Source organism: Oncorhynchus keta, chromosome 24 (assembly GCF_023373465.1).
Source record: "Oncorhynchus keta strain PuntledgeMale-10-30-2019 chromosome 24, Oket_V2, whole genome shotgun sequence".
In the NCBI taxonomy this organism is placed as follows: domain Eukaryota; kingdom Metazoa; phylum Chordata; class Actinopteri; order Salmoniformes; family Salmonidae; genus Oncorhynchus; species Oncorhynchus keta.
The window spans coordinates 14,074,536-14,218,714 of NC_068444.1; the positions used below are offsets into that span (position 1 = coordinate 14,074,536).

Genomic DNA, 144,179 nt, shown 5'->3' on the forward strand with positions numbered 1-144,179 from the left:
GGAGGGTTAGCCAGGGTTAGCCAGGGTTAGTCAGCGCACGGTGAGCCACGTGAGACCACAGTGACACCAGGGTGGAGGAGGAGAAGGAGGAGAAGGAGTGAAGTTGGAGCAGGGGGCAGAGGGACTGGGGATTGGTAAGGGGAGAAAGAAGGGTTATTAGCTGTAATATTGAATTAAGCATTCAATGAATTATGAATTTACAGACACTTTGATTCTATCTACACACACCACAATTAACTCCTTGGTCTGACCCTAGCACAATGATACTCCATTGATAATTTCCCCTCCCTCATTTCCCTGTCCACCTATCTCTCCCCCTCCCCTTTATTTTATATTTGAATCTCCCTCCCTCTATATGATGTCCTTGCGGGGATTGTTGTAAGCAGCTTTAAACGCTTTATTTAATGCTTTATATTTATCAGAAACACTCGATTGAATTCAGTCCACTGCCCCAGGATGTGGGGAAAAGGACAAATTGAGGAACAAAGCTGGCATTGAGCCCTCTGTGGTTCACATGGTAAGACCCCCTCTCACTTCTCTCTCCGAGGCCAGGGCTAGGAGTCAGTCTCTGGTCACGAGGGACTCACGTTACACGAAACAGATACAAAACCAGAAAGCCTTGGAAGTATTTCTGAAATATACACTGTGTAATGTTCCAAACTGATTATTTGGCATGTCAAGCCAAGTTCAATCAGTTCAAATCAATTCAGATCAGTTCAAGATCATTGGACACTTGACTGATGTGTTCACTAAAACCTGAGACCAAACTGCTTATCCCCGGGCCCCGCCTGTCAACATTTCATTAACACAGTGAAACCCAGTCTGTCAAATGTATCAATAATATACACATTGTACACATTGTACATTGAGGGACACAAAGGGATTTTCTGACCGATATCATGTTTTTCTGTTTCCAGGGGTGTGAACTATCACCGTTGACGAATATGTGCATTGTGTTTATTGTGCCATGTACAGCGATTGCGATACTTATTGTAAAATAACACTTTTTGTTCACAGTAAGAGGGACAGGATGATATTTGGTGAAAGGTCGACTGTAACCATAGAATCAGAACTAATAGATCCACTGGATTTCTCACAATCCAGACATCATTGCAGGTGTAGAACACAGAACACAGCACTGAATTCTGAGTGAGGATGTCAGAAGCATCAATTGATCGAACATTCCAAATGGTACATCTAACATGGCCACCGGTGTACCCACATATGGAATGCTGTTTGGAATGAGAATATACCGTCCAACTCTATACCCCTAACCCCTTTGGGTGGCCCCTGTGTCAAGAGACCACAGACACAGGCACTGTACCCCCTAGTAGGAAGCATAGGGAAAACATGGCAGCTGTGCAGATAACTCATCCAAAGCTCTTTGACTTCTGGCAGAAAATCATTGAAAGATATCTGATGGCAAACATTTAGTTGTGAATTGCATACAAGTTTAACTTCATCACCTCATGTACGCTTCACAACAGAGACTAGATATAGAATGCTATGGACGCACCAGTTCACTTTCTGGGGAACTACGATAAGCTTCATAATTTAAAATAATAAGGTCATCTTTATTATACAATAATAGGATATGTGATACTGTTAATGGTTTGCCTAAATGGCGGAACTTGGTGAAATAACGTTCAGAGAATCCATTTTTTGCAATTTGGTGAAATAATTTGTTTTTTAAAGTGTATGTTTCCTAAGGATCAATGTAGCGCAAGTGTAAAAATGTTTGAATTTCCTTTTCTCCGAAATGGGATTATGAATTGATCAACTTTTAAACCAGCATTACTTCCATTATTCATCCAAGTACAGTGTATGGTATGCCATTTTGAAGCACTGTCTGTATTTTTATCCAATGTATTAAAAAAAATACACATTTTGGAACAAAAGACAGAAAAGAGAGGGTTTTGGTATTTGGTTTATTTGCCAAAGCAGCTGATATTCTTCCTGGGGTCACAAAAAACATCAAGTAACCAAATACTGATAGATTGATAGACAAGGACAGTCACATACATTTAAAATACAACGATATACAAACAATACAACTAAAGAATGTGTGTGTAGATTGTGTGTGTGTGTTAGAGTGTGATAGTGTGTCTGTGTCATTTAACAGTCTCTATTGGGCCATGGGATGTTATTTTATCAACTTCTGAAGGGATTTTTGCTGTATGCCTGAGTAATTGGAGATGGGAGTTCAATTGGATCATGGCTCTGTATAATATGGTGTGTTGCTGTGAATTCGTTTTGGACTTGGGGACTGTGAAGAGACCCCTGGTGGCATGTCTGGGTGTCTGAGCTGTACGCTATTTGATTATGTAGACAAATCAAATGTTCATCACAGTAATATTTCTCATAAAAACTAGAAGGAAAGCAGTTCATTTCTCATCAACCGTCAACCAGGAACGACTGGCAAGTTCTGTGTGTGCAGTTAAGGGCAAGGTGTGCTGCTCGGTTTTGCATGCTGCACTTGACCAAATTAACGGACAGTAATCAAGATGAGACAAGACCAGAGACCTAACAACTAGTACAGTCCCCATCTTTACAACACTTTTGTCAATATGGGGCGGCAGGGTAGCCTAGTGGTTAGAGCATTGGACTAGTAACTGGAAGGTTGCAAGTTCAAATTCCCGAGCTGACAAGGTACAAATCTGTCATTCTGCCCCTGAACAGGCAGTTAACCCACTGGCCCACTAGGCCATCATTGAAAATAAGAATTTGTTCTTAACTGACCTGCTTAGTAAAATATGATTTGACCATCCAGTGGTATTACCTAGGAGTTTAGCTTCCTCAATATGCACAACTCCAGTTGAGGTTTAGATCTTAGAGAAGGTTTGGAACCAAATACAACAGTGTATTACTACTCACCCATTCTGATACTGACTGTAACTTCTTATTTAGAATTTCAGTGAGCTCACTGGCTTTGGGTGAAGACATGGAGAGTGTGGACTCATCTGCATACATAGTTGTTCTGGCTTTGTGTAAGACCAGTGGAAAACAATTTGTAAAACATAGAGAAGAGTAACGGCCCGAGGCAACTGCTCTGAGGAACACCACACTGTACATATCTGATGTGAGAGCAGCTTCCATTGAAAAACACTCTCCGGGTTCTATTAGATAAATAACAATCTCACCATGTAATGGCAGCTGATGAGTTAATTCAATAACAATTTATAATCACATAAAAGGCTGGATTGAAATTTAACAATACAGCTCCAACTATCATCTTATTATCCATTTATTTTAACCAATCATCTGTCATCTTACTTAGTGCAGTACAAGTTGAGTGCCCTTCTCTGTATGTGTGCTGAAACTCAATGGTTACCTTCCTTGTTATCCTAAAAATAGCATTGTATTTGGTCAAACACAATTCTCTCAATCAGTTTACTAAGAACATGTAGCAAACTAATTGGGTGGGTGTTAGAGCCAGCAAAGAGTGCTTTACTATTTTTAGGCAGTAGAATAACTTTAGCTTCCTTCCACTCCTGTGGACACATACACTCCTTTAGTCTTTGGATAGAGATAGGGGTGGCAATACAATCTGCTACTATTCTCAGTAGTTTCCCATCAAGGTTGTCTATACCTGGTGGCTTATCTTTATTGATAAATAACAATAGTTTTTCCACCTCTCCCACACCGACTTGGCCAAATTCAAAACAGTAGTCTCTCTTTCATTATTACACTGAACAAAAATATCAACGCAACATGTAAAGTGTTGATCCCATGTTTCATGAGCTGAAATAAAAGATCACAGAAATGTTCCATGTGCATAAAAAGCTTATTTCTCTCAAATTTTGTGCACAAATTTGTTTGCATACGTTTTTGAGCATTTCTCCTCTGCCAAGATAATCCATCCACCTGACCGATGTGGCATATCAACAAGCTGATTAAACATTATGATCATTACACAGGTGCACCCTGGAGACAATAACAGGCCACTCTAAAATGTTCAGTTTTATTACAACACAATGCCACAGATGTCTCATATGTCTCACAGGAATGTCCATCAGAGCAGGTGACAGATAATGTAACGTTCTCTACCATAAGCTGCCTCCAACGCCGTTTGAGAATTTGGCAGTATGTCCAACCGACCTCACAACCGCAGACCATGTGTATGGCGCCGTGTGGGCGAGCGGTTTGATGATGTCATCATTGTGAACAGAGTGCCCCATGGTCGGAGTGGGGTTATGGTATGTCACCCATTGAGCATTTTTGGGATACTCTGGATTGACGTGTACAACAGCGCATTCCAGTTCCCGCAAATATCCAGCAACTTCACACAGCAATTACATTTTTGTGCACTCAGTTTAATATCTTCTTCTCTCTCTCTCTCTCTCTCTCTCTCTCTCTCTCTCTCTAAGTTGAGACTTGAAACAGACACCTCGGTTGTTCCCATAACAACATTCTGGGCGTACTGCCAAGGTGAGGAACAGTGATAGTGAGGATTCCTCCATACACGATCAGTCGGTCACCTGCATGAACCTTTCTAATTAGTTATTAGAAAGTAGCACGATACATAAACATAATATTTCCCTCACACTTCTCAATTTGCAGTATGTCAACCAATCAGCTGTATTTTGCATATTTTTTTTAACCTTACAATTTTTTTAATTCATCATCAATCCATGTGGTTCTAACAAGTCAAAGTGAATTTATTAGGTGTCTGCTTGGCAACAATTGGTATTAATAATTTTACAAATACGTCTAATGCTGCATCTGGATTCACTTCCTCATACACATCAGACTTGTCTTTTTTACATCTTCAACAAGAGTCATGAGGAAACATTTTGTATGATCTCTTATGAAATACTTTAGGTTCAACCCTTGGTACTTTGGCTTATTAAGTCAAATTGTATTGGTCACATACACATGTTTAGCAGATGTTTTTGTGGGTGTAGCAAAATGCTTGTGTTTCTAGCTTCAACAGTGCAGTAATATCTAACAATTCACAATAATACACACAAGTCTAAAAGTAAAAAAAATGGAATTAAGAAATATATACAAATATTAGGACGAGCAATGTCAGAGTGGCATATTGTAGACTGAAATACAGTAGAATAGAATACAGTATATACATAGATGAGTAAAGCAAAAATATGTTAATATTATTAAAGTGATTAGTGTTCCACTATTAAACTGGCCAGTGATTTCAAGTCTATCTACTGGATATAGGGCAGCAGCCTCTAAAGGTGCAGTATTACGTAACCGGTTGGAAGCCACCTAGTGATGGCTATTTAACAATCTGATGGCCTTGATGCACCTGTACTGACCTCACCTTCTGGATGATAGCGGGGTGAACAGGCAGTGGCTCGGGTGGTTGTTGTCCTTGATAATTGTTTTGGCCTTCCTGTGACATCAGGTGCTGTAGGTGTCCTGGAGGGCACATAGTTTGCCCCCGGTGATGCATTGGGCAGACCAACCCACCCTCTGGAGAGCCCTGCGGTTGCGGGCGGTGCAGTTGCCGTACTAGGCGGTGATACAGCCTGATAGGATGCACTCTATTGTGCATCTGTAAAGGTTTGTGAGGGTTTTAGGTGCCAAGCCAAATGTCTTCTGCCTCCTGAGGTTGAAGTGGCGCTGTTGTGCCTTCTTCACCCCATTATTTGTGTGGGTGGACCACTTCAGATCATCAGTGATGTGTATGCCGAGGAACTTGAAGCTTTCTTTTCTTTTTCTTTTTCGTGATTGTCTGTAGACCCTGCCACATACGTCTCGTGTCTGAGCCATTGAATTGCGACTCCACTTTGTCTCTATAAACTTCCTGATTAACTCAGTCACCATATCAGTGTATTCGTCAATGTTATTCTCAGAGGCTACCCAGAACATATCACAGTCCGTGTGATCAAAACAATCTTGAAGCATAGATTCTGATTGGTCAGACCAGCGTTGAATAGTCCTTTGTAAGGGTACTTGAGTTTCTGCTTATAGGAAGGGAGGAGCAAAATGGAGCCGTGATCAGATTTGCCAAAGGAAAGGTGAGGGAGGGCCTTGTAGGCATTTATCGAAAAGATGAGTAGCAGTGGTCTAATGTTCTCTCAGAGCGAGTCCTACAGTCAATGTGTTGGTAGAACTTCGGTAGCGTTTTCCCCAAATTTGCTTTTTTATAATCCTCAGCTACTATAAAGCGGCCTCAGGAAATGTGGTTTCCAGTTTGCACAAAGTCCAGTGTAGTTATTTGAGGGCCGCCGTGAGGGAATATACATGGCTGTGACTTTAACTGCGGAGAATTCTCTTGAGAGGTAATACGGTTGGATTTCGATTGTGAGGTATTCTAGGTCGGGTGAACAAAAGGACTTGAGTTTCTGTATGTTGTTACAATCACACTATGAGTAGTTAATCATGAAACATACACCTCCGTCTTCCGGAGAGTTCTTTATTCCTGTCTGCGCAATGTACTGAGAACCCAGCTGGCTGTATGGACGAAGACAGTATATCCCAAGAGAGACATGTTTATGTGAAACATAGTATGTTACAATCCCTGACACCTCTCTGAAAGGAGATTTTCGCCCCCCTGAGCTCGTCTACTTTATTATCCAGAGACTGAACATTATCGAGTAATATACTCTGAAGCGGTGGGTGGTGTGAAAGCCTCCTGAGTTGGACTAGAAGTCCACTCTGAGTACCTCTTCTCCGCCGGCTGTGTTTTGGATCCGCCTCTGGAAACAGTTCAATTGCCCCGGGTGGTACGAACAAAGGATCCAAATTGGGAAAGTCGTATTCCTGGTCGCAATGCTGGTGAGTTACCACCTCTCTGGTGAGTTACCACCTCTCTGGTGAGTTACCACCTCTCTGGTGAGTTACCACCTCTCTGGTGAGTTACCACCTCTCTGGTGAGTTACCACCTCTCTGGTGAGTTACCACCTCTCTGGTGAGTTACCACCTCTCTGGTGAGTTACCACCTCTCTGGTGAGTTACCACCTCTCTGATATCCAGAAGTTATTTCCGGCTGTATGTAATAATGCAAAAACATTCCTGGGCTAATAATGTAAGAAATAAACACAAAAAAATACAAAATACTGCACAGTTGCTTAGGAGCTAGAAGCTGAGTTGCCCTATCTGTCGGCGTGATCGTACACAATATTGCCACAATGTTATGATCATTACAGCCAATGGGAACTGATATTGCTTTGGAGCAAAGCTCTGCAGCATTAGTGAAGATATGATCAATACAAGTGGATGTCACAGATACAACACTATTGGTGTCCATTCTAGTTGGTTGAGTGATAACCTGGGTCATGTTACAGGCATTAGTCAGAGTTAGAAGCTTCCTCTTGAGAGGACAGATAGTTGCTAACCAGTCAGGTCACCCAGAAAATAGACCTCTGTTAACATCACACACATTATCAAGCATTGCACACATATTATCCATATACTGACTGTTAGCACTTGGGGGCCTATAGCAGCTCCCCAGAAGAAGAGGCTTTTGATGATACAGGTGAATTTGCAACCACAACACTTCAACAACATTTGACAATAGATCCTCTCTCAGCTTTAAAGGAATACACATCTCTGAACATATACAGACACCTCCCCCATAGGCATTCCTATATTTTCTGTAGATAGTATATCCTTGTATTGCTACTGCTGTAATATCAAAGGAATTATCTAAGTGAGTTTCAGAGATGAGCTGTATATGAATGTTATCCCATGTTAGCGAGTCATTGATTTCATTAATTATTTCTATGGCTACATATTAATGTGGGCTATTCTTCACCCTTTCCTGGGTAGCTCATTGGAGATTGAGATAATATGGAGAAAAACAAGATCATTGTTTGGCTAATAGAGTGGGTCAATCAGGCACTTGTGAGTGTCAGTTGGTGTGTGATGTTGAGCTGAAGCTACTGATCCAGAAGCTTGGCTCTCTTGCTCATGCTGCTTGTCCACACAACACACACACACACACACAATCTCTCTCTACTTTCTTGTTGTGTTTCCAAGAAAAAAGGTTGAAAAAGGTAATTACACTATTTTAGCTAACAGAGGGGGGAGTAGAGGAGAGACAGAGGGCCTAAAACATAAAGCCTTGTGTTTAGTTGTTATAAGAGTATTTAATTCGGACTTTAACAGAGGTGCCATGGACTGTATTAAACGGGTGCAGCAGGATCTAACATGGGAGTGTGTAAAGTTAACCTTCAAGTGCTTAATTGTAAAGATGTCTGTGTTAGGATGCAGCTCTGTGAGACAAAATACGTAAAGCTGCCGTGTGCCAACTCAACCACAGCTTAGAGACAGAAACCGTGCCGCAAATGACACCCTATGGCCTATATAGTGCACTCACTACTACTAGTCTGGTCAAATGTAGGGCAATATATAGTGAATAAGGTGTGATTTGGGACACACAGACTGGGGATGGGCTAGCAGCAGGGTGGTAATACCAGTAATACCAACACAAAGCAGGAATTGTCTGACCGTAATGCTTGAACTGTACTGTGTACAGTATTTGTATTCATATTTCCTGGGTGACAGACAGGATTAGTGAATGAGTATCTATGGATTTGAATGATGTTTCATTCTCTCTGGCTATATCCAAAATGGCACCCTATTCCCTTATTAGTCCACTACTCTTTACCGGAGCCCTATGAGCCCTGATCAAATGTAGTGCACAAAGTAGGAAATAGAGAGCAATTTGGGACACAGTCAGAGAGAATGACATACTCTGTCTGCCTCCTGTCTTTTCTGCTGAATGCAGACTGGGGTTAGGATTTGGTGTGTAAATACACTGATGGGGGTGACCCAAACACACACACACATACAGTATGTAAGTATGTTTGACTACAGGGAGACAGGGAGTGGTTGTGGCTGGTATGCAAACATTCATCATGACTACTAACCACCGCAGGAGAAGGGGTAACACTGCAGCGCACAGTGGACTTTCTTCATTGGCTGGTGATATCCAATACACCTATACATGACTAGTCAACAAAGCTAATTCAACATCAAATTTGACAGACAGGGAGAAAGTTGATTGACTACTACACTACTAACCAACCAGTAATAGCATCAGAAAGAACCATGGGATGCTGGGATGCTACAGGACAGTCCAAAGGAATGTCTTCAATGCCAAATTGAACCCTAACCCTGAAATATATCACATGATATCATTAATAACAGATAGTAAAATCAAATCAAATTGTATTTGTCACATGCTTCGTAAACAACATGTGTAGACTAATAGTGAACCCATTTAGAGGAAGGACTTACTGAAGTTTATTATGTACTACTTCACAATATGTTTTTTTCAACATACTGCATAGCCTAACCTTTAACCAAAGGTATACAAGGCAAATATACAGTCTCTACAGGGCCTTCAGAACGTATTCACAACCCTTTACTCTTTCCAAATGTTGTTGTGTTACAGAGTTTAAAATGGATTAAATGTAGATTGTTTGTCACTGGCCTAGAAACAATACTCCATAATTTAACATTTTAACAAATTCATTAAAAATGGAAAGATGAAATGTCTTGCGTTAAGAAGTATTTGTTTTGGCAACGCCTTAAGTTCAGGATTAAACCGTTTCTAAACAAGTCACATAATAAGTTACATGGACTCACTCTGTGTGCAATAACAGTGTTTAACATGACTTTTCAATGACTCATCTCTGTACGCCACACATACAATTATCTGTAAGGTCCCTCATCTCTGTACGCCACACATACAATTATCTGTAAGGTCCCTCATCTCTGTACGCCACACATACAATTATCTGTAAGGTCCCTCATCTCTGTACGCCACACATACAATTATCTGTAAGGTCCCTCATCTCTGTACGCCACACATACAATTATCTGTAAGGTCCCTCATCTCTGTACGCCACACATACAATTATCTGTAAGGTCCCTCATCTCTGTACGCCACACATACAATTATCTGTAAGGTCCCTCATCTCTGTACGCCACACATACAATTATCTGTAAGGTCCCTCAGTCGAGCAGTGATTCAACCACATACACTTGGGAGAGTTTTCCAATGCCTTGCAAAGGAGGGCACCAATTGGCAGATGGGTAACAATAAATAAGCAGACATTGAATATGCCTTTGAGCATGTCAAAGTTATGCTTTCCCAAATTGTTCCTTTATGATCTAGTCAGGTCATTACATTGGTGTCAGAAGGGATCGGACCTCGGCCTAGAAGGTCGAGGGTTCGAGACCTGCTCCCTGCTGTTTCATTACATTGGTGTCAGAAGTGATCGGACCTCAGGCTCGAAGGTCGAGGGTTCGAGACCTGCTCCCTGCTGTTTCATTACATTGGTGTCAGAAGGGATCGGACCTCAGGCTCGAAGGTTGAGGGTTCGAGACCTGCTCCCTGCTGTTTCATTACATTGGTGTCAGAAGGGATCGGACCTCAGGCTCGAAGGTCGATGGTTCGAGACCTGCTCCCTGCTGTTTCATTACATTGGTGTCAGAAGGGATCGGACCTTGCATCCACGACAGTCCGTGTGCTTGGCCGGTGCGCATTCCTGTAAGACGTAGAGTCGCAAGCTAACACGAGGACGCGCTCTTTGAAAGGAGGGAGTAGTGTAACGACCCTGGGTTTATAAGCGTGGAAATCGACCCTGCTTTTGCGGCACAGTGGATAGCATGCCGGACATCAGGCTCGAAGGTCGAGGTCTCTGATATCCAATAGCTTTTCCCGGCTGTATGTGATAACACTTACGGTTTTCTGGTTTCCTAAGGACTTGAAGCGAAGCTGCCATCTCCGTCGGCGCTATCTTGTTAATGTCCAATGGCCGATGAGCACAGATGCGTTTTATTTATATGTTTCGGCATAGTTTCTCTTCATATGACAAGGATTGAAAAGGATTTAGCAGTAGATTGTCGTCTTGATTCACGATGACTGCTAGCTTGCTAGCCAGATTTTGAAAGTATGATGTTGACATCATCAGTCCAATCAAAGCTACGGTAGATATGTGATTTGACGTAATTTTATCTGTGGCACTTCTAACGTAACTCTATGGCAGCACCCAGGGTACTTGAATTTTCTAACTCTCCCTGTAGATTTTGCGATGATGTGGTGTCCCCATGAGTGACAGAACACTGAACCAATCACAGTGCAACTAGAGAACATTACCAACCCCTACGCTCCATATTTTCCACTGGCTGCCCCACCATCACAGAAAGCACCGAGCTAGACTGCAACACCTGCATTTTGGAGCTGCCTTACTCAAGAAAGCAAAAAAAGAGACCATGTTTGTATGCAGCTTTATTAACTCAATGATTATTTTGTTTAATCATTTGTTTACATTGTTTGCAAATTAGTATGTGACACGTAATTAATGCCAAAATATGCAAAAAACAGGTGGGGCTCAAAACAGGTGGGGCAAAGCTCTTAGACTTACCCAAAAAGACTCACAGCTGTAATCACTGCCAAAGGTGATTGCAACATGTATCGACTCAGGGTTGTAAATACTTATGTAAACAAGATATGCATTTCATTTTCAATAAATTTGCAAAAATGTCTAAAAACATTATTTCACTTTGTCATTATGGGGTGTTGTGTGTAGATGGGTGAGAAGGACATATTTAATCCATGTTGAATTCAGGCTGTAACAACAAAATGAGGAATAAGTCAAGGGGTATGAATACTTTCTGAAGGCACTTTACATTTACAACCATCATTAAAATAATTTAATATATATATATTTTTTGTTTACCTTTATTTAACCAGGCAAGTCAGTTAAGAACATATTCTTATTTTCAATGACAGCCTGGGAACAGTGGGTTAACTGCCTGTTCAGGGGCAGAACGACAGATTTGTACCTTGTCAGCTCGGGGGTTTGAACTCGCAACCTTCCGGTTACTAGTCCAACGCGCTAACCACTAGGCTAATATGTTTTAATACCAAAGGTATTCTATAAAATATATTGTAATCTTCAAAAATTCAAATGTTAAATGAAATGGTTAAATATTTTTGAACGCTTTAGCCTGTGGAATGATAAGAAAGGGTTGTTTCTTGTGATTTGATATAATCAGTCATGATCAGAATAAAGCAAATTCACTTAACAGGATCAGATTTTTATTTTATTTTGACAGTTTTTAAAGCAAAGGAAATGGTTGAATAACAGTATTATAAATATAAAATGTAACATGTAACAATGCTAAATCAATGTGATTGACTAAGTGTTTGATTAGTAGGGTTGTAAAATTCCAGGAACGTCCCTGGTTTTCCAGAATGCCTGGTTGGAGTATTCTGGATTTCATGCTTTTTCCCAGATTCCGGGAATCCTCCAACCAGGATTTTGAGAAAACTAGGGATTTTTTTTTTTTTTAAGTTCCAGGAATTTTGCAATCCTACTGATTAGTTACAAAGAGGGGGTTAGATATGTCTGTCTACCTGCACACTGTGTTTGGAATAGCAACATTTACATGTTTGTCATATAGCAGACGCACTTATCCAGAGCGACTTACAGGCAGACAGATTTTCCACCTAATCGGCTCTGGGATTCAAACCAGCGACCTTTCAGTTACTGGCCCAATGCTCTTAAGCACTAGGCTACTTGCCAACCTATGTAGCTAATAGCGGAATGCCATTGAGCCAGCCATAATGTATTGCACTTTACAGTTGTGTACTGTTATATAGAATTCCAGTAGCTAACTAAACATTTGTCTGTAAATATACATCAATTATTAACAGTTTACATAGGTTTTATGACACCTCAGGCTAACTGTGGGTGATATTACCCTAAACCCCAACCACCCCTTTATAGCAGACAGGAAGTGTTCTGTAGAAAACATTTATTGCTGCGGATACGATATACAGTATAAACAATACTGTACATAAACAAGGACTTTGTATAAAGTGTATGATGTGGTGGTCCTGTATTCTTTAGCGGGTATAGAGCAGGGGTACTCAACTCTGACCCTACGAGGTCCGGAGCCTCCTGGTTTTCTGTTCTACCTGATAATTAATTGCACACACCTGGTGTCCAGGTCTAAATCAGTCCCTGATTGTTTCTTTCTAATGAAAAAAATGCAGTGGAACTGGTTTGGAGGTCCAGAGTTGAGTTTGAGCAGCATAGATTGAAGAGCTTTGCAATGCCAGGATTGTGGGTTCGACTCCTGAGGCCACCCATACGTACAAAATGTATACAAACATGACTAAGTCGCTTTGGATAAAGCTGTCTGCTAAATGGTATATATTATATTATGTAAGTTTGAGAAAGTCTAAGAAAGGTTCCTAGAACTGAATAGACAGAATGAGGACTCTTTAAATTCCAAGTCAATTCCATTCAATTACAACCTTTGCGCAAACAAAAGAGTGTGATTAGGTTGTGTGTGTGTGTGTGTGTGTGTGTGTGTGTGTGTGTGTGTGTGTGTGTGTGTGTGTGTGTGTGTGTGTGTGTGTGTGTGTGTGTGTGTGTGTGTGTGTGTGTGTGTGTGTGTGTGTGTGTGTGTGTGTGTGTGTGTGTGTGTGTGTGTGTGTGTGTTGAGAAGGGGTAGGTAAGTAGGTCAATCCAATATTAGTGACCCAAAACGTGTGTGTGTTTGTCCACTCAGAAAGATCACCTGGTTGAAATGTAAGGTAAGATGGTTTTCCTCAGCAGTACACAACCAAGCAACACTGAACCCAGTGAAAATGACTAAGATGGGATCTGGGGAGAGGAGAATGTCTAAAGTACAAACGCACACACACACGCGCACACAAACACACACACGTACACAAACACACACACGCACACACACATACACAAACATACACACACACACACGCACGCACACACACAAACAAACACTCCCTGAGATAAACATCTGTTGTTTTTGTAATGCTAGATCCATTGAAAATCTTGAGCCTTGCTGTACTACGGGGAACACAACCACATCAGGGCTCATCCTTTTCGTCAACTGAACGGACAGAAATAAGACATGGAGTCGTTTCTTTATATCTGCCTAAATGTCCTGTTTTCTACCGTACTTTGGTTTTTGTTTATGTATACATGTGTGTACAGATGACCTAATGTATAATAATGATACCAATAAGGTATACATAGTATTATGTATTACAGATGAGCAAATTAAAATACTGTACCATGTTTGACTATGGCCGCTTTTAGTGTCTTAAACTGAGTGGTCCACAGTGTGGTTATTACAATTGGTATTTTGTATTGTCAACTATACTATCATTGTGGAGTGACACTGTAATACATTGTTCTAACTAATACTTTGGGTCGTTTGCTATTGGATTGACCTACTTATCTAATCTCTCTTTAACACACAAGTTTACATAACACACCAATGAACACAATATACTTTCCAAATGATCCAATGTTCTCTTAGAAGTCAAAAAGGACTTTCTTCTCACAGGACCTTCTTTTGTTTCACAGAATCACTTGATATTATTACCAGCCTCAGACGGCAGCAGATCTTTTTTTTTTTTGAATGGCAGAAGTGTAATCCTACCATACCTTTAATCCTACCATACCTTTAATCCTACCATACCTTTAATCCTACCATACCTTTAATCCTACCATACCTCTAATCCAACCATACCTTTAATCCTACCATACCTTTAATCCTACCATACCTTTAATCCTACCATACCTCTAATCCTACCATACCTTTAATCCTACCATACCTTTAATCCTACCATACCTTTAATCCTACCATACCTTTAATCCTACCATACCTTTAATCCTACCATACCTTTAATCCTACCATACCTCTAATCCTACCATACCTTTAATCCTACCATACCTTTAATCCTACCATACCTCTAATCCTACCATACCTTTAATCCTACCATACCTTTAATCCTACCATACCTCTAATCCTACCATACCTTTAATCCTACCATACCTTTAATCCTACCATACCTTTAATCCTACCATACCTCTAATCCTACCATACCTTTAATCCTACCATACCTTTAATCCTACCATACCTCTAATCCTACCATACCTTTAATCCTACCATACCTTTAATCCTACCATACCTTTAATCCTACCATACCTTTAATCCTACCATACCTCTAATCCTACCATACCTTTAATCCTACCATACCTTTAATCCTACCATACCTTTAATCCTACCATACCTTTAATCCTACCATACCTTTTCTAGTTCTCCTCTAATCTTACCATACCTTTTCTAGTTCTCTAATCCTACCATACCTTTTCTAGTTCTCTAATCCTACCATACCTTTTCTAGTTCTCCTCTAATCTTGCCATACCTTTTCTAGTTCTCCTCTAATCCTACCATACCTTTTCTAGTTATCTAATCCTACCATACCTTTTCTAGTTCTCCTCTAATCTTACCATACCTTTTCTAGTTCTCTAATCCTACCATACCTTTTCTAGTTCTCTAATCCTACCATACCTTTTCTAGTTCTCCTCTAATCTTGCCATACCTTTTCTAGTTCTCCTCTAATCCTACCATACCTTTTCTAGTTATCTAATCCTACCATACCTTTTCTAGTTCTCCTCTAAATCTACCATACATTTTCTCGTTCTCTAATCCTACCATACATTTTCTAGTTCTCTAATCCTACCATACATTTTCTATTTCTCCAATACTGACTCATATTATCAAGGACAGTACATTTATATGTTTTGTATCTGACATTCATCTATGTTTACCAAAAATGAAAACAGAAAGAGAGAAAGCCTACATCCCAAAATGGCACCCTATTCCATATTTAGTGCACTACTTTTGACCAGGGCCCATAGGGCTGAGATGACAAACCCCAGAGTCACAATGACACGTCCACCTCAGGTGAGAGCATAGAGATAGTTAGAGGATGAAACATTGTATCTGTCTCATTATGGCATCTATGAGAGCATGGGCAGCACCATTGAGGCCAATCTCCATTTTTCTTCTACTACTACTTCTATGAGTTGGTAAACAAACTGAAAGGGTGCATACTGCCACCTGGAGTTTGTTGTTTGAACAGGTATAAAGCCAAGATTGACAATTGCCTGCCACCTGCAGTAAATGGTTTTCTCACGGGTATAATTCATTGGCTGATCCCTCCTGATGAACTGGATGGAATTATGTGATCCTTCCTAAACCCATAGGAAGTCCCAACCAGTTGACTACTTCAAAATGGTTATGTCCTCACAATGGCACTGCCCATGCTAAAACAGAATTTTGGGCACTGGAGTCCTCTATCTATCTCTATGGGTGAGAGTTAGATCACCTGGTTGATTGGCTGCTTCACCTCTGACTGGGAAAGGTCAAGAGGGGTCAGGAGAAAGTTTTGTTGGATCAGACAAGGTTAACCTAGAGACAGGAGACCGTGACCTCGGAGGTCAGTACTTCTCATCAGAGGCATCGATACAGAGAGTTGGGCCAATGTGGTTTCTGTCTGAACATTCCGAAAGCGCCACTTTCTCCTCCATAGCCGTTGCTCAGTGATCATTTATGGTTATGCATTGTGCTGTTTATTTGTGAAAGGTTTTGAAAACTATGAAGATGTCCAGTGAAAGCAGATGTGCAATTTGTTGACATCACAATACCGACTTGGATACACATGGTTCCGAATGGTAATCAGTAAAAATGTCCTTAAATTCGCTGCTCTGTTTTGCTTGTTTGAGTCGGGTAATTTCAGAGGGAACTATCGGAGGCGATCGCGTATTGTTACGTCGCCAAAATTTCAAGAATGAAGGTGCTAACATGGCGTCCATTCTGAAACCGTAGTCTCGTAATATATGGCTCTACCTCCAAACGAGCTTCAATGCCATACAACACTCCTTCCGTGGCCTCCAACTGCTCTTAAACGCTAGTAAAACCAAATGCATGCTTTTCAACCGTTCGCTGCCTGCACCCGCCCGCCTGACCAGCATCACCACCCTGGATGGTTCCGACCTAGAATATGTGGACATCTATAAGTACCTAGGTGTCTGGCTAGACTGTAAACTCTCCTTCCAGACTCATATCAAACATCTCCAATCTAAAAATCAAATCTAGAGTCGGCATTCTATTCCGCAACAAAGCCTCCTTCACTCACGCCGCCAAACTTACCCTAGTAAAACTGACTATCCTACCGATCCTCAACTTCGGCGATGTCATCTACAAAATAGCTTCCAATACTCTACTCAGCAAACTGGATGCAGTTTATCACAGTGCCATCCGTTTTGTCACTAAAGCACCTTATACCACCCACTACTGTGACTTGTATGCTCTAGTCGGCTGGCCCTCGCTACATATTCGTCGCCAGACCCACTGGCTCCACGATGGCAACACCCATCCATAGCACGCGCTCCAGCAGGTGTATCTCACTGATCATCCCTAAAGCCAACACCTCATTTGGCTGCCTTTCGTTCCAGTTCTCTGCTGCCTGTGACTGGAACGAATTGCAAAAATCGCTGAAGTTGGAGACTTTAATCTCCCTCACCAACTTCAAACATCTGCTGTCTGAGCAGCTAACTGATCGCTGCAGCTGTACATAGTCTATCGGTAAATAGCCCACCCAATTTACCTACCTCATCCCCATACTGTTTATATTTATTTACTTTTCTGCTCTTTTGCACACCAGACCATCTGATCATTTATCACTCCAGTGTTAATCTGCTGAATTGTAATTATTTGCCTACCTCCTCATGCCTTTTGCACACAATGTATATAGACTCTTTTTTTCTACTGTGTTATTGACTTGTTAATTGTTTACTCCATGTGTAACTCTGTGTTGTTGTCTGTTCAAACTGCTATGCTTTATCTTGGCCAGGTCGCAGTTGTTAATGAGAACTTGTTCTCAACAAGCCTACCTGGTTAAATAAAGGTGAAATAAAAATAAAATAAAAAAATACAAAACTTCTCACCCTGCTCACAACCTGACACCAACACTGGATTAGAACTGAATTGAACAATCGGAAACAGTTTGCTCCCATATGGCTCCTGGTCCAGATGCTGTATATTGTAATTCCTGAAGAATCTTGTTAGTAATGACGACATCAGTATCTAACCCCTCTTCCTCTCGATCATCTTCTTCGCTTCTGTTTTCGTTCCCCGTTATTATGACCCGATGTGGAAGATTTTTCCCCTTTTGATGTTCTTGGCTTCCTCCCATCCCACTACATTCAGGGCTACAGTATGGTCAGCGACTGACTTGATCAGGTGCATGTATGATGATGTTTTTTGTATTGACTAAGGTCTTATTGTACATTTCTAGATACACTGGTCCAATTCTGAAAAACAATTATTTGATTCAAAACACAAATCTATAGGAAGTCGAACATTGCGAACATCATCAACACTACATTTCATGTTGAATGAAAGATCATTCTGTCCGTCCACTAGACGATGACTACAGAGAAAACACGAGTAACTACGGAAAAATTAGTCTCTGGTTCATTCAACTCCACTGGACACAGAGACTGAACCTCTCAAAGTTGCTTAGCTGCTTTACGGTCTCATTCTGTTGTCTGATCCTTAGGTACAAGGATGTCCATCATTTTCTTACAGGCCACTCAACTAAAAGATGGCCATTGAGACGTGTATAGTAACTACAAAGATGGCTTGGTGTCTGTTATCCGGTTGGTTTTGGTTGGCTTAGTAACTAGATTGTTTGAGGTCTGTTGAGCTGGTTGATTTTGGTTAGCTTAGTAGCTATGGACATAATTTGGTTGGTTTGGTGTCTGTTATCCAGTTGGTTTTTGGTTGGTTTCAGAACTATGGAGGTGATTCGGTGTCTGTTGAGCTGATTGGAATTGCATGCTAGACCAGGGATAGAGACGACATGCAGGCATGCAGTGAGTCGAGATGATAGATCACTTACACTCCACCTCCAGAATGGCGCTAACAGTCCGTGTGAGTTCTTTAGCCTCTGCGGTTAGTGTGGCGGCCGTCCACTGGGACTTCTTCCCCACCCGGGCTCCCAGGGGCTGAGAGGAGGCTCCAGCCTTCACGTCACCGGAGCTGCAGAGACACAGACAGGTATAGAGTTTCAAGCTGACAGCATTTTTACATTGTTTTAAGCATGGCTGTATTTGTCAATCTAGCAAGGGGGCAATATTTAGATTTTTTTTCATTGACAAGATTAGCAAACTTAGGCACAGTGGTGGAAAAAGTACCCAAATGTGATACTTGAGTAAAAGTATAGATACCTTAATAGAAAGTTACTCTCGTAAAAGTTAAAGTCACCAAGTAAAATACTACTTAAGTAAAAGTATAAAAGTATTTGGTTCTAAATATACTTAAGTATCAAATTAAATGTAATTGCTGAAATATACTTAAGTATCAAAAGTAAAAGTCTAAATGATTTCAAATTCCATATATTAAGCAAACCAGACAGCACCATTTTCTTACGGATTGCCAGGGGCACACTCCAAAACTCAGATTATGCCTAGACGCCTCACAAGACCTCAACTGGCAGCTTCATTAAATAGTATCGGCAAAACACCAGTCTCAACGTAAACAGTGAAGAGGCGACTCCAGGATGCTGGCCTTCTAGGCAGAGTTCTCTGTCCAGTGTCTGTGTTATTTTGCCCATCTTAATCTTTTATTTTTATTGACCAGTCTGAGACCTGGCTTTTTCTTTGCAACTCTGCCTAGAAGGCCAGCATCCCGGAGTCGCCTCTTCACTGTTGACGTTGAGACTGGTGTTTTGTGGGTACTATTTAATGAAGCTGCCATTTGAGGACCTGTGAGGCGTCTGTTTCTCAAACGAGACACTCTAATGTACTTGTCCTCTTTCTCAGTTGTGCACCGGGGCCTCCCACTCCTCTTTCTATTCTGCTTACAGCCAGTTTGCACTGTTCTGTGAAGGGAGTAGTTCACAGCTTTGTACGAGATCTTCAGTAATCTTAGCAATTTCTCGCATGGAATAGCCTTAATTTCTCAGAACTAGAATAGACTGACAAGTTTCAGAAGAAAGTTATTTGTTTCTGGTCATTTTGAGCCTGTAATCGAACCCACAAATGCTGATGCTTCAGATACTCAACTAGTCTAAAGAAGGCCAGTTTTATTGCTTCTTTAAATCAGAACAACAGTTTTCTTCTGTGCTAACATAATTGCAAAAGGGTTTTCTAATGATCAATTAGCCTTTTAAAAGTATAAACTTGGATTAGTTAACACAATATGCCATTGCTACACAGGAGTGATGGTTGCTGATAATGGGCCTCTGTAAGCCTACGTAGATATTCAATTTTTTTAAAAGCAGCTGTTTCCAGCTACAATAGTCATTTACAACATTAACAATGTCAATTTGATGTTATTTTGACGGACAAAAAAAAGTGATTTTCTTTGAAAAACAAGGACATTTCTAAGTGACCCCACACTTTTGAACGGTAGTGTATATACAGTGGAAGTCGGAAGTTCACATTCAGCTGAGCCAAATACATTTAAACTCAGTTTTTCACAATCCCTGACATTTAATCCAAGTAAAAATTCCCTGTTTTAGGTCAGTTAGGATTACTACTTTATTTTAAGAATGTGAAATGTCAGAATAATAGTACAGAGAATTATTTATTTCAGCTTTTATTTCTTTCATCACATTCCCAGTGGGTCAGAAGTTTACATACACTCAATTAGTGTTTGGTAGCATTGCCTTTAAAATGGTTAACTTGGGTCAAACGTTTCAGGTAGCCTTCCACAAGCTTCCCACAATAAGTTGGGTGAATTTTGGCCCATTCCTCCTGACAGAGCTGGTGTAACTGAGTCAGGTTTTTAGGCCTCCTTGCTCGCGCACGCTTTTTCAGTTCTGCCCACACATTTTCTATACGATTGAAGTCAGAGCTTTGTGATGGCCACTCCAATACCTTTGCTGTCCTTAAGCCATTTTTTCACAACTTTGGAAGTATGCTTGCAGTCATTGTCCATTTGGAAGACCCATTTGTCACCAAGCTTTAACTTCCTGACTGATGTCCTGAGACGTAGCTTCAATATATCCACATCATTTCCCTTCCTCATGGTGCCATCTATTTTGTGAAGTGCACCAGTCCCTTCTGCAGCAAAGCACACCCACAACATGATGCTGCCACCCCCGTTCTTCACGGTTGGGATGGTGTTCTCCGGCTTGCAAGCCTCCCCCTTTTTCCTCCAAACATAACGATGGTCATTACGGTCAAACAGTTCTATTTTTGTTTCATTAGACCAGAGGACATTTCTCCAAAATGTACGATCTTTGTCCCCATGTGCAGTTGCAAACCGTAGTCTGGCTTTTTTATGGCGATTTTGGAGCAGTGGCTTCTTCCTTGCTGAGCAGCCTTTCAGGTAATGTCGATATAGGACTCGTTTTACTGTGGAAATAGATACTTTTGTACCCGTTTCCTCCAGCATCTTCACAAGGTCCTTTGCTGTTTTTCTGGGATTGATTTGCACTTTTCGCAACAGAGTACGTTCATCTCTAGGAGACAGAACGCGTCTCCTTCCTGAGCGATATTATCACGCCCTGGCCATAGAGGGGCTTTTTATTCTCTATTTTGGTTAGGCCAGGGTGTGACTAGGGTGGGCGTTCTATGTTCCTTTTTCTACGTTTTTGTATTTCTGTGTCTTTGGCCAGGTATGGTTCTCAATCAGGGACAGCTGTCTGTCGTTGTCTCTGATTGAGAACCATAATTAGGCAGCCTGTTTTTCCACTATGGGTTGTGGGCAGTTGTCTTCTGTGTCTGTGTTTTCACCATACAGAACTGTTTCGATTTCCACGGTTGTTATTTTGTGTTCTGTCATAATAAATTTAACATGGACACGTACCATGCTGCGTCTGATCCTTTCTATTCCTGTTCCTCAGATGAAGAAGATCGTTACAGATATGACGGCTGCGTGGTCCCATGGTGTTTATACTTGCGTACTATCGTTTGTACAGATGAACGTAGTACCTTCAGGCATATGGACATTTCTCCCAAGGATGAACCAGACTTGTGAAGGTCTACAATTGTTTTTCTGAGGTCTTGGCTGATTTCTTTTGATTTTCCCTTGATGTCAAGCAAAGAGGCACTGAGTTTGAAGGTAGGCCTTGAAATACATCCACAGGTACACCTCCGGTTGACTCAAATGATGTAAATTAGCCTATCAGAAGCTTCAGAAGCCATGACATACTTTTCTGGAATTTTCCAAGCTGTTAAAGGCACAGTCAACTTAGTGTATGTAAACTTCTGACCCACTGGAATTGTGAAACAGTGAATTATAAGTGAAATAATCCCTCTGTAAACAATTGTTGGAAAAATTACTTGTGTCAGGCACAAAGTAGATGTCCTAACCGACTTGCCAAAACTATAGTTTGTTTACAAGAAATTTATGGAGTGGTTGAAAAACGAGTTTTAATGACTCCAACCTAAGTGTATGTAAACTTCTGACCTCAACTGTATTTAAAATACTGTCACAAAGAGCACATGTTCATCTTCATAAAAAACAACTTTTCCCATCTCAAGAGGATAAATAAATAAATGACCATAGTAAGTGCCTATCAAGTGCCAAATAAAGTAACAGGATGAACCATAACAGGGTTGACAAATTCTTCTTAAATCAGCCATAAATCCCCTTGTGACAGGGGGAATGGATACATGTTATGTGCAACAAAAAAAGGAAATTGTTATAAAACATCTCTAGACTATCTATGTTATCCTCGACCCGCTTCGTTTTCCACCACAAAATGGCCGAAAAGAGTAGATCCATCTCACCCGCTTTTACTCTGTGGTTTGACTATTATATGTTCAATGTAATCTTTAGATTATTTTAAAAGGGAATAGTTTCACCATATTAAAATGAGAGTTCAGACAACGTAACAGAGTGGACCTTAACATGAAGGGCAGTTGGAAAATGAATTACTAATCACATTAAATAAATAACAATCTTCAGAAATGACTGTCAGTGCAACAAAAATGCTTTACAAAAGCTTTACAATGATGGTTAAACTTGGAGTAATGTTGGGATTAAGTGGGTTAAAATCTTCCTAGAAGTGACAGCTTTGACAGAGGGACATTTTGGTACTTCAGCCTTTATTCATATAAAGCATCTGATTGATTGAATTCTCCATGTAGTCTATAGTAAAGATCACTTAATTTAATATAACAGGCTTTTAAAATCAAATATTGGTGCACAATTTCTACTTAGAATATCAAAAGGGACCAAAAAGGAACTCATTTCGTGGAATGAGTCAGAAACCATGTGGGACCCTTCACAACTGTTAATTATCATTCAGCTGAGTCTGATGCTTGATTCAGAGCTCTACTCCATCCTGTTGGATAAGTAGCAGACGAGAGGAGAACTCTACTAAATAGGTTCTGCTGTCTACAGGGTCCCTCATTACACACCTACCCACCGATATGGGTCCTGCAGAGGTGCCTGGGTCAAACGCACACATACACAGATAGATGAAGACACACACAGGAGTAGGCACACAGACACAGACACACACAGATAGATGAAGACACACACAGGAGTAGGCACACAGACACACACACACACGGATAGATGAAGACACACACAAGAGTAGGCACACAGCCACACACAGGAGTAGGCACACAGCCACACACAGGAGTAGGTACACAGACACACACAGGAGTAGGCACACAGCCACACACAGGAGTAGGCACACAGACACACACAGGAGTAGGCACACAGACACACACAGGAGTAGGCACACAGCCACACACAGGAGTAGGTACACAGACACACACAGGAGTAGGCACACAGACACACACAGGAGTAGGCGAAAGGAAGTTACAGGAGGTCTTACAGACTGGGTCTTTATAGACACACAGTTTAGTCAAACTGATGGGATTATACAGAATAACATACTGTCTCATTAACTGAAAAGGTTCAGGAAAAATGGTCTGTTAAAAAAAAAAAAGCTTTTATGCTTGTCTTTACAATTAGGAGTGTATAGACTTGGTCAGAGATCTGCTGTCTGCCAACTGTTGCTACTAGCAACAAGTTAAATGTCGTCTTTTTGTGCATCACTCGCTGCAATCTAATGTCACCATAACCCATTCACGGTTTCCTGTATACAATGAATGAATGAGATGCTCAGAAAGACATCCGGCTTTTGAAAGGGAAAGAACGGAGGCAGACATTTTATTAATGTTCACTCTATTCCTACTGAGCACCATAGACGTTCTTACCTGTAGCTCTTCACAGGTCCTTGATTTTCAATGAGGAAGTCTTGGACATTCTGACCGGGAAGGAATGACAAGATTACTATTATTTGTGAGTTGACAGATGTCTCCAATACTCTATTTCCTATATTTTGTGCTACTTTTGACAAGAGCCATGCTTGGGCCCTATGCATGGGCCCTATGTATGGGCCCTATGTATGGGCCCTATGCATGCGCCCTGGTCAAAATTAGGGCACTATAAAGAGAATAGGGTGCCATTTGGGACACATCTGATGAGACCACATTTCTGAACACCACAAGCCTATTTATCAGATCTGGGAATAAATACTATTTAAGATATTTCAATGACTTTCACATACATTTCGAAGTAAGTACTTTATATTTTTTATTTTGATATTTATTTCCAAAAACAGTTGGAAATTATTGGTATGTATTTAAAAATACTCAAATACACAGACACATGTTCTTTTTCAAATAAAAATAGAGCATCCTTAGATGTCATTTTAAGGCCGCAAAATGTGAACACTGCAAGGGGTGTGTAAACTTTCACTAGGCACTGTACCTCCACGAAGTTGAGCAGTTTACCCATGGACACCTCAAAACCCTTTTTGGCCTCCTCGTTCTTCCTTAGTTGACACTCCAGAACGGCCACTCTCTTCTTCAGTTCCTCTGCCTCATCCTATCAGAAAGGACAACAACACAGAGATCAGGTCGTCAGCTTGGAATTTAATGAATGGCCTACATCTGGATAAGTTTTCAAGTTGAAAGATTGGCTGTATTTTCAGTAGGGCTGTCATAGATACTCAGTTAATTTTTTGTATTTTAGTGCACCATTTATTTATTTTATCGTGACTGATCGTATTGTCTGGAAGCGTAGAAAATACACTGAAAACAAGTTGACATTGATGTTAATGAAAGCATGCTTTATCAATTTACCTGATTTTTCTAACTGTTACTTTGGACAAAATGAAGTTGTCAATATTCTTGTAATGCTTTTTGTATAAAGAATCTTAAATTACAGCTCAATTTGAGCAAATTCTGAATTTGCGATTAATCTTGATGAACCACAGCAAATCCTGTTATGAACACAACAAAAAATATTTTTTTACAGCCCTAATTTTCAATTAGTGACATTTTTGATGATAGTTTATTATTTTATAAACTATTGCAAACTAATCTATTGACTTTTCTGTGACTGCTAAACGTGTGACACTACTTTGTTTGTTTATAAACACTTTTCCATTGACGTACTATACTACTGTATGTACTCTGAGTGCCAAAAGAGTGACTGGTGATGTAATCATGGTCTAGGTACTGGTCGCTAGCCAGATCAGTACAGATAACCTGACAACTTTAAATGAACGTCACTGAGCATCAACATTAATACATTAATGATGCAGCAGGAGCTGCTCTGGTCCTGAATAATATAAGTCAAATGTTGACCCACTTTTACTGAACAGGACAGAGAGAAAACCTGGAGTGGTTTCACGTACATGAGAATTAGAGATCTGGAGGGGACTCACACAGTAAGAAAGGGTGGGGAGTGACAGGAGAGAAAGGAAAAGCAAGGAGAGGAGACGATGTTAAGAATGAGGGAGAAGTTTGAACTTATTTTACTCACACATGGAAGCAGGGAATCCTAGCAGGTAGAGGGGAAAACCAGGAGCTTTGCTTAGCACAGCACAGGGGCGAGGGAGGGACCTGAAAGATGGCGCCGACAGACATGGCAGCTCAGCTTCCAGTCTCTTAGCAACTTTGCAGAATTGTGTTTTTTTGTATGTACATTTTTACATTATTTTTTTTTTTTTTACATTACATTAAGGCCAGAACTTTTTTTGTTATTACATACAGCCGGAAAAAAAACTTTTAGATATCAGAGCTACAGTAATTCACCAGCATTACGACCAGAAAAACAACTTTCCCGAATTGGATCTTTTGTTCGTACCCCCCAGATTATTGAATTTATCCTAGAGGCCGCTCCAAGACGCCACTGGCGGAAAAGAGGAATTGACTTCAAGTCTGACTCAGGAGGTGTACACACCATCCACAGCTTCTGAGTATTTTACCCGCTAATGTTCAGTCCTTGGACAATAAAGTACAAGAGCTCAGGGCGAGGACTTCCTTCCAGAGAGACATCAGGGACTGTAACATTCTCTGTTTCACGGAGTCATAGCTCTCTCCGGATATACTCTCCCCGTCCATACAGCCAGCTGGGTTCTCAGTACATCGCGCAGACAGGAATAAAGAACTCTCCGGGAAGAAGAAAGGCGAGGGTGTATGTTTCATGATTAACAACTCTTGGTGTGATTGTGATAATGTACAGGAACTGAAGTCCTTTTGATCAGGCGACCTAGAATATCTCACAAACAAATTTCGACCAAATTACCTCCCAAAATAATTATCTTCAGTTATAGTCACAGCCGTGTATATTCCCCTTCAAGTCGATACCACGACGGCCCTCAAGGAACTACATTGGACTTTGTGCAAACTGGAACCCACATATCCCAAGGCTGCATTTATTGTAGCTGAGCAAATTTGAGGAAAACGCTACCAAAGTTTTATCAACACATTGGTTGTAGTACTCATGCCACAAAAACTCTCGACCATTGTTACTCTCCCTTCCAGGATGGCTACAAGGCCCTCCCTTCGGCAAATCAGATCACGACTCCATTCTGCTTCTCCCTTGCTATAGGCAGAAACTCAAACAGGAAGTGCCCGTGCTAAGATCTATTTAACGCTGGTCTGACGAATCAGAATCCATGCTTCAAGATTGTTTTGATCACGCGGACTGGGATATGTTCCGGGTTGCCCCTGAGAATAACATTAACGTATACACGGACACGGTGACTGAGTTCATCAAGGAAGTGCAGAGGGAATGTTGTTCCCACTGTGACTATTAAAACCTACCCAAACCAAAAACCGTGGTTAGATGGCAGCATTCGCGCAAAACTGAATGCGTAAACCACCTCATTTAAAGGCAAGGTGACTGGGAATTTGGAAGAATACAAAAAATTCAATGGCTCAGGCACGAACAGTTGAAGTCGGAAGTTTACATACACCTTAGCCAAATACATTTAAACTCAGTTTTTCATAATTCCCTGTTTTAGGTCAGTTAGGATTACTTTATGTTAAGAATGTGAAATCTCAGAATAATAGTTGAGAGAATTATTTGATTCAGCTTTTATTTCTTTCATCACATTCCCAGTGGGTCAGAAATGTACATACATTCAATTAGTATTTGGTAGCATTGCCTTTAAATTGGTTAACTTAGATAAAATGTTTTCGGGTAGCCTTCCACAAGCTTCCCACCATAAGTTGGGTGAATTTTGGCCCATTCCTCCTGACAGAGCTGGTGTAACTGAGTCAGGTTTGTAGGCCTCCTTGCTCGCATACGCTTTTTCAGTTCTGCCTACACATTTTCTATAGGATTGAGGTCAGGGCTTTGAGATGGCCACTCCAATACCTTGACTTTGTTGTCCTTAAGCCATTTTGCCACAACTTTGGAAGTATGCTTGGGATCATTGTCCATTTGGAAGACCCATTTGCAACCAAGCTTTAACTTCCTGACGGATGTCTTGATGTTGCTTCAATATATCCTCATGATGCCATCTATTTTGTGGAGTGCACCAGTCCCTCCTGCAGCAAAGCACCCCCACAACATGATTCTGCCACCCCCATGCTTCACGGTCGGGATGGTGTTCTTCGGCTTGCAAGCATCCCCCTTTTTCCTCCAAACATAACGATGGTCATTATGGCCAAACTGAAAGGCCGCTCATTTTTGTTTCATCAGACCAGAGGACATTTCTCCAAAATGTACGATCTTTGTCACAATGTGCAGTAGCACGCTGTAGTCTGGCTTTTTTATGGCTGTTTTGGAGCAGTGGCTTCTTCCTTGCTGAGAAGCCTTTCAGATTATATCGATATAGGACTCGTTTTATTGTGGATATAGATATGTTTGTACCTGTTTCCTCCAGCATCTTCACAAGGTCCTTTGCTGTTGTTCTGGGATTGATTTGCACTTTTCACACCAAAGTACGTTCATATCTAGGAGACAGAACAGGTCTACTTCCTGAGCGGTATGACAGCTGTGTGGTCCCATGGTGTTTATACTTGTGTACTATTGTTTGTACAGATTAATGTGGTACTGTCAGGCATTTGAAAATTGCTCCCAAGGATGAACCAGACTTGTGGAAGTCTACAAAAAAAAATTCTGAGGTGAGATTTCTTTTAATTTTCCCATGATGTCAAACAAAGAGGCACTGAGTTTGAAGGTAGGCCTTTAAATACATCCACAGGTACACCTCAAATTGACTCAAATGATGTCAATTAGCCTAACAGAAGCCATGACATACTTTTCTGGAATTTTCCAAGCTGTTTAAAGGCACAGTCAACTTAGTGTATGTAAACTTCTGACCCACTGGAATTGTGAAACAGTGAATTATAAGTGAAATAATCCGTCTGTAAACAATTGTTGGAAAAATGACTTGTGTCATGCACAAAGTAGATGTCCTAACCGACTTGCCAAAACTATAGTTTGTTAACAAGAAATTTGTGGAGTGGTTGAAAAACTAGTTTTAATGATTCCAACCTAAGAGTATGTAAACTTCCGACTTCAACTGTATGTCTACAGGGTCTACAGACAATCCCGGATTACAAAGGGAAAACCAGCCTCATCGCAGACACTAATGTCTTGCTTCTGAACAAGCTAAACATCTTCCTTGCCCGCTTTGAGGACAACACATTCCCACCGTCATGGTCCGCTCCCAAAAACTGTGGGCTCTTGTTCTCCGTGGCCGACGTGAGTAAGACATTTAAGTGTGTTAACCCTCACAAGACTGCAGGTCTAGATGGTATCCCTAGCCGCGTCTTCAAAGCATGCATAGACCAGCTGGCTGGAGTGTTTACGGACATATTCAATCTCCCCCTCGCCTTCTCTGAAGGCACCCACTTGCTTCAAGATGTGTGTATTGTTGTGAATTGTTAGATACTACTGTATTGTTGGAGCTAGGAACACAAGCATTATGTGTATGTGACCAGTAACATTTTCATCGATTTCATTTGGAGCGGACTTTACCTTGCAGCACTGGGGAGAGGGAGGAACCTGGAGTGGAGTTTACCTAGCAGCACTGGGGAGAGGGAGGAACCTGGAGTGGAGTTTACCTAGCAGCACTGGGGAGAGGGAGGAACCTGGAGTGGAGTTTACCTAGCAGCACTGGGGAGAGGGAGGAACCTGGAGTGGAGTTTACCTAGCAGCACTGGGGAGAGGGAGGAACCTGGAGTGGAGTTTACCTAGCAGCACTGGGGAGAGGGAGGAACCTGGAGTGGAGTTTACCTAGCAGCACTGGGGAGAGGGAGGAACCTGGAGTGGAGTTTACCTAGCAGCACTGGGGAGGGGAGGAACCTGGAGTGGAGTTTACCTAGCAGCACTGGGGAGAGGGAGGAACCTGGAGTGGAGTTTACCTAGCAGCACTGGGGAGAGGGAGGAACCTGGAGTGGAGTTTACCTAGCAGCACTGGGGAGGGGAGGAACCTGGAGTGGAGTTTACCTAGCAGCACTGGGGAGGGGAGGAACCTGGAGTGGAGTTTACCTAGCAGCACTGGGGAGAGGGAGGAACCTGGAGCGTAGTTTACCTAGCAGCACTGGGGAGAGGGAGGAACCTGGAGCGTAGTTTACCTAGCAGCACTGGGGAGAGGGAGGAACCTGGAGTGTAGTTTACCTAGCAGCACTGGGGAGAGGGAGGAACCTGGAGCGGAGTTTACCTAGCAGCACTGGGGAGAGGGAGGAACCTGGAGCGTAGTTTACCTAGCAGCACTGGGGAGAGGGAGGAACCTGGAGCGTAGTTTACCTAGCAGCACTGGGGAGAGGGAGGAACCTGGAGCGTAGTTTACCTAGCAGCCCTGGGGAGAGGGAGGAACCTGGAGCGTAGTTTACCTAGCAGCCCTGGGGAGAGGGAGGAACCTGGAGCGTAGTTTACCTAGCAGCACTGGGGAGAGGGAGGAACCTGGAGCGGACTTTACCTTGCAGCAGAGGGGAGAGGGAGGAACCTGGAGCGGAGTTTACCTAGCAGCACTGGGGAGAGGGAGGAACCTGGAGCGGAGTTTACCTAGCAGCACTGGGGAGAGGGAGGAACCTGGAGCGGAGTTTACCTAGCAGCACTGGGGAGAGGGAGGAACCTGGAGCGTAGTTTACCTAGCAGCCCCGGGGAGAGGGAGGAACCTGGAGCGGACTTTACCTAGCAGCACTGGGGAGAGGGAGGAACCTGGAGCGGACTTACCTAGCAGCACTGGGGAGAGGGAGGAACCTGGAGCGGACTTACCTAGCAGCACTGGGGAGAGGGAGGAACCTGGAGCGTAGTTTACCTAGCAGCCCTGGGGAGAGGGAGGAACCTGGAGCGGACTTACCTAGCAGCACTGGGGAGAGGGAGGAACCTGGAGCGGACTTACCTAGCAGCACTGGGGAGAGGGAGGAACCTGGAGCGTAGTTTACCTAGCAGCACTGGGGAGAGGGAGGAACCTGGAGCGTAGTTTACCTAGCAGCCCTGGGGAGAGGGAGGAACCTGGAGCGGACTTACCTAGCAGCCCTGGGGAGAGGGAGGAACCTGGAGCGGACTTACCTAGCAGCACTGGGGAGAGGGAGGAACCTGGAGCGTAGTTTACCTAGCAGCCCTGGGGAGAGGGAGGAACCTGGAGCGGACTTACCTAGCAGCACTGGGGAGAGGGAGGAACCTGGAGCGTAGTTTACCTAGCAGCCCTGGGGAGAGGGAGGAACCTGGAGCGTAGTTTACCTAGCAGCCCCAGGGAGAGGGAGGAACCTGGAGCGTAGTTTACCTAGCAGCCCTGGGGAGAGGGAGGAACCTGGAGCGGACTTACCTAGCAGCACTGGGGAGAGGGAGGAACCTGGAGCGTAGTTTACCTAGCAGCCCCGGGGAGAGGGAGGAACCTGGAGCGTAGTTTACCTAGCAGCCCTGGGGAGAGGGAGGAACCTGGAGCGTAGTTTACCTAGCAGCACTGGGGAGAGGGAGGAACCTGGAGCGTAGTTTACCTAGCAGCACTGGGGAGAGGGAGGAACCTGGAGCGTAGTTTACCTAGCAGCACTGGGGAGAGGGAGGAACCTGGAGCGTAGTTTACCTAGCAGCCCTGGGGAGAGGGAGGAACCTGGAGCGTAGTTTACCTAGCAGCCCTGGGGAGAGGGAGGAACCTGGAGCGTAGTTTACCTAGCAGCCCTGGGGAGAGGGAGGAACCTGGAGCGTAGTTTACCTAGCAGCACTGGGGAGAGGGAGGAACCTGGAGCGTAGTTAACCTAGCAGCCCTGGGGAGAGGGGAGGAACCTGGAGCGTAGTTTACCTAGCAGCACTGGGGAGGGGAGGAACCTGGAGCGTAGTTTACCTAGCAGCCCCAGGGAGAGGGAGGAACCTGGAGCGTAGTTTACCTAGCAGCCCCGGGGAGAGGGAGGAACCTGGAGCGGACTTTACCTAGCAGCACTGGGGAGAGGGAGGAACCTGGAGCGTAGTTTACCTAGCAGCCCCGGGGAGAGGGAGGAACCTGGAGCGTAGTTTACCTAGCAGCACTGGGGAGAGGGAGGAACCTGGAGCGTAGTTTACCTAGCAGCACTGGGGAGAGGGAGGGACCTGGAGCGTAGTTTACCTAGCAGCACTGGGGAGAGGGAGGAACCTGGAGCGTAGTTTACCTAGCAGCCCTGGGGAGAGGGAGGAACCTGGAGCGTAGTTTACCTAGCAGCACTGGGGAGAGGGAGGGAGGAACCTGGAGCGTAGTTTACCTAGCAGCCCTGGGGAGAGGGAGGAACCTGGAGCGTAGTTTACCTAGCAGCCCTGGGGAGAGGGAGGAACCTGAAACAGACTTTACCTAGCAGCACTGGGGAGAGGGAGGAACCTGGAGCGTAGTTTACCTAGCAGCCCTGGGAGAGGGAGGAACCTGGAGCGTAGTTTACCTAGCAGCACTGGGGAGAGGGAGGAAACCTGGAGCGTAGTTTACCTAGCAGCCCTGGGGAGAGGGAGGAACCTGGAGCGTAGTTTACCTAGCAGCCCTGGGGAGAGGGAGGAACCTGAAACAGACTTTACCTAGCAGCACTGGGGAGAGGGAGGAACCTGGAGCGGACTTACCTAGCAGCACTGGGGAGGGGAGGAACCTGGAGCGGACTTACCTAGCAGCCCCGGGAGAGGGAGGAACCTGGAGCATAGTTTACCTAGCAGCCCTGGGGAGAGGGAGGAACCTGGAGCGTAGTTTACCTAGCAGCCCCGGGGAGAGGGAGGAACCTGGAGCGTAGTTTACCTAGCAGCACTGGGGAGAGGGAGGAACCTGGAGCGTAGTTTACCTAGCAGCACTGGGGAGAGGGAGGAACCTGGAGCGTAGTTTACCTAGCAGCCCTGGGGAGAGGGAGGAACCTGGAGCGGACTTACCTAGCAGCCCTGGGGAGAGGGAGGAACCTGGAGCGGAGTTTACCTAGCAGCACTGGGGAGGGGAGGAACCTGGAGCGTAGTTTACCTAGCAGCACTGGGGAGAGGGAGGAACCTGGAGCGTAGTTTACCTAGCAGCACTGGGGAGAGGGAGGAACCTGGAGCGTAGTTTACCTAGCAGCCCTGGGGAGAGGGAGGAACCTGGAGCGTAGTTTACCTAGCAGCCCTGGGGAGAGGGAGGAACCTGGAGCGTAGTTTACCTAGCAGCACTGGGGAGAGGGAGGAACCTGGAGCGTAGTTTACCTAGCAGCCCCGGGGAGAGGGAGGAACCTGGAGCGTAGTTTACCTAGCAGCACTGGGGAGAGGGAGGAACCTGGAGCGTAGTTTACCTAGCAGCACTGGGGAGAGGGAGGAACCTGGAGCGTAGTTTACCTAGCAGCCCTGGGGAGAGGGAGGAACCTGGAGCGTAGTTTACCTAGCAGCCCCGGGGAGAGGGAGGAACCTGGAGCGTAGTTTACCTAGCAGCCCCGGGGAGAGGGAGGAACCTGGAGCGGACTTACCTAGCAGCACTGGGGAGAGGGAGGAACCTGGAGCGTAGTTTACCTAGCAGCCCCGGGGAGAGGGAGGAACCTGGAGCGTAGTTTACCTAGCAGCCCTGGGGAGAGGGAGGAACCTGGAGCGTAGTTTACCTAGCAGCACTGGGGAGAGGGAGGAACCTGGAGCGTAGTTTACCTAGCAGCACTGGGGAGAGGGAGGAACCTGGAGCGTAGTTTACCTAGCAGCACTGGGGAGAGGAGGAACCTGGAGCGTAGTTTACCTAGCAGCCCTGGGGAGAGGGAGGAACCTGGAGCGTAGTTTACCTAGCAGCCCTGGGGAGAGGGAGGAACCTGGAGCGTAGTTTACCTAGCAGCCCTGGGGAGAGGGAGGAACCTGGAGCGTAGTTTACCTAGCAGCCCTGGGGAGAGGGAGGAACCTGGAGCGTAGTTTACCTAGCAGCCCTGGGGAGAGGGAGGAACCTGGAGCGTAGTTTACCTAGCAGCACTGGGGAGGGGAGGAACCTGGAGCGTAGTTTACCTAGCAGCCCCAGGGAGAGGGAGGAACCTGGAGCGTAGTTTACCTAGCAGCCCCGGGGAGAGGGAGGAACCTGGAGCGGACTTTACCTAGCAGCACTGGGGAGAGGGAGGAACCTGGAGCGTAGTTTACCTAGCAGCCCCGGGGAGAGGGAGGAACCTGGAGCGTAGTTTACCTAGCAGCCCTGGGGAGAGGGAGGAACCTGGAGCGTAGTTTACCTAGCAGCACTGGGGAGAGGGAGGAACCTGGAGCGTGTTTACCTAGCAGCACTGGGGAGAGGGAGGAACCTGGAGCGTAGTTTACCTAGCAGCACTGGGGAGAGGGAGGAACCTGGAGCGTAGTTTACCTAGCAGCCCTGGGGAGAGGGAGGAACCTGGAGCGTAGTTTACCTAGCAGCCCTGGGGAGAGGGAGGAACCTGGAGCGTAGTTTACCTAGCAGCCCTGGGGAGAGGGAGGAACCTGGAGCGTAGTTTACCTAGCAGCCCTGGGGAGAGGGAGGAACCTGGAGCGTCACCTAGCAGCCCTGGGGAGAGGGAGGAACCTGGAGCGTAGTTTACCTAGCAGCACTGGGGAGGGGAGGAACCTGGAGCGTAGTTTACCTAGCAGCCCCAGGGAGAGGGAGGAACCTGGAGCGTAGTTTACCTAGCAGCCCCGGGGAGAGGGAGGAACCTGGAGCGGACTTTACCTAGCAGCACTGGGGAGAGGGAGGAACCTGGAGCGTAGTTTACCTAGCAGCCCCGGGGAGAGGGAGGAACCTGGAGCGTAGTTTACCTAGCAGCACTGGGGAGAGGGAGGAACCTGGAGCGAGTTTACCTAGCAGCACTGGGGAGAGGGAGGGACCTGGAGCGTAGTTTACCTAGCAGCACTGGGGAGAGGGAGGAACCTGGAGCGTAGTTTACCTAGCAGCCCCGGGAGAGGGAGGAACCTGGAGCGTGTTTACCTAGCAGCACTGGGGAGAGGGAGGGAGGAACCTGGAGCGTAGTTTACCTAGCAGCCCTGGGGAGAGGGAGGAACCTGGAGCGTAGTTTACCTAGCAGCCCTGGGGAGAGGGAGGAACCTGAAACAGACTTTACCTAGCAGCACTGGGGAGAGGGAGGAACCTGGAGCGTAGTTTACCTAGCAGCCCCGGGGAGAGGGAGGAACCTGGAGCGTTTTACCTAGCAGCACTGGGGAGAGGGAGGGAGGAACCTGGAGCGTAGTTTACCTAGCAGCCCTGGGGAGAGGGAGGAACCTGGAGCGTAGTTTACCTAGCAGCCCTGGGGAGAGGGAGGAACCTGAAACAGACTTTACCTAGCAGCACTGGGGAGAGGGAGGAACCTGGAGCGGACTTACCTAGCAGCACTGGGGAGGGGAGGAACCTGGAGCGGACTTACCTAGCAGCCCTGGGGAGAGGGAGGAACCTGGAGCATAGTTTACCTAGCAGCCCTGGGGAGAGGGAGGAACCTGGAGCGTAGTTTACCTAGCAGCCCCGGGGAGAGGGAGGAACCTGGAGCGTGTTTACCTAGCAGCACTGGGGAGAGGGAGGAACCTGGAGCGTAGTTTACCTAGCAGCCCCGGGGAGAGGGAGGAACCTGGAGCGTAGTTTACCTAGCAGCCCTGGGGAGAGGGAGGAACCTGGAGCGGACTTACCTAGCAGCCCCGGGAGAGGGAGGAACCTGGAGCGTAGTTTACCTAGCAGCACTGGGGAGAGGAGGAACCTGGAGCGTAGTTTACCTAGCAGCCCTGGGGAGAGGGAGGAACCTGGAGCGTAGTTTACCTAGCAGCCCTGGGGAGAGGGAGGAACCTGGAGCGTAGTTTACCTAGCAGCCCTGGGGAGAGGGAGGAACCTGGAGCGTAGTTTACCTAGCAGCCCCGGGAGAGGGAGGAACCTGGAGCGGACTTACCTAGCAGCCCTGGGGAGAGGGAGGAACCTGGAGCGTAGTTTACCTAGCAGCCCCGGGTAGAGGGAGGAACCTGGAGCGTAGTTTACCTAGCAGCCCTGGGGAGAGGGAGGAACCTGGAGCGGACTTACCTAGCAGCAGAGGGAGAGGGAGGGAGGAACCTGGAGCGTAGTTTACCTAGCAGCCCCGGGGAGAGGGAGGAACCTGGAGCGTAGTTTACCTAGCAGCACTGGGGAGAGGGAGGAACCTGGAGCGTAGTTTACCTTGCAGCACTGGGGAGAGGGAGGAACCTGGAGCGTAGTTTACCTAGCAGCACTGGGGAGAGGGAGGAACCTGGAGCGTAGTTTACCTAGCAGCACTGGGGAGAGGGAGGAACCTGGAGCGTAGTTTACCTAGCAGCCCTGGGGAGAGGGGAGGAACCTGGAGCGTAGTTTACCTAGCAGCCCTGGGGAGAGGAGGAACCTGGAGCGTAGTTTACCTAGCAGCACTGGGGAGAGGAGGAACCTGGAGCGTAGTTTACCTAGCAGCCCCGGGGAGAGGGAGGAACCTGGAGCGTAGTTTACCTAGCAGCACTGGGGAGAGGGAGGAACCTGGAGCGTAGTTTACCTAGCAGCACTGGGGAGAGGGAGGAACCTGGAGCGTAGTTTACCTAGCAGCCCTGGGGAGAGGGAGGAACCTGGAGCGGAGTTTACCTAGCAGCCCCGGGGAGAGGGAGGAACCTGGCGTAGTTTACCTAGCAGCCCTGGGGAGAGGGAGGAACCTGGAGCGGACTTACCTAGCAGCACTGGGGAGAGGGAGGAACCTGGAGCGTAGTTTACCTAGCAGCCCCGGGGAGAGGGAGGAACCTGGAGCGTAGTTTACCTAGCAGCCCTGGGGAGAGGGAGGAACCTGGAGCGTAGTTTACCTAGCAGCACTGGGGAGAGGGAGGAACCTGGAGCGTAGTTTACCTAGCAGCACTGGGGAGAGGGAGGAACCTGGAGCGTAGTTTACCTAGCAGCACTGGGGAGAGGGAGGAACCTGGAGCGTAGTTTACCTAGCAGCCCTGGGGAGAGGGAGGAACCTGGAGCGTAGTTTACCTAGCAGCCCTGGGGAGAGGAGGAACCTGGAGCGTAGTTTACCTAGCAGCCCTGGGGAGAGGGAGGAACCTGGAGCGTAGTTTACCTAGCAGCCCTGGGGAGAGGAGGAACCTGGAGCGTAGTTTACCTAGCAGCCCTGGGGAGAGGGAGGAACCTGGAGCGTAGTTTACCTAGCAGCACTGGGGAGGGGAGGAACCTGGAGCGTAGTTTACCTAGCAGCCCCAGGGAGAGGGAGGAACCTGGAGCGTAGTTTACCTAGCAGCCCCGGGGAGAGGGAGGAACCTGGAGCGGACTTTACCTAGCAGCACTGGGGAGAGGGAGGAACCTGGAGCGTAGTTTACCTAGCAGCCCCGGGGAGGGAGGAACCTGGAGCGTAGTTTACCTAGCAGCACTGGGGAGAGGGAGGAACCTGGAGCGTAGTTTACCTAGCAGCACGGGGGAGAGGGAGGCACCTGGAGGGTAGTTTACCTAGCAGCACTGGGGAGAGGGAGGAACCTGGAGCGTAGTTTACCTAGCAGCCCCGGGGAGAGGGAGGAACCTGGAGCGTAGTTTACCTAGCAGCACTGGGGAGAGGGAGGGAGGAACCTGGAGCGTAGTTTACCTAGCAGCCCTGGGGAGAGGGAGGAACCTGGAGCGTAGTTTACCTAGCAGCCCTGGGGAGAGGGAGGAACCTGAAACAGACTTTACCTAGCAGCACTGGGGAGAGGGAGGAACCTGGAGCGTAGTTTACCTAGCAGCCCCGGGGGAGAGGGAGGAACCTGGAGCGTAGTTTACCTAGCAGCACTGGGGAGAGGGAGGGAGGAACCTGGAGCGTAGTTTACCTAGCAGCCTGGGGAGAGGGAGGAACCTGAAACAGACTTTACCTAGCAGCACTGGGGAGAGGGAGGAACCTGGAGCGTAGTTTACCTAGCAGCCCCGGGGAGAGGGAGGAACCTGGAGCGTAGTTTACCTAGCAGCACTGGGGAGAGGGGGGAGGAACCTGGAGCGTAGTTTACCTAGCAGCCCTGGGGAGAGGGAGGAACCTGGAGCGTAGTTTACCTAGCAGCCCTGGGGAGAGGGAGGAACCTGAAACAGACTTTACCTAGCAGCACTGGGGAGAGGGAGGAACCTGGAGCGGACTTACCTAGCAGCACTGGGGAGGGGAGGAACCTGGAGCGGACTTACCTAGCAGCCCCGGGGAGAGGGAGGAACCTGGAGCATAGTTTACCTAGCAGCCCTGGGGAGAGGGAGGAACCTGGAGCGTAGTTTACCTAGCAGCCCCGGGGAGAGGGAGGAACCTGGAGCGTAGTTTACCTAGCAGCACTGGGGAGAGGGAGGAACCTGGAGCGTAGTTTACCTAGCAGCCCTGGGGAGAGGGAGGAACCTGGAGCGTAGTTTACCTAGCAGCCCTGGGGAGAGGGAGGAACCTGGAGCGGACTTACCTAGCAGCACAGGGGAGAGGGAGGAACCTGGAGCGTAGTTTACCTAGCAGCACTGGGGAGAGGGAGGAACCTGGAGCGTAGTTTACCTAGCAGCCCTGGGGAGAGGGAGGAACCTGGAGCGTAGTTTACCTAGCAGCCCTGGGGAGAGGGAGGAACCTGGAGCGTAGTTTACCTAGCAGCCCTGGGGAGAGGGAGGAACCTGGAGCGTAGTTTACCTAGCAGCCCCGGGGAGAGGGAGGAACCTGGAGCGGACTTACCTAGCAGCCCTGGGGAGAGGGAGGAACCTGGAGCTAGTTTACCTAGCAGCCCCGGGGAGAGGGAGGAACCTGGAGCGTAGTTTACCTAGCAGCCCCGGGGAGAGGGAGGAACCTGGAGCGTAGTTTACCTAGCAGCCCCAGGGAGAGGGAGGAACCTGGAGCGTAGTTTACCTAGCAGCCCCAGGGAGAGGGAGGAACCTGGAGCGTAGTTTACCTAGCAGCCCTGGGGAGAGGGAGGAACCTGGAGCGTAGTTTACCTAGCAGCCCCGGGAGAGGGAGGAACCTGGAGCATAGTTTACCTAGCAGCCCCGGGGAGAGGGGAAACCTGGAGCGTAGTTTACCTAGCAGCCCTGGGGAGAGGGAGGAACCTGGAGCGGACTTACCTAGCAGCAGAGGGAGAGGGAGGGAGGAACCTGGAGCGGACTTACCTAGCAGCCCCGGGGAGAGGGAGGAACCTGGAGCGTAGTTTACCTAGCAGCCCCGGGGAGAGGGAGGAACCTGGAGCGGACTTACCTAGCAGCAGAGGGGAGAGGGAGGGAGGAACCTGGAGCGGACTTACCTAGCAGCAGAGGGGAGAGGGAGGGAGGAACCTGGAGCGGACTTACCTAGCAGCAGAGGGGAGAGGGAGGGAGGAACCTGGAGCGGACTTACCTAGCAGCACTGGGGAGAGGGAGGAACCTGGAGCGTACTTTACCTAGCAGCCCTGGGGAGAGGGAGGGAGGAACCTGGAGCGTAGTTTACCTAGCAGCAGAGGGAGAGGGAGGAACCTGGAGCGTAGTTTACCTAGCAGCCCCGGGGAGAGGGAGGAACCTGGAGCGTAGTTTACCTAGCAGCCCCGGGGAGAGGGAGGAACCTGGAGCGTAGTTTACCTAGCAGCCCCGGGGAGAGGGAGGAACCTGGAGCGTAGTTTACCTAGCAGCACTGGGGAGAGGGAGGAACCTGGAGCGTAGTTTACCTAGCAGCCCTGGGGAGAGGGAGGAACCTGGAGCGGACTTTACCTAGCAGCACTGGGGAGAGGGAGGAACCTGGAGCGTAGTTTACCTAGCAGCACTGGGGAGAGGGAGGAACCTGGAGCGGACTTTACCTAGCAGCCCCGGGGAGAGGGGAGGAACCTGGAGCGTAGTTTACCTAGCAGCACTGGGGAGAGGGAGGAACCTGGAGCGTAGTTTACCAAGCAGCACTGGGGAGAGGGAGGGAGGAACCTGGAGCGGACTTTACCTAGCAGCCCTGGGGAGAGGGAGGAACCTGGAGCGGACTTTACCTAGCAGCCCTGGGGAGAGGGAGGAACCTGGAGCGTAGTTTACCTAGCAGCCCTGGGGAGAGGGAGGAACCTGGAGCGTAGTTTACCTAGCAGCCCTGGGGAGAGGGAGGAACCTGGAGCGTAGTTTACCTAGCAGCCCTGGGGAGAGGGAGGAACCTGGAGCGGACTTTACCTAGCAGCCCTGGGGAGAGGGAGGAACCTGGAGCGTTGTTTACCTAGCAGCACTGGGGAGAGGGAGGAACCTGGAGCGTAGTTTACCTAGCAGCCCCGGGGAGAGGGAGGAACCTGGAGCGGACTTACCTAGCAGCCCCGGGAGAGGGAGGAACCTGGAGCGTTTTACCTAGCAGCACTGGGGAGAGGGAGGAACCTGGAGCGTAGTTTACCTAGCAGCCCCGGGGAGAGGGAGGAACCTGGAGCGTAGTTTACCTAGCAGCCCCGGGGAGAGGGAGGAACCTGGAGCGGACTCACCTAGCAGCCCCGGGGAGAGGGAGGAACCTGGAGCGTAGTTTACCTAGCAGCACTGGGGAGAGGGAGGAACCTGGAGCGTAGTTTACCTAGCAGCCCCGGGGAGAGGGAGGAACCTGGAGCGTAGTTTACCTAGCAGCACTGGGGAGAGGGAGGAACCTGGAGCGTAGTTTACCTAGCAGCCCTGGGGAGAGGGAGGAACCTGGAGCGGACTTTACCTAGCAGCACTGGGGAGAGGGAGGAACCTGGAGCGTAGTTTACCTAGCAGCACTGGGGAGAGGGAGGAACCTGGAGTGGAGTTTACCTAGCAGCCCCGGGGAGAGGGAGGAACCTGAAACAGACTTTACCTTGCAGCAGAGGGGAGAGGGAGGAACCTGGAGTGGACTTACCTAGCAGCACTGGGGAGAGGGAGGAGGAACCTGGAGCGGACTTTACCTAGCAGCCCTGGGGAGAGGGAGGAACCTGGAGCGGACTTTACCTAGCAGCCCTGGGGAGAGGGAGGAACCTGGAGCGTAGTTTACCTAGCAGCCCTGGGGAGAGGGAGGAACCTGGAGCGTAGTTTACCTAGCAGCCCTGGGGAGAGGGAGGAACCTGGAGCGTAGTTTACCTAGCAGCCCTGGGGAGAGGGAGGAACCTGGAGCGGACTTTACCTAGCAGCCCCGGGGAGAGGAGGAACCTGGAGCGTTGTTTACCTAGCAGCACTGGGGAGAGGGAGGAACCTGGAGCGTAGTTTACCTAGCAGCCCTGGGAGAGGGAGGAACCTGGAGCGGACTTACCTAGCAGCCCCGGGGAGAGGGAGGAACCTGGAGCGTAGTTTACCTAGCAGCACTGGGGAGAGGGAGGAACCTGGAGCGTAGTTTACCTAGCAGCCCCGGGGAGAGGGAGGAACCTGGAGCGTAGTTTACCTAGCAGCCCCGGGGAGAGGGAGGAACCTGGGCGGACTTACCTAGCAGCCCCGGGGAGAGGGAGGAACCTGGAGCGTAGTTTACCTAGCAGCACTGGGGAGAGGGAGGAACCTGGAGCGTAGTTTACCTAGCAGCCCTGGGGAGAGGGAGGAACCTGGAGCGTAGTTTACCTAGCAGCCCTGGGGAGAGGGAGGAACCTGGAGCGTAGTTTACCTAGCAGCCCCAGGGAGAGGGAGGAACCTGGAGCGTAGTTTACCTAGCAGCCCTGGGGAGAGGGAGGAACCTGGAGCGTAGTTTACCTAGCAGCCCCGGGGAGAGGGAGGAACCTGGAGCGTAGTTTACCTAGCAGCCCTGGGGAGAGGGAGGAACCTGGAGCGTAGTTTACCTTGCAGCACTGGGGAGAGGGAGGAACCTGGAGCGGAGTTTACCTAGCAGCACTGGGGAGAGGGAGGAACCTGGAGCGTAGTTTACCTAGCAGCCCTGGGGAGAGGGAGGAACCTGGAGCGTAGTTTACCTAGCAGCCCTGGGGAGAGGGAGGAACCTGGAGCGTAGTTTACCTAGCAGCACTGGGGAGAGGGAGGAACCTGGAGCGTAGTTTACCTAGCAGCCCCAGGGAGAGGGAGGAACCTGGAGCGTAGTTTACCTAGCAGCCCCGGGGAGAGGGGGAACCTGGAGCGTAGGCAGCCCTGGGGAGGGGAGGAACCTGGAGCGTAGTTTACCTAGCAGCACTGGGGAGAGGGAGGAACCTGGAGCGTAGTTTACCTAGCAGCCCTGGGGAGAGGGAGGAACCTGGAGCGTAGTTTACCTAGCAGCCCTGGGGAGAGGGAGGAACCTGGAGCGTAGTTTACCTAGCAGCACTGGGGAGAGGGAGGAACCTGGAGCGTAGTTTACCTAGCAGCCCCGGGGAGAGGGAGGAACCTGGAGCGTAGTTTACCTAGCAGCACTGGGGAGAGGGAGGAACCTGGAGCGTAGTTTACCTAGCAGCACTGGGGAGAGGGAGGAACCTGGAGCGTAGTTTACCTAGCAGCACTGGGGAGAGGGAGGAACCTGGAGCGTAGTTTACCTAGCAGCACTGGGGAGAGGGAGGAACCTGGAGCGTAGTTTACCTAGCAGCACTGGGGAGAGGGAGGAACCTGGAGCGGACTTTACCTAGCAGCACTGGGGAGAGGGAGGAACCTGGAGCGTAGTTTACCTAGCAGCACTGGGGAGAGGGAGGAACCTGGAGCGTAGTTTACCTAGCAGCACTGGGGAGAGGGAGGAACCTGGAGCGTAGTTTACCTAGCAGCACTGGGGAGAGGGAGGAACCTGGAGCGTAGTTTACCTAGCAGCCCTGGGGAGAGGGAGGAACCTGGAGCGTAGTTTACCTAGCAGCACTGGGGAGAGGGAGGAACCTGGAGCGTAGTTTACCTAGCAGCACTGGGGAGAGGGAGGAACCTGGAGCGTAGTTTACCTAGCAGCACTGGGGAGAGGGAGGAACCTGGAGCGTAGTTTACCTAGCAGCACTGGGGAGAGGGAGGAACCTGGAGCGTAGTTAACCTAGCAGCCCTGGGGAGAGGGAGGAACCTGGAGCGTTTTACCTAGCAGCACTGGGGAGAGGGAGGAACCTGGAGCGTAGTTTACCTAGCAGCACTGGGGAGAGGGAGGAACCTGGAGCGTAGTTTACCTTGCAGCACTGGGGAGGGGAGGAACCTGGAGCGTAGTTTACCTAGCAGCCCTGGGGAGAGGGAGGAACCTGGAGCGTAGTTTACCTAGCAGCCCCGGGGAGAGGGAGGAACCTGGAGCGTAGTTTACCTAGCAGCCCCGGGGAGAGGGAGGAACCTGGAGCGTAGTTTACCTAGCAGCCCCGGGGAGAGGGAGGAACCTGGAGCGTAGTTTACCTAGCAGCCCTGGGGAGAGGGAGGAACCTGGAGCGTAGTTTACCTAGCAGCCCTGGGGAGAGGGAGGAACCTGGAGCGTAGTTTACCTAGCAGCACTGGGGAGGGGAGGAACCTGGAGCGGAGTTTACCTAGCAGCCCCAGGGAGAGGGAGGAACCTGGAGCGTAGTTTACCTAGCAGCCCAGGGGAGAGGGAGGAACCTGGAGCGGACTTTACCTAGCAGCACTGGGGAGAGGGAGGAACCTGGAGCGTAGTTTACCTATCAGCCCCGGGGAGAGGGAGGAACCTGGAGCGTAGTTTACCTAGCAGCACTGGGGAGAGGGAGGAACCTGGAGCGTAGTTTACCTAGCAGCACTGGGGAGAGGGGGAGGGAGGAACCTGGAGCGTAGTTTACCTAGCAGCCCCGGGGAGAGGGAGGAACCTGGAGCGTAGTTTACCTAGCAGCACTGGGGAGAGGGAGGAACCTGGAGCGTAGTTTACCTAGCAGCACTGGGGAGAGGGAGGAACCTGGAGCGTAGTTTACCTTGCAGCACTGGGGAGAGGGAGGAACCTGGAGCGTAGTTTACCTAGCAGCACTGGGGAGAGGGAGGAACCTGGAGCGTAGTTTACCTAGCAGCCCTGGGGAGAGGGAGGAACCTGGAGCGTAGTTTACCTAGCAGCACTGGGGAGAGGGAGGAACCTGGAGCGTAGTTTACCTAGCAGCACTGGGGAGAGGGAGGAACCTGGAGCGTAGTTTACCTTGCAGCACTGGGGAGAGGGAGGAACCTGGAGCGTAGTTTACCTAGCAGCCCTGGGGAGGGGAGGAACCTGGAGCGTAGTTTACCTAGCAGCCCCGGGGGAGAGGGAGGAACCTGGAGCGTAGTTTACCTAGCAGCCCCGGGGAGAGGGAGGAACCTGGAGCGTAGTTTACCTAGCAGCCCTGGGGAGAGGGAGGAACCTGGAGCGTAGTTTACCTAGCAGCCCTGGGGAGAGGGAGGAACCTGGAGCGTAGTTTACCTAGCAGCCCTGGGGAGAGGGAGGAACCTGGAGCGTAGTTTACCTAGCAGCACTGGGGAGGGGAGGAACCTGGAGCGTAGTTTACCTAGCAGCCCCAGGGAGAGGGAGGAACCTGGAGCGTAGTTTACCTAGCAGCCCCGGGGAGAGGGAGGAACCTGGAGCGGACTTTACCTAGCAGCACTGGGGAGAGGGAGGAACCTGGAGCGTTTTACCTATCAGCCCCGGGGAGAGGGAGGAACCTGGAGCGTAGTTTACCTAGCAGCACTGGGGAGAGGGAGGAACCTGGAGCGTAGTTTACCTAGCAGCACTGGGGAGAGGGAGGGAGGAACCTGGAGCGTAGTTTACCTAGCAGCCCCGGGGAGAGGGAGGAACCTGGAGCGTAGTTTACCTAGCAGCACTGGGGAGAGGGAGGGAGGAACCTGGAGCGTAGTTTACCTAGCAGCCCTGGGGAGAGGGAGGAACCTGGAGCGTAGTTTACCTAGCAGCCCTGGGGAGAGGGAGGAACCTGAAACAGACTTTACCTAGCAGCACTGGGGAGAGGGAGGAACCTGGAGCGTAGTTTACCTAGCAGCCCCGGGGAGAGGGAGGAACCTGGAGCGTAGTTTACCTAGCAGCACTGGGGAGAGGGAGGGAGGAACCTGGAGCGTAGTTTACCTAGCAGCCCTGGGGAGAGGGAGGAACCTGGAGCGTAGTTTACCTAGCAGCCCTGGGGAGAGGGAGGAACCTGAAACAGACTTTACCTAGCAGCACTGGGGAGAGGGAGGAACCTGGAGCGGACTTACCTAGCAGCACTGGGGAGGAGGAACCTGGAGCGGACTTACCTAGCAGCACTGGGGAGAGGGAGGAACCTGGAGCGTAGTTTACCTAGCAGCCCTGGGGAGAGGGAGGAACCTGGAGCGTAGTTTACCTAGCAGCCCCGGGGAGAGGGAGGAACCTGGAGTGGAGTTTACCTAGCAGCACTGGGGAGAGGGAGGAACCTGGAGCGGAGTTTACCTAGCAGCCCTGGGGAGAGGGAGGAACCTGGAGCGGACTTACCTAGCAGCACTGGGGAGAGGGAGGAACCTGGAGCGTAGTTTACCTAGCAGCACTGGGGAGAGGGAGGAACCTGGAGCGTGTTTACCTAGCAGCCCTGGGGAGAGGGAGGAACCTGGAGCGTAGTTTACCTAGCAGCCCTGGGGAGAGGGAGGAACCTGGAGCGTAGTTTACCTAGCAGCCCCGGGGAGAGGGAGGAACCTGGAGCGGACTTACCTAGCAGCCCTGGGGAGAGGGAGGAACCTGGAGCGTTTTACCTAGCAGCCCCGGGGAGAGGGAGGAACCTGGAGCGTAGTTTACCTAGCAGCCCCGGGGAGAGGGAGGAACCTGGAGCGTAGTTTACCTAGCAGCCCCAGGGAGAGGGAGGAACCTGGAGCGTGTTTACCTAGCAGCCCCAGGGAGAGGGAGGAACCTGGAGCGTAGTTTACCTAGCAGCCCTGGGGAGAGGGAGGAACCTGGAGCGGACTTACCTAGCAGCAGAGGGGAGAGGGAGAGGAACCTGGAGCGGACTTACCTAGCAGCCCCGGGGAGAGGGAGGAACCTGGAGCGTAGTTTACCTAGCAGCCCCGGGGAGAGGAGGAACCTGGAGCGTAGTTTACCTAGCAGCAGAGGGGAGAGGGGGGAGGAACCTGGAGCGGACTTACCTAGCAGCAGAGGGGAGAGGGAGGGAGGAACCTGGAGCGGACTTACCTAGCAGCAGAGGGGAGAGGGAGGGAGGAACCTGGAGCGGACTTACCTAGCAGCACTGGGGAGAGGGAGGAACCTGGAGCGGACTTACCTAGCAGCACTGGGGAGAGGGAGGGAGGAACCTGGAGCGTAGTTTACCTAGCAGCAGAGGGGAGAGGGAGGGAGGAACCTGGAGCGTAGTTTACCTAGCAGCCCCGGGGAGAGGGAGGAACCTGGAGCGTAGTTTACCTAGCAGCCCCGGGGAGAGGGAGGAACCTGGAGCGTAGTTTACCTAGCAGCCCTGGGGAGAGGGAGGAACCTGGAGCGTAGTTTACCTAGCAGCCCCGGGGAGAGGGAGGAACCTGGAGCGTAGTTTACCTAGCAGCCCTGGGGAGAGGGAGGAACCTGGAGCGTAGTTTACCTAGCAGCCCCGGGGAGAGGGAGGAACCTGGAGCGTAGTTTACCTAGCAGCCCCGGGAGAGGGAGGAACCTGGAGCGTAGTTTACCTAGCAGCCCCGGGGAGAGGGAGGAACCTGGAGCGTAGTTTACCTAGCAGCCCTGGGGAGAGGGAGGAACCTGGAGCGTAGTTTACCTAGCAGCCCGGGGAGAGGGAGGAACCTGGAGCGTAGTTTACCTAGCAGCCCCGGGGAGAGGGAGGAACCTGGAGCGTAGTTTACCTAGCAGCCCCGGGGGAGAGGGAGGAACCTGGAGCGTAGTTTACCTTGCAGCACTGGGGAGAGGGAGGAACCTGGAGCGTAGTTTACCTAGCAGCCCTGGGGAGAGGGAGGAACCTGGAGCGGACTTTACCTAGCAGCACTGGGGAGAGGGAGGAACCTGGAGCGTAGTTTACCTAGCAGCACTGGGGAGAGGGAGGAACCTGGAGCGGACTTTACCTAGCAGCCCCGGGAGAGGGGAGGAACCTGGAGCGTAGTTTACCTAGCAGCACTGGGGAGAGGGAGGAACCTGGAGCGTAGTTTACCTAGCAGCCCTGGGGAGAGGGAGGAACCTGGAGCGTAGTTTACCTAGCAGCCCTGGGGAGAGGGAGGAACCTGGAGCGGACTTTACCTAGCAGCCCCGGGGAGAGGGAGGAACCTGGAGCGTAGTTTACCTAGCAGCCCTGGGGAGAGGAGGAACCTGGAGCGGACTTACCTAGCAGCCCCGGGGAGAGGGAGGAACCTGGAGCGTAGTTTACCTAGCAGCACTGGGGAGAGGGAGGAACCTGGAGCGTAGTTTACCTAGCAGCCCTGGGGAGAGGGAGGAACCTGGAGCGTAGTTTACCTAGCAGCCCCGGGAGAGGGAGGAACCTGGAGCGTAGTTTACCTAGCAGCCCTGGGGAGAGGGAGGAACCTGGAGCGTAGTTTACCTAGCAGCACTGGGGAAGGGAGGAACCTGGAGCGTAGTTTACCTAGCAGCACTGGGGAGAGCGAGGAACCTGGAGCGTGACCTAGCAGCCCTGGGGAGAGGGAGGAACCTGGAGCGTTTTACCTAGCAGCACTGGGGAGAGGGAGGAACCTGGAGCGGAGTTTACCTAGCAGCCCTGGGGAGAGGGAGGAACCTGGAGCGTAGTTTACCTAGCAGCCCTGGGGAGAGGGAGGAACCTGGAGCGTACTTTACCTAGCAGCCCCGGGGAGAGGGAGGAACCTGGAGCGGACTTACCTAGCAGCCCCGGGGAGAGGGAGGAACCTGGAGCGGACTTACCTAGCAGCAGAGGGGAGAGGGAGGGAGGAACCTGGAGCGGACTTACCTAGCAGCAGAGGGGAGAGGGAGGAACCTGGAGCGGACTTACCTAGCAGCAGAGGGGAGGGGAGGAGGAACCTGGAGCGGACTTACCTAGCAGCCCCGGGGAGAGGGAGGAACCTGGAGCGGACTTACCTAGCAGCAGAGGGGAGAGGGAGGGAGGAACCTGGAGCGGACTTACCTAGCAGCAGAGGGGAGAGGGAGGGAGGAACCTGGAGCGGACTTACCTAGCAGCAGAGGGGAGAGGGAGGGAGGAACCTGGAGCGGACTTACCTAGCAGCACTTGGGAGGGGAGGAACCTGGAGCGGACTTACCTAGCAGCACTGGGGAGGGGAGGAACCTGGAGCCGACTTTACCTAGCAGCAGAGGGGAAGGGAGGAACCTGGAACAGACTTTACCTAGCAGCAGTGGGGAGGGGAGGAACCTGGAACGGACTTTACCTAGCAGCAGAGGGGAGGGGAGGAACCTGGAACGGACTTTACCTAGCAGCACTTGGGAGGGGAGGAACCTGGAGCGGACATTACCTAGCAGCACTGGGGAGGGGAGGAACCTGGAACGGACTTTACCTAGCAGCAGAGGGGAAGGGAGGAACCTGGAACAGACTTTACCTAGCAGCACTTGGGAGGGGAGGAACCTGGAGCGGACATTACCTAGCAGCACTGGGGAGGGGAGGAACCTGGAACGGACTTTACCTAGCAGCACTGGGGAAGGGAGGAACCTCGAGCGATGGGGCAGTAGCTCGCGGGTCTGCGTACACACATCCGTACCCACACATGCAGTCAGTTAGCCTAGTAAGCAAAACATTGTAGTGGCCTCCCTCTTGACAGCGAAGAGAAAAACATTTTAGAGTTAATTTCCTGCAATTCTACACATTTTGCCATGGGGCATTGAGGAAATGTTGCAGTTTTGGAGCAAGTTGCACCTTGTGTGTTCTACTATTGTAACTCTCAACAGCAGTTTTTGGAAATGGATCTGCGGGCCTACAAAAGGGAAGCCGCGGGCCGCTATTTCCTCATCCCTGCCTTAAACCAAGTTAATAATACGTGTGGTTGAGTCGTTGCAGACATCTTGCTTCTGGACAAACTAAACACCTTCTTTGCCCACTTTGAGTATAACCCAGTGCCACCGACATATTGCGCTCCCAGGGACTGTGGGCTCTCGTTCTCCGTGGCCGCCGACGTCAGTAAGACATTTAAGCGTGCATGTGATACATGTTAATAATACATGCGGTCGAGGAGTAGACTGTTATTCATTCCAACAGGGGAATGTACTGTAGTCTGTTAGCTCAGACTGGGCACAGGTTTAATAGGCCCCACACACGGACGGACGGACAGTGAAGTCTGTTAGCTCAGACTGGGCACAGGTTTAATAGGCCCCACACACGGACGGACGGACAGTGAAGTCTGTTAGCTCAGACTGGGCACAGGTTTAATAGGCCCCACACACGGACGGACGGACAGTGAAGTCTGTTAGCTCAGACTGGGCACAGGTTTAATAGGCCCCACACACGGACGGACAGTGAAGTCTGTTAGCTCAGACTGGATTTATAGGCCCTGCAACACACTAAAAAAAGGAAAAGGGGAATGACATGAAAAGGAGAGAGAGGAGGAAAGACAGTACCAGAAGAGAGCAACAAAAACACATCTTCGCCAGAAGGTCATAGGACTGGGTTTTGGCTCTGGTCTACAGTAGTGCACTACATGAACAATAATAGCACTGGGTTTTGGCTCTGGTCTATAGTAGTGCACTACATGAACAATAATAGCACTGGGTTTTGGCTCTGGTCTACAGTAGTGCACTACATGAACAATAATAGCACTGGGTTTTGGCTCTGGTCTACAGTAGTGCACTACATGAACAATAATAGCACTGGGTTTTAGCTCTGGTCTACAGTAGTGCACTACATGAACAATAATAGCACTGGGTTTTGGCTCTGGTCTACAGTAGTGCACTACATGAACAATAATAGCACTGTGTAGGGTATTGGCTCTGGTCAAAAGTAGTGCACTGCTGTATCTAGAGAATAAAGGGTATGATTTGAGACTCAAGTCTGTGTTACCTGCACCTGGCTGGACTGGCCGGGCTGCTCTGTCCTCTGGGTCTGGAGCTCAGCTATCTCAGCCTCCAGGAGATGGATCACCTCCTCATAATCCATCTCCATCCCTCTGGCCTGCTTCTGGGCTGCCTCAGACAGGTGGATCCTGCTCCGCAGTGCACGGCTCTCCTCAACTCCAGACTTGACCTCCTACCATCGACAGGAGAGGACAGTTAAACAGGAACAGGGGTACATGAGTTCCGGGAGGTGGGCTTGTTGCCTTGAGTCCAGAGTGGACCAACTTAAACTTAAATCATATGTTTGACATCTTAAATGATCGTGGCCCAGGTTACATGAAAAACCACATTGATATGGTCTTATAACCAATACCAGAGCTGGTGTTATGTCTCGTAAAATCCCAAGAGTAAACAGTACTGCGAGGAGCACGTTTTCCATACAGGCATTTGTCTATGGAATAGCCTTCCCTTGGAGATCAAGCAAATAAAAATAGCTTTAAAAAGCAGGCAAAGTTTTTCATTTAGACAAGGTTGTCTGAATAAGAGAAACCACTCCACTGCCGCTTGTGCCCCCTACTGCTGGCCAGGTGGATTTATTTAAAGGATCGGTGTGATGTGCAATTAATAGATTGTTTTAATGTGAAATGAATATGGTTGGTTTTTAAGGTTCGGGAGAAGTACAGTGAATAGTGTCACTTTTTAGGATGTCTATACAAATGAATGTATTTATGGTTGTTCGTAATTTTGTCTTCTATTTGAATCATTATATGTGTCATTGTTTTTACCATCGAGAACACCTTTAGAAACAAACGTTTTAATTAATACATTCAAGTGATATCCTCTGGGTCCACATTGTACATTTTGTTGTATATGTTTGTGTCCCAAAAGAAATTCAATTCAATAGGCAAAGGTTCGGTGCATGTTGAAATTGTGAGGAAACATTTTACTGCTTGAATGAATGAACGAACGAACGAAAGGAGGAAGGAATGAAGGAACGAAAGAAAGGAGGAAGGAAGGAAGGAAGGAAGGAAGGAAGGAAGGAAGGAAGGAAGGAAGGAAGGAAGGAAGGAAGGAAGGAAGGAAGGAAGGAAGGAAGGAAGGAAGGAAGGAAGGAAGGAAGGAAGGATGAACGACTAGAGTAGAGACAACGCACTGGAGTAGAGACAACTCACTAGCTACAGTAGAGACAACAAACTAGAGTAGAGACAATGCACTGGAGTAGAGACAACAAACTAGAGTAGAGACAATGTACTAGAGTATAGACAACGAACTAGAGTAGAGACAATGCACTGGAGTAGAGACAACAAACTAGAGTAGAGACAACGCACTAGAGTAGAGACAACGCACTGGAGTAGAGACAACAAACTAGAGTAGAGACAACAAACTAGAGTAGAGACAACGCACTGGAGTAGAGACAACGCACTAGAGTAGAGACAACGCACTAGAGTAGAGACAACGCACTAGAGTAGAGACAACGCACTAGAGTAGAGACAACACACTAGAGTAGAGACAACGCACTAGAGTAGAGACAACGCACTGGAGTAGAGACAACGCACTGGAGTAGAGACAACGGACTAGAGTAGAGACAACGCACTAGCTACAGTAGAGACAACGCACTGGAGTAGAGACAACGCACTGGAGTAGAGACAACGCACTGGAGTAGAGACAACGGACTAGAGTAGAGACAACGCACTAGTTTTTCTGACCACGTGACCTGGCCTGGAAAACTCCTGGCTGCACCTGATACCATGATAATATGGTAGATAAGTGACATTGAAGGCTGTGGCCCATTTTTACTTTTGTTACCATCTACACAAGCTGTCATCTGTTATTAAGGTGCAGCTCATACTTTTAACAAAAAAAACATTTGGTGACGATGACTTCCGGCCTCTGAAGACCTAAAAAAACATCCTGTTTCTAGTGGCATAACATGTATTGGTCAGTGAGTTTGAAACCTTTTTTTACAGAAACCCCCCCTGTGCTACCCCCTACCTGGTGTTCCATTATCCATCAGTAAGTCAGTAGAATCAGGTCAAGGATGTAGCAGTCTAGTCATAACTCACATGGACATAAACAACAATTTTGACAACACACTTTCTGGGGTAATTTCTGATCTCTGCTGATGGATAAAAATAAATATCTCCCCTGGTGTCTCTCTCTCTCTCTCACACACACACACACACACACACACACACACACACACACACACACACACACACACACACACACACACACACACACACACACACACACACACACACACACACACACACACACACACACACCAGACTAACTGTTCCTGTTGTTTCCGGTTATAATACTGGGAATTCTATCAATTCTGAGAACCGACGTTCCGAGAAGAGAGAGAGAGAGAGAGAGAGAGGGATAAGACTTAAGCTGGGATAGATCACAGCACACGGGAAAGACATGAAAAAGCAGGGAAAGCCCTCCATAACGTATCAGTATAAATATGTACACTACCGTTCAAAAGTTTGGGTCACATAGAAATTACCTTGTTTTTGAAAGAAAACCACATTTTTTGGTCCATTAAAATAACATCAAATTGAACAGAAATACCGTGTAGACATTGTTAATGTTGTAAATGACTATTGTAGCTGGAAACGGAAGATCTTTTTGTGTTATATCTACATCTGCGTACAGAGGCCCATTATCAGCAACTATCACTCCTGTGTTCCAATGGCACGTTGTGTTAGCTAATCCACGTTTATAATTTTAAAAAGCTAATTGATCATAAGAAAACCCTTTTGCAATTATGTTAGCAGAGATGAAAACTGTTGTCCTGATTAAAGAAGCAATAAAACTGGCGTTCTTTAGACTAGTTGAGTATCTGGAGCATCAGCATTTGTGGGTTCAATTACAGGCTCAAAATGACCAGAAACAAATAACTGTTGAAGGCCAGCATCCCGGAGTCGCCTCTTCAACTGTTGACGTTGAGACTGGTGTTTTGTGGGTACTATTTAATGAAGCTGCCAGTTGAGGACTTGTGAGGCGTCTGTTTCTCAAACTAGACACTCTAATGTATTTGTCCTCTTGCTCAGTTGTGCACCGGGGCCTCCCACTCCTCTTTCTATTCTGGTTACAGCCAGTTTACGCTGTTCTGTGAAGGGAGAAGTACACAGCATTGTACGACATCTTCAGTTTCTTGGCAATTTCTCGCATGGAATAACCTTCATTTCTCAGAACAAGAATAGACTGAGGAGTTTCAGAAGAAAGTTATTTGAGAGAGAGAGAGCGAGAGAGAGAGATCTCGTGCATTTTTAGATAGATTTAGAGTTGGATATACAGGATGCTCCCCTCTACAACATAACCTTCACTCCAAATCAAAACTCAAAACCTACAACCTGATTTTGGACGGCATTGCGGAATCACCTGGAACGTTTACAACTACCAAAGAGTATTATTCCAACGCTATACAGCAAATACTCTGGAAAACAACAGAAACCTGAAAACACCATCCAACCTGGAACTGAATGAGTAATGTTACGTCTGAAGATATACTTTATTTCCAAAAGCCAAGAAGAAGAACGCATTACATTACTTTATAATGACCGAATGATAAATTAAAGCTGCCAAGATTGATACAACTTCAATTAGCACTGACGTGTCAAGTGAGAGCTGTCAAAGCCCTTTAGCCCAACAACGTCAGGAGAGTCGAACAGTCTACTCCAACCAAATGGAGAGGCCTTAGAAGCTGCCTCCCGCTGTTCAGAGGTAATTCAAATGCAGTACCCTGTGTATGTAAAGAACGATAAGACAAGAAAAGATCACAAAATGAAGCTCCTTATGGAAAGTCAAGAGACACTTTTTGCTGACTATTATAAAAATGGGCACATCAGCAACCTCCTCTTCTACACAAACCATCCCCTGGCAGGGCACAGTGCTATATTAACACAAACCATCCCTGGCAGGGCACAGTGCTATATTAGCACACTACCCCTCTGTTAAGAGGGGTGGAAACTCAGGATACTAGACAACGAGGACTCTGAGTCAGCTAATATACATCTCTATAAGTCTGGAAGAGTAATGGTACAGGTGAACCCCAAACAGTTTCAGCTGGACTTTCACCTACCCCCCGAGTGGGTCAGACCCGACCTCTTCATTATAGAACCCCACAGACGAGCTATACATACCTTGACCTAAACATCAGCGCCACAGGTAACTTCCACAAAGCTGTGAACAATCTGAGAGACAAGGCAAGAAGGGCATTCTATGCCATCAAAAGGAACATCAAATTTGACATACCAATTTGGCAAAAAATACTTTAATCATTAATAGAACCCATTGCCCTTTATAGTTGTGAGGTCTGGGGTCCGCTCACCAACCAACAATTCACAAAATGGAATTAACACCAAATTGAGATTCTGCATGTAGAATTCTGAAGAAATATCCTCTGTGTACAACGTAAAACACCAAATAATGCATGCAGAGCAGAAATAGGCTGATACCCACTAACTATCAAAACTGGTTAACCTTTTTTTTTTTTACTATGACTTTTGTAATGGGTTTATTCTTTTGGAGATTCTGTGAGTGTACTGTTTACTGTTCATTTTTATTGTTTATTTCACTTTTGTATATTATCTACTTCACTTGCTTTGGCAATGTTAACATATGTTTCCCATGCCAATAAAGCCCCTTGAATTGAATTGAGAGAGAGGTAGAGACGTAGAGAGGTAGAGACAGTGGAAGGAGAAAGCAAGAGAAGTATGTGCATGTGTATGAGTCCATGTATGAATGTCTGTGCCCCAATGTCCATGTCAAATACTAATGTTGGTGACCTTGGACACTAATGACAAATTGTATTATTTCCCATTTCTTCATCTCTCCATCTTCATCTCCCCTTCCCCCCTCAGCTCTACAAAATAACCCTAATCAAGTCATACCAGTTGGCAATATAACCCTTCACAAAGAGAAACAGCAGGTCTTTCCCCTGGTTCAATTCAATACTTACACTCTGTATGCATATTTCATACATTTTTCTTGTAAATAATTTATTGTATTTATCCGCTTGTGTAATGTTTTCTGTGTGCTATCTGGGGTGACCAACCTGGACTCAGGGGTAGACTTAACATAGTAAACTTAAATCTTTCTCCCTCCCTTTAGTATGATAGGATTAGGGGTTAAGGTTAGTGGAAGGGTTACCCAGCTAGCACATATTTTTGTTTTGGACCTTGGTGAGTGTGTTGTTTTCCTCCAGTAATTTGCATACAACCTTCCCACAACATTCTGGGAATGGTGCAGGACACCCAGCTAGCACATAATGTTCTGAGAACCTTATGTTTCTTAAGTGGGAATTTCAGAAGTTTGAGGTAGGTAAAAATGGGTGGACCATCTGCTTTACAGGTTTACCGATAGACTATGTACAGCGGCAGCGATCGGTTAGCTGCTCAGATAGCAGATGTTTGAAGTTGGTGAGGGAGATAAAAGTCTCCAACTTCAGCAAATTTTGCAATTCGTTCCAGTCACAGGCAGCAGAGAACTGGAACGAAAGGCGGCCAAATGAGATGTTGGCTTTAGGGATGATCAGTGAGATACACCTGCTGGAGAGCGTGTTACGGGTGGGTGTTGCCATCGTGACCAGTGAACTGAGATAAGGCGGGGCTTTACCAAGCATGGACTTGTAGATGACCTGGAGCCAGTGGGTCTGGCGACGAATATGTAGCGAGGGCCAGCCGACTTGAGCATACAGGTCGCAGTGGTGGGTGGTATAAGGTGCTTTAGTGACAAACGGATGGCACTGTGATAAACTGCATCCAGTTTGCTGAGTAGAGTGTTGGAAGCAATTTTGTAGATGACATCGCCGAAGTCGAGGATCGGTAGGATAGTCAGTTTTACTAGGGTAAGTTTAGCGGCGTGAGTGAAGGAGGCTTTGTTGCAGAATAGAAAGCCGACTCTAGATTAGATTTTTGATTGGAGATGTTTGATATGAGTCTGGAAGGAGAGTTTACAGTCTAGCCAGACACCTAGGTACTTATAGATCTCCACATATTCAAGGTCGGAACCATCCAGGGTGGTGATGCTAGTCAGGCGTGCAGGTGCAGGGAGCGAACGGTTGAAAAGCATGCATTTGGTTTTACTAGCGTTTAAGAGCAGTTGGAGGCCACGGAAGGAGTGTTGTATGGCATTGAAGCTCGTTTGGAGGTTAGGTAACACAGTGTCCAAGGACGGGCCGGAAGTATATAGAATGGTGTCGTCTGCGTAGAGGCGGATCAGGGAATCGCCCGCAGCAAGAGCAACATCATTGATATATACAGAGAAAAGAGTCGGCCCGAGAATTGAACCCTGTGGCACCCCCACAGAGACTGCCAGAGGACCGGACAGCATGCCCTCCGATTTGACACACTGAACTCTGTCTGCAAAGTAGTTGGTGAACCAGGCAAGGCAGTCATCAGAAAAACCGAGGCTACTGAGTCTGCCGATAAGAATATGGTGATTGACAGAGTCGAAAGCCTTGGCAAGGTCAATGAAGACGACTGCACAGTACTGTCTTTTATCGATGGCGGTTATGATATCGTTTAGTACCTTGAGTGTGGCTGAGGTGCACCCGTGACCGGCTCGGAAACCAGATTGCACAGCGGAGAAGGTACGGTGGGATTCGAGATGGTCAGTAGACCTGTTTGTTGACTTGGCTTTCGAAGACCTTAGATAGGCAGGGCAGGATGGATATAGGTCTGTAACAGTTTGGGTCCAGGGTGTCTCCCCCTTTGAAGAGGGGGAAGACTGCGGCAGCTTTCCAATCCTTGGGGATCTCAGATGATATGAAGGAGAGGTTGAACAGGCTGGTAAATAGGGGTTGCGACAATGGCGGCGGATAGTTTCAGAAATAGAGGTTCCAGATTGTCAAGCCCAGCTGATTTGTACGGGTCCAGGTTTTGCAGCTCTTTCAGAACATCTGCTATCTGGATTTGGGTAAAGGAGAACCTGGAGAGGCTTGGGCGAGTAGCTGCGGGGGGGGGCGGAGCTGTTGGCCGAGGTTGGAGTAGCCAGGCGGAAGGCATGGCCAGCCGTTGAGAAATGCTTGTTGAAGTTTTCGATAATCATGGATTTATTGGTGGTGACCGTGTTACCTAGCCTCAGTGCAGTGGGCAGCTGGGAGGAGGTGCTCTTGTTCTCCATGGACTTCACAGTGTCCCAGAACTTTTTGGAGTTGGAGCTACAAGATGCACATTTCTGCCTGAAGAAGCTGGCCTTAGCTTTCCTGACTGACTGCGTGTATTGGTTCCTGACTTCCCTGAACAGTTGCATATCGCGTGGACTATTCGATGCTATTGCAGTCTGCCACAGGATGTTTTTGTGCTGGTCGAGGGCAGTCAGGTCTGGAGTGACAGGTTTGTCATGGTTCTATTTAAAGTCATATTCTCAAAGCATTAAGAAAACATTCAGGGATCCATGGTAAAACGTTCTCAGACGCTACATGAAACCTAAAAATGTAAGTTCCCAGAACAGGCAAAAATTTTACTTCCGTTCTCAGAACGTTTAAAACAGTCTTACCAGTCAGGAAACGTATGTCTTTGTTCCCAGAACCAATGGGAAACCAAAAACATATGTTCCCACAACTTCCAAGGAACCAAATGTGCTAGCTGGGAAAATGTAGGGTTATGGGTTAGGGTTGAGATTAGGCGAAGGGTTAGCTGACATGCTAAGTCGCTGCAAAGCAGCTAAACTGTAGCAAGTAGTTGCAAAGTTGCTACTAACTAGCTAAAATGATCTGTGATGCGATTCGAACACGCAACCTTTGGGTTGTTATACGCCCACCCATCGTCCACGACCAACCTCCCTCCTGTTTGAGTGTCACAGATTTAAATTGACCATGTTACTTCGACTCTTTGAGGCCAGGCTGGGGTGACAGCAGGAGTTGTCACGCTCTGGTCGAAGTATTTTGTGTTTTTCTTCATGTATTTGGTCAGGCCAGGGTGTGACATGGGTTTTTGTATGTGGTGTGTAGCTTAGTGGGATTGTAGCTTAGTGGGGTGTTCTAGGAAAGTCTATGGCTGTCTGAAGTGGTTCTCAATCAGAGGCAGGTGTTTATCGTTGTCTCTGATTGGGAACCATATTTAGGCAGCCATATTCTTTGGTTGTATTGTGGGTGATTGTCCTTAGTGTCTTGATGTCCTTGTTCGATGTTACTTGACACAAGTATAGGCTGTTTTCGGTTTTCGTTTCGTTTATTGTTTTTGTAGTATTTGTGTTTAGTCGTGTTTACGTTGGTTTCAATAAACATGGATCGCAATCGACACGCTGCAGTTTGGTCCGACTCTCCTTCACCATATGAAAACCGTGACAGAATAACCCACCACAGGACCAAGCAGCGTGTCAACAGGCAGGAGCAGCCCAAAGAGGAGAAGCGCAATAAGGATTTCTGGACATGGGAGGAAATCCTCGACGGGAGAGGACCCTGGGCTAAACCAGGGGAGTGTAGCCACCCCAAGGTGCAGCGAGAGAAGGACTGGACATGGGAGGACGAACTGGACGGTGAAGGACCCTGGGCTAAACCAGGGGAATATCGCCGCCCCAAGGAGGAACTAGAGGCGGAAAAAGCGGAGAGGCGCTGGTATGAGGAGGCAGCACGGCGACGTGGATGGAAGCCCGGGAATCAGCCCCAAAAATTTATTGGGGGGGGCTTACAGGGAGTATGGCTACGCCAGGTAGGAGACCTGCACAAACTCCCTGTGCTTACCGGGGGGCTAGAGACCGGGCAGGCACTGTGTTATGCAGTGGTGCACACGGTGTCCCCAGTGCGGGTGCATAGCCCCGTGCGGTATATTCCAGCTCCGCGTATCGGCCGGCTCTACGCATCTGGTCCCCAGTGCGTCTCCTTGGGCCGGCTTACATGGCACCAGCCTTGCGCTCAGGGTCTCCGGTTCGCCTACATAGCCCAGTGCGGGCTATTCCACCTCGCCGCACTGGCAGGGCGACCGAGAGTATTCAACCAGGTAAGGTTGGGCAGGCTCGGTGCTCAAGAGCTCCAGTGCGCCTGCACGGTCCGGTCTATCCAGTACCACCTCCACACCCCAGCCCTCCGGTAGCAGCTCCCCGCACCAGGCTTCCTGTGCATGTCCTCGGCCCAGTACCACCAGTGCCAGCACCACGCATCAGGCCTACAGTGCGCCTCGCCTCTCCTGCACTGTCGGAGTCTCCTGCCTCTCCAGCACTGTCGGAGCCTTTCTCCTCTCCTGCGCTACCGGAGTCTCCTGTCTGTTCAGTGCAGCCAGAGCTGCCAGCCTGCATGGAGCAGTCAGAGCTGTCAGCCTGCATGGAGCAGTCAGAGCTGTCAGTCTGCATGAAGCAACCAGAGCTGTCAGTCTGCATGGAGCAGTCAGAGCTGTCAGTCTGCATGAAGCAACCAGAGCTGTCAGTCTGCATGAATCAACCAGAGCTGTCAGTCTGCATGGAGCAGTCAGAGCTGTCAGTCTGCATGGAGCAGTCAGAGCTGTCAGTCTGCATGAAGCAGCCAGAGCTGTCAGTCTGCATGAGGCAGCCAGAGCTGTCAGTCTGCAAGGAGCTGTCAGTCTGCAAGGAGCTGCCAGTCTGCAAGGAGCTGCCAGAGAAAGTAGCCACCTAAGTCATAAACTGTTTCTCTGCTACCGCATGGCAAGCGGTACCGATGAACCAAATCTGGAACCAACAGGACACTGAATAGCTTCTAAGACTGCAAATTAGTTATTTAAATAGTTAACCAATAGCTACCCAGAGTATCTGCATTTAAAAAAAAATGAAACCTTTATTTACCTAGGCAAATCAGTTAAGAACAAATTCTTATTTTCAATGACGGCCTAGGAACAGTGGGTTAACTGCCTTGTTCAAGGGTAGAACAACATATTTTTACCTCGTCAGCTCGGGGATTTGATCTTGCGAACCTTTCAGTTACAAGTCCAGCTCTCTATCCACTAGGCTACCTGCCGCCCCTGCATTGACTTTTTCCATTCATCACATATGTAGCTGTTATTGTTTATTAGGAGAGTGATGGAGTGCTGCATCAAATGACCAGGTCTCAACCCAATTGAGATGATTTGGGATGAGTTGAACTGCAGAGTGAAGGGAAAGCAGCCAACAAGTGCTCAGCATATGTGGGAACTCCTTCAAGACTATTGGAAAAGCACTCCTCATGAAGCTGGTTGAGAGAATGCTAAGAGTGTGCAAAGCTGCCATCAAGGCAAAGGGTGGCTACTTCAAAGAATCTCAAATATAAAATATATTTTGATTTGTTTAACACTTTTTTGGTTACTACATGATTCCATATGTGTTATTACATAGTTTTGATGTCTTCACTATTATTCGAAAATGTAGAAAATAGTAAAAATTAAGAAAAACCCTTGAATGACTAGGTGTGTCCAAACTTTTGACTGGTACTGTATATATATATACACTGTTCAAAAAAATAAAGGGAACACTTAAACAACACAGTGTAACTCCAAGTCAATCACACTTCTGTGAAATCAAACTGTCCACTTAGGAAGCAACACTGATTGACAATAAATTCCACATGCTGTTGTGCAAATGGAATAGACAGCAGGTGTAAATTATAGGCAATTAGCAAGACACCCCCAATAAAGGAGTGATTCTGCAGGTGGTGACCACAGACCACTTCTCAGTTCCTATGCTTCCTGGCTGAAGTTTTGGTCACTTTTGAATGCTGGCGGTGCTTTCACTCTAGTGGTAGCATGAGACGGAGTCTACAAACCACACAAGTGGCTCAGGTAGAGCATCTCATCCAGGATGGCACATTAATGCGAGCTGCGGCAAGAAGGTTTGCTGTGTCTGTCAGCTTAGTGTCCAGAGCATGGAGGCGCTACCAGGAGACAGGCCAGTACATCAGGAGACGTGGAGAGGGCTGTAGGAGGGCAACAACCCAGCAGCAGGACCGCTACCTCCGCCTTTGTGCAAGGAGGAGCAGGAGGAGCACTGCCAGAGCCCTGCAAAATGACCTCCAGCAGGCCACAAATGTGCATGTGTCTGCTCAAACGGTCAGAAACCGACTCCATGAGGGTGGTATGAGGGCCCGACGTCCACAGGTGGGGGTTGTGCTTACAGCCCAACACCGTGCAGGACATTTGGCATTTGCCAGAGAACACCAAGATTGGCAAATTCGCCATTGGCGCCCTGTGCCTTTCACAGATGAAAGTTGAGCACATGTGACAGACGTGACAGAGTCTGGAGAACGCTCTGCTGCCTGCATCATCCTCCAGCATGACCAGTTTGGCGGTGGGTCAGTCATGGTGTGGAGTGGCATTTCTTTGGGGGGCCGCACAGCCCTCCATGTGCTCGCCAGAGGTAGCCTGACTGCCATTAGGTACCGAGATGAGATCCTCAGACCCCCTGTGAGACCATATGCTGGTGCGGTTGGCCCTGGGTTCCTCCTAATGCAAGACAATGCTAGACCTCATGTGGCTGGAGTGTGTCAGCAGTTCCTGTAAGAGGAAGGCATTGATGCTATGGACTGGCCCGCCCGTTCCACAGATCTGAATCCAATTGAGCACATCTGGGACATCATGTCTCGCTCCATCCACCAATGCCACGTTGCACCACAGACTGTCCAGGAGTTGGCGGATGCTTTAGTCCAGGTCTGGGAGGAGATCCTTCAGGAGACCATCCGCCACCTCATCAGGAGCATGCTCAGGCGTTGTAGGGAGGTCATACAGGCACGTGGAGGCCACACACACTACTGAGCCTCATTTTGACTTGTTTTAAGAACATTACATTATAGTTGGATCAGCCTGTAGTGTGGTTTTCCACTTTAATTTTGAGTAACTCCAAATCCAGACCTCCATGGGTTGATAAATTTGATTTCCATTGATAATTTTTGTGTGATTTTGTTGTCAGCACATTCAACTATGTAAAGAAAAAAGTACCTAATAAGAATATTTAATTCATTCAGATCTAGGATGTGTTATTTTAGTGTTCTCTTTATTTTTTGAGCAGTATATATATATATATATATTTTTTTTTTTTTAAATGCCTCGTGCCCCAGCACATTGACTCAGTAATGGGACCTCATGTATACAGCCAAGTTATTGTAACTTTTGGTGTATTTATTCCTCATGTTATGCTTTTTCAATTATGTATCTTTTTTCTCTCTCTGCATTGTTGGAAGTAAGTTTTTCACTGTTAGTCCTGTTGTTTGCAAAGTATGTGACAATTTCTTTTGACTATACATGACCATACCAACCCAGTGTAGTGTACGTAGTAGTTACACTGCTGAATACATAGACGAAGCTAGAGTTTAGAGTTACTCGCACACAGCTAAACCTGTTTGTGTGTGTGTGTGCATGTGTGTGTGTGTGTGTGTGTGTGTGTGTGTGTGTGTGTGTGTGTGTGTGTGTGTGTGTGTGTGTGTGTGTGTGTGTGTGTGTGTGTGTGTGTGTGTGTGTGTGTGTGTGTGTGTGTGTGTGTGTGTGTGTGTGTGTGTATGCATGTGGCGTGTGCATTTGCATGTGCTTGTGTGTTTGCTGCCCTTCACACCACATAATGTCAAAGTGGAAAGATATAATTTTTAACAAATTAATAAACAAATGAAATGCTGAAATGTTTTGAGTCAACAACTAAACCCCTTTGTTATGGCAAGCCTAAATAAGTTTAGAAGTAAAAGTCTGCTAAACAAGTCACATAATAAGTTGCATGGACTAATAGTGTTTAACATGAATTTCAAAAACAGATTCAACCACAGACCAGGGAGGTTTTAAATGGCTCGCGAAGAAGGGCACCTATTGGTAGATGGGTTAACATAAGTTCACAAAGAAGGGCACCTATTGGTAGATGGGTTAACATAAGTTCACAAAGAAGGGCACCTATTGGTAGATGGGTTAACATAAGTTCACAAAGAAGGGCACCTATTGGTAGATGGGTTAACATAAGTTCACAAAGAAGGGCACCTATTGGTAGATGGGTTAACATAAGTTCACAAAGAAGGGCACCTATTGGTAGATGGGTTAACATAAGTTCACAAAGAAGGGCACCTATTGGTAGATGGGTTAACATAAGTTCACAAAGAAGGGGACCTATTGGTAGATGGGTTAACATAAGTTCACGAAGAAGGGGACCTATTGGTAGATGGGTTAACATAAGTTCACAAAGAAGGGCACCTATTGGTAGATGGGTTAACATAAGTTCACAAAGAAGGGCACCTATTGGTAGATGGGTTAACATAAGTTCACAAAGAAGGGGACCTATTGGTAGATGGGTTAACATAAGTTCACGAAGAAGGGGACCTATTGGTAGATGGGTTAACATAAGTTCACGAAGAAGGGGACCTATTGGTAGATGGGTTAACATAAGTTCACGAAGAAGGGGACCTATTGGTAGATGGGGGAAAAAAACAGACATTGAATATTCCCTTTGAGCATGTTGACGTTAATAATTACACTTTGGATGGTGTATCAATACACCCAGTCACTACGAAGATACAGGCGTCATAACTAACTGAGTTGCCAGAGAGGAAGGAAACCGTTCAGGGATTTCACCATGAGGCAAATGGTGACTTTAAAACAGTTACAGAGTTTAATGGCTAAGATCGGAGAAAATGGAGGATTGATCTACAACATTGTAGTTACTCCACAATACTAACCTAAATGAGAATAAAACGAACGCCTGTACATAATAAAAATATTCCAAAACATGCATCCTATTTGCTATAAGGTACTAAAACAGCAAAAAAATGTACTTTATGTCCTGAATAAAAAGTGTTATGTTTGGGGCAAATCCAACACATCACAGAGAACCACTCTTCATATTTTCAATCATGGTGGTGGTTGCATTCTGTTATGGGTATGCTTGTCATTGGCAAGGACTAGGGAGTTTTTTTTATTATTAAATAAATAGAATAGAGCTAATCACAAGCAAAATCCTAGAGGAGAACCTGGTTTCCACCTTTCAGCAGGAGTTGCTTACCTAGACGACATTGAATGTTCCTGAGTGGCCGAGTTACAGTTTTGACTTAAATCTGCTTGAAAATCTAATGGCAATACTTGAACATGGCTGTCTAGCAATGATCAACAAGCATCTTGACAAAGCTTGAAGAATTTAAAAAATAATAATGTGCAAATATTGTAAAAACTCAGGTGTGCAAAGCTCTTAAAGATTTACCCAGAAAATCTCACAATTGTAATCACTGCCAAAGGTGATTCTAATTTACTTCAGGATGTGGTCATACCTGGTGGAAGAGAGAGGTGAGCACCGGAACATCCTGTCCTGCCTCTCTACTGCATCTTTATGGAATACATGTATCACTAGCCACTTTAACTATGCCACTTTGTTTACATACTCATCTCATATGTATATACTGCACTCAATACCATCTACTGTATCTTGCCTATGCCGCTCTGTACCATCACTCATTCATATATCTTTATGTACATATTCTTTATCCCCTTACACTTGTGTCTATAAGGTAGTAGTTTTGGAATTGTTAGCTAGATTACTTGTTGGTTATTACTGCATTGTCGGAACTAGAAGCACAAGCATTTCGCTACACTCACATTAACATCTGCTAACCATGTGTATGTGACAAATAAAATTGGATTTGATTTGATTTGAATGTCCATATCCTTATCCTGGAACATCATGAGTATTGACTCAGGGGGTTGAATACTTATCTAATCAATATATATTAGTGTATTCATTATTTATTTATTTATTCCACTTTGACTTTGACTTTATTTTTTCCCCTTTTGAGTATTTTCTGTAGATTTTTCACCAAAAAAATGACAATTAAATCCATTTTAATCCCACCTTGTAACAGAACAACAATTTGGAAAAGTCAAGTCGTGTGAATACTTTCTGAAGGCATTGCATGCAGTCAATGTCGTGACAAACATGCAGTAAAGAAGGAAGTATATGAAAGAAAGAAAGAAAGAAAGAAAGAAAGATGTTACCATCCCGGTTCCTGATGGACATATTAATATTGCCTGTGGATAAATGTGGATATTGATCTGTGCTCTTTACGCAACACTTGTATCAGAATATGCATCTCAAATGGCACCCTATTCCCTATGTAGTGCACTACTCTGGTCCAGTTGTCCATTATAGGGAATAAGGTACCATTTGGGACGCATCCAGAGTGTGTGGGAGACCGACCCGTAGAGGAGTGGAGGTGAGGCCAAGTGTGCTGTGTCTATGACTCACAGTACAGAGAGGGTGTATTTATTTATTTTACTTAGGGTCCACCCTCTTCTGTGTTCCCTGGAGTCTCGCTCTTCATACAGTGAGTTTGTTACACTGTTCTGTCTGTTTCTCCCGCCTACACACGGTACTGTAAGTGCTGCTACTACAGGATGTGCTAAACCCAGTGCTCTCAACAAGCTCAGAGTACGCTTCCGAAATGATACCCTATTCCCTATATACAGTAGTGCACTACTTTTGAACAGAGCCCTGGTCAAAGAAGTGCACTATAACCCGGAATAGTGTGTAATTTGGGAAGTGTACTGAGAGGATGCTTAGGGATGATGGCATGCGTCGAAGGGACCGTGACTGGTAGCACTAAGGTTGATTAACCACTTAGTGATGTGGTTCAACAAGTTTATAATGAGTGGTCTGTTTGTTTCAGTATGGAATGCTCATGTGGTTTGGTGTATGTAGTATTGGATACTCTGGGCTTATCAGTTTATAATGAGTGGTCTGTTTGTTTCAGTATGGGATACTCATGTGGTTTGGTGTATGTAGTATTGGATACTCTGGGCTTATCAGTTTATAATGAGTGGTCTGTTTGTTTCAGTATGGGATGCTCATGTGGTTTGGTGTATGTAGTATTGGATACTCTGGGCTTATCAGTTTATAATGAGTGGTCTGTTTGTTTCAGTATGGAATGCTCATGTGGTTTGGTGTATGTAGTATTGGATACTCTGGGCTGATCAGTTTATAATGAGTGGTCTGTTTGTTTCAGTATGGGATGCTCATGTGGTTTGGTGTATGTAGTATTGGATACTCTGGGCTGATCAGTTTATAATGAGTGGTCTGTTTGTTTCAGTATGGAATGCTCATGTGGTTTGGTGTATGTAGTATTGGATACTCTGGGCTTATCAGTTTATAATGAGTGGTCTGTTTGTTTCAGTATGGGATGCTCATGTGGTTTGGTGTATGTAGTATTGGATACTCTGGGCTGATCAGTTTATAATGAGTGGTCTGTTTGTTTCAGTATGGGATGCTCATGTGATTTGGTGTATGTAGTATTGGATACTCATGTGGTTTGGTGTATGTAGTATTGGATACTCATGTGGTTTGGTGTATGTACTATTGGATACTCATGGGTTTGGTGTATGTAGTATTGGATACTCTGGGCTTATCAGTTTATAATGAGTGGTCTGTTTGTTTCAGTATGGGATACTCATGTGGTTTGGTGTATGTAGTATTGGATACTCATGTGGTTTGGTGTATGTAGTATTGGATACTCATGTGGTTTGGTGTATGTAGTATTGGATACTCATGTGGTTTGGTGTATGTAGTATTGGATACTCATGTGGTTTGGTGTATGTAGTATTGGATACTCATGTGGTTTGGTGTATGTAGTATTGCATACTCATGTGGTTTGGTGTATGTAGTATTGGATACTCATGTGGTTTGGTGTATGTAGTATTGGATACTCATGTGGTTTGGTGTATGTAGTATTGGATACTCATGTGGTTTGGTGTATGTAGTATTGGATACTCATGTGGTTTGGTGTATGTAGTATTGGATACTCATGTGGTTTGGTGTATGTAGTATTGGATACTCATGTGGTTTGGTGTATGTAGTATTGGATACTCATGGGCTGATCAGTTTATCGGCTGTGTCTGAATACTCCTTCTTGTTCTCTAAATAGTAGTCTTTTTTTGTGGTATGTGAAAATAGAACGTTGTATATGTGAGATTTCAAAATTGTAGTTAAAGCTTTAAATGCGTAGTCATTTTGGCTTTTCGTCGAGTAGAATTCGCTGCACACTATAGAGAAGGGGAATCTTCTTTCCAAACCCTTGTGCGTTTGACAACAGCTTATAATCAGATAGGGAGACTCGCTTTACCAAAATGAACGAATGCTGGGATCAACACAATTGCGCATTACACAACTCATTGTTAGTATGGTTGAGCTAGTACGTTTATATTTGTTGCTTACTGAATGCAGTTTTACTAAACAATCTGTTCTAAATAGTATGTGGTACGATTAGTACACAGTATGGCTTTTTAGTAAGTAGTAGGCAAGACAGCCATTCACAAGACAATCCTGTTATTGTATTACTGTATTATTGTATTACTGTATTATTGTATGAATTCCATAGGCTAAGACCAAGAAAAGACCCTTGCTTGCTCAATATAAGCTGGGAACTAAGGATACATAATTGAAGATATAGAGCTCGTATGCTACCACTTCCCGACTAGTCGTTAATAAAGCTTGAGTTGGACTGAGGCTCGTTCTCTGTATCTTTATAACCATCAAGATTCTACATTTTTTAAATGATTTTTGCTGGACCTAAAATTGGAAAAAAACACCAGCAAATCGAGCTCCAAGTGATTAACTTTTTTATTTTATATTTATCTGTTCCAAAGTGTAATTGAAATGCATTCCAGGTGACTACCTCATGAATCTGGTTGAGAAAATGCCAAGAGTGTGCAAAGTTGTCATCAAGACAACTGGCTACTTCGAAGAATCTCAAATATATTTTGATTTGTGTAACACTTTTTTGGTTACTACGTGATTCCATATGTGTTATTTCATAGTTTTGATGTCTTCACTATTATTCTACAATGTAAAAAATGGTACAAATAAAGAAAAACCCTGGAATGAATAGGTGTGTCAAAACTTTTTTCAGTTGTACAGTATGCACTTTAAGTGTGCTTGTGCAGAACTCCCTCTGGTGAATGGGGAAACATCTATGCAACCCCCCACCCCCAGATAAACACACCTGTTTGACATTGTTCAGCTCTCCCTGCATCTGCAGTTGAAGTCTCTCGGACTCTGCCAACTGCTCCTGAAGAATGTAGAGACACGGCAACAAAAAAGAATATGAATTGTCTATATACTGTATATGCTCATGTATTCACGTGTCTCTTTTCTGACCTACTAATGTTTGATATCTCGAACTCCGGCAATATGTACCTGTAGTTTCTTGATTTCTCTCAGAGCCTCGATGTGGTCTTTCCTCAGTCTCTCCATCTCCTCTAGGTCATCAGAGTCAGACAGTGAAGACTGATAGATAGACAGACGGACAGCTTTAATGCATATAAAAACACTCTACTATACTACACATATTACACCTTCAAGCAGAGCATCAACAGGGTGACATTCATAACCCCTGCCCGTCAAGTTTACTACAGCAAACATTAACGCTTCAACAGACAAACACTCTTTTGGGGCTGTTTCCCAGACACAGATTAAGTTTAGTCCTAGACGACAAAGCACTTTTAATAATGGAGATTCTCAATTGAGTTTCCTTTTTAGTCCAGGACCAGGTTTAACATGTGTCCGGGAAAACATTCTTTTGATTTAGCATACAGATGTAAGATCTTAATTTGATCAACCTGTTGCAGGAGAAATGCCGAGAAATGTAATGCAATGCAGGACATTTAAAACATGTAGTAGTGTATTTGAGGTTTAAAAATGCTTCTGAAGTTCGTCATTTCCACTTTGAAATTTCTGACTTGATTTTCCCTTACGTAAAATGTATCAACCCCTTACAAAAATGTATCAACCCCTTACAAAAATGTATCAACCCCTTACAAAAATGTATCAACCCCTTACGTAAAATGAATCAACCCCTTACAAAAATGTATCAACCCCTTACAAAAATGTATCAACCCCTTACAAAAAATGTATCAACCCCTTACGTAAAATGTATCAACCCCTTACGTAAAATGTATCAACCCCTTACGTAAAATGTATCAACCCCTTACGTAAAATGTATCAATCCCTTATGTAAAATGTATCAACCCCTTACAAAAATGTATCAACCCCTTACAAAAATGTATCAACCCCTTTTACGTAAAATGTATCATTTTTGTACCGCTTTTTGTAAGGGGTGATAAAATGTACATTTTTGTAAGGGGTTGAAACATTTTACCCCTTTTATGTAAATTTTACGTAAGGGGTCATTTTACCATTTTACCATTTTACGTAAATGTATCAACCAACCCCTTACAAAAATGTCCACATGATAATTCAGATTCCTGTTATTTTATGTTCTTGCTGTAACAATTTGGGTCAAAGTAAGATCCTACAAATGCAAGACATAGATCTGCAAATTATTTTCAGAATCATCATACCTATATGAAATTTCACAGTCTGACGTGCACGTAAACAACTACAGTACATTAGATTTGATGTATTTACACAGGAAACCCATTGAGGCTGGAGGGTGCAGATTTAATATATCCTACCCGTGATTTGGTGGGTGACTCTAGGAGGCTGGAGAGGTCTTCTGACACAAACTTTAACCTCTGACCTCCCACCTCTGACTCCTCAAACTGTAGCTTGAACAGCTCCCGCGTCAGCGTCTCAAAGTCTGTACACAGAGAGGCAACGTGTGTTTTATAATCACAATCTATAACTACAGAGCATTCGGAAAGTATTCAGACCTCAGACTTTTCCCACATTGTTACATTACAGCCTTATTCTAAAATGGACTAAATAAATGTTTTCCTCATTAAATCTACACACAATACCCCATAATTACAAAGCAAAAACAGGTTTTTAGGAATTTTTGCAAATTTCTTTCAAATAAAAAGAAAACTTTTTTTTTTTAAGTATTCAGACCATTTGTTATGAGACTTGAAATTGAGCTCCGGTGCACCCTGTTTCCATTGATCATCATTGAGATGTTTCTACAACTTGATTGGAGTCCACCTGTTGGAAATTCAATTGATGGGACATGATTTGGAAAGGCAGACATCTGTCTATATCAGGTCCCACAGTTGACAGTACATGTCAGAGCAAAAACCAAGCAATGAGGACGAAGGAATTGTCCGTAGCGCTCTGAGACAGGATTGTGTTGAGGCACAGATCTGGGGAAAGGTACCAAAACATTTCTGTAGCATTGAATGAACCCAAGAACACAGTGGCCTCCATCATTCTGAAATTGAAGAAGGTGAAATCCCTGAGCGGTGTCCTTCCTCTGCAGCAATTGAGTTAGGAAGGACACCTGTATCTGTGTGGTGACTGGGTGTATTCATACACCATCCGAAATGTCATGAATAACTTCACCATGCTCAAAGGGATATTCAATGCCTGCTTTTTTTACCCATCTACACTACCGGTCACAAGTTTTAGAACATCTACACTTTAGCTCAGTGCGAATGTTGCCTGTAATCCATGGCTACTGTTTGGGGTATGTGACGTCCTCGATGCACTTATTGATAAAGCCAGTGACTGAAGAATCCCGGAACATATTCCAGTATGTACCAGCAAAACAGTCCTGTAGTTTAGCATCTGCTTTATCTGACCACTTTTTCAATCGGCCGAGTCACTGGTGCTTCCTGCTTTAATTTGTGCTTGTAAGCAGGAATCAGGGGGATGGAATTATGGTCAGATTTGCCAAATGGAGGGCGAGGGAGAGCTTTGTACGCGTCTATGTGTGTGGAGTAAAGGTGGCCGAGAATGTTTTCCCTCTGGATGCACATTTAACATGCTGATAAATCAGTTCTCTTTCATTTCTAAGTTTCCCTGCATTAATGTCCCCGGGCCACAAGGGTGAGAGTTTTCCTGTTTGCTTTTGGTGGTATACAGCTCATTGAGTGCAGTTTAGTGCCAGCATCGGTCTGTGGTGGTATGTAGACAGCTACGAAAAAATACAGCTGAAGGGCCTCCCGGGTGGCGCAGCTGTACTGCAGCGCCAGCTGTGCCACCAGAGACTCTGGGTTCGCGCCCAGGCTCTGTCGTAACCGGCTGCAACCAGGAGGTCCGTGGGGCGATGCACAATTGGTCTAGTGTCGTCCGGGTTAGGGAGGGCTTTGCCGGTAGGGATATCCTTGTCTCATTGTGCACCAGTGACTCCTGTGGCGGGCTGGGAGCAGTGTGTGCTAACCAAGGTTGCCAGGTGAACGGTGTTTCCTCCGACACATTGGTGCGGCTGGCTTCCGGGTTGGATGCGCACTGTGTTAAGAAGCAGTGCGGCTTGGTTGGGTTGTGTATCAGAGGACGCATGACTTTCAACCTTCGTCTTTCCCGCGCCTGTACGGGAGTTGTAGTGATGAGACAAAATAGTAGTGAATAATAATAAACAGTGAATAATTAATCGAATAGTGCAGTGAATAGAGTTTTTAGAAAGTAGACGGAAAGAAAGATTGGTTAGAGAGAACGAGATCACTAAAGTCAATGCTTTGATCTCATTGGATAATACAGTATTTTTTTTTTTTACTCTATTCTATGTTAGCGTTCATTCATAGGCTAGGTTGTAGAAACCTCATGATGAGTGCAGGGAAAACTTGAGCTGGGTGAATGTCATATGAATGTAATAGAAATAAAGCCATGCTCATATGTAAAATAAATCATTCTCCCTCATCTTAAAGGGCACCGACCACTGAAAGAAGTTAGCTATCATCTAACATGTTCAGGGAATGCATGATGGATATTTTGATGTGCAACATGTCAAAATAGGGTCCAGAATGATCCGATATAATTTTGGACCATTAGAGATGAATTTGCCTACATGTTTTTGTGCATATTGGCCTAGGCCTAGGCTATTTGCTACATAATTTAGGCCTACCACCTGTGAAAGTTAGAACTCAAAACACACTAGCTAGATTGCTCACTCTAAATATGATATTGTTGCTAGATAGAAATGCAATTGATCTAACAGTAGATGTAATGTCCTACAAAAATGTTCCATTGGTAGGCCTATATAGGCTCCTGATATAGGCTATTCATCGCAAATGGTGCTCTCGGCTCCGTTCTGTTAGCGTATTATCTCAATTATATCCTCCATTTTTAAAGTGGTGTTACATCCTCTATATTGATAGTTGAGAAATAATTGTTATACTCACATAAATATGAAACTCTCCTAACAACAGTAACAGTAGTTGTTAAAAAAAAACTCTTTCCAGCGTATTACATTTCAAAATGCAGATCAACTGTCACTATGCTTGTACTTATGGGAATGTATCTCAAAATGATGATCAACTGTCACTATGCTTGTACTTATCAGAATGTATCTCAAAATGATGCTCAACTGTCACTATGGTTGAGTTAGGGAATGCATCACTCCCTTCAGGTGGCAAAGGGGAGAGAGGGAATGAGAGCCAGCATTCAAACAGAGACAGAGCAGATACTTTATGTGGAAGCAGCCTAATGCACATTACTGTCAGAGCAAATAATGGTTTTAGAACTAAAAATCTGGAAGTGTAGTCTTAAGCCTAATCACCAGAGCATAAGTCAAATTGTTTTGGTAAGGTTATGGGCAATGTTGGTTTCTGTCATTTCCAGCGTAGGCCCATCTAGATAGTTTTAGTTGTCTATCAAATTGTCTTCTTTTTTGTTGCCATGGTGACAGGGTTAGAGTTAGGGTAACATTAGAAACATTGTAGCCACTGTCTGTCAGGGTATTTTGAAATACCTTTGAAAAAACTGAATGTTAAGGCCTTTAAATCAGATAATCAAAAATATACAATATTTTTAAAGACTTTTCAAGGATGTCCCACCCTGTGAATGTGTTTGGGATAAGTATCAGCCATCAGGGTTAAACTGTCATTTTCTTGCCCTGGAGGCAGAACTAAGCAGTTTCCACTAGATGGGCGGGCTGCAAATATTACAAAAGGGTCAGGTAAGGTTATGGGGAAGTGTAGTCTTAAACCAGCACAGGCCACTGTCAGAGCAGGGTTAGAGTTAGGGATATTGGTTATGGGGAAGTGTAGTCTTACGGACAGCGTAGTGCCACTGAACAGAGCAGGGTTAAAGTTGGGTACGGTTATGGGGAAGTGTAGTCTTACCAGAGGCACATGACAGGCCAGGGTTAGCAGTAATAGCTTATGTGGAAGTGTCTCTTATCAGGGATGAGGCAACTGTCAGAGCAGGGTTAGAGTTAGGGCAAGGACCCTAATGGGGAACCACATGTAGTCATCCACCAGCGTAGGCCACTGTCAGAGCAGGGTTAGAGTTAGGGTATGGTAAGGTTATGGGGAAGTGTAGTCTTACCAGCGTAGGCCACTGTCAGAGCAGGGTTAGAGTTAGGGTAAGGTTATGGGGAAGTGTAGTCTTACCAGCGTAGGCCACTGTCAGAGCAGGGTTAGAGTTAGGGTAAGGTTATGGGGAAGTGTAGTCTTACCTGCGTAGGCCACTGTCAGAGCAGGGTTAGAGTTAGGGTAAGGTTATGGGGAAGTGTAGTCTTACCTGCGTAGGCCACTGTCCCAGCAGGGTCTGTTTGTAGTCTGGCCCTCAACGTCTGTCTCTGTGCCTCTGTAGGATTCAGTCCCAATGCATCCAGAGCCTGGCAACACACACAGAGTTACACACACACACACACACACCATACCCTTAAATATGACCACACACACAGACTAGTAAACCACACACACACCGAGCATGACTAAGCATGCTGGATGTGAATACTGTCTATCGATATTGCCATGATGTCGTGGGAGAATGATTGGAGCTCCTCGGACAGCGCACAGTGAACACACTGAACACACACGTTGGTTGTACGGTGCAGTGTAATCAGGCCAGAGCACATGACAGGCCAGCAGCAGTAATAGCTTATTGAGCAGTGTCTCTGCAGGGATGAGGCAATGTCAACACAATCAATACACTGCAATGACCCTAATGTCAAACCACATCCGTACAGTACATCCACACACAATTATAAACATTCCCATACACATACACTAATTCTTAGACACATATATTAAACACTGATAAACACACACTCTTCCACATCCACACGCCCACACTGACCTGCTCCAGCCTCTCCAGTTTGAGGCGACAGATGGAGCTGAGGGAGCACTTCCTTTGTGGTACGAGACTGCTGACTGGCTGCCATACAGTGGAGGATTCTGGGTAGAGGGAGACGGACAGGTAAAGAAGAGGCAACCAGTAACAGAGGTAAAGAGACGCAAAGAAGGCAAAGAGAGAGGCAAAGAGATGACAAATGTATTTATTTATTATTTATTGCATATACATGTGGAAAAAGAAAAGCGTATAAAATGGAGGAGGAGAGAGAGAAAGAGAGAGTGAGCAAGAGAGAGAGGGGGCAGAGGCAGAGGGAGAGGCAGAGAGAGAGGGAGAGGCAAAGAGAGAGGGAGAGGCAGAGAGGCAGAGGCAAAGAGAGAGGCAAAGAGAGAGGCAAAGAGAGAGGCAGAGGCAAAGAGAGAGGCAAAGAGAGAGGCAGAGGCAAAGAGAGAGGCAGAGGCAAAGAGAGAGGGCAAAGAGAGAGGCAAAGAGAGAGGCAGAGGCAAAGAGAGAGGCAAAGAGAGAGAGGCAAAGAGAGAGGCAGAGGCAAAGAGAGAGGCAAAGAGAGAGGAGGCAAAGAGAGAGGCAGAGGCAAAGAGAGAGGCAGAGGCAAAGAGAGAGGCAAAGAGAGAGGCAAAGAGAGAGGCAAAGAGAGAGGCAAAGAGAGAGGCAGAGGCAAAGAGAGAGGCAGAGGCAAAGAGAGAGGCAGAGGCAAAGAGAGAGGCAGAGGCAAAGAGAGAGGCAAAGAGAGAGAGAGGCAAAGAGAGAGAGAAAGAGATTTGTCACATTCTGAGACAAATCAGAATTTAAGGTATGTTACACATATTATTTGGGAACAATCCCACTTTATGGGAACAACCCCACTTTATGGGAACAATCCCACTTTATGGGAACAATCCCACTTTATGGGAACAACCCCACTTTATGGGAACAACCCCACTTTATGGGAACAACCCCACTTTATGGGAACAATCCCACTTTATGGGAACAATCCCACTTTATGGGAACAATCCCACTTTATGGGAACAATCCCACTTTATGGGAACAACCCCACTTTATGGGAACAACCCCACTTTATGGGAACAATCCCACTTTATGGGAACAACCCCACTTTATGGGAACAATCCCACTTTATGGGAACAACCCCACTTTATGGGAACAATCCCACTTTATGGGAACAACCCCACTTTATGGGAACAACCCCACTTTATGGGAACAACCCCACTTTATGGGAACAATCCCACTTTATGGGAACAATCCCACTTTATGGGAACAATCCCACTTTATGGGAACAATCCCACTTTATGGGAACAACCCCACTTTATGGGAACAACCCCACTTTATGGGAACAATCCCACTTTATGGGAACAACCCCACTTTATGGGAACAATCCCACTTTATGGGAACAACCCCACTTTATGGGAACAACCCCACTTTATGGGAACAATCCCACTTTATGGGAACAACCCCACTTTATGGGAACAATCCCACTTTATGGGAACAACCCCACTTTATGGGAACAATCCCACTTTATGGGAACAATCCCACTTTATGGGAACAATCCCACTTTATGCACAAGTCTGTTACACAAGCATATCGAAATGCAGCCCTTTGTCATTTAAGACAGGTTTGGTCAGAGTGAGAACAGGTGAGCTGTAAACAGACAGGTTCTGGAGAGAGAGATAATTAGAGATGAAAAAAAAAACAGGAAGGAACGGTGGAGAGAAATGATTGTGATGGACGGCTCGGCTTCACTGCAGCCTTCCACACACACAAAAATCCATCTGTTCAAAAATCCACCAAGTTCACGACAAGAGGGTAGACAGAGGCAGTCCTCTGACAGACAGATACAGATACAGTCCTCTGACAGACAGATACAGATACAGTCCTCTGACAGACAGATACAGATACAGTCCTCTGACAGACAGATACAGATACAGTCCTCTGACAGGCAGATACAGTCCTCTGACAGACAGATACAGATACAGTCCTCTGACAGACAGATACAGATACAGTCCTCTGACAGACAGATACAGATACAGTCCTCTGACAGACAGATACAGTCCTCTGACAGACAGATACAGATACAGTCCTCTGACAGGCAGATACAGTCCTTGACAAAGATACAGATACAGTCCTGACAGACAGATACAGTCCTCTGACTAACAGATACAGATATACAGTCCTCTGAAAACAGTTTTAGTCCTCTGACAGACAGATACAGATACAGTCCTCTGACAGACAGTAAATGCAGTAAATGGACAGACAGAAACAGTCCTCTGACAGACAGATAAATACAGTCCTCTGACAGACAGAAACAGATAAAGTCCTCTGACAGACAGATACAGTACAGTCCTCTGACAGAACCAGATACAGATACAGTCCTCTGAAAGACAATACAGATAAATGTAGTAAGACAGATACAGATAAACAGTCCTAAATGCAGATACAGTCCTCTGACAGAAATACAGATACAGTCCTCTGACAGACAGATACAGTCCTCTGACAGACAGATAAAGATACAGTCCTCTGAAACAGATAAAGTCCTCTGACAGATAAATACAGATAACAGTCCTGTGACAGACAGATACAGTAGTAAGACAGATAAAGTCCTCTGACAGACAGATAAAGTCCTCTGAAACAGATAAGATACAGTCCTCTGACAGGCAGATACAGTCCTCTGACAGACAGATACAATGTAGTAAACAGGCAAACAGTCCTCTGACAGACAGATACAGATACAGTCCTCTGACAGACAGAAACAGTCCTCTGACAGAAACAGATAAAGATAAACAGTCCTCTGAAACAGATAAAGTCCTAAACAGACAGATACCTCTGAATGTAGATACAGTAAATGAGTAAACAGAAATGCAGAAACAGTCCTCTGACAACAGGTAAATGTAGTCTGACAGACAGATTAAGATAAAGTCCTCTGAAACAGATAAACAGATAAAGTCCTAAACAGAAAGTACAATACAGTCCTCTGAAGACAGGTAAATGTAGTCCTCTGAAACAGATAAATGTCCTAAACAGGTACAATGCAGTCCTCTGAAGACAGATAAATACAGTACAGACAGGTAAATACAGTCCTCTGACAGAAATGTAGATACAGATAAAGTCCTCTGAAACAGATAAATACAGTCCTCTGACAGACAGATAAATGTAGTCCTCTGACAGACAGAAATGTAGATACAGTCCTCTGACAGACAGATACAGATACAGTCCTCTGACAGACAGATACAGATACAGTCCTCTGTAGCTCTGTAGGTAGAGTACGGTGCTTGCAATGCAAAGATAGTGGGCTAAATTCCTGGAACCACCCGTACGTAAAATGGATGCAAGCATGACTGTAACTCTGGATAAATGGCCTATTATTGTTATTACAAATTGAAATTTTGAAAGTGGTGAATTAGTAGTTCAGGTACTTAGTGTAGCTAAGGCAGGTAGTTAACGTATGGAAAACAGTTTTAGGTTTTGCTCACAAACGCAGTAAACGTGTAGAAGTAAATGCAGTAAACAGGTAAATGTAGTAAACAGGTAAATGTAGTAAACAGGTAAATGTAGTAAACAGGTAAATGTAGGAAACAGGTAAATGTAGTAAACAGGTAAATGTAGTAAACAGGTATATGTAGGAAACAGGTAAATGCAGTAACCAGGTAAATGTAGTAAACAGGTAAATGTAGTAAACAGGTAAATGTAGTAAACAGGTAAATGTAGGAAACAGGTAAATGCAGTAAACAGGTAAATGTAGTAAACAGGTAAATGTAGTAAACAGGTAAATGTAGTAAACAGGTAAATGTAGTAAACAGGTAAATGCAGTAAACAGGTAAATGTAGTAAACAGGTAAATGTAGTAAACAGATAAATGTAGTAAACAGGTAAATGTAGTAAACAGGTAAATGTAGTAAACAGGTAAATGTAGGAAACAGGTAAATGCAGTAAACAGGTAAATGTAGTAAACAGGTAAATGTAGTAAACAGGTAAATGTAGTAAACAGGTAAATGTAGTAAACAGATAAATGCAGTAAACAGGTAAATGTAGTAAACAGGTAAATGTAGTAAACAGGTAAATGCAGTAAACAGGTAAATGTAGTAAACAGGTAAATGCAGTAAACAGGTAAATGTAGTAAACAGGTAAATGTAGTAAACAGGTAAATGTAGTAAATAGGTAAATGTAGTAAACAGGTAAATGTAGTAAACAGGTAAATGCAGTAAACAGGTAAATATAGTAAACAGGTAAATGTAGTAAACGTGTAGAGGTAAATGTAGTAAACAGGTAAACAGGTAAATGTAGTAAACAGGTAAATGTAGTAAACAGGTAAATGTAGTAAACAGGTAAATGTAGTAAACAGGTAAATGCAGTAAACAGGTAAATGTAGTAAACAGGTAAATGTAGTAGACAGGTAAATGTTGTTATGGTCTAATGGTCTAATGTTGTTATGGTCTAATGTTGTTATGGTCTAATGGTCTAATGTTCTAATGATCTAATGGTCTAATGTTCTAATGGTCTAATGTTGTTATGGTCTAATGTTCTAATGATCTAATGTTCTAATGGTCTAATGTTGTTATGGTCTAATGTTCTAATGGTCTAATGTTGTTATGGTCTAATGTTGTTATGGTCTAATGGTCTAATGTTGTTATGGTCTAATGGTCTAATGGTCTAATGTTGTTATGGTCTAATGGTCTAATGGTGTTATGGTCTAATGGTCTAATGGTCTAATGTTGTTATGGTCTAATGTTGTTATGGTCTAATGGTCTAATGTTGTTATGGTCTAATGTTGTTATGGTCTAATGTTGTTATGGTCTAATGGTCTAATGGTCTAATGTTGTTATGGTCTAATGTTGTTATGGTCTAATGTTGTTATGGTCTAATGCTGTTATGGTCTAATGGTCTAATGTTCTAATGATCTAATGGTCTAATGTTCTAATGGTCTAATGTTGTTATGGTCTAATGTTGTTATGGTCTAATGTTGTTATGGTCTAATGGTCTAATGGTCTAATGGTCTAATGTTGTTATGGTCTAATGTTGTTATGGTCTAATGCTGTTATGGTCTAATGGTCTAATGTTCTAATGATCTAATGGTCTAATGTTCTAATGGTCTAATGTTGTTATGGTCTAATGTTGTAATGATCTAATGTTCTAATGGTCTAATGTTCTAATGGTCTAATGTTGTTATGGTCTAATGTTCTAATGATCTAATGTTCTAATGGTCTAATGTTGTTATGGTCTAATGTTCTAATGGTCTAATGTTGTTATGGTCTAATGTTGTTATGGTCTAATGGTCTAATGTTGTTATGGTCTAATGGTCTAATGGTCTAATGTTGTTATGGTCTAATGGTCTAATGGTGTTATGGTCTAATGGTCTAATGGTCTAATGTTGTTATGGTCTAATGTTGTTATGGTCTAATGGTCTAATGTTGTTATGGCCTAATGGTCTAATGGTCTAATGTTGTTATGGTCTAATGTTGTTATGGTCTAATGGTCTAATGGCCTAATGTTGTTATGGTCTAATGTTGTTATGGTCTAACGTTGTTTTGGTCTAATGTTGTTATGGTCTAATGTTGTTATGGTCTAATGTTGTTATGGTCTAATGGTCTAATGGTCTAATGGTCTAATGTTGTTATGGTCTAATGTTGTTATGGTCTAATGTTGTAATGGTCTAATGGTCTAATGGTCTAATGTTGTTATGGTCTAATGTTGTTATGGTCTAATGCTGTTATGGTCTAATGGTCTAATGTTCTAATGATCTAATGGTCTAATGTTCTAATGGTCTAATGTTGTTATGGTCTAATGTTCTAATGATCTAATGTTCTAATGGTCTAATGTTGTTATGGTCTAATGTTGTTATGGTCTAATGTTCTAATGGTCTAATGTTGTTATGGTCTAATGTTGTTATGGTCTAATGGTCTAATGTTGTTATGGTCTAATGGTCTAATGGTCTAATGTTGTTATGGTCTAATGGTCTAATGGTGTTATGGTCTAATGGTCTAATGGTCTAATGTTGTTATGGTCTAATGTTGTTATGGTCTAATGGTCTAATGTTGTTATGGTCTAATGGTCTAATGTTGTTATGGTCTAATGTTATTATGGTCTAATGTTGTTATGGTCTAATGTTATTATGGTCTAATGTTGTTATGGTCTAATGTTGTTATGGTCTAATGTTGTTATGGTCTAATGTTGTTATGGTCTAATGTTGTTATGGGCTAATGTTGTTATGGTCTAATGTTGTTATGGTCTAATGTTCTAATGGTCTAATGTTGTTATGGTCTAATGTTGTTATGGTCTAATGGTCTAATGTTGTTATGGTCTAATGGTCTAATGTTGTTATGGTCTAATGTTGTTATGGTCTAATGTTGTTATGGTCTAATGTTGTTATGGTCTAATGGTCTAATGGTCTAATGTTGTTATGGTCTAATGTTGTTATGGTCTAATGGTCTAATGTTGTTATGGTCTAATGTTGTTATGGTCTAATGTTGTTATGGTCTAATGTTGTTATGGTCTAATGTTGTTATGGTCTAATGTTGTTATGGTCTAATGGTCTAATGGTCTAATGTTGTTATGGTCTAATGTTGTTATGGTCTAATGGTCTAATGGTCTAATGGTGTTATGGTCTAATGGTCTAATGTTGTTATGGTCTAATGTTCTAATGGTATAATGTTGTTATGGTCTAATGTTCTAATGGTCTAATGTTGTTATGGTCTAATGTTCTAATGTTTTAATGGTCAAATGTTCTAATGGTCTAATGGTGTTATGGTCTAATGTTCTAATGGTCTAATGTTTTAAAGGATTAATGGTCTAATGTTCTAATGGTCTAATGTTGTTATGGTCTAATGATCTAATGGTCTAATGTTCTAATGGTCTAATGTTGTTATGGTCTAATGTTCTAATGGTCTAATGTTGTTATGGTCTAATGTTGTTATGGTCTAATGTTGTTATGGTCTAATGTTGTTATGGTCTAATGGTCTAATGGTCTAATGTTCTAATGATCTAATGGTCTAATGTTGTTATGGTCTAATGTTGTTATGGTCTAATGTTGTTATGGTCTAATGTTCTAATGGTCTAATGTTGTTATGGTCTAATGTTGTTATGGTCTAATGTTGTTATGGTCTAATGTTGTTATGGTCTAATGTTGTTATGGTCTAATGTTGTTATCGTCTAATGTTGTTATGGTCTAATGTTGTTATGGTCTAATGTTGTTATGGTCTAATGGTCTAATGTTGTTATGGTCTAATGTTGTTATGGTCTAATGGTCTAATGTTCTAATGATCTAATGGTCTAATGTTCTAATGTTGTTATGGTCTAATGTTCTAATGATCTAATGGTCTAATGTTGTTATGGTCTAATGTTGTTATGGTCTAATGTTCTAATGGTCTAATGTTGTTATGGTCTAATGTTGTTATGGTCTAATGGTCTAATGTTGTTATGGTCTAATGGTCTAATGGTCTAATGTTGTTATGGTCTAATGGTCTAATGGTGTTATGGTCTAATGGTCTAATGGTCTAATGTTGTTATGGTCTAATGTTGTTATGGTCTAATGGTCTAATGTTGTTATGGCCTAATGGTCTAATGTTGTTATGGTCTAATGTTGTTATGGTCTAATGGTCTAATGTTGTTATGGTCTAATGGTCTAATGGTCTAATGGCCTAATGTTGTTATGGTCTAATGTTGTTATGGTCTAACGTTGTTTTGGTCTAATGTTGTTATGGTCTAATGTTGTTATGGTCTAATGTTGTTATGGTCTAATGGTCTAATGGTCTAATGTTGTTATGGTCTAATGTTGTTATGGTCTAATGTTGTTATGGTCTAATGGTCTAATGGTCTAATGTTGTTATGGTCTAATGTTGTTATGGTCTAATGTTGTTATGGTCTAATGCTGTTATGGTCTAATGGTCTAATGTTGTTATGGTCTAATGGTCTAATGTTGTTATGGTCTAATGTTGTTATGGTCTAATGTTGTTATGATCTAATGTTGTTATGGTCTAATGTTGTTATGGTCTAATGTTGTTATGGTCTTATGGTCTAATGTTGTTATGGTCTAATGTTGTTATGGTCTAATGTTGTTATGGTCTAATGTTGTTATGGTCTAATGTTGTTATGATCTAATGTTGTTATGGTCTAATGTTGTTATGGTCTAATGTTGTTATGGTCTTATGTTCTAATGTTGTTATGGTCTTATGGTCTAATGTTGTTATGGTCTAGGATAAAGTAATCCCTCTAACCCCCCTTAAAAGATTTAGATGCACTATTGTAAAGTGGCTGTTCCACTGGATGTCATAGGGTGAATGCACCAATTTGTAAGTCGCTCTGGATAAGAGCGTCTGCTAAATGACTTAAATGTAAATGTAAATGTAAATGTAGTAAACAGGTAAATGTAGTAAACAGGTAAATGCAGTAAACAGGTAAATGTAGTAAACAGGTAAATGTAGTAAACGTGTAGAGGTAAATGTAGTAAACAGGTAAATGTAGTAAACAGGTAAATGTAGTAAACAGGAAAATGTAGGAAACAGGTAAATGTAGTAAACAGGTAAATGTAGTAAACAGGTAAATGTAGTAAACAGGTAAATGTAGTAAACAGGTAAATGCAGTAAACAGGTAAATGTAGTAAACAGGTAAATGTAGTAAACAGGTAAATGTAGTAAACAGGTAAATGTAGTAAACATGTAAATGTAGTAAACAGGTAAATGTAGTAAACAGGTAAATGTAGTAAACAGGTAAATGCAGTAAACAGGTAGATGCAGTAAACAGGTAAATGTAGTAAACAGGTAAATGTAGTAAACAGGTAAATGTAGTAAACGTGTAGAGGTAAATGTAGTAAACAGGTAAATGTAGTAAACAGGTAAATGTAGTAAACAGGTAAATGTAGTAAACAGGTAAATGTAGTAAACAGGTAAATGCAGTAAACAGGTAAATGTAGTAAACGTGTAAATGTAGTAAACAGGTAAATGCAGTAAACGTGTAGAGGTAAATGTAGTAAACAGGTAAATGTAGTAAACAGGTAAATGTAGTAAACGTGTAAATGTAGTAAACAGGTAAATGCAGTAAACGTGTAAATGTAGTAAACAGGTAAATGTAGTAAACGTGTAGAGGTAAATGTAGTAAACAGGTAAATGTAGTAAACAGGTAAATGTAGTAAACGTGTAAATGTAGTAAACAGGTAAATGTAGTAAACGTGTAAATGTAGTAAACGTGTAGAGGTAAATGTAGTAAACAGGTAAATGTAGTAAACAGGTAAATGTAGTAAACGTGTAAATGTAGTAAACAGGTAAATGCAGTAAACAGGTAAATGTAGTAAACGTGTGCACAAGAGTCATATCTGATTATACTGCTGCACCACCTGAACATGAACATGTTGGGCAACATTTGAAGGAAGCCTATGTGCTAATTATTCACACCTCTGTGTCAACTGATCATTGACATGTTGAGCAAGACAGAGCAGCCAGCATCCAGACAACACCATTCATCATCATTCCAAAGCGCTCTGAAGAACATTATTCTGACAAGGGATTCCATCCGGAAGATGACAACATGTTATTGGAACGGAGGCGGACAGAATGTCTTGTTTGTGACCCCATCCGATCCAAGCATCGCCCACCTGCCTAATTTCCTCCTTCCAAGCTGCATGCCACATCACTACAGCCTCCTCTATACTAATCTGAGCTCAAGTTCCCAAATGGCTCCATATTCCCTTTATAGTGCATTACTTTTGACCAGGGCCCTTACGGCCTACTATAGACCAGGGCCCTTACGGCCTACTATAGACCAGGGCCCTTAAGGCCTACTATAGACCAGGGCCCTTACGGCCTACTATAGACCAGGGCCCTTACGGCCTACTATAGACCAGGGCCCTTACGGCCTACTATAGACCAGGGCCCTTACGGCCTACTATAGACCAGGGCCCTTACGGCCTACTATAGACCAGGGCCCTTACGGCCTACTATAGACCAGGGCCCTTACGGCCTACTATAGACCAGGGTTTCCCAAACTCGGTCCAGGAATACAACAAACCTTACAGTGAAATGCTTACTTACGAGCCCCTAACCAACAGTGCATTTTTGTTTAAATATGGATACGAATAAGAGATAAAAGTAACAAGTAATTAAAGATCAGCAGTAAAAAATAACAATATATACAGGGTGGGGGGGGTACCGGTACAGAGTGAATGTGCGGGGGCACCGGTTAGTTGAGGTAGTATGTACATGTAGGAACAGTTTGCCTCACAGACTGAGTTTATGACATGACTCTGTCCTCTGGAGAGAAATAAGGGCTAAAAAGGCACAAGCTCGTTTAACTAGTATCTCTTCTTTATGACCTGCTGTGATCTGTTTCCACGTAGATTCCACTTACAGGTATGCGTCCCAAAATGGCACCGTATTCCATGTATATAGTACTCTACTTTAAACCAGAGGCCAATTGGCCCTGATCAAAAGAAGTGCACTACATAGGAATTGGGGTGACATTTGTGATGCATTCTAATTGTAGGTGTATCCGAGGGCAGGACTGGAACATGTCCTAAAGCGATTGGACACGATGTTCAGAAATGTACATCAACAACAACTCACTAAAGCACTTTCTGGTTCGGCTGTTTTCAGAAATGTCAGTGTAGTTATATTAGCCCAGAGGCCAAGGTGAAGGTAAGACAGAGTGGGGAAGAAGAATAAGAGAGAGGCTGAGAGAGAGAAAAAAAATGAGAGGGGGAAAGAGATGAAAAACCGAGACAGACATACAGAGATATAGAGAAATAAACAGGTTTCTCACCAGGCTTGGCGTCTGTGGTGCTGGGACTCTGAGGAGGGGAGGAGACACACGTCTGTTCTGTCCTCATTCGCACCTGCAGGACACAACCACGCCACCACATTACCACCACAGCATACAACTAATGTTCCCTATAATTGTTTTAGGCTCTGGGCAAATTTCAGGTCTGATGAGTGCAAACTTGAATGTTTTGAACATTCGGTGTAATTCCCATCAAGCGTTTACTGTGAACACTGAGACTGTACCTGCTTTAAGTTGCAGGGCTTGACATTAACCTGTTTATCCACTTGTCCTTCAGACAACGAGGTGACTGAAATTGTTGTTGACTTGTTTGATACAAAAAAACACTTTACAAAATAAAATCCATTATTATTCCCATACCATTACTACAGAGAATCAGACAAATTATGCTACCCTCTGCCTATAGGTTAATAACTCACTAACTAGCAAAGAATATGAACAAAATGTGCACATGCCTACATGCAGCTCTCGCTTTGATTATCAAAACAAGTGCTTCTACTCACGATCGCTCATACTGTAAACACAGTCCAGTTCAATGTAAATGACACAGATCCATGTTTGGCAATGGTCAATTTCTATTTACAATAGACCTACTGCAGCTCGGATTGTTTATGCCACACCGGTCTGTGTAGAGTACAGGCTGAGTAATGCGAGCCAATGCAATATAATCCTACTCCGATGCTTTCTGCCTACAACAAAATCTCTTGCATAGTTAGTTTTGTTTCGTTATGTTGCATTGAAAGTGGCTAATATTGCGTTGATTCGATCACAATTGCCACAGTAAAGGGAAACATTGATATTGTTAACAGTGAAAACTCTAGAACATTAGTCACCAACCTTTTCTAGAGTCAAGATCACTTAGAGTCAACCTGACTTAAAACTCAGCAAAAAATAAACGTCCTCTCACTGCGTTTATTTTCAGCGAACTTAACATGTGTAAATATTTCTATGAACATAACAAGATTCAACAACAGACATAAACTGTACAGGTTCCACAGACATGTGACTAACAGAAATAGAATAATGTGTCCCTGAACAAAGGGGGGGGGGGGTAAAAATCTAAAGTAACTGTCAGTATCTGGTGTGGCCACCAGCTGCATTAAGTACTGCAGTGCATCTCCTCCTCATGGACTGCACCAGATTTGCCAGTTCTTGCTTTGAGATGTTACCCCACTCTTCCACCAAGGCACCTGCAAGTTCCCAGACATTTCTGGGGGGAATGGCCCGAGCCCTCACCCTCTGATCCAACAGGTCCCAGACGTGCTCAATGGGATTGAGATCCGGGCTTTTCGCTGGCCATGGCAGAACACTGACATTCCTGTCTTGCAGGAAATCACACACAGGAGGAGCAGTATGGCTGGTGGCATTGTCATGCTGGAGGGTCATGTCAGGATGAGCCTACAGGAAGGGTACCACATGAGGGAGGAGGATGTCTTCCCTGTAATGCACAGCGTTGAGATTGCCTGCAATGTCAACAAGCTCAGTCCGATGATGCTGTGACACACCGCCCCAGACCATGATGGACCCTCCACCTCCAAATCGATCCCGCTCCAGAGTACAGGCCTCGGTGAAACGCTCATTCCTTCGTTGATAAACGCGAATCCAACCATCACCCCTGGTGAGACAAAACCGCGACTCATCAGGGAAGAGCACTTTTTGCCAGTCCTGTCTGGTCCAGCGACGGTGGGTTTGTGCCCATAGGCGACGTTGTAGCCGGTGATGTCTGGTGAGGACCTGCCTTACAACAGGTCTACAAGCCCTCAGCCCAGCCTCTCTCAGCCTATTGCGGACAGTCTGAGCACTGATGGAGGGATTGTGCATTCCTGGTTTAACTCGGGCAGTTGTTGCCATCCTGTACCTGTCCCGCAGGTGTGATATTTGGATGTACCGATCATGTGCAGGTGTTGTTACATGTGGTCTGCCACTGCGAGGGCGATCAGCTGTCCGTCCTGTCTCCCTGTAGTGCTGTCTTAGGCTTCTCACAGTACGGACATTGCAATGTATTGCCCTGGCCACATGTGCAGTCCTGATGCATCCTTGCAGCATGTCTAAGGCACATTCACGCAGATGAGCAGGAACCCTGGGCATCTATCGTTTGGTGTTTTTCAGAGTCAGTAGAAAGGCCTCTTTAGTGTCCTAAGTTTTCAGAACTGCGACCTTAATTGCCTACCGTCTGTAAGCTGTTAGTGTCTTAATGACTGTTCCACAGGTGCATGTTCATTAATTGTTTATGGTTTATTGAAGAAGCATTGGAAACAGTGTTTAAACCCTTTACAATGAAGATCTGTGAAGATATTTTGATTTTTATGAATTATTTTTGAAAGACACGGTCCTGAAAAATGGATGTTTCTTTTTTGCTGAGTTTACAACATAACCAATTTAAAACATTACTGTAGCAATGAGTTTTGTGCTGTAAGCTATAGGCCCAACACATTATCACCGCATATTGGTTTTGCTTGAATTGCCCTGCCAATGCATTGTTGTTCGGACCATATTTTAACAATAGTATTTCTACATTTGAGTTAGGCTATATGATCACAGTGGTAATAGAACCGTTGTTGTATTGTGAGGCACAGCTGAGTGAGCATACATTTAAATAATTCGCTTTTTATTTATTTTACTGGGCTGATGGTGCCTGCATGTGATGGCCAGTCTCAGTGGCGGGAGAGAGCAGCAGACTGAGGATCAACTTCTCAACATCCCTCCGCTCTCCCTTTCCTCCGCTGACCAAAAAGAAACTTCCAGCTGATGGCGAAACTCGAGTCGTACCGCATTATTTCTGCCTCATGCACAAATTCATGTTGTTACTCCTATGAACAGAGAAAGTTCAATATTCCTTAATATTAAAAAAGACCCAAGCTGCTAATAATAACGCGGGCCTATAGATCCTTTCCTACTCAAAATCAAATCAAATCAAACCTCATATGACTTCCGGCGCCGACAGAGATGGCCGCCTCGCTTCGCGTTCCTAGGAAACTACTCACTCATTACTGCTGCAGTGCTTGTGGCTCTGAGTGGAAATAGGAAGAACGTGCATTTTATGGCTTATAAAAGTGTTGAATACAAAGAGTTGACGGTGCTGAGTGAGACCTTAAACATCAACTCACTCAGCTCTTTGCTCTATTTGTTGACCGTCTCTCTCTAGTCATAGTTTTAAACGTTTTCAAATCTCACCGTATCAACTCTGTAGCTACCTTTTATGCCTGCTACGTTACTGCAGACAGTGATCTGAGTCATCCGATTGGCCAGCGGTAGACCAACAGTGCACTTTTTTGTACAACAAAATTTGTACCTTTAGACAAATGAAATAGTTCAAAATGGTAACAGTTGGTCTCCCCCCTGCACGTCAGCTGAATCAGCTGCACCTACTGCCAACGGCCCGAGACAAATAAAAACATGGCAGCTGAATCAGGTGCACCTACTGCCAACAGCCCGAGACAAATAAAAACATGGCAGCTGAATCAGGTGCACCTACTGCCAACAGCCCGAGACAAATAAAAACATGGCAGCTGAATCAGGTGCACCTACTGCCAACAGCCAGAGACAAATAAAAACATGGCAGCTGAATCAGGTGCACCTACTGCCAACAGCCAGAGACAAATAAAAACATGGCAGCTGAATCAGGTGCACCTACTGCCAACAGCCAGAGACAAATAAAAACATGGCAGCTGAATCAGGTGCACCTACTGCCAACAGCCCGAGACAAATAAAAACATGGCAGCTGAATCAGGTGCACCTACTGCCAACAGCCCGAGACAAATAAAAACATGGCAGCTGAATCAGGTGCACCTACTGCCAACAGCCCGTGACAAATAAAAACATGGCAGCTGAATCAGGTGCATCTACTGCCAACAGCCCGTGACAAATAAAAACATGGCAGCTGAATCAGGTGCACCTACTGCCAACAACCAGAGACAAATAAAAACATGGCAGCTGAATCAGGTGCACCTACTGCCAACAGCCAGAGACAAATAAAAACATGGCAGCTGAATCAGCTGCACCTACTGCCAACGGCCCGTGACAAATAAAAATAGGAACACAAGGCTTGTTTTTTTTTACTGAAATGTTTGGCAATCGACTAGGAAAGCCTTGGAGATCGACAAGTTAATCGTGATCGACCGGTTGGTGACCACTGCTCTATAAATTTGAGTGAAGTTCAATCTCCTAATTCTCGCTGTGGTGAACGCGTGCAGCTTAGAGGGAACATTACACACAACAGTGATCTGAGTCATCCGATTGGCCAGCGGTAGGCCAACAGTTGGTCCCCCCTGCACTGCAGCTGAATCAGCTGCACCATTACACACAACAGCACATCCTACAACCACACCAACTATTAATACCATAAGGAGGAATAACCATATTCACAGAAAACCCTGTAGGGGTGTGTATGTGCGTGTGTGCATTTGTCCCTGCGTTAAAGTCCCAAACCTGGCTGAGGTTGACAGAAGGCAGGGTCTCGCTGGCGGGGTTGAGGGTGGAGGTGATCTTGGGCACCACCAGGGGAGCTCCAGGGAGGGCTGCAGGGAGCGTGGTTCTCCTGTGCTGGAGCAGTGACCGAGGGGGAGGCAGGGCCCCCAGTACAGCCAGGGTCCCTCTCCTGGTGGGGGGCACTGAGGAGGCTCCACTGGCTGCGCCCTGTGGGGTGAAAGGACCCTGGGGGCCACTGCTGGAGGAAGCAGAACTGGTGGAAGTCCTGTGTCTCATAAATGCTATCTCCACCGTAGGGTCTGGTCTGGAGAAGGACAGACAGAAGGGAGAATTGAGAATGGATTGGACTACTTTGAATGTAGTTAAGAGATTGCATCCCAAATGGCACCCTATTCCCTATATAGTGCACTATTTTTTGACATGGGCCCATAGGGATCAAGTCAAAGGTAGTGCACTATTGAATAGGCTGCCATTTGAATGCACTCTACGTTATAGTTCACACGATTCCCTCAGAGATTGTTCTGGACACATTACAATAAAGATGGATGTGTTTACTCTTCTACTACTGTCTGTTTATACAGGAACCTTGAAAACAAGATGGTGGACCTCAGGAGGTTTATCCTGTCAATACATATTCAAGTGAAGTCATAAAGGTTCGGCCCCACCTGAGTTTGGTGCGTGTCAGGATACTTCTAGCCTCCTCATAAGTCACTCCGATTAACGACTCCTTATTAATCGATACCAGCTGGTCTCCTGGCTGTAGTCTACCGTCCTGTCATATGAAACACAAACTACATCAAGGGTCAAGGGTCATGGTTTCATTGTAATATGATAAAAATATGGTCAATATCAGTTAAATACAGGTAGAGAATATCTTAAGGGCATTAGGATATAGTTATTGTATTAGTTAAATACAGGTAGAGAATACGGTGCCTTGCAAAAGTATTCATCCACCTTGGCGTTTTTCCAATTTTGTTGCATTACAACCTGTAATTTAAATGGATTTTTATTTGGATTTCATGTGATGGACAAACACAAAATAGTCCAAATTGGTGAAGTGAAATGAAAAAAATTACTTGTTTCAAAAAAATAAAAAACATAGTTGTAGTTATTTTATGCCTTAACTAACATCTCACACTTTATTATGCATTCACACAAAACCCCTGTGTAACCCCTGATTCCCTCAGTATCAGAAGGTAAACATAGTGACAAGTCACCCTCTGGCAGTCTCCTCCAGGCACTATTTCCTGAATCAACACCATTGGTCCCTCGGCTCGGTTAGCTCCGCCCTTGATGATGAGGCCCAGGCCTGTTCCTTTTGAGATGCATATCAACTGAATGATGCTTTCACTAGGGAGAGGGAGAGAGAGAGAGACACAATGAGGTGGAAACTGAGCTGCACTTCCTAACCTCCTGACAAATGTATGAGCATATTAGAGATATTTTGCCCTCAGATTAAAAAACCCAATTTTGATAAACTCCCATATCTACTGGGTGAAATACCAGTGTGCCATCACAGCAGCAAGATTTGTGACCTGTTGCCACAAGAAAAGGTCAACCAGTGAAGAACAAACATCAATGTAAATACAACCCATATTTTAACTATTTGCACATAATATGAAATTTGAAATGTTTTTAATGCAAGTGTAATGTTTACTGTTAATTTTTATTGTTAATTTCACTTTTGTTTATTATCTACTTCACTTGCTTTGGCAATGTTCACATATGTTTCCCATGACAATAAAACCCTTAAATTGAAATTGAAATTGAGAGAGAGAGAGAGAGAGAGAGAGAGAGAGAGAGAGAGAGAGAGAGAGAGAGAGAGAGAGAGAGAGAGAGAGAGAGAGAGAGAGAGAGAGAGAGAGGGGGAGAGAGAAATAATCAGAAAGACACTGTCGGGAGGTGGCAGAGATGAGAGACAGTAGTTCAGACTAACACACCGACTGTGGTCATGACTAAATTAAATAACAGAAATAGGACAGCACTCCGGTAAATAAACTTAAATTTAGCCCTTCTTCAGCATTCAAGGCAATGACAATCAATGTTACAACCACCTCACAGGTGGGCATAATTCAAACATTCCCAATCAGTATTGGCCCAATCAAGAGATCCCAGCAGAGAGGGATGTGGGGGAAACATGACAATCTAATAAAGATACATAGACAATCAATACAATTACATTGTGATGTAATTACCAAAGTTATTGATAACACTACAAACAACAAGAAAAAGAACATTCCTCATTAAGGCCTGCTGGGGCAAGAGTTCCCAACCGTCTATCCTATATGTCTCTCTTTGGAGAAGTCATTTACCCCCCCATCTCCTCCGCTACGTGGCGCCTTCACCAATTCAATGCCTATACAACGTAAGGCACTTAGTTCATGACTATGGCTTTTGAAATGCCCGGCAACAGGTGATTTTTCCTTGCGGTTGCCAACGGAGCTCTTATGCTCACATATCCTCGTCTTAAGTTCACGTTTGGTCTGACCCACATAACAAAGGTTACAGGAACACATAAGGATATACAACACATTTTGTGTTACATGTTATTCCACCTAGAAGCTTTATCATCTCATGGACAAGAGAGTTCCCTCTGATCATAGCAGGGATATTGCCTTCAGGAATGATAGTCATGAAAAACAATGCTTTTTTCTTAGGCAAATCTGACCTTACTAAACAATCCTGTAAATTTGAGGGTCTCATAGGAAAACTCGTTTATCCACCTCATGGGGATTCAAACGCTTTACCAAACCTGGGGTCACTGTGTAATATGTGGTTACTACAAAGTGGCCACCCTTTGCCTTGTAGACAGCTTTGCACACTCTCATTCTCTCAAACAGCTTCACCTAGAATGCTTTTCCAACAGTCTTGAAGGAGTTCCCACATATGCTGAGCACTTGTTGGCTGCTTTTCCTTCACTCTGTGATCCAACTCATCCCAAACCATCTCAATTGGGTTGAGGTTGGGTGATTGTGGAGGCCAGGTCATCTGATGCAGCAATTCATCACTCTCCTTCTTGGTTAAATAGACATTACACAGCCTGGAGGTGTGTTGGGTCATTGTCCTGTTGAAAAACAAATTATATTCCCACTAAGCACAAACCAAATGGGATGGCATATCGCTGCAGAATGCTGTGGTAGCCATGCTGGTTACGTGTGCCTTGAATTCTAAATAAATCTCTGACAGTGTCACCAGCAAAGCACCCCCACATAATCAAACCTCCTCCTCCATGCTTCATGGTGGGAACCACACATGCGGAGATCATCCATTCATCTACTGTACGGCTCACAAAGACATGGCAGTTGGAACCAAAAATCTCAAATTTGCACTTGTCAGACCGGACAGAAGGACAGATTTCCACCGGTATAATGTCCATTGCTTGTGTTTCTTGGCCCAAGCAAGTCTCTTCTTATTATTGGTGTCCTTTAGTAGTGTTTTTTTGCAGCAATTCGACCATGAAGGCGTGATTCACTCTGAACAGTTGATGTGTCTGTTACTTGAACTCTGTGGAGCATTCATTTGGGCTGTAATCTGAGGTGCAGTTAACTCTAATGAACTTATCCTCTGCAGCAGAGGTAACTCTGGGTGTTCCTTTCCTGTGGCGGTCCTCATGAGCCAGTTGTATCATAACTATTGATGGTTTTTGCGACTACGCTTGAAGCAACTTTCAAAGTCCTTGAAATGTTCTGTATTGACTGACCTTCATGTCTTAAAGTAATGATGAATTGTCATTTCTCTTTGCTTATTTGTGCTGTTCTTGCCATAATATGGACTTGGTCTTCTACCATACGATTATGTATACGACTCCTACTTTGTCACAACACAACTGATTGGCTCAAACACGTGAAGGAAAGAAATTCCACAAATGAACTTTTAACAAGGCACACCTGTTAATTTAAATTAATTCCAGGGGAATACCTCATGAAGCTGGTTGAGAGAATTCCAAGAGTGTGCAAAGTTGTCATTAAGGCAAAGGCTGGCTACTTTGAAGAATCTAAAAATATATTTACTACTACATTTACTATTACTACTACATTTACTATAATTCCATATGTGTTATTTCATAGTTCTGATGTCTTCATTATTATTCTACAATGAAGAAAATAGAAATATAGAAAAAGCCTAGAATGAGTAGGTGTGTCAAAACAAATGTGCAGGAGTTGGCTACATGGTGAACTATTTTTTAATAATGGTGTATGATAACTGCTGAAATGAAGAAAAGTATTTATGTCTGTTTCTTTTCTAGAAGCCATTGTGATCTTAATGACAGGTAATGACATCATAATGACATAATGACAGGTAATGGCATCATAATGACATAATGTAGTTGCATTGTGTGTCTACATACAGTTTCTTTATTTGATTGTGGGGTATTACTTTTCTGCTCTTTTGCACACCAATATCTCTCTACCTGTACATGACCATCTGATCATTTATCACTACAGTGTTAATCTGCAAAATTGTAATTATTCGCCTACCTCCTCATGCCTTTTGCACACATTGTATATAGACTCCCCTTTTTTCTACTGTGTTATTGACTTGTTAATTGTTTACTCCATGTGTAACTCTGTGTTGTCTGTTCACACTGCTATGCTTTATCTTGGCCAGGTCGCAGTTGCAAATGAGAACTTGTTCTCAACTAGCCTACCTGGTTAAATAAAGGTGAAATAAAAAATAAAAAATTGCCTACGGCCCAGTACAATCACTGGGGCTAAGCTGCCTGCCAACCAGGATCTCTATACCAGGCGGTGTCAGAGGAAGGCCCTAAAAGTTGTCAAAGACTCCAGCCACCCAAGTCATAGACTGTTCTCTCTGCAACCGCATGGCTAGCGGTACTGGAGCGCCAAGTCTAGGAACAAAAGGCTTCTAAACAGATTTTACCCCCAAGCCATAAGACTCCTGAACAGGTAATCAAATGGCTACCCAAACTATTTGCATTGTGTCCTGCCACCCCCCACCCACCAACCCCCCACCCACCACCCACCACCCCCCACCCACCAACCCCCCACCCACCAACCCCTCTGCTGCTACTTTCTGTTTATCATATAGACATAGTAACTTTAACAATACCTACATGTACAGTTGAAGTCAGAAGTTTACATACACCTTAGCCAAATACATTTAAACTCAGTTTTTCCACAATTCCTGACATTTAATTAGTCTTAGGTCAGTTAGGGTCACCACTTTATTTTAAGAATGTGAAATGTCAGAATAATAGTATAATTGTTCAAGTTCAAATAGGTGCCATTAATACAGGTAACGAGTGGAGGACAGAGGAGGAGCCTACAGGTCTGTGAGAGCCTACAGGTCTGTGAGAGCCTACAGGTCTGTGAGAGCCAGAAATCTTGCTTGTTTGTAGGTGACCAAATACTTATTTTCCACTATAATTTGCAAATCAATTCATAAAAAATCTTACAATGTGATTTTCTGGATTTTTTTTCTCATTTTGTCGGTCATAGTTTAAGTGTGCCTATGATGAAAATTACAGGCCTCTCGTCTTTTTAAGTGGGAGAACTTGCACAATTGGTGGCTGACTAAATACTTTTTTGCACCACTGTACATATACATATATACACACACACACACACACACACACACACACACACACACACACACACACACACACACACACACACACACACACACACACACACACACACATATAGACAATCCCTCAACTATCAATTTCATAATGTCACTTACTTGAAGATGGGCTGTGTAGGGGCTGTGTTGGGGTTTGACGTATAGGGGGGCCCAGTGGTATAGGGAGGTCCTGTGACCCCCTCTTTAGGACTGAAGAGCTGGCTGGTGGGACTGGTAGATCTGGAGGAGGAAGATGAGGAGGCCGTGTCTGTCTTGCCTCCTGAAGAGAAAGAGAGAATTATTATTCTAAAATCAACACCCCAATTAGAATTTGGACCAAAATATTTGACAGCGTAATCCCACCAATAGCTATTTACAGAAGTGAGGTTTGGGGGCCACTCTTCAAACTGGACATCCAATTGAAGCCCTACATGCAGAATTATTTTGTAAAATTCTACAAGACCAAAGTAATACACCAACTAATGCATGTAGGGCAGAATTAGGGCTTCCCAGCGGTAATGAAATATACAAAAAATATATAATTAAAATTGTGTCTAGGGTTGCAAAGGGTTGGTAACTTTCCGCTAAATTTCCAGAAATGTTACATGGGCAGGTAAGCCCGGGAATTTGGGGAATTTTACATCGATTTTTGTGGGATACACGTAAGGCAATTCTAGGTCTTGTGGCATATTTTGGTTAAACTATCCCCAATTCAATGGAACTGCAACAACAGTGCATGTGCAGTGCACTCGCAAGATAATGCACACTAAATGAGATGCTATTGAGCCCACACTACTACACTGTCTGAGCCAAGGACTACAAGCTTTCTGGTAAGTTTTGATTGCATTTTTTATTTTACATGTATGTAACTAGGAAAGTCAGTTAAGAACAAATTATTATTTTCAATGATGGCCTAGGAACAGTGGGTTAACTGCCTTGTTCAGGGCAGAACGACAATACCTGGTGGGGTGAATATATTTGATAAGACATACATTATTTTTTGTTACCTAGTAAATAGTAGCCTACAGCAAAGTGTGTTTAAATAATTTCTAACTTGTTAACAATTTCTGCTAGTTAGTTTTTGCTACCGTGTGGGTTTTAGCTTGCTTGAGCTTGCTAACTGAGGAGTGTTAATTCACCTGTTTCCATACATGTTTCATTTTAAGACATGAGTCTTAAAAAGGAGTTGTTTAATCTCATTGCTTAACAATTTATCTGTACATGGAATTGTATTTCATATTTTTTTTAACCAATTTCTTTCTAATCTTTACAGGAGACATTTCACTGCAGCTAATGTAGAAGGAAAATATGTTTACATTTGCAAATACTGTGCCAAATCATATGTGAAGAATGCAACAAAGATGCAGAATCATCTGGCCAAGTGCATAAAGTTCCCTCGCTGCTCACAACAGGCAACCTCTGACATAAGTCCCTCTTCTTCTATTCAAGGTGAAAATGATGAATCAGGCACCTCATCGATAGCAACAGCTCATGGTCCTCCTGGGATCAGAAGTGTTTTTGACTCAATAGAGGAACGTAGTCAGAGAAATGCTGATGAATGTCTTGCTCGAGCTGTGTATGCAACTGGTTCACCTCTGATGCTCACAGGCAATGTGTATTGGAAAAGATTTCTGAATATTCTTCGCCCGGCATACACACCTCCAACCACACATGCTTTATCTATTCATTTGCTGGATGCAGAGTTCAAGTGAAGGTCAAGCAAATCATAGAGAAAGCAGATTGTATTGCAATCATCTCTGATGGGTGGTCGAACGTTCGTGGGCAAGGAATAATTCATTACATCATCTCCACCCCTCAGCCAATATTCTACAAGAGCACAGCCACAAGGGACAACATACACACTGGTCTCTACATTGCAGATGAGCTGAAGGTAGTCAATGACCTTGGACCACAGAAGGTATTTGCACTGGTGACAGACAATGCTGTGAACATGAAGGCTGCTTGGTCTAAAGTGGAGGAGTCCTACCCTCAAATCACACCCATTGGCTGTGCTGCTCATGCATTGAATCTGCTCCTCAAGGACATCATGGCACTGAAAACAATGGATACACTCTACAAGAGAGCCAAGGAAATGGTTAGGTACAGGAAGGGTCATCAAGCTATAGCAGCAATCTACCTCACCAAGCAAAGTGAGAAGAATAAGAGCACCACATTGAAGCTGCCCAGCAACACCAGTTGGGGTGGTATTGTCTTCATGTTTGACAGTCTCCTGGAGGGGAAGGAGTCTCTCCAAGAAATGGCCATATCACAGTCTGCCGATATGGACAGCCCCATCAAGAGGAGCCTGCTGGATGATGTATTCTGGAAGAGAGTGGTAAGCAGCCTGAAACTCCTGAAACATATAGCAGTAGCCATTGCATGGATTGAGGGAGACAATGCCATCCTGTCTGATGTTCAGACTCTGCTTGCTGATGTAAGAGAAGAAATCCATACTGCCCTGCCCCCTTCACTGTCGCTCCAAGCAGAGGAAACTGCAGTTCTAAAATACATCAATAAGCGTGAAGACTTCTACCTGAAGCAGATACACGCGTACATGTAGGACCCCAAGTATGCTGGAAAGAGCATCCTGTCTGGTGCTGAGATCAACAAGACCTATGGTGTCATTACTACTGTGTCTCACCACCTTGGCCTGGATGAGGTTAAGGTTCTTGGCAGTCTGGCGAAGTACACTTCCAAGCAAGGGCTTTGGGATGGAGATGCAATATGGCAGTCGTGCCAACATATCTCATCAGCCACCTGGAGGAAGGGACTTTGTGGATCGGAGGCTATTTCCCCTTTCCCCCCTGCTTCCATCATCCTACAAATCCCACCAACATCGGCCGCCTCTGGTCCTTGTTTGGGAACACACACCAAAGCACGCAACAGGCTGACCAATACAAGCGTTGAAAAATGGGTGGCGATCCAGGCAAATTTGAGGCTTTTTGAGTCTGATAACGAGCCATCTTCAACAAGGTTGGAACATGACAGTGAAGATGAGGCCTCAGAGTCTGACGTTCAAGAGGTGGACATTAAGTACATATTCTTTATCCCTTTACACTTGTGTGTATAAGGTAGCAGTTTTGGAATTGTTAGTTAGATTACTCGTTGGTTATTACTGCATTGTCGGAACTAGAAGCACAAGAATTTCGCTACACTCGCATTAACATCTGCTAACCATGTGTATGTGACAAATAAATTTGATTTGATATGATTTGAAGAAGGTCCAGGGAGAAGCCATGGAAGCCTGAGAGGAAGACAACCAAAGCTTTAGTTTCCTTACTATCATTTTACAGATGCATGTTGAAACATTTTGGGGAGATGTGATGGATCATTGGGGATCATTCAATATTCCCTTTTGTTGTTCAGTGAAATCATCCCATGTGAAGAGTCAACTCATTTAATTAAAGTTCAATTCGTAACTGAATTGCTTTTTATTTCTATTGGAAGGATGTATGTCTACTTATGATAAGGTAAACGGTTTATGTTTCTGTCTCCATATGATATGGTAAATATATCCTATGCAAAAAACATCTACATTTAAATGCTATTAATATTAATTTGCATATATTCCCATTCATTCCCAAGAAAAGTTTCCACCACTGAATGTGCAACCCTAATTGTGGCTATTCCTAAATTGAATTAGAAGAGGTGTGATAGGGAATATGGATGCACATTAGAAGAGGTGTGAAAGGGAATATGGATGCGAATTAGAAGAGTGGTGAAAGGGAATATGGATGAGAATTAGGAAGGGTGTGTTATGGAATATGGATGAGAATTAGGAAGGGTGTGATAGGGAATATGGATGAGAATTAGGAAGGGTGTGATAGGGAATATGGATGAGAATTAGGAAGGGTGTGATAGGGAATATGGATGAGAATTAGGAAGGGTGTGATAGGGAATATGGATGAGAATTAGGAAGGGTGTGAAAGGGAATATGGATGAGAATTAGGAAGGGTGTGATAGGGAATATGGATGAGAATTAGGAAGGGTGTGAAAGGGAATATGGATGAGAATTATGAAGGGTGTGATAGGGAATATGGATGAGAATTAGGAAGGGTGTGAAAGGGAATATGGATGAGAATTAGGAAGGGTGTGATAGGGAATATGGATGAGAATTAGGAAGGGTGTTATAGGGAATATGGATGAGAGTTAGGAAGGGTGTGATAGGGAATATGGATGAGAATTAGGAAGGGTGTGATAGGGAATATGGAAGACAATGGTTAATAGACTATAGTGTTAGCTACATGCAGTTGAGGAGAGGAACGGGGGATAACCAGGTCCTACGTCAAGTGGGTGAGTTAAATTGTACCCTATTCCCTGGTCAAACATAGTGCACTAAATAGGGAATAGGATGCAATTTGGGACGCAAAAGTTCCTAGGTACAGAAACTCACCTGTAGAGAGCTGTGTAGGAGAGACCCTCCCTGAGCTTCCTTTAAAACTGCTGTGGGAGCCATACTTATTCATCAACTCAATGAACTCCCGCCTGGAGGACAGACAGACAGACAGACAGACAGACAGACAGACAGACAGACAGACAGACAGACAGACAGACAGACAGACAGACAGACAGACAGACAGACAGAGTCAACTCCCTCAGAGAAACAGTACAGTAGAGCTCTGTCTCCCTCCCATGGTCACACACAGACATTGATTCCAAGTGACATCTGACAGGAGCAGACCCATTTAAAGTGTCTTATTTGTTAGTAGTTGAGATTAGGATTATCTGAGCTAGATCAGGATGCTAATCCGGTTTAAACTCGAGGTAAAGAGTCTACTGTGTTATGTGTTCAGGTAAAAAGTCCTAAGTATGTCTTAGAAAAAAGGATTGACCTCTTGGCCCCAACTGTCTGGTCTGGGAATCAGTCTGACATTTATAGGGTTAGGTTTATACTGTACAGTGGGCTCCAAAAGTATTGGGACAATTATGTTTTTTTGTGCTTTTAGTTCTCTACTCCAGCACTTTGGATTTGAAATAATATAATGACGATGAGGTTAACGTGCAGACTGCCAGCTTTAATTTGAGGGTATTTTCATGCATGTCGGGTGAAGCGTTTAGAATTGACAGCACTGTGGAGGAGCAAAAGTATTGGGACAAATTCCCTTGCATATTAAAGTAGTAAAACGTTGGGTATTTGGTCCCATATTCATAACACATCAAGCTTGTGACTCTACAAATTGGTTGAATGCCTTTGCTGTTTGTTTTGGTTGCGTTTCAGATCATTTTGTGCCCAATAGAAATGAATGGTAAGTAATGTCATATGTAATTTTGGAGTCATTGTTATTGGGAATAAGAATAGAATATATTTCTATATATATTTCTACATTAGGATGCTGGATGCTACCATGTCTACGGATAATCCTAAAAAAAAATTGTGAATAATGATGAGTGAGAAATTTAGACGCACAAATATCATATTCCCCAAAAATGCTAACCTCCTTTATTATTGTATTGGTGAGAGGTTAGCATGTCTTGGTGGTATGATATAAAATGCTTACCTCCTCTATTATTGTAATGGTGAGAGGTTAGCATGTCTTGGGGGTATGATATAAAATGCTAACCTCCCCAGTTATTGTAATGGTGAGAGGTTAGCATGTCTTGGTGGTATGATATAAAATGCTAACCTCCTCTATTATTGTAATGGTGAGAGGTTAGCATGTCTTGGGGGTATGATATAAAATGCTAACCTCCTCTATTATTGTAATGGTGAGAGGTTAGCATGTCTTGGTGGTATGATATAAAATGCTAACCTCCTCTATTATTGTAATGGTGAGAGGTTAGCATGTCTTGGGGGTATGATATAAAATGCTAACCTCCTCTATTATTGTAATGGTGAGAGGTTAGCATGTCTTGGGGGTATGATATAAAATGCTAACCTCCTCTATTATTGTAATGGTGAGAGGTTAGCATGTCTTGGGGGTATGATATAAAATGCTAACCTCCCCAGTTATTGTAATGGTGAGAGGTTAGCATGTCTTGGGGGTATGATATAAAATGCTAACCTCCTCTATTATTGTAATGGTGAGAGGTTAGTTAGCATGTCTTGAGGGCCTGATATTTATAACTTTCTCACTCATCATTATTCACGATTCATTCAGGATTATCTGTAATCATGGTAGCATCCACATGAATGTAGAAGTGTTTAGAAACATATTCTATACTTATTCCCAATAAAAATGACTCCAAAATTACACACTACATTATTTACCATTCATTTCTATTGGGCACAAAATACTCTGAAACATAACCAGAACAAAGAGCTGATGAAAGACGGAGGGACGGACGGACAGACAGTCTTCTTAATATGTCAGCCTGTATCCGTCTGGCTGTCCGTCTGGCTGTCCGTCCGTTGAGCCAGTAGTGTGTGACGTGGCTGACAAACAGTGAAAAGCACAGGGGCCAGCAGAGTGCCAGGTCACTTTATGTCAGGCCCGGTGTACAAGACGGGGTGAGACATGACAGGAGAGAGAGGACACAGGACAGACGCCTTTCCTCAGCAGTTAGGAGGACTAGAGTCCCAGAGGATATTTGGGAAGTGTTTCAATTCTGAGCAGCGCTGCTTTCAAATCAAGTCTTGATTTACTATTTATTAGGATCCCCATTAGGATTAACACAATTAAAACAATAACATAACACATCAATACATCACATTAGACATTATTACTCTAATATTTACAATATAAATAACATTTACAATATAAAATGTACAGTACTACAATATTACTGTGTGTGTGTGTGTGTGTGTGTGTGTGTGTGTGTGTGTGTGTGTGTGTGTGTGTGTGTGTGTGTGTGTGTGTGTGTGTGTGTGTGTGTGTGTGTGTGTGTGTGTGTGTGTGTGTCTCTTCATAGTCCATGTTATGCCGTGAGGTGATTTATCCTACTTTTTCTTTCTACAGATTTTACTGTTTTATTTTACTGTTCACTTGAGTTACTTGATGTGGAAGAGAGTTCCATGTAGTCATGGCTCTATGCAGTACTGTGTGTTTCCCAGAGTCTGCTCTGGACTTGGGGACTGTGAAGAGACCCCTGGTGGCATGTATTGTGGGGTATGTATGGGTGTCTGAGCTGTGTGCTCGTTGTTTGAACAGACAGCTTGGTGCTGTCAACATGTCAATACCTCTCACAAAGACCAGTAGTGATGCAGTCAATCTCTTCTCTTTTTTGAGCCAGGAGAGATTTACATGAATGTCATTGATGTTAGCTCTCTGTGTACATTTAAGGGCCAGCTGTGTTTCTCTGTTCAGGGCCACTGTAATTTGTCCTTCTTTGTGGCACTTGACCATATAACTGGGAAGTAGTCCAGGTGTGATAAAACTAGGGCCTGTAGGACTTGTTGAGTTGATTGTTATGTGAAGAAAGTAGAGCAGCGTTTTATCACGGACAGACTTCTCCCCATCTTGTGCCAGGTCAGACACAAACCGGTGCTCCTGGCACCTACTACTATACCCTGTTCAAAGGCATTTAAATATTTTATCTTTCCCATTCACCATCTGAATGGCACACATACACAATCCATGTCTCAATTGTATCAAGGCATAAAAATCCATCTTTAACTTGTCTCCTCTCCTTCATTTACACTAATTAAAGTTCATTTAACAGGTAACATCAATAATGGATCATAGCTTTCATTTGGATTCACCTGGTCAGGCTGTCATAGAGATAGCAGATGTTCCTAGTATTTCGAACACTCAGTGAATACTTTGAAGTACGCTGGAAAATGTGTTGAACGTAATCAAACCTTTTTTTAACGCCATCCACACACAGGGGTTAACTGGGGTCGTGTTACTTCATGTTTCTACCATGACAGACGGCTTCCTGTGCTGACTGAGGTCAGAAGGAAACAGTGTTCTTTCTCTGTCCTCTAATAAGCAGTTTTCTGAATGTGCACATTTGAACCAGCCAGGCCTCAAACACTGTTACACAACACTCAACCCATCTTCCCTTAAGCTTCCCCAAGGCTCTCTGTTTCTGGCACCCTATTCCCTATATAGTGCACTACTTTAGACCAAGACCCTATTCCCTATATAGTGCACTACTTTCGACCAGGGCCCTATTCCCTATATAGTGCACTACTTTAGACCAGGACCCTATTCCCTATATAGTCCACTACTTTAGACCAAGACCCTATTCCCTATATAGTGCACTACTTTAGACCAGGACCCTATTCCCTATATAGTGCACTACTTTAGACCAGGACCCTATTCCCTATATAGTGCACTACTTTCGACCAGGGCTCCAGTTAGGAATATAATATTCCTAATAAATGATATACATGATATATAATACATTATTATTATATTACATTATTAGAATGGGGTCCATTTCTGAGTGAACACAAACCCAAAGTCCTTATTGTTCTTACTGTAGTAACCAGATTGTTGTATTTATCAAAAGCAGATCAAGGATTCTTTAACCACTCAGCTCCTAACAGTATCTACCCTTGTTCAGTGACAACAACGTAGTGCACACTACCATACGTAGGCTACACACAAACGTTCGTATCATTTGTCTAATAGTGAAGGGGGAATAAATCGATACAGTTTCATATTACAATATTTGACTCCCAAGTATCGTTTTGGAAATAAATCAATCAACAGTTCCAGTCAAAAGTTTGGGAGAATGCCAAGAGTGTGCAAAGTTTGGGAGAATGCCAAGAGTGTGCAAAGTTTGGGAGAATGCCAAGAGTGTGCAAAGTTTGGGAGAATGCCTAGAGTGTGCAAAGTTTGGGAGAATGCCAAGAGTGTGCAAAGTTTGGGAGAATGCCAAGAGTGTGCAAAGTTTGGGAGAATGCCAAGAGTGTGCAAAGTTTGGGAGAATGCCAAGAGTGTGCAAAGTTTGGGAGAATGCCAAGAGTGTGCAAAGTTTGGGAGAATTCCAAGAGTGTGCAAAGTTTGGGAGAATGCCAAGAGTGTGCAAAGTTTGGGAGAATGCCAAGAGTGTGCAAAGTTTGGGAGAATGCCAAGAGTGTGCAAATTTTTAAAAAATAAAGAAAAACCCTTGAATGAGTGGGTGTGTCCAAACATTTGACTGGTACTATACAGTATATAATATATAATAATCATATACCAAATCAAACAACACCAAGAATGTGTTCTGACTTCTTATAAAATAAATAAAATACACGTATAAGGGCAATTCCGCCACTTTTCAACTTCCTAGTCATTATCTGCAGCACCATAACAGTGTCTATATTATGTGAAAACAGCCTATTTTCTATGATCTGTGGTTAAAAAGAGAAGATGAAAGGTCCTAAAAAATGATTTTCTATGATCTGTGGTTAAAAAGAGAAGAAGAAATGTCCTAAAAAATGATTTTCTATGATCTGTGGTTAAAAAGAGAAGAAGAAAGGTCCTAAAAAATGATTTTCTATGATCTGTGGTTAAAAGGAGAAGAAGAAAGGTCCTTAAAAAATGATTTTCTATGATCTGTGGTTAAGAAGAGAAGAAGAAAGGTCCTTAAAAATGATTTTCTATGATCTGTGGTTAAAAAGAGAAGAAGAAAGGTCCTAAAAAATTATTTTCTATGATCTGTGGTTAAAAAGAGAAGAAGAAAGGTCCTAAAAAAATATTTTCTATGATCTGTGGTTAAAAAGAGAAGAAGAAAGGTCCTAAAAAATGATTTTCTATGATCTGTGGTTAAGAAGAGAAGAAGAAAGGTCCTAAAAATGATTTTCTATGATCTGTGGTTAAAAAGAGAAGAAGAAAGGTCCTAAAAAATGATTTTCTATGATCTGTGGTTAAGAAGAGAAGAAGAAAGGTCCTAAAAAATGATTTTCTATGATCTGTGGTTAAAAAGAGAAGAAGAAAGTTCCTAAAAAATGATTTTCTATGATCTGTGGTTAAGAAGAGAAGAAGAAAGGTCCTAAAAAATGATTTTCTATGATCTGTGGTTAAAAAGAGAAGAAAAAGGTCCTAAAAATGATTTTCTATGATCTGTGGTTAAGAAGAGAAGAAAAAAGGTCCTAAAAATGATTTTCTATGATCTGTGGTTAAAAAGAGAAGAAGAAAGGTCCTAAAAAATGATTTTCTATGATATGTGGTTAAGAAGAGAAGAAGAAAGGTCCTAAAAAATGATTTTCTATGATCTGTGGTTAAAAAGAGAAGAAGAAAGGTCCTAAAAAATTATTTTCTATGATCTGTGGTTAAAAAGAGAAGAAGAAAGGTCCTAAAAAAATATTTTCTATGATCTGTGGTTAAAAAGAGAAGAAGAAAGGTCCTAAAAAATTATTTTCTATGATCTGTGGTTAAAAAGAGAAGAAGAAAGGTCCTAAAAAATGTGACCTGACAGGTTAGGATTAAAATGTAAAAAGAAAAACAGTGATTTTCAAAACCGGCAATGAGAAAGAGAAAATGAGATCTTCTCTCTCCCCACAACACCGCAAATCTCAGTGTTTGAAAATCACTGTTTTTAATATATCGTCATCGGGCAGAATTTGTTTTACTTTACATTTTTTTCTATTTTCTATAAAGCGCTGTTATCACATATGTAGATTCTGTTATTGTGCTGCAGATGAGAGTCTCTGAAAAGTGGTGGAATTTCCTTTTAAATAAAGTCAGGCTTGGCTACCTGCTTTCATCGTCCCTGGCAGCCATCAGAGACATGTGATTGGAGGCGGACGCTGACCGGAGGATATCCACCGCCCTATAGGACCACAGGAGAGAGGAGAGCAGTTTTAACACTACAGCCGGGTTCAGGAAATATATGTCACAAATGGCACCCTATTCTCTTTATAGTGCACTACTTTTGACCAGGGCCCATAGGGAATAGGGTGCACTACTTTTGACCTGGGCCCATAGGGAATAGGGTGCACTACTTTTGACCAGGGCCCATAGGGAATGGGGTGCACTACTTTTGACCTGGGCCCATAGGGGATAGGGTGCACTACTTTTGACCAGGGCCCATAGGGAATAGGGTGCACTACTTTTGACCTGGGCCCATAGGGGATAGGGTGCACTACTTATGACCAGGGCCCATAGCGAATAGGGTGCACTACTTTAGACCAGGGCCCATAGGGGATAGGGTGCACTACTTAATACCAGGACCCATAGGGGATAGGGTGCCATTTGGGATACACAGAAAATGGTGATGGAACTGTCATAACACCTTCAGTCATCGTCACCTCTAGAGGTCGACCTCTAGTCACCTCTATTGTGAAAACGGTTGTTTTTTAATTCAATGTGTGGCATTCAAGTATTACTCCTGAGTTGAAACACCAACACCAATGTAACATAATTTGCATAGCATCATTCACATGGCTAACGAATGATTAACAAACAACTAAACTCACTAATTATGGCTCACTATTATGGTCTACCACTGTGTACTAATGACCTACCTCTCGTTGGTTACTCCTCCTAAACTCATATTATTGACTTCCAAAATGAGGTCGCCCGTTCTAAGCCTTCCTGGAACACACAAATACACAGAGACACAGACAGAGAGAGAGAACGAGAGAGAGTGAGAGAGAGAACGAGAGAGAGTGAGAGAGAAAACGAGAGAGAATGAAAAAGACGTCGAGAGAGAGAGAGAAAGAGAAAGCGAGAGAGAGTGAAAGAGACAGTGAGAGAGAGAGTGAAAGAGAGTGCGAGAGAGAGAGAGAGAATGAAAGAGAGAGTGCGAGCGAGAGAATGAAAGAGACAGCGAGAGAGAGAATGAGAGAAAGAGACAGTGAGAGAGAGGGAAGGAGAGAGAGACAGCGAGAGAGAGGGAAAGAGAGCAAGAGAATGAAAGAGAGTGCGAGCGAGAGAATGAGAGAATGAAAGAGACAGCAAGAGAGAGAATGAGAGAAAGAGAGCCAGAGAGAGGGAACGAGAGAGAGACAGCGAGAGAGAGGGAAAGAGAGCGAGAGAGAATGAAAGAGAGAGTGCGAGCGAGAGTGAAAGAGAGCGAGAGAGAATGAAAGAGAGAGTGCGAGCGAGCGAGAGAATGAGAGAATGAAAGAGACAGCGAGAGAGAGAATGAGAGAAAGAGACAGCGAGAGAGAGGGAAGGAGAGAGAGACAGGGAGAGAGAGGGAAAGAGAGCGAGAGAGAATGAAAGAGAGAGTGCGAGCGAGAGAATGAGAGAAAGACAGCGAGAGAGAGAGATCGAGACAGCGAGAGAGAGAGAGAGAGAGAGAGAGAGACCGTGTGGGAAAGAGACCCAGAGAGAAAGAGAGCGAGAGCGAGGGAAAAAGAGCGAAAGAGGGAAAGAGAGCGAGAGAGGGAAAGAGAGCGAGAGAGGGAAAGAAAGAGAGAAAAAGAAAGAGAGCATTTTGCCATCATCATCTGTAATAGAGGTTATTTATCAACATACTAAATTAGCCAAAAACAACAACCATCAGAAAGTAACGTACCATCCTGAGCAGCCAGCCCTCCCGGTAACACCCGCTTGATGAAGATCCCAAACTCCTCACGTGTCTGCTCTCTGTAGCCACCGATGATCTTCACCCCTGGATGAGGAACAAGAGACAAAAGCAACACCTTATATGAACCCCCAGTAGATAAAGGTTATAGGGGAAATCTATGAAGCAGAAAACACATTTTAGAGCAATTGAGAGGTACAGTGTTGGAGCTGCCACTATTAGAATGTTGCGGAGGGAAATGTCACCCTTCGACTTGCTATTATAATCATTCGTTACTAGGGCCAGGAGTTTTTCCTTGACTACATAATCTGACCAGGGAAACCTCTGGGCCCCAGTTATAGCTGATTAAAACGTATATATAGACCATAGCTACATCCATTCATAATGCATATTACATTAGAGGTCAAGTTGTATACTGACCCAGTCCTTTCTTGCAGTCGCAGAACTCCAGTCTCTCGATGGCCCGGTTGATGCCGTGAGGCCCCATGACGGTCCTGGAACACACAAACACCTTCTCGGTCACGTCACCCCAACGTTTACCCATTTATCTGATAAATATTATTTTAAACCCCTTCCTCGTGGATAGAAAGAAAATAAGGCTCATGACGGATAGAGGAAGAGGATGGAAGAGATAAAGGAAGATAGAAAGAGACCTCTCACAGCCACATGGTTCATCGGATGAGCTTTCATCTCCGGTCTCAAGATGTAATTGAATCATTGTCCAAAGGATTTCGTTAGAATAGGTTCCCAGAGCCACACCAATATGTTCCATAACCAGCTGTGGACTGGCTTTACAGACGAGCTGAAATGTGTCAGGAGCCGCCGCGAGTGAGTGTGTGTGTAGGGAGTGTGTGGTCTACGGAGCCACCAATGTGTCTGGCAAGTGTGTGAGGCGAGTATGTGAGGCGAGTTTGTGTGTAGGGAGTGTGTGGTCTACAGAGCCACCAAAGTGTCTGGCAAGTGTGTGAGACGTGTGTGTGAGGCGAGTGTGTGAGGCGAGTGTGTGAGGCGAGTGTGTGAGGCGAGTGTGTGAGGCGAGTGTGTGAGGCGTGTGTGTGAGGCGAGTGTGTGAGGCGAGTGTGGTATTCCAGAGTGGCTGCAGGTGTGTGTGGAGAGTTTGTGTCGGTGCGTTCTGAGTATATGTGGGGTCAGAAGCAGCCGCCAGACACAAACTGACAGGGTTTCAGCATCAGGGGAAAAACAAAAACACACCGTCTCATCTCTTCACAGGGACTTTGACTGGCAGCATCACATCAGCTCAGGCTGTCCAGACCAATCTCCCTATGAGCCATTCACAGCATTAAAATGCTTCATATGACAGTAATAACCAAGGACTTACCCAATCTGAAAAGAAGATTTGTTGTTGAGAATTAATGCCATTATGCTGGACATGTACATTGTATGAGGACGGTCAAAAGGTTTTCCAGGCCACATCATGTGATCAGGAGAAACTCTTGGCCTTAATTGTGTGTGTGTGTGTGTGTGTGTGTGTGTGTGTGTGTGTGTGTGTGTGTGTGTGTGTGTGTGTGTGTGTGTGTGTGTGTGTGTGTGTGTGTGTCTATGTGTGTGTGTGTGTGTGTGTGTGTGTGTGTGTGTGTGTGTGTGTGTGTGTGTGTGTGTGTGTGTGTGTGTGTGTGTGTGTGTGTGTGTGTGTGTGTGTGTGTGTGTGTGTGTGTGTGTTGCATGCTGCGTCACCGATGGGAGTAAATGGTTTACAGCAGCAAAGAGCTTTTAGATCTTTTCAATTATGAAAAAAGTAATTATAGTCTAAACAGGTGCATTAGGTATTGGAAAACACCGCTGCCAATCTGCAGACCTGGGAGGACAGGACAGGGCTGGGAGGTAATCCTCTGGACAAACAGACAGATACAGGAAGAAACAGAGGACAAAGCTTTGGGTTCAAACTAGGGCATTGGATGACTACAGTCAATACAATTAATTTCAAATGTAGTGTACGCACATCCAATAACTTGCAAGTGCTGTGTACAAAAATACACAGTACTTATACCCAAACACTGATAAATGCTCTGGCACAATAAACTGCGGGAGCATTCATTATATTTAACAGTCAATACAACAGTTCATCTGTGGTCCAGACAGTGTGGCTGTATGTTGTTTACGTTCTCCATGTACTGCGGTTCCAACTATTGTCTTGACTTGAAAGCCTTCAGAAGACTTCCTATCAGATGATCATTCATTGGGGCTTTCTTTTTCCAACAGCTGCTTGACCTCTGCGTTTAATCTATTGCCCTTCAGCTTGTGCTATGTACCCAGCACCTGTTCCGCATATTTGGCGGCCAGACCTTTCACTAATTTGTGCTTTACTTGGATGACATTGGTCATGAAAAGAAACCACTTTTTTACACCACAGGTACTGTACCAGAATCAAGATCCAGTCCAATTGTGTTCATCAAATATCTCTGTATATCCGTATCGTGTCTGGACTATCATTAAATGTGAAGACTGTATATTATCGAATCAATTTTCTATGTGCAATTTAATTATGCGATTAAACTAATCATGTAACTTTAAATAACTAGGAAGTTGGGGCACCACCTAAAAATGTCATTTATATAGTGTCAAACTCCCAAATATAACTCTTCAGATATTTTCATATCTTATCAAAACAGTCGCTCATTAATGAATTATTATTATTAATTCATCAGTTCATTACTGAATGTCGCAAACACTTGGATATCTGTACGAATCCTAGCCTAAATCATGAATCAGCGATATACAAATTGACTTAATTATTTATTTGCTAAGTAACTAAATATTCACACAGAATTACATGAACAAACAGTAGACATTTGGGTTACTACATGATGCAAAGAAAAAGTCCCTATCTGATGATACCGATATGAAGGCTTGGTAGACAAAGGAAAGGGGTGGGGACTGAGAAAGAGCGGGAAAGACTAAATGGATTCACTACACACAGTTGATAATTATTATTCATTGAAATGCTAATAATTTACACATGAACGGCCGCTCATTCGAGAATAATTGCATGTATGTATATATTTACGCCCGTATGTCGTTGTTGTCTTCTCTGTTGGAATCGCCAGTCCGTCTGCTGGAGAGTCAGATCATCAGAGAGTCTCTGGTTAACTTTCCCAGAAGTCACAATGTCCTTTGTGGTTGTAGCTTTCTCCGCGGCTCTGGATAGTGTCTGTTGTAATGGATACGTCAGGTCTACAGATGGTCATTGCATAGAATAGATGCTTCCACGGTTCTCGCTATTCTTGTACTAGATTTACATAATTTCCAGCTGCAGCTTAGTAATTATACATCTAAGGTTTGCTCTTATTCTTTAGTGATCGATAGTCTCAGAGTTTAACCATTTCCAGCCGTGTGGTCACAACTACAGCTGTATGGTCTAATGGTCTATAGAATTGTAGCCATTCCAACGTGAGGACACTGTCCCAGCGTTCTCTGAATTAATATACATTTTGAAGGAAGTGGGTTTTATACTCTGTGGAAGAAGGGGGGGGGGGTTCTATAATGCCTAATGTGATGCCTTGGCTCACGAGGGTGTGGCCATTGACTAGTTAAAACTTTATAACTTAACAAGTATCTCCTATAGAAGGATAACATGACATTACATCTTCTCACAAATAGTTTCATATTCAATCATATATTTACACAACATTCAAATAGAAAACTAATAACTGAGAAATGTACACTTCCAAAGCTACTGTTATTCTGTGCTACCGTCCTTCCTGATGTCACAAAATAAAACAACTTCGACAGGATTATTCTTTAAATACCCACGGACCATTCCCACATTCTCAAAAATATAAATATGGTTTAACCCTCCAATATGGGGGATGAGGAGTTGTCATGATTGGCATGCTTGGGTTAGGTTACAGTGGACCACAATCCTACGGAGAGATTTCTCACACCCACCAGAAGGGAAGAGATCGAGAGGTATGGAGATGGGGGGTTTTATGACACCTCACGCCAATTGTAAATCAAAGGCAGCAGACAAAATTCCTTTGTTCTCTCACTATGGAGAACCGGCCTCAGAACATTAACAAGCAATAAATGGACTTTGGGACAATAGGTTTCGTCAGCCACAATGGTGGTAATGGCAATAGATGGAATATGAAAATTAATGGGGCGGCAGGTAGCTTAGTGGTTAGAGTGTTGGAACAGTAACCGAAAGGTTGCTAGATCGAATCCCCGAGCTGACAAGGTAAAAATCTGTCATTCTGCCCCTGAACAAGGCAGTTAACCCACTGTTCCTAGGCCATCATTGTAAATAAGAATTTGTCCTTAACTGACTTGCCTAGTTAAATATAAAATATGTCATTTTTGTTATGATATTAAAAGTTAAAGGACGATGTTATAACAAATACATTGTAACTTTAAGAGTTTTCCTAGTATGTGCCTGATGTTTGCATATTGTACGTTGTGTGGAAAATGTCCAGATCAAAGAGAATGTTTTTCTAAAGATTAAATGCGAAGTTATTTGTCTAAATTGGATCTGAGTAAAATCCTCATAACTTGGTAGGCCCAGAGAATTGCCCTAAAGGTGAAAATGCCCATTCCTGACCCGAGGGTATAAAACCTGTGAGTTAAGAATTAACATATCAGACTAAGTGACCCTGAGCTGCAGCCAAGGTCTGAGTGGTAAGCAAACCCAAAACGCACCACGAGGTTGAAGAAGACAAAGGAACATTTTTACAACCTATGCTACGGACGAGTAGCTGTATCTAAAGGGTGTGAATTCAAGCAGGACCACCTGGTCACCACTCTCCAAGGAATCGTGTGTCTACACTGTTTTCCTTCCCACACTGGAACCATCCTCCTCAGAAGACCCCATTTCAGAGCGAGGGCGAGGAAACAGACCACTAAGAGAAAGGACACTGACATCGTGAGGAGAACAATACCATGGTGCTTGCCTACGGAGCTGTGAGGGGAACGGCACCTCAGTACCTCCAGGCTCTGATCAGGCCCTACACCCAAACAAGGGCACTGCGTTCATCCACCTCTGGCCTGCTCGCCTCCCTACCACTGAGGAAGTACAGTTCCCGCTCAGCCCAGTCAAAACTGTTCGCTGCTCTGGCCCCCCAATGGTGGAACAAACTCCCTCACGACGCCAGGACAGCGGAGTCAATCACCACCTTCCGGAGACACCTGAAACCCCACCTCTTTAAGGAATACCTAGGATAGGATAAGTAATCCTTCTCACCCCCCTTTAAGATTTAGATGCACTATTGTAAAGTGACTGTTCTACTGGATGTCATAAGGTGAATGCACCAATTTGTAAGTCGCTCTGGATGAGAGCGTCTGCTAAATGACTTAAATGTAAATGTAAATGTAAACAGAGTGACACCAGGTTGAAGACGGACAGTCATCAGAGAAGTCGGAATCCGGTCCACGCAGAGACACCCCATTGGACAGTTTCAACACATAATTACATCATTATATTCTGACCCATAAGAGCAACAGTTCGGGGTTAGGGTTCAAATAAGCATAGCTGACAAATCCACCTCAGTGTATTTTTCTCCCCATTTTGTGTAACACGTGTCAAATTGTATTGGCCCCCTAGTGGCCTGTTTTATCATACTAAATTCTAATCCATAGCCTAGACTGTGTGTTTGTGTATCTTATATTAGCATTTTTAGCTTGTTAGCAAATAAATAATCAACTGAATTGGTGTGGGGGGGGTTTATTTGGAGAGACTCGGGTTTGAGCAGATTCCTGGATTATGCAACGTTCAGAATGAGACTGTGGAGGAAATGGACTAATTAGCGACTGTTATAAAATCGATATTTTGATATTCTTTGAGTTAATTTGGGAAATAGAAACTCAATAAAGCTAAAACTTTCCCATGGTGCCACAGGTTAATAATTGCCTTATTCATTTAATCACGTAATTATAAACCGTTAATCAATCGACGAGCAGCACATTAATCAATACAACATCACGACAGAGTTGAACAAAGAGAAGCTCTTTGTTCCATAGGTTTCTTTCCTCTCTCTTTCTTCTTGACCAGGGGGAAGAGAGTCTCTGCCAGGAATTTATGACCTGTTGTTAAGTCTTAAAACTTGGTGAGAGAGAGAGAGAAAGAGAGAGAGAGAGAGAGAGAGAGAGAGAGAGAGAGAGAGAGAGAGAGAGAGAGAGAGACAGAGACAGAGACAGAGACAGAGAGAGGGGGAAGCCACGATTTACACACCAAAGGGCCATATGACATCTGCTACATGTGCTGACTATTCAAAACATGAACTGGTCTATAAAATAAAAAAAATGTAAAAAATATCACCTGGTCAGACCATTACTCCAGTTCCAGTTGTCTGATAGGTACTGTTTGGCGTAGCGCAGAGAATTTTCAACCAACCTTAACTTGTCGATACTTCCTCAATTCCTGACTTGGAAAACAACCAATGTCTTCTAAAAGTTAATGTCTAGTTTCAGGAGGTTTGTTTGAATTTAGAAAACGTGCCATTATTACATTTAATTTATTTTTTGCTCCACGAAGTAATCCAACCATTTGTACGCCGCCATCTTGTCTATTCCAAATCTTCCCTCATTATTGAGACAGGTGGGTGTCATACTCAAAGTGCTGCATGTCATGATGATGTCTCAATCAACAAGAGAAGATTTTAAATAGACAAGATGGCGTCGTACACATTGTTGGATTACTTCATTAAGAAAAAACTGATTTCATTTCATAACGGAGCATTAGACAACTAGACATGGACGTTTAGAAGACATCGGTTGTCTTGCAAGTCGAGAATTGAGGAAGTATCACCAAGTTAAGGTTGGTTGAAAATTCTCTGTGCTACGCCAAACAGTACCTAACCTGTAACGGCTAATGTAGCGTCACTTTTGCCTGTTACAAACTGCTAGATAATAAATGCCTTGTCATAGCAGACCTACCCACATTTGCTATCCTATAAGCTTTCATCATCCAACATCTTGTCAGTTTATGGACCGATTTAGAGTTGTGGAATGCTTTTACAACAGATCCCTGCGTAAATAAAGCATGTGCATAAATCTTTCATTGATGTCAATGGGAAAATTATATATAAGTACTCAGAAGTTGATGGAGTGTCGGCATGTTCGTCTCTGCCCTGCTCATGACCCTGGAAGTAGCAGAGGAAAAGGGTTCAGCTAGAGGTTAACACTCCAGATTTAGGAAGAGCTGACCTGGTTTCCTGAGGTTCCGTCAGCGGCAGCAACTGATTGGCTGAATACCCGGAGCACCAGGTGGTTGGTGTTGTCAACAAAGCAGCATGACAGAAATATGATGACAAGTTTTCGAACTACAGGTAGTTTATTTGAGAAGATATATAAAGCGATCTGTGAATTTCAACAACAGCATAACTATACCTATTTCCATCTTGCATGTCAAAAAAACAAATGACTACTGCTGTACATGCTGCCATTGTTTGGAACAGATTAGATTGTGCTAGAACGAGCAGCCAGCTCATGAACAAAACGAGTGCACCAGAGAAAATGGTCATCACTAGTTACCACAGCTACAGAGTCATAAACCCCTCCTATTTCTACAATTTCTTCTTCTTAAAATCTGATTTTAAAACCAACCCTAACAACATTAACCACACTGCTAACCTTATGCCTAACCCTAGCCTTAAATTAAAACCAAAAAGCTAATTTCTGTTTTCATTATTTTTTTAACAATATGGCTGTGGTAACTAGTGGAAATCAGGGAGAACGCAACAAGCATGCAGATGCAATAAGTGAAAGCATGATCTAACTGGGGATAGCTAACTAACATGATGTCACAAAGCATGATCTAACTGGGGATAGCTAACTAACATGATGTCACAAAGCATGATCTAACTGGGGATAGCTAACTAACATGATGTCACAAAGCATGATCTAACTGGGGATAGCTAACTGGGGATAGCTAACTAACATATTGTCACAAAGCATGATCTAACTGGGGATAGCTAACTAACATACTGTCACAAAGCATGATATAACTGGGGATAGCTAGCTAACATATTGTCACAAAGCATGATCTAACTGGGGATAGCTAACTAACATACTGTCACAAAGCATGATATAACTGGGGATAGCTAACTAACATATTGTCACAAAGCATGATCTAACTGGGGATAGCTAACTAACATATTGTCACAAAGCATGATCTAACTGGGGATAGCTAACTAACATACTGTCACAAAGCATGATATAACTGGGGATAGCTAACTAACATATTGTCACAAAGCATGATCTAACTGGGGATAGCTAACTAACATATTGTCACAAAGCATGATATAACTGGGGATAGCTAACTAACATACTGTCACAAAGCATGATCTAACTGGGGATAGCTAACTAACATATTGTCACAAAGCATGATCTAACTGGGGATAGCTAACTAACATACTGTCACAAAGCATGATATAACTGGGGATAGCTAGCTAACATGATGTCACAAAGCATGATCTAACTGGGGATAGCTAACTGGGGATAGCTAACTAACATACTGTCACAAAGCATGATCTAACTGGGGATAGCTAGCTAACATGATGTCACAAAGCATGATCTAACTGGGGATAGCTAACTGGGGATAGCTAACTGGGGATAGCTAGCTAACATACTGTCACAAAGCATGATCTAACTAGGGATAGCTAGCTAACATAATGTCACAAAGCATGATCTAACTGGGGATAGCTAGCTAACATATTGTCACAAAGCATGATCTAACTGGGGATAGCTAACTAACATAATGTCACAAAGCATGATCTTCTAGCCAGGTAACTTTCATTCTGAAATAACTTCATATTTCTGAGTTACTCAGATATTAGTTTAGAAAGAGTTGAAATTGGCATGGAAAGGGGGGATACCCAGTTAGTTGTTACAACTCAAAGCATTCCATTGAAATGTGTCTTCCGCATTTAACTAAAGCCCTCTGAATAAGAGCTAATTATTTATCAAAGGTAGACATGCACATTTGAGCGCCTCAGGGAGGTCCATTTACTTTGTGCTGTTATGATTTATGCTGCAGTTCGCCCTGATAGAAAATACCTGGTAAAACATTCCAAGCAATGTCCACGGAGGCCGGAGCTGCTGTTGACAGTCACTGAGGGGCAAAGTAACTGAACAGATTGTTTTGAACAATATATTTTTCAAACAGGAAAATGTACACATTTACTGCACTTTCATTAGCATTTAAAACATAATCCAATAATATATCATCTATATTTTTCTTTAAATAAAAATATATTAACTTTAAAAAAAAAAAAATACCCATCACATATTATTCATTCTGACCAATTACAAGTGGGACTCCGTCCCTAACACCGTAATAGGCATGCCACCTCTGGTTTCCGTTCATGAAGGAATAGAGGGAAGAGGTATTTTCTATGGCCTGTCTCTGCCCTGCTCATGACCCTGGAAGTAGCAGAGGAAAAGGGTTCAGCTAGAGGTTAACACTCCAGATTTAGGAAGAGCTGACCTGGTTTCCTGAGGTTCCTCTCTCTGCCTTCCCTTCCTATTCACTCCTCTCGTTTAATCATTACCACCTCCTTTCCTTTCATTTACTTTCCTCTCCTGTCTTCCCTCCTTATCTCCTCTCCTTCTTCCCTTCCATCTCCTGTCATTTCTGTCTCTCCTCCCTCATTTCCCCTCCCATATTGTCCTCGTTTCCTCCGTCCTCTACTCTTCCCCATCCCCGTTCACAACAAAAGCCCACATTTCTAAATTTAGCCCAGGAGATTACACTAACCAATAGACAAATGGCCAAGACAGACTCCGAAGGCTCATAGTAAGATCACTAAACGGCTGTTGTTCCTGTAGCCTACAAAAGGACTATAATGCATTCACCCATATTTGTTTTATATAGCCTACAGTGTCACATACACACTGTTTAACCCTTAACAATCAATAAACACTACAATAGACATTGTAGTGAGTGAGTCATTGTACACTAAAAAAAAAGGTTCTTAATGTTAAGCTCTTAATGTTCCTTGCCCGATGAATAACCTTTTGAGTTAACTGTGGGGTTCTTGAGTGGCATCAACAGTTCTTCAGAATTCTCAAAGGTTCTTGTATGTATTGAAGCCTGCAGATGTGTACCTTTCACAGCACATGGCAAATTGGCTAATCTTATAGATTTTACGGTAATTTATTAGCAGCCAGTTACCTGTGAGTTACTGTAAAAAATAAAATATATATATAAATTAAGTACAGTATGTTAACGTAAATTGTAAACATAACAGTAATTTACTGTTAAATCAGTTTATTCTGGATTTAGAGTAACATACTATACTTTTTTTTAGTAATTCATGTAATTTACTGTTAAATCAAAGTTTATTCTGAATTTACAGTAACATACAATACTTTTTTATGAGTAATTCATGTAATTTACTGTTAAATCAAAGTTTATTCTGAATTTACAGTAACATACTATACTTTTTTTTGAGTAATTCATGTAATTTACTGCCATAAGAACAACAGGATTTTTTTGTTTTCCAGTGTATGAGTTTCAGGCCACTGTATGAGGGTACTGATCACTCTAAAATTCACTCCAAAGGCACCCTGGGAAATATGCAAATAAGCTTAAACCCCTACAGCAGGGCTATTCAATTCCAGTCCTGGAGGATTTTTGTATGGTTCTTCAGACACTAAAATAGTTCCCCTATGGCATTGCTCTCAACAATCCTATTTCGTTCCTACTTGTACCTTTATTTATAAGAATGTAGTGAGTTACTTGCGGAGTATTGACGGTTAGAACAAACAGTTAGAACAAACATGTAACTGATCACTTAATACGGGCTAATCTGTCTTCCCTTCATCCTCCTGCTGTGACAGGACTGGCCAGGAGCGATCACAGGGCTCCAGCTGCTATAGGCCATTTATAAACCTCTGTCTATAGGATACACTTCCATCTCCAACTCTACATATGTAGTGCAGCTAAACTCGTACATTTACAGCCCTGCAAAGAACAGTCAAGTAAACATACACATTAAGGCTTCCTTGTTGCTTCCCCTGCACAAGTCTCTGAGCAACACACACACACACACACACACACACACACGCACGCACGCACCTCCTCCTACTGTAAGGCTCAGAGGTGAAAGGAAGTAGAATTTTAGATGCAACAAAAATGTAAATTACTGTACACATTTTCACTCTTCAATTAAAAAAAATGACTTAAAAAGAGAAACTAGATTAAGAGTGAAGAGGGTGATTAAGCAAATAGAGGGAAAACAAAGAGGGACATACCAGTATAGCAGAGATAGCCCATCGAATCGTTCTGCCTCCTTAGGCAGTAGTGCCATCGCACAGAAAGAGAGACTGAATCACTTTCTCAAACACACACAGACAGGGAGATAAAAACACCCCACCCCCCCACAGACACACACACACAAATATTACGGAGCCATGGGAGATGAGAGCAGTCAGTTGTTTGGAGAGAGATGAGACCCTTGCAGTTTAAACAGTTGGGAGAGAGAGAGAGATTGAAATCCGCCTCGTCAGAGAGAGAACACGCCTGCCTATGTTTACCACTAATCCCTCCTGATACACGTCCATCACGCACTGCCTGCGCCTCACCTCTCTTTCCACTGTCGCCTGGAGTCAGGGAGACACACACCACACAATCTAAGAAACATACCCACAGTCACACACCCACACACTCAAACTGACGACGTACCTCTTTCCAATCAGCAATCAGGGAGATACAGAGGGACTGAGAGGAGGGAGAACAGAAAAACAAATAGGTCAAAGTACACATCCATTACAGCTATTAGGAAGAGAAAGATGGGCAGCACTTTATTTGGATACCCCCGTTCTCCCCAATTAAAGGTGCAACCTCCTGTGCTTAACCCTAACCCTAACCCTTACCCTAACCCTAACCCTAACCCTTACCCTAACCCTAACCCTTACCCTTACCCTAACACTAACCCTTACCCTTACCCTAACCCTAACCCTAACCCTAACCCTTACCCTAACCCTTACCCTAACCCCAACCTTAACCCCAACCCTTACTTTTACCCTAACCCTAACCCTTACCCCAACCCTAACCCTTACCCCAACCCTAACCCTTACCCTTACCCTTACCCTAACCCTTACCCTTACCTAACCCCAACCCTTACTTTTACCCTAACCCTAACCCTAACCCTTACCCCAACCCTAACCCTTACCCCAACCCTAACCCTAACCCTTACCCTTACCCTAACCTCAACCCTAACCCCAACCCTTACCCTAACCCCAACCCCAAGCCTAACCCCAACCCTAACCCCAACCCTTAACCTAACCCTTACCCCAACTCTTACCCCAACCCCAGGGCCGGCACTAGCCTTCACATGATTACCGGAATTCATGGAGGCACCACCCTGTTATAGTTTACTAGTTTATTTTAAGTCTGGGGTTTATTTATTAGTCAGATTCCATTGCAAAATGTTTTGTCTGTTGCAAAATGTCTTGTCTGTTGCAAAATGTTTTGTCTGTTGCAAAATGTTTTGTCTGTTGCAAAATGTTTTGTCTGTTGCAAAATGATTTGTCTGTTGCAAAATGTTTTGTCTGTTGCAAAATGATTGGTCTGTTGCAAAATGTTTTGCAAAAGAAAATTGTTTGCTCTGTTTGCTTCTGTTGGGTTCTTGGAGTAAACTTAACAAAACGGGGTGGGACCATAGAGATAGATAGATAGAGGACACATCTTTTTTAATTTGTGCCATTATAGTGTCTATGATCATCATGGATAGCGCCATTGACACCATCTCTATTTTAAAGTCTTCTTCTTCACGATTGGCTGATCCCTCCTGATGACTTGGTTGGACAATGAAGTTGGATGTCCCACCAATTGAGTACATTAAAATGGTGGAAGCCCTCAATGGCGCAGCTGCCCATGCTAAACTGGCCTTTTGGCCACTAGTGGCCTCTATCATTCTCTATGGGAGGGACCTACCTGAATGTGTCAAATAGAAACTCTGGTTTTCATTGCAAAACTTTTTCAGTTTGGAGTAAATTGTTTCCATTGCTAAATGTTTTGTAACAGAATCCGACTAATGAATACACCCCAGGTCAACAGTCAACTTCCCACACATTTTATCTGAATATTTCTACAAGCAAAGGCAATACCGATTTAATATATGAGGGCTATGGCGATAATTATAATTCCTTCCTTGAGAAATCTTTTAGTCCCAGGAACCCCTCTGCCACATCCACAATAATGTCCATCTTCCAACACCATGGAGTCCTCAAGAGTACCTTTCATTCCCTCCACCCTTTTGACAGCCACTACATATGAAATGCTCTGGATGGCCCTGACTTTGGCAACCACATTCTCTTCCGCCCTGGTCAGAGCACTCCAAATATGTAGCTTCATGCTTTCCAACACAGTTGCAACACGTCACAGCTTCTTCATAACATTCACCATGACCTCCTTTTCCACAACTTCAACATCTCAGATTCCTCCACCTGTAGACACTTTGTACATGTCCAAATATTCTACACCGTTCACACTGCATCGGTCTGGAAAAAAATCTGTTCTGGTGTCATCTACGCCTCTGAGTGAGTATCTCTTCTACCTTCTATAACCGGATCTGTCAGCAGCCTAGCAGCCTAGCCAACTACACACACACACACTCTCTCTCTCTCACACAAACACACACTTCATCCAATTAGTTGTGTAAATAAGTAAAGAGATAGGGGGACTGAAAGTAGTATATTGCAAGGCAGAGAATAAATCAATGAGCATACATTTATCAGTATGCCATCAGTAACATGATTTCAGATGTGTCCATTATAAACAAGATTATTAGGGAAATCGGTATTGCAAAGAATGTAAACGTTGTTATCGAACTATTATATTAATCTGACTGTTGTGTCGGCGAACAATGAACTAAAAATAATCATGAGTCTACAAGCCATTTCTTCACCATAGGGGCATTTTGGAGCTGTCAAATATGACTGAAACGTATAAAACTGTGCCTCAAACAATGTGCAATTGTGATTGCTAGGCGTACAAATAACATTATTAATGTATACATTTGAAACGAAGTCTAGTTGTGGGCCGCAACCGGACAAGATTGTGAAGGAGCAGTCGGATTCCAACTGTTTGACTGCCGCGAGGACTATTTGCCTAGTAGGCTATCGTTCGCGAACTGCTGCAGCCACCCGAACGATTCGTTCTCGGGTGTTGAGAGCAGAGGCGGGCTGTGTATGTTTTGGTTCTACAAAGCTGTGTCCATCGATAACATTCAATAATCAATTCATTCATTCATTCTTACACAATGCATTCATTTATCCATTATTTCCATTCTCTATGCTTCCTGCAACATTCTCTATTTTTCTGCGCGTACATGATACTGTTGGTGGTCGGAGCACGTCTCTGGAGCCGCTGAACCCAATCGTGTCCAACTGCAGCCCTCAACACGGGGCATTCCTGCATGTGGGCATTCTTGCATGGACATTCAATTGCTATGGCACTTTTTAATGCTAAGGTTACAAACATATATTATGATAAATAGAATTTAAACTTGTATCTCATTATGGTAAATGGTGATTGTAAAAGCTATAATTGTAATGGCTTTGCAGATAAGAAAAGACAAATCAGTATTTCCTGGCTAAAAGACAAGGAATAGAATATCTATTGTTTACAGGAAACTCATTCAACAATTCTAGATAAAGTTGTGTGGAAAAAAAGGACTGGGGGGAAAAGGACTGGAAGAAAAAGGACTGGGGAAAAAAGGACTGGGGGAAAAAGGACTGGGGAAAAAAGGACTGGGGAAAAAAGGACTGGGGGAAAAAGGACTGGGGGAAAAAGGACTGGGGGGAAACGGACTGGAAGAAAAAGGACTGGAAGAAAAAGGACTGGGGGAAAAGGACTGGGGGAAAAAAGGACTGGAAGAAAAAGGACTGGGGGAAAAAGGACTGGGGGAAAAAGGACTGGGGAAAAAAGGACTGGGGAAAAAGGACTGGGGGAAAAAGGACTGGGGGAAAAAGGACTGGGGAAAAAGGACTGGGGAAAAAGGACTGGGGGAAAAAGGACTGGGGAAAAAGGACTGGGGGAAAAAGGACTGGGGGAAAAAAGGACTGGAAGAAAAAGGACTGGGGAAAAAAGGACTGGGGGAAAAAGGACTGGGGGGAAAAGGACTGGGGAAAAAGGACTGGGGGGAAAAGGACTGGGGGAAAAAAGAACTGGGGTAAAAAGGACTGGGGGAAAAAAAGGACTGGGGGACAAAAGGACTGGGGGAAAAAGGACTGGGGAAAAAGGGCTGGGGAAAAAGAGACTGGGGAAAAGGACTGGGGGAAAAAGGACTGGGGAAAAAAGGACTGGGGGAAAAAGGACTGGGGGAAAAAAGGACTGGGGGACAAAAGGACTGGAAGAAAAAGGACTGGAAGAAAAAGGACTGGGGAAAAAAGGACTGGGGGAAAAAGGACTGGGGGAAAAAGGACTGGGGAAAAAAGGACTGGGGAAAAAGGACTGGGGGAAAAAGGACTGGGGGAAAAGGACTGGAAGAAAAAGGACTGGAAGAAAAAGGACTGGGGGAAAGGGACTGGGGGAAAAAAGGAAGGGAAGAAAAAGGACTGGGGGAAAAAGGACTGGGGGGAAAAAGGACTGGGGGAAAAAGGACTGGGGAAAAAAGGACTGGGGGAAAAAGGACTGGGGGAAAAAGGACTGGGGAAAAAGGACTGGGGGAAAAAGGACTGGGGAAAAAGGACTGGGGGAAAAAAGGACTGGGGGAAAAAGGACTGGGGGAAAAGGACTGGGGGAAAAAGGACTGGGGGAAAAAGGACTGGGGGACGAAAGGACTGGGGGACAAAAGGACTGGGGAAAAAAGGACTGGGGAAAAAAGGACTGGGGAAAAAAGGACTGGGGGAAAAAGGACTGGGGGAAAAAAGGACTGGGGGAAAAAAGGACTGGGGGACAAAAGGACTGGGGGACAAAAGGACTGGGGGAAAAAGGACTGGGGACAAAAAGGACTGGGGACAAAAAGGACTGGGGGAAAAAGGACTGGGGGGAAAAAGGACTGGGGGACAAAAGGACTGAAAGAAAAAGGACTGGGGAAAAAGGACTGGGGAAAAAAGGACTGGGGGAAAAAGGACTGGGGGAAAAAGGACTGGGGGAAAAAAGGACTGGGGGGAAAAATGACTGGGGGAAAAAAGGACTGGGGGAAAAAAGGACTGGGGAAAAAGGACTGGGGGAAAAAAGGACTGGGGAAAAGGACTGGGGGGAAAAGGACTGGGGGGAAAAAGGACTGGGGGGGAAAAGGACAGGGGGAAAAGGACTGGGGGAAAAAGGACTAGGGAAAAAGGACTGGGGGAAAAAGGACTGGGGGAAAAAGGACTGGAAGAAAAAGGACTGGAAGAAAAAGGACTGGGGAAAAAAGGACTGGGGGAAAAAGGACTGGAAGAAAAAGGACTGGGGAAAAAAGGACTGGGGGAAAAAGGACTGGGGGAAAAAGGACTGGGGGAAAAAGGACTGGGGGACAAAGGACTGGGGGAAAAAGGACTGGGGGAAAAAGGACTGGGGGAGAAAGGACTGGGGGAAAAAGGACTGGGGGAAAAAGGACTGGGGGAAAAAGGACTGGGGGGAAAAAGGACTGGGGGGAAAAAGGACTGGGGGACAAAAGGACTGGAACAAAAAAGGACTGGGGAAAAAAGGACTGGGGAAAAAAGGACTGGGGGAAAAAGGACTTGGGGACAAAAAGGACTTGGGGACAAAAAGGACTGGGGGAAAAAAGGACTGGGGGGAAAAATGACGGGGGGAAAAGGACTGGGGGAAAAAAGGACTGGGGGAGGCGAAATATACTTCTCCCATGGGCAAAGAAACTCAAAAGAGGTGATGATATTAATTAACAATAATTTTAATCCAAATGTGCAAACAGATCCACAAGGCAGATGAATGATTTTAAACATGTTATTGGCCCTTAAACAGATATGGCTCAACCTATACGTTCCAAATAAGGCTGATACATGCTTCTTAGAAAATGTATCAAACCTACAAGCAATACAAGACTCTATTATTATGGCGGAAGTTTATAATATGGTTTTAAATACCTCAATGGACCGTAAAGGAAAATCACCCTTGTGCACTTAAGGAAATCACAAATGTCATGGCTATATTAGAAGTAGTGGATATATGTTGGCATCAATATCCTGACCTAGTGAGATATACATGGAGGAGGTTTAATATCCTGACCTAGTGAGATATACATGGAGGAGGTTTAATATCCTGACCTAGTGAGATATACATGGAGGAGGTTTAATATCCTGACCTAGTGAGATATACATGGAGGAGGTTTAATATCCTGACCTAGTGAGATATACAGTGGGTCAAAAAAGTATTTAGTCAGCCACCAATTGTGCAAGTTCTCCCACTTAAAAAGATGAGAGAGGCCTGTAATTTTCATCATAGGTACACTTCAACTATGACAGACAAAATGAGGAAAAGAATCCAGAAAAATCACATTGTAGGATTTTTAATGAATTTATTTGCAAATTATGGTGGAAAATAAGTATTTGGTCACCTACAAACAAGCAGGATTTCTGGCTCTCACAGACCTGTAACTTCTTCTTTAAGAGACTCCTCTGTCCTCCACTCGTTACCTGTATTAATGGCACCTGTTTGAACTTGTTATCAGTATAAAAAGACACCTGTCCACAACCTCAAACAGTCACACTCCAAACTCCACTATGGCCAAGACCAAAGAGCTGTCAAAGGACACCAGAAACAAAATTGTAGACCTGCACCAGGCTGGGAAGACTGAATCTGCAATAAGTAAGCAGCTTGGTTTGAAGAAATCAACTGTGGGAGCAAATAGTAGGAAATGGAAGACATACAAGACCACTGATAATCTCCCTCGATCTGGGGCTCCACGCAAGATCTCACCCCGTGGGGTCAAAATGATCACAAGAATGGTGAGCAAAAATCCCAGAACCACACGGGGGGACGTAGTGAATGACCTGCAGAGAGCTGGGACCAAAGTAAAGCCTACCATCAGTAACACACTACGCCGCCAGGGACTCAAATCCTGCAGTGCCAGACATGTCCCCCTGCTTAAGCCAGTACATGTCCAGGCCCGTCTGAAGTTTGCTAGAGAGCATTTGGATGATCCAGAAGAAAATTGGGAGAATGTCATATGGTCAGATGAAACCAAAATATAACTTTTTGGTAAAAACTCAACTCGTCGTGTTTGGAGGACAAAGAATGCTGAGTTGCATCCAAAAACCACCATACCTACTGTGAAGCAGGGGGGTGGAAACATCATGCTTTGGGGCTGTTTTTCTGCAAAGGGACCAGGACGACTGATCCGTGTAAAGGAAAGAATGAATGGGGCCATGTATCGGGAGATTTTGAGTGAAAAACCTCCTTCCATCAGCAAGGGCATTGAAGATGAAACGTGGCTGGGTCATTCAGCATGACAATGATCCCAAACACACCGCCCGGGCAACGAAGATGTGGCTTCGTAAGAAGCATTTCAAGATCCTGGAGTGGCCTAGCCAGTCTCCAGATCTCAACCCCATAGAAAATCTTTGGAGGGAGTTGAAAGTCCGTGTTGCCCAGCAACAGCCCCAAAACATCACTGCTCTAGAGAAGATCTGCATGGAGAAATGGGCCAAAATACCAGCAACAGTGTGTGAAAACCTTTTGAAGACTTACAAAAAACATTTGACCTCTGTCATTGCCAACAAAGGGTATATAACAAAGTATTGAGATAAACTTTTGTTTTTGACCAAATACTTATTTCCACCATCATTTGCAAATAATTTCATTCAAATTCCTACAATGTGATTTTCTGGATTTCTTTTCTCATTTTGTCTATCATAGTTGAAGTGTACCTATTATTAAAATTACAGGCCTCTCTCGTCTTTTTAAGTGAGATAACTTTTTAAACTTTTTTGCCCCACTGTACATGGAGGAGGTTTAATATCCTGACCTAGTGAGATATACATGGAGGAGGTGGTTCCATGTATATCTCATGGTTCCCTCAATGAACTGTAGCTCCCCAGTGCCGGCAGCACTCATGCAGCCCCAGACCATGACACTCCCACCACCATGCTTGACTGTAGGCAAGACACACTTGTCTTTGTACTCCTCACCTGGTTGCCGCCACACACGCTTAACACCATCTGAACCAAATAAGTTTATCTTGGTCTCGTCAGACCACAGGACATGGTTCCAGTAATCCACGTTCCTAGTCTGCTTGTCTTCAGCAAACTGTTTGCGGCCTTTCTTGTGCATCATCTTTAGAAGAGGCTTCCTTCTGGGACGACAGCCATGCAGACCAATTTGATGCAGTGTACGGCGTATGGTCTGAGCACTGACAGGCTGACCCCCCACCCCTTCAACCTCTGCAGCAATGCTGGCAGCACTCAAACGTCTATTTCCCAAAGACAACCTCTGGATATGACGCTGAGCACGTGCACTCAACTTCTTTGGTCGTCCATGGCGAGGCCTGTTCTGAGTGGAACCTGTCCAGTTAAACTGCTGTATGGTCTTGGCCACCAGCTCAGTTTCAGGGTCTTGGCAATCTTCTTATAGCCCAGGACATCTTTATGTAGAGCAACAATTCTTTTTTTCAGATCCTCAGAGAGTCATTGTCGCAACACAGCCTTATAATACTGTGAAAGGTTCCAGAAACCCAAGTGATCTGGGTGGGTCCCATTCTACTTATAAAACGAGTCGTGTTTCCAAAAGGTTTTGAAATTGTCAACAAAAGCTACACCCATTGAGCTGCAATAATCACGTAGCCAGTTTTGAAGAGAAAGAATCCTGCTAAAGCGTTCAGTGCCACGATTCAGAGAGGCCACAGGGCCAGATATGATGACTATTTTAGTAGTGTCTAGCAGAGAGTCAATCAGCTCTTTTAAAATCCAGTTTCAACTGTTCAGAGCTGCCCTTCATAATGCCATTGAAACCCACATGGACTACACTAGAATCAATGTCCATGTCCTGGCATAGATTTTTAAGAGCAGCGTGCCCAGTGCACCACTTGGCTTGAGAGATGTGGAGTGTTAACACCTTTAGTTGGCTCTCCATATATATATATTTTTTAACAATACTTTATCTGATTTTCCTTAGTTTTCATTTTGCTCCTCTTTTTGGTTCGCTTCAGTAGGTTACACAGCAGACGGGAGGTGGGGGCAACACCGCTAGCACACAGTGTCGCTAACTATCAAGCTAGTTAGCACAGAGTGTCACTAACTATTAGGCTAGCGAGCACATGGTGTCAACCTAACCTCCCATCTGCTGTGCAAGCGAGAGGCAGGGACTACCGGTAGACAGTGTCTTTTCTTTCGGTACACAGTAGGGCGACATTGTGTGCTAGCTAACTAGCAAGCTTGCACACATGGTTCATACAGGAACCAATGGTATGCTCAGGGGGAAATGCACCAAATTTAGTACACAGTAGGTACCAGTTCGTCAAATTTCTGCCGAGATCCAAATTGCCTTGGGAAGCAACGTCAGCACAAGAACTGTTCGTTGGGAGCTTTATTAAATGAGTTTCCATTTGAGCAGCCGCACACAGGCCTAAAATCACCACGCGCAATGCCAAGTGTTGGTTGGGGTGGTGTAACACTTGTCGCTATTGGTGACTGCGCGCAACTGAAGTCACAGGGTGCGCGATGAATCACGCTTCACCATCTGGCAGTCCGACGGACTAATCTGGGTTTAGTGGATGCCAGGAAAACGCTGCCTGCCCCAATGCATAGTGCCAACTGTAAAGTTTGGTGGAGGAGAAATGACAGTCTGGGGCTATTTTTCATGGTTCGAGCTTGGCCCCATAGATCCAGTGAAGGGAAATCTTAATGCTACAGCATACAATGACATTCTAGATGATCCTGTGCTTCCAACTTTGTGGCAACAGTTTGGGGAAAGCTCTTTCCTGTTTCAGCATGACAATGCCGCACGTGGACAAAGCGAGGTCCATATGTAACGGATGTGAAACGGCTAGCTTAGTTAGCGGTGTGCGCTAAATAGCGTTTCAATCGGTTACATCACTTGCTCTGAGACCTTGAAGTAGTAGTTCCCCTTGCTCTGTAAGGGCCGTTTTTGTGGAGCGATGGGTAACGATGCTTCGAGGGTGACTGTTGTCGATATGTGCTGAAGGTCCCTGGTTCGCGCCCGGGTATGGGCGAGGGGACGGTTTAAAATTATACTGTTACATTGATGCTGTTGACCCGGATTACTGGTACGGCTATCTTAGTTAGCGGTGTGCGCTAAATAGCGTTTCAATTGGTTACGTCACTTGCTCTGAGACCTTGAAGTAGTAGTTCCCCTTGCTCTGTAAGGGCCGCGGCTTTTGTGGAGCGATGGGTAACGATGCTTCGAGGGTGACTGTTGTCGTTGTGTGCAGAAGGTCCCTGGTTCGCGCCCGGGTATGGGCGAGGGGACGGTTTAAAATTATACTGTTACACATACAGAAATGGTTTATCAAGATCGGTGTGGAAGAACTTGACTGGCCTGCACAGAGACCTGACTTCAACTCCATCGAACACTTTGGGGATAAATTGGAACGCCGACTGCAAGCCAGGCCCAAATCGATGGAGGAAAAGAGGTGGAATTGGGGATGTCTGGGAGGAGGTGGGAATTACCTGATGAGCAACTCCCCGATTCCTCGCATGCACTTTCTTGTCTCCTTCTTAAAAAACATTGGATGAGAAGGTCAGAGGAGAAGGACCTCTGACTTTCTTATGAAATGGGTTATGAGAAGGAGGCGAGAAGAGAGGATACGAGGAATCAAGGAAATGCAATGGAGATTCTCCCAGTGATTCAACAACATCCCAGTTCAACAGCAGTTTCACACTTCCCACGTCTCAATGAAGTACAGTCGCCACCTGGTGGGTAGTAGAGGTTATTAGCAAAGTGTTTTAATATTGGTCAAATAAAATGTATCATTCATAATTATTCACAAATACTAATGACTAAAAACTACACAAAAACACACCCAACAAATCCCTCAGATGAATTCACCTGAACCATATAACTGATCGTGTTGATGAGAAGGTAGAACAGGGCCTATTTGCATGTATAATACACCTCAATCTAAGCTCTGATACAGACAGGGTGACAGATACGCAGTGTATTATCTTATCTTTCTCACCAGACCCACACACTTCCCTCTGCTCACTGGTAAAGTACTGCTACACACATACACAACCTATACATACCTGTAGAATACACACTGGTTATATACACACACACACACACAGCTAACTACATAACCAACTTCAGCCTAATCACAGAACAACACGTATTGACACACCGTCTCCTACTGCTTCTAAAGAATGTAGCCTACTGCCAGTGCCACATGCACTGTAAAACTATCTTGTTGTTTTGACAGGATTATACAATCAAACGAACAGTAAAGTACCGTATTAATTATTTACAGTAAATTGCCATAAATGACAACACTCTCTGGGTGATTTTAGGCATAAACAGTAAATTATACTGGAAATTTGAAAGAAACTTAGGTTTAACAGTACATTACTGTAACCGCACAGCACTGTGGGATTGGCAACAGGCAACTTTTTCAATACTGAGTGATAGGTTTGAGAGACATCAAGGTCCGAAGTGAACCAACCAAAGGTTGTACAACATTTCCATGATTTAGAAAATGTAATTCACATAATAGTACACTGTAATGGAAACTGATTGATATGGTAAATTTGTACGACAGTAAAAAACTGTGAAGCATTATACTGCAGCATACAGTACATTATGGTGCATTGTGGGGAAATGTTGTGGGCAGGGAAATAATTGCTGTATATAGAATGGTGTAATTCCACTCCACAGAATACAGTACCGTACCGTATTTTTTGAGTGGCAAAAACATTTTGACTACTAGTGGTGGCATGGTAATGATGTTTCTGGCTCATTAACATATTTTGAGGCATGCCTTGTAAGAGGCTACATTTGTGCCACCCGTTAGAGTGCTGTACAAATTCAACTGATATGTGGTAGTAGTACCCCATCAATTAAATGTGTATAGTGGACAGATTGGAGTGGCAGCAAGTCACACACCTTGCTGAGTATTTACCATGTCCTTCGGTCTGTTTTGCCCTGTGGTCATTGGGAGAATCTCAATTGCATACTCTTTCCCTCCCCTCTGACTTTCTCCTCCAATGGGTTTTTAGAATGAGGTGAAGAGGCTTGGAGTATGCAATTGGTTTTTATAGCACCTGCCCTTCTAGGCCTTAATGAAGGCTTCCAAACTGGCATTCAATTGATATGCTGTAATATGCAAACCCATTAGCGAGCAGCCAACCTGATTGCACCAAAGTAAAATACACACCCGATCTCTCCTCAATTAATTTAATCCAGTCAATGGTTACAATTACTGGAATAAGATTACAGTAATGCACTATACTGTCGTTTTAGAGTAACTTTACAAGCTGCCAGTTGCCTGTATATTAGTATTGGATACTGTAAAATACAGTAAATCACAATTAGATATAATTCACCACCTATCACACTTTTTCAAACCACATTGCATGAAGTTGCCCATGCGTTTAACTGAGAAGACACCACAACTCTGGCTGTGAGCGCTGCATTTTTCTCCGATGCTCCAATTTAAAGTTCCCCAAATAAACATACCCTCGTAAAACTGACCATCCTACCGATCCTCGACTTTGGCGATGTCATTTACAAAACAGCCTCCAACACTCTACTCAGCAAATTGGATGCAGTCTATCACAGTGCCATCCGTTTTGTCACCAAAGCCCCATATACTACCCACCACTGCGACCTCTATGCTCTCGTTGGCTGGCCCTCACTCCATAGCCGTCGCCAAAGCCACTGGCTCCAGGTCATCTACAGTGCCTTGCGAAAGTATTCGGCCCCCTTGAACTTTGCAACCTTTTGCCACATTTCAGGCTTCAAACATAAATATATAAAACTGTATTTTTTTTGTGAAAAATCAACAACAAGTGGGACACAATCATGAAGTGGAACGACATTTATTGGATATTTCAAACTTTTTTAACAAATCAAAAACTGAAAAATTGGGCGTGCAAAATTATTCAGCCCCCTTAAGTTAATACTTTGTTGCGCCATCTTTTGCTGCGATTACAGCTGTAAGTCGCTTGGGTTGGGGTATGTCTCTATCAGTTTTGCACATCGAGAGACTGACATTTTTTCCCATTCCACCTTGCAAAACAGCTCGAGCTCAGTGAGGTTGGATGGAGAGCATTTGTGAACAGCAGTTTTCAGTTCTTTCCACAGATTCTCGATTGGATTCAGGTCTGGACTTTGACTTGGCCATTCTAACACCTGGATATGTTTATTTTTGAACCATTCCATTGTAGATTTTGCTTTATGTTTTGGATCATTGTCTTGTTGGAAGACAAATCTCCGTCCCAGTCTCAGGTCTTTTGCAGACTCCATCAGGTTCTTCCAGAATCCATGTTCCCATCAATTTTAACCATCTTCCCTGTCCCTGCTGAAGAAAAGCAGGCCCAAACCATGATGCTGCCACCACCATGTTTGACAGTGGGGATGTTGTGTTCAGGGTGATGAGCTGTGTTGCTTTTACGCCAAACATAACATTTTGCATTGTTGCCAAAAAGTTCAATTTTGGTTTCATCTGACCAGAGCACCTTCTTCCACATGTTTGGTGTGTCTCCCAGGTGGCTTGTGGCAAACTTTAAACAACACTTTTTATGGATATCTTTAAGAAATGGATTTCTTCTTGCCACTCTTCCATAAAGGCCAGATTTGTGCAATATACGACTGATTGTAGAGTGTCCCACCTCAGCTGTAGATCTCTGCAGTTCATCCAGAGTGATCATGGGCCTCTTGGCTGCATCTCTGATCAGTCTTCTCCTTGTATGAGCTGAAAGTTTAGAGGGACAGCCAGGTCTTGGTAGATTTGCAGTGGTCTGATACTCCTTCCATTTCAATATTACAGTGCACAGTGCTCCTTGGGATGTTTAAAGCTTGGGAAATCTTTTTGTATCCAAATCCGGCTTTAAACTTCTTCACAACAGTATCTCGGACCTGCCTGGTGTGTTCCTTGTTCTTCATGATGCTCTCTGCGCTTTTAACGGACCTCTGAGACTATCACAGTGCAGGTGCATTTATACGGAGACTTGATTACACACAGGTGGATTGTAATTTATCATCATTAGTCATTTAGGTCAACATTGGATCATTCAGAGATCCTCACTGAACTTCTGGAGAGAGTTTGCTGCACTGAAAGTAAAGGGGCTGAATAATTTTGCACGCCCAATTTTTCAGTTTTTGTTTGTTAAAAAAGTTTGAAATATCCAATAAATGTCGTTCCACTTCATGATTGTGTCCCACTTGTTGTTGATTCTTCACAAAAAAATACAGTTTTATCTTTATGTTTGAAGCCTGAAATGCGGCAAAAGGTCGCAAAGTTCAAGGGGGCCGAATACTTTCGCAAGGCACTGTATAAATCATTGCTTGGTAAAGCCCCGCCTTATCTCAGCTAACTGGTCACCATAGCAGCACCCACCCGCAGCACGCGCTCCAGCAGGTATATTTCAATCATTCGGCCACCCTTCCTTCCAGTTCTCTGCTGCCAATGACTGGAACAAACTGCAACAATCACTGAAACTGGAGACTCATATCTCCCTCACTAGCTTTAAGCACTAGCTGTCAGAGCAGCTCACAGATCACCACTGCACCTGTACATAGCCAATCTGTAAATAGCCCATCCAACAACATTGCACACCAGTATCTCTACTTGCACATTCATCACTCCAGCGTTTAATTGCTATATTATAATTATTTCAGCACTATTGCCTACCTCACTTGCACACACTGTAAATATACTTTTTCTATTTTATTATTGATTGTATATTTGTTTATTCCACGTGTACACTCTGTTGTTGTTCGTGTTGCACAGCTTTATCTTGGCCAAGTCGCAGTTGTAAATGATAACTAACTTGTTCTCAACTAGCCTACCTGGTTAAATAAAGGTGAGATTAAAACTATGAAAATACAGGTCAACATGACAACATTCAAAATGTTTGTATTATTATTAACACGTGTAGGAAGCCCAGCCGTGAGGCCGGGCATCAAAAAATTAGTTGATACTCATAATGTTCCTCTCCACGGAAATCTTTAGTAAAAGGCGAAAGATTTATGCGATCTGAAGAGAAACCAGAGTGTACTACATCTTCATTAAAAACATTCACAGCCTGTTCTCGGCCTTACTATTCAGGGTCATGGTTAATATTATTATTATTATTATTATTATTATTATTTAATCAAAGCTCTATTACCATCGACAGAATACGGAGATATTACAGTCCAGTCCACCAATGCAAATGAAGAGATACGTTTGGTAAGTGTCATACTTTGCAACTTCATTATTTCTTTATGCAAACGAAATGCACGCTGGGCATTACACAAATAATTTCCTGGTTTGTCCCCTTCATTTGTTAATCTCATCAAAGGCTGTAACTACGTTGGCGTAACAGTTAAACTACAATCAAAAATCTACTATCACTCGGAAACGATGTTCAATTTGTAAATGTTGACAGGACGAAATACAAAGCTTCTACATGGAGCATGCGCAGTTGAGACCCTGCAAGCAACATCTTCACAAGTCAGGCGTGAGAAGCAGGAAGGGGTGTCAGCATGTTAACCGTTGTGCTTTACAATTGCGTGTAATCACTCTGCAACAATGTATACATTTAGAAGACCAAACATAACTCCATGATGAACGTTTGTGTAAAATGGTCTAACAACGTGTCTTAACAGGTGTTTGACTAGTGGACTAGTGGACTACTCTACTACTACTAATAGCCTATTGCCCTGAAAAACACACAGCGAAGTATAGTATAAAGTCCACTAGCCCTACAGAGAAGTCTACCCAAATTACCTAAACATTCCAAGGCAAGACCGATTGCTGTATGGCGATGAAGATGTACATGAACAAATTTCCTCGGTTTCTCCCCACAAACTAATTGCTACCTATAATATCGCTAAAGCGAGTTAACAATGTATTTTTATATAGCCTCCACATTGACTCTGTACCGGTACCCCCTGTATATAGCCTCCACATTGACTCTGTACTGGTACCCTCTGTATATAGCCTCCACATTGACTCTGTACTGGTACCCTCTGTATATAGCCTCCGTACTGGTACCCTCTGTATATAGCCTCCACATTGACTTTGTACCATAATACCCTGTATATAGGTTCCACATTGACTCTGTACTGGTACCCTCTGTATAAAGCCTCCACATTTTTTTTTATTTTTTTTATTTTACCTTTATTTTACTAGGCAAGTCAGTTAAGAACAAATTCTTATTTTCAATGACGGCCTAGGAACAGTGGGTTAACTGCCTGTTCAGGGGCAGAACGACCTTGTCAGCTCGGGGGCTTGAACTTGCAACCTTTCGGTTACTAGTCCAATGCTCTAACCACTAGGCTACCCTGCCACATTGACTCTGTACCAGTACCCCCTATATATAGCCTCCACATTGACTCTGTACCGTAATACCCTGTATATAGTCTCCACATTGACTCTGCACTGGTACCCCCTGTATATAGCCTCCACATTGACTCTGTACCGTAATACCCTGTATATAGCCTCCACATTGACTCTGTACTGGTATCCCCTGTATATAGCCTCCACATTGAGTATGTACTGGTACCCTCTGTATATAGCCTCAACATTGACTCTGTACCGTAATACCCTGTATATAGCCTCCACATTGACTCTGTACTGGTACCCTCTGTATAAAGCCTCCACATTGACTCTATACCAGTACCCCCTGTATATACCCTCCACATTGACTCTGTACCGTAATACCCTGTATATAGTCTCCACATTGACTCTGTACTGGTACCCTCTGTATAAAGCCTCCACATTGACTCTGTACCAGTACCCCCTGTATATAGCCTCCACATTGACTCTGTACCGTAATACCCTGTATATAGCCTCCACATTGACTCTGTACTGGTATCCCCTGTATATAGCCTCCACATTGAGTCTGTACTGGTACCCTCTGTATATAGCCTCAACATTGACTCTGTACCGTAATACCCTGTATATAGTCTCCACATTGACTCTGTACTGGTACCCTCTGTATAAAGCCTCCACATTGACTCTGTACCAGTACCCCCTGTATATAGCCTCCACATTGACTCTGTACCGTAATACCCTGTATATAGCCTCCACATTGACTCTGTTCCGGTACCCTCTGTATATAGCCTCCACATTGACTCTATACCAGTACCCCCTGTATATACCCTCCACATTGACTCTGTACCGTAATACCCTGTATATAGTCTCCACATTGACTCTGTACTGGTACCCTCTGTATAAAGCCTCCACATTGACTCTGTACCAGTACCCCCTGTATATAGCCTCCACATTGACTCTGTACCGTAATACCCTGTATATAGCCTCCACATTGACTCTGTTCCGGTACCCTCTGTATATAGCCTCCACATTGACTCTGTACTGGTACCCCCTGTATATAGCCTCCACATTGACTCAGTACCGGTACCCCCTGTATATAGCCTCCACATTGACTCAGTACCGGTACCCCCTGTATATAGCCTCCACATTGACTCAGTACCGGTATCCCCAGAGGAAAGGAAGGAGAGAGCAGGGACCATGAGGTGGAAGACGGTGTCCCCTCTCTCTGGTCAGTCTCACCGGAGGAAAGGAAGGAGGGACCAGGTGGAAGACGGTGTCCCCTCTCTCTGGTCAGTCTCACCGGAGGAAAGGAAGGAGAGAGCAGGTGGAAGACGGTGTCCCCTCTCTCTGGTCAGTCTCACCAGAGGAAAGGAAGGAGAGACCAGGGACCATGAGGCGGACTCTCTGCTGCTCTCTCCCTCCCTCTGCTGAGACTAATGCCGTGTTCAAAACAACTCGGAAGTCAGAAATCTCAGACTTCCGACTTCAGTGCGTTCAAGACAACTGGGAATCCAGCCCCTCGGCCTTGCAAATGTTGACCTGATTAAAGACCTTACTCACTCATGTGGGGTTCAGAAAGCGAGATCACCCTTGGCCAGTGGGGGACTTCACGCAAGGTACGGTGTTAGGTGTTATTGTAGAAGCGTGCATAAAATGCATCCAGTTCAGTAAAAATTGTGATTTTTCCTGTATTTATACAGTTGAAGTCGGAAGTTTACATACACCTCAGCCAAATACATATAAACTCAGTTTTCCTGACATTTAATCCTTGTAAACCCTTTCTTAGGCCAGTTAGAATCACCGCTTTATTTTAAGAATTTTGGCCCATTCCTCCTGACAGAGCTAGTTTGTAGCCCTCTTTGCACGCACACCCTTTTTCAGTTCTGCCCAAAATATTTCTATAGGATTGGGGTCAGGGCTTTGTGATGGCCACTCCAATAGCTTGACATTGTTGTCCTTAAGCTATTTTGCCACAATTTTGGAAGTATGCTTGTGGTCATTGTCCATTTGGAAGACCCATTTGCGACCAAGATTTAACTCCCTGACTGATGTCTTGAGATGTTACTTCAATATATCCACATAATTTCCCTTCCTCATGATGCCATCTATTTTGTGAAGTGCACCAGTCCCTCCTGCAGCAAAGCACCCCCACAACATGATGCTGCCACCCCCATGCTTCATGGTTGGGATGGTGTTCTTCGGTTTGCAAGCCTCCCCCTTTTTCCTCCAAACATAACGGCCAAACAGTTATGGCCAAACAGTTCTATTTTTGTTTCATCAGACCAGAGGACATTTCTCCACAAAGTACAATCTTTGTCCCCATGTGCAGTTGCAAACCGTAGTCTGGCTTTTTTTATGGCGGTTTTGAAGCAGTTGCTTCTTCCTTGCTCAGCGGCCTTTCAAGTTATGTCAATATAGGACTCGTTTTACTGTTTCCTCCAGCATCATCAAGGTCCTTTGCTGTTGTTCCGGGATTGATTTGCACTTTTTGCACCAACGTACGTTCATCTCAAGGAGTCAGAACGCGTCTCCTTCCTGAGCGGTATGACGGCTGTGTGGTCCCATGGTGTTCATACTTGCGTACTATTGTTTGTACAGACGTGGTACCGTCAGGCATTTGGAAATTGCTCTCAAGGATGAACCAGACTTGTGGAGGTCTACAATTTTTTCCCATGATGTCAAGCAAAGAGGCACCGAGTTTGAAGGTAGGCCTTGACTCAAATTATGTCAATTAGCCTATCAGAAGCTTCTAAAGCCATGACATAATTTTCCGGAATTTTCCAAGCTGTTTAAAGGCACAGTCAACTTAGTTTATGTAAACTTCTGACCCACTGGAATTGCAATACAGTGAATTATAAGTGAAATAATCTGTTTGTAAACAATTGTTTCGCAAAGTTACTTGTGTCATGCACAAAGTAGATGTCCTTACCGACTTGCCAAAACTATCGTTAGCGACTCCAACCTAAGTGTATGTAAACTTCCGACTTAAACTGTGTACATATATTTTTATATATATACTTCCACTCTATGAGGCTGGAATAATACTGTGAAATTGTGAAAATTATGAAAATGCCCTTTTTGTTTGAAAAGACACCTGCAATTTCAGCCTGTTTTAGTGGAATGGGGCTGTAAATGAGTTACTAGACCAATAAGAGAGTTCCAAACCTCTCTGCCAATAACAGTGTTTACATTTTTAAATGATTTTGATTGAAAACAATCACAGTAATGTACTTAATTGTTACTCAGAAATGATTTGATATTGAGATAAAAACAGCTGCACTGGGCTTTTAAACAACTTATAGTACTTATTTTCCAATAGAGGGCACTATAAAAGCCCAGGTTATAAGGGGTGGCAGGTAGCCTTGAGGTTAGTGCATTGGGCCAGTCACTGAACGGTTGCTGGATCAAATCCCCAAGTTGACAAGGTAAACATATGTTGTTCTGCCCACTGTTCCCTCGTAGGCTGTCATTGTAAGTAAGAGTTTGTTCTTAACTGACTTGCCTAGTTAAATAAAGGTATAAATTAAAGAGCACACGCTAATCAACGTTTAGAAATACTTTTCATTATGTTTCCTTCTACACACACATGAATCTTCTGCGGTAATGCCTGCCTGTTTCCTAAAGAGCACACCATGGTAGTCCAGCCAGCCAGCCCAGGGGAAGCCCTTGCTGAGTTCAGCAGTGATCCCCTCTTTCTTAAAACACACACACATTTGTTATAAATAGGCTAGCCAACCAACTGTCAGGGGAAGCCCTCACTAAATGCTGACTCAGGGTTGAGAGGTTAACTGTTTGTTTTGGACAAAGCTTAGGCTCCTCCAATTTCCCTCCAGGATCTCTTTCAGGCACCTCCAGTAACCTTTGCAGTGGCAGGCAAGAATAGACCCCTTGCGTATGGTAGCCTCTTTTTTAACCTTTATTTAACTAGGCAAGTCAGTTAAGAACAAATTCTTACTTACAATAACAGCGAACAGTGGGTTATCTGCCTTGTTCAGGGGAAGAACGACAGATTTGTACCTTGTCAGCTCGGGGATTTGGTCCAGCAACCTTTCGGTTACTGGCACCAGTAATTTTTCACTGGGTTAGCTGAGGGGTGGCTTGGTTGCAATGTAGGGGTGCTTGCAATATATGGTGTACATACTTGGACACATACATTATTTTCTTGGGAGTGCTAAAGGGGATGGTAGACCTATTCTTGAGGGGGGCTTCAGCACCATCACGCCCCTCCCTGAAGCCAACCATGCCTGTTACAGCTGCCCCCAATAAGCCAATATAGAATCTGACTTCCTGAATTCAGATTATGAAACTAGTCATTTTCTGATCCAAATCAAATCAAATCAAATTTATTTATATAGCCCTTCGTACATCAGCTGATATCTCAAAGTGCTGTACAGAAACCCAGCCTAAAACCCCAAACAGCAAACAATGCAGGTGTAAAAGCATCCAACAATAATTTTTAAAACTTTGGTCACCCTACATTGAACTGGTTTCATCCAAATATCATTCGATGAACCACATGATTTTGACTGTTCAAGGCCTTTAAGTGTATGTTTATTGTCGTTTAACTGTATCCTATGCCTGCCTGAAATGATTGCCCCTCAGGAATGAATTAAGTTAACTTGCATTGACCTGAATTTATACTTTTTTTTGTGAATCCTGTTTTATAAACAGATTTTTTTTTATAATGCCAGGATGTCATCTATGAATTCACTGCACACTATTGGGGAAGAGAATCGTCTTTTCAGACTCACCTTGTGTTTGACAGCAGCTGGTAATCACATAAGGGAATGCAGTGGACCAAAATGAACGAATGACAGGGAACAACTCAATGGTGGAAAGATGCATAAAGATGGCGGCCTCCATGCACTTACCACAAATTCCTTTTTTTGTTTAAGTTCGCCGTATTGTAGAGTGCTCTCTATTACTCATTGATTGCGGGGCGGCAGCGTAGCCTAGTGGTTAGAGCATTGGACTAGTAACCGGAAGATTGCGAGTTCAAACCCCCGAGCTGACAAGGTCGTTCTGCCCCTGAACAAGCAGTTAACCCACTGTTCCCAGGCCATCATTGAAAATAAGAATATGTTCTTAACTGACTTGCCTGGTTAAATAACGGTTAAAAAAAATTAAAATTATACATTAGCACAGTAGTAAACGTTATCCCAAGTGCATTGAGCCACACAGTCACCGTAGTTTAACAACTCAGTGGATAGTGGTAAAACAATGATATTGAATGATCGTATTGATAGTATGTGGATATTTGTTACTTGGTGCATTCATTTTTACTAAACAGTATGTTGTAAATAGAAAATACTGGTAGTATGATAAGTAGGCAAGACAGATTTAGTAACCAGTAGGCAAGACAGATTTCAGACACAGAAGCATTTTATTAATTGTGCTGTCAATGTGCACTTGAACGAAGTGTAAAGGACGTCGTGCTGCTTGCTGAGTGACTACCGCTTCCTCCTAATGTGTCTCATACAAAGGCTCGAACTCATGACCTCTGCCTTCGCAGACACACATGAATGCCCTCCTTAAGTGTCTAACCCAGTCGTGTCACCAAAAAGCTATTCAACAGTGCTAGTGGAGACACTTCAGGCTTGAGGGGTGTTTTTCACAGATCCCGATCTACTATGTCATGCATTTGCTAACATTACACTTATCCACATTTACCAGAGGGTTCAGATTGCAAAGTTAGAGGCTAGCTAACTTTGTAAGCATGCCAAACACATAGCCGAGGCTTCAGACTAATGAGAGGACTATAAATATAATCCACAGTGGTGGGAGAGGTTGGAATGAAGGCCAAACAGTCAGTCAAAACAGACTAAATACATGGTGTCAGAAGGCAGTTTTTGGAGCAGTATGCTCACTCAATTCAAACTGGAATTGTTTTATATGTTGTATTCAACATCCAAATTTGCTTCACATTATCTCATTGCAACACTGCATCCAAGTTGCTTGACATAGGCGTTTCAAAGAATTGTCAGTCAACCAGAGGAGGCTGGTGGAAGGAGCTATAGGAAGACAGGCTCATTGTAATGGCTGGAATGGAATAAATGGAACTGTTTCAAACACATCAAACATATGGAAAACCATGTGCTTGACTCCATTTCATTAATTCCATTACAACCATTACAACGAGCCTGTTCTCCTAAATCTCCTCCCACCAGCCTCCACTGCAGTCCACATGAGCTTTCCGCCCACTCAGCCTATTAGTTCCCCGCTCGCTCTGTCTGTCTTTTCAGTTTCACAAATTCAGAGCATTTTTATTAGGAAGATATTTTGGTTACTCAAAAGGCTATTTTACATGGGAATCAGAATGACTGTGTGGGACCTTTAACACTGAAATGTGTGAACCCCTACAGACTCTGGATCAGTGTTAAATTTAACACTGAGGAATTTGTTGTGTAGGCCTGGTCTACAATTTCATTTAGGCTAGAGTTACAGATAATGTGTGTGTGTGTGTGCGTGCGTGCGTGCGTGCGTGCGTGCGTGCGTGCGCGTGTGTGTGTGTGTGTGTGTGTGTGTGTGTGTGTGTGTGTGTGTGTGTGTGTGTGTGTGTGTGTGTGTGTGTGTGTGTGTGTGTGTGTGTGTGTGTGTGTGTGTGTGTGTGTGTCTATGTGTGTCTATGTGTGTGTGTGTGTGTGTGTGTGTGTGTGTGTGTGTGTGTGTGTGTGTGTGTGTGTGTGTGTGTGTGTGTGTGTGTGTGTGTGTGTGTGTGTGTGTGCGTGTGGAAATCAACTCCAGTCACATCCTTCTCAAAACCCATTGGGAGAGAAGGACAGTGGGGAGGAACCTTGGTATGCTCTCCCAATGGCTTTTGAGAGTCTAGGAAGGAGGAAAAGTTACTTTTGGAGTTGATCACACAATTAAAACTTCATGAGAGAGTGTCTGGCTGGAATCACATTCAGCTATGTCAGTTCTTAATGATTATGAAACCATAATTCGGAGGTTAGTAGAGGAATTGGGATACACATGTAGTGAAGTGAAACATGTTCTGGAGACGCAATACGGAATTGAGAGGGGAGCTAGCACTTCGTCCATCTATCAGTTCTGCGCTGCACGAGATATACATCGCTATGACTACTCACGACTTGGAAGAGAAGGTGTTAATGCTATCGTTGCAGCGGTCACTAGAAGTGGACCAGTTTGTGGCAGGAAGGTCATGACAGGTATGCTAAGAGCTGCTGGCTTCAGGTTGGGAGAGAGAAGCGTCAGACAGGCACAGATACTGATGAAACCAGTCTACAGTCAAATGCGAAGAGAGGGCACCGCCAGCCAGATGAATCCTCATGTGTACCCTACAGAATATGTGGGACAACAACTTTACATGGATCAAAATGAAAAGCTCAATGATTTTGGTGTCACTGAAGTTCTGGCATCTGACAGTTTCAGTGGCAAAATTTTGGGGTTTTCAGTAATGCCAATCAAGAACAACCTGACCATTTATGAGGAGATCTACAGAGACATCTGTCTGAAACACGGCTTGTTCGATCAGTTAAGTGTTGACTATGGTAAGGAATTCTACCTGTGTCTATACCAGCAAGACAACCTCCAAGCACATCGCACCAATATCAACAGGCCCCCTTACATTCAGAGTGAATCCAGACAGAATCAAGAAGCAGAGAGGAAGTGGGTTGAAATCAATGCCAGGGTAAATGACCCCATCAAGCACGCACTATGCAGCATGACAAGAGATGGTTTGTTGGACATTGATGACCTGTGTACCAAGTTCTGCGTCTCCTCGTTTGCAAGAAGATGCTGCACAACTGGAATAGATAACTTAATTCCAGCATTGAATGCCCATACCATTTCCCGCCAAGGCATTCCAGATGTTTTGTTTGCCAACCACCTAAAGGCAGCGAGAATCACTGAAGATCTCCTCCCCCCAGCCAACGTTCTAGCAGCAGATTACATCAGACACGGAGGAAGCCTTACCCACCCCGAGGTCTTCGGGAACGACCCCCTTGATGGCCAGCTTGACCTTCAGCAACAGAGAGAGGACATCTTCTCAACTCATTATCCTTCTTTTGAGAACATATTTTACAGTGCAGTTAATGGCCATTATAAAGTTTTTAAAGATGCTCTTCTGACCTACATCGACATAACTCACAGAATGAGTTAAAAGCAAAGTGACATTTGGAACATATGGCAAAAGACAATAGGCTACAAAGGCAAATTTCCAGCAGTGAAAAAATAATGAAAATGTTATTGAGTGTCAGTTGTTGAGTACTTGGACCTGTAGGCCTTTCTGACACCCTGCCTGACAAATATATTATAATACTATTAGAAAACTGTGCCTAAAAAGTTGTTACGAGGAACATTTCGATCTGTTCTTAAATATTTAATTTCACCTCGGAGAGCACCACGGCTGCCCCTCTCGGTCTCTCGAACACAGATGAAGATTTGGCCTCAGTTTATCCTCAGTTGGGGATCCTGAGTGGCGCAGGGGTCTAAGGCACTGCAGTGTTAGAGGTGTCACTACAGACCAGGTTCAATCCCGGGCTGTATCACAACCGGCCGTGATCAGGAGTCCCATAGGGCGGCGCACAATTGGCCCAGCCTCGTCCGGGTTAGGGAATGGTTTGGCCAGGGTAGAATTTGTTCTTAACTGACTTGTCTAGTTAAATAAAGTTTAAATAAAACAATTTAAAAATCCTACCCCAGATTAGCCTACTCATAAGGGGAACCAAAACCTGACCTCTATGACATAGGCTATCTGTGAAGCATGGCTCGTAATACATGTTTGCATCCTTTTGGAATCCAGCCGCCATCATCAAAACCGCCCGTAGAGGGGTAAACACATAGGCTAGTAAAAAGTGAATTAGAATATCATCAAAACCGCCCGTAGAGGGGTAAACACATAGGCTAGTAAAAAGTGAATTAGAATATCATCAAAACCGCCCGTAGAGGGGTAAACACATAGGCTAGTAAAAAGTGAATTAGAATATCATCAAAACCGCCCGTAGAGGGGTAAACACATAGGCTAGTAAAAAGTGAATTAGAATATCATCAAAACCGCCCGTAGAGGGGTAAACACATAGGCTAGTAAAAAGTGAATTAGAATATCATCAAAACCGCCCGTAGAGGGGTAAACACATAGGCTAGTAAAAAGTGAATTAGAATATCATCAAAACCGCCCGTAGAGGGGTAAACACATAGGCTAGTAAAAAGTGAATTAGAATATCAACAAAACCGCCCGTAGAGGGGTAAACACATAGGCTAGTAAAAAGTGAATTAGAATATCAACAAAACAGACCAAACGAAATGCTTGCAATATAAGGACCTTGTACAGATTTTCCAAAGTAGGCTAAAAAAACTAAAAACTAAGTATATTTTCACACAATTAAACAAACATTTTCGTGCAAGCCATCTATCTGTGATTTGTTCAAGGATGGGAGGAAAGAAGGATGCATACAGGTAGGATCTTAATTTGAGACAGTTTGTTACAGCAGGAAAATAATCCTGAATTTTTATGTTGATTTGTAATTAAATTGATATTTTTGTAGGTGTTGATGCATTTTTCGTCAGGGCAATTCAAGTCTGAAATGTCTAAGAGGAAATTGCACACTTTACAAGCATTTTTAAACTCAAATACACCACAAGTTTGCATTTCCTGCAGTGCAGGAAAATTCTCAGCAACAAAAGTGTGATCAAATTAATATTCTACATCTGTAGGGCCTAGGCTATCCCAAAACAGGGACACCGTCTCTACTGTAGACGGTGCGTTTGTCTCAGCTATACCGCTAACTTATGCTACCATTTGTTCACCGTACATAGAGGCCTAGACATATAGGTTATAGTAATGCACTGTAAAATTGCTCTCTAATGCGGGGCTTTACCCGAAACCCAGGCCCCCTGCCCATGGCTATGCAATTACATCAAGTGATCCAACAGATTGTGTACAACATTATTGAGATGATTTGAAATATTGAAGTTAAAACTGTTATTATGAAGTCCTTCAGCACATGGCTCTTGTCCGAGGGATAAAATACAGTAACTACAAAGCAGAGGCTCCTATCATCAGGTTTTCAGTCATCCCAGATGTAAAAGCTGTCATAGAGGTCAAGGCTATTACTATATTAGCAATTAAACTGGACAACCTTCTATTCAACACCTTCTATTCAACACCTTCTATTCAACTCGTTCATAGGCAGACAGAAATACTTTCCATTTTTTCCAATGATTAAATCAGACTTCAAATTGTGAGACTGAATGTAACATTTGTAAATACGTAAATTGTGTTTCACTTCAAAACATTGATGTTTGATGGGGCCATGTAATGGATTTGTCACTTGTCCTGACGCTTCTAAACGCTTGGCTAGAACCAGACATGGGCAGTATCTATGTTACATGTATTTGAAATACATATTTTTAATTACTTTGGAGTATTTTGTCATTTGCCTGGCCTGAACTACCTTGAAATGTACAGTTAACTGCCAAAGGGAAGGAAACACCAACATAAAGTGTCTTAATAAGGCGTTGGGCCACTTCGAGCCAGAACAGGTTCAATGCGCCTTGGCATAGATTCTAGAAGTGTCTGGAACTCTACTGGAGAGGTGCGACGCCGTTCTTCCACGAGAGCTTCCATCATTTGTTGTTTTGTTGATGGTGGTGGAAAACGCTGTCTCGGGCGTCGCTCCAGAATCTCCCATAAGTGTTCAATTGGGTTGAGATCTGGTGATTGAGATGGCCATGGCATAAGGTTTACATTGTTTTAATGCTTATCAAACTATTCAGTGACCACTCATGCCCTGTGGATGGCAGCATTGCCA

General features: G+C 44.2%; 1 protein-coding gene and 1 non-coding gene across 35 annotated transcripts; both read right to left on the reverse strand.

Moving 5' to 3' along the window:
* Nucleotides 1–13,329: 13,329 nt before the first annotated feature.
* On the reverse strand, nt 13,330–117,590 carry LOC118357683 (syntaxin-binding protein 4-like). Of its 34 annotated transcripts, XM_052477761.1 has the most exons (24): nt 117,281–117,590; nt 106,496–106,569; nt 106,067–106,162; nt 105,069–105,138; nt 104,300–104,374; nt 98,127–98,218; nt 93,854–94,013; nt 89,368–89,500; nt 88,816–88,922; nt 88,151–88,454; nt 83,705–83,777; nt 72,957–73,054; nt 72,396–72,492; nt 68,453–68,577; nt 67,176–67,265; nt 66,982–67,047; nt 49,105–49,290; nt 24,553–24,669; nt 23,997–24,046; nt 15,229–18,852; nt 14,848–15,138; nt 14,780–14,813; nt 14,491–14,660; nt 13,330–14,439 (listed from the first exon to the last, which is right to left on the reverse strand). In XM_052477761.1, the coding sequence occupies exons 1-20, from the start codon at nt 117,334–117,336 to the stop codon at nt 18,705–18,707; spliced, it is 2,217 nt and encodes a 738-aa protein (XP_052333721.1). In that variant the 5' UTR covers nt 117,337–117,590; the 3' UTR covers nt 13,330–14,439; nt 14,491–14,660; nt 14,780–14,813; nt 14,848–15,138; nt 15,229–18,704. The 34 variants fall into 34 exon arrangements, with proteins under 34 accessions (XP_052333721.1, XP_052333737.1, XP_052333730.1 ...); XM_052477777.1 differs by lacking the exon at nt 14,848–15,138 and having other exon boundaries at nt 14,491–14,694; nt 14,780–14,830; XM_052477770.1 differs by lacking the exon at nt 14,848–15,138 and having other exon boundaries at nt 14,491–14,745; nt 14,780–14,830.
* A 14,437-nt stretch (nt 117,591–132,027) lies between these two features.
* LOC118357772 (U5 spliceosomal RNA) lies at nt 132,028–132,143 on the reverse strand. Its single transcript, XR_004820356.1, has one exon. It is a non-coding gene; the product is annotated as a U5 spliceosomal RNA (small nuclear RNA).
* Between the last annotated feature and the right edge of the window lie 12,036 nt (nt 132,144–144,179).

Coding starts and splice junctions, on each gene's coding strand:
- LOC118357683 (XM_052477780.1), bottom strand. CDS start 117,336: ATGGCACTACTGCCTAAGGAGGCAGAACGATTCGATGGGCTATCTCTG. Junction 106,163..106,495: donor CGACTGCAAGAAAGGACTGG/GTCAGTATACAA, acceptor TTCCTCATCCAG/GGGTGAAGATCATCGGTGGC. Junction 73,055..83,704: donor CACCACAGACGCCAAGCCTG/GTGAGAAACCTG, acceptor CCCTCTACCCAG/AATCCTCCACTGTATGGCAG.